This window comes from Haliotis asinina, chromosome 6 (assembly GCF_037392515.1).
Source record: "Haliotis asinina isolate JCU_RB_2024 chromosome 6, JCU_Hal_asi_v2, whole genome shotgun sequence".
In the NCBI taxonomy this organism is placed as follows: domain Eukaryota; kingdom Metazoa; phylum Mollusca; class Gastropoda; order Lepetellida; family Haliotidae; genus Haliotis; species Haliotis asinina.
In genome coordinates, this window is record NC_090285.1 from 60934489 (window position 1) to 61064868 (window position 130380).

Below are 130380 nucleotides of genomic sequence, written 5' to 3' on the forward strand. Positions count from 1 at the left end.
AATCAAGCAATTATAATGCTGATCGAAGTAACTATATATACATGGTTATTTGTTTGGTGCATTGAAACTTCAGCAGAACTCACCTGCACAACAAATATAGATTCAGTAGAGCCGAAAATGCACATGGAATCTTTGCTTCCTCAATCATGATCTCACATGAAATACAGGGCTCTGATTGGTTGTATTTCTCATACAACAGTTTAGACTGACATTTATTGGTTACTGGGTCAGACTAAGTAACATGGATTGTTGAATGCAGCAGTTAGTTCTTAGTTGCTGTTACTGTCAACCACTTGTGAGTCTGATCCAGAACTGAATATTTAAAGGCCACCATTAGGAGCAAAATGTGAAAAACAGCTAGAGCTTTATCTTCTGTGAACACAATATTGGAACTCAGACAAGTTGTTCTCATTTTCTGGAGCTTATAAATGATAAATAAAAATATTATATTATCAGGTTTATTTCATAAAATATACATATTAAGGTGGGAACCATGTGGATGAAACATTCTAGGGATATTTAATGTCTGGCAGTGGATGAAGGTAATATCTATATACAATGTTAATATGAAGGCTTTATGTTGAAGAAGCAATGCTGAATGAACAAGACTAGACTAGATTTACACACAGACATGTCTTACTGCTGTTAAACTAATAAATGAAGTTCAACTTAACTAGGCTTTGGAAACTTGATTATATTAGACTATATTGTTCAATGTCTATCTGCAGCACATGACAGCTTGGTGTAAGCAATCAAGTCCAGACCAAGCAAGCTAGTGATTGATATTGTGAACAAGTATCTTGGTCATGCGCTACAACGACATGCCATCAAACAACTAATAAAGCATGTCCACCCAATTTGTTAAGGGCCAGTCCTAAGCTACTGTTATTCATTTAGTTCATGTTTACCATATGAAATCAATCAGGTACAATCCCAAGGCCCATATTCAGAGCAAACCCACATTGTCAGGAACTGGAAAAGGTGAATAATATACCACATTCAGCAGTATTCTATCATCGTAAAACGATTTAATTTTATTTGCTCAAGCCCAAAGTTGACAACTTGGGCAATGATCTTCATGATCATGATTATCAGTCACAAATAAAAACCTAACTTCAGTGTGACACAACAAGTATCAGCCACATATAACGTCATCCTCAAAAGATCTGTGAAGAACATCAGGATGCTCCTGAGTACAATGATCTTGGACAACATATTTGCATGGCACGATATGGGAGATCTCCACAACACAGCAGGAAATGGGAGGTACCTTCTACATCAGGCATGATATCGAGGATTTCATTACACAAGGCATGATATTGACGATAGCTGCTGTCTACTGCATGATACGGTAAATGTCAGTCATACGGTATGATACAAGACACAGCTAACATGGAATGGTATGGAGATAAATGCCACACATAGTTTCATGTTAGATGAAACATTAGGTATTTGTCCTGAATGCCATTTGATGAAGTCTGACAGTGAAATAACCACAGAAACCTCAGCTTCCCCTGTAAAGTGTAATTCAGTGATCAGCACAAAACAGAAACAAGACTTGTCATAGCAGCAATAGCTTTAATGGCCATTTCTCACAGATCCACCATCCTGAGATCACAGAAGACGAGGTAAAAGTAGTGCCATCATCTCTGACACTGAAACAAATATTAAGTTCATAATATTTCTACACTTGTGAAATGACACCAATGTACCAGTACATGCCACATGAACAGATAGCTGGTTCTCAAAACACAACTGTCATTCTCCATTCAAAAGTTTTTATAAATCAAATGTTAGACACTTTTGACCCATACTAAAACTACGACAAATGGACAATGCACAACTTGGACCATGGAAGCAATACTTAAAGATGCAACTGTGAGTATGTGACTCGTGAGAGGAAACAATACAGCTGACTCATAGTTAATACATAAACAAATAGTGTCTCGACAACTACAAATTATCCTGAAGACTTAATAAGAAACGTAAGTTTTGTTATTGTCACAATAAATTTCTCATAGGAACGAAGTACAAAATGAATGTAATAATGAATTGAGGAAAGTAAAATTCTTTGTTGACATGTTCTTCACCAGCACATAGTACAACCTCCACCAGGACCACAAGAAGTGTAGCAGGTACACACCTTGGTGCACACAGTCTAAGATACAATGGAAATGGAACCTACATATCAATCTCAATAAATCTCCTGTCAAGGTACAGTTTTGATCAAGTTTTGTGCAACTTTCTGTCGCCAGAAACCATTGTTTCACACTTTGATGTTAGAACGAAAAAGAAAATGAAATAAATAAACAGCTTTACTGATCATAAGGCTTTGTTTGGAGGGCTTGTGTGGAATGTTGAATACTATTAAAGAACCCACTGGGTGATAAAATGAAATTCCTTATCATCCTTCACACAAAGTGTCAACTCAATCACCCAGAAATCCACTACTTTTGATAAAAGTATTACCGCTTCATCACTTCTCTTGAGACCCTTTGTTTGTGAGATGATGCTTTCAATATTTGCACAACAGAAGAATATTGCCTTAAACTAAAAACAAGTGTGACATGACTGATTTTGACCACTCAACACATAGATTAATTTGTTTTCAGATAACAGCAAAAGATACACAAGATTTGAAAAAATGAAATCTCATAAAAGTAAACATTCATTTTTGTCTTCTATTTAAAAACTTGGCCCAAACAAATCCAGTTGTGCTTTTTTGCTGTCCAGTATATATGTATGAGCATTCATGTAATCTGGAACAAGCTCTGGAAGATCATATATATATGCAAATGAGATTATTATAGGGATGATGTAGCCATCTCATTCAAACATGTTTTGGAGTCAGTGTTGGAAGAAATACATTGTCCATGTTGTACATATATACCTGGATTATACAACTGAACTTTTAAAACAGCATCAATTACAAAAAATGCTGTTGGACATGTCTGAAGTTGTTTTGTGAATTACTCATATAGAAATACACAGAAACCAGCACTGATAATGTGAGGACATGCTTAGTAACTATTACATGTTAATTATCCTCAGATTACATATATTTTCTGCTCTTCCCTTATCACACCACACCACAGCCTTTGTGTCATCTGGGGATCACATACCAATAGCATTCATAGATAAATTCATAACAATTAATGATCAAACACTGATGGTATCTTAGACATCTATCAAAAGGCAATTTTGTTACATATTCCCAGACTAATTTTTGAAATGACAATAACTAAAGACTGGTGCATATATTCACTGATGTACATGTTCACTTCTATAGCATTATTCCTTGTTATAAATGTCAGTGATACTACTCATTACACAGACAGTGAAAATACATCCCTTCTCATAAATATTACTGGCGCATCCTTTTCAATATCTTATGGCCTGCTCTCAAATGTACCTTGCCAGAGACTGAATCACTTCCTTTATTCTGTACATCCTAAGCATTCAGACACAGCTGCTAATCTTCCCTTCAACGGCAGCGAATGATCCATCCCTACTTTCAATAGAAACACAAAACTGCAGGTTCTTCTCAGTGTATGACTATGAGGATCCTCACTGGTATTTTACATGTTAACTGCTGTTAATATTTGTGGCCTCTAATTACTAGTTACATTATCTATGGCTTAGCCAGTCAAAAACACGTGAGGAAAGACAAACAGCTGTCAAAATGAAACCTTCTCTATGCAAACAGAGATTGTCAATCTCAAAGGACATTAACTGGATCTACTTTTGTTTTATTACTGTCATTTGTGTATTTCTAGTTGTAAATGTCAATATGTAAAAAAATTTCAGCTAGAGGACAATAAACCATTCTAACTAAAGCATACCATTTCAGGTTTTGCAACTTGCATCCATTTGATGCAATGAACAATGATGTTTGTCCCAGTATTAAACCCACAATGTGATAGATAAAGAGAGAAGCTTGTATACTCTCTATGTACATATGCCTCTGACAAGTGAGAGTGAGGGTTTTGATTTCATGCTGCTGTGAACAGTATTAAGTTACCATGGTTCTGTCTACATCATGTCAGTCTATAATGAGACAGTAATGTGATTTACCGTACATTACCATGTATAAGCCGACCACCTAACTTGACCCCTAAAATCAGTGTCAAAATGGTATATTTCATGCATAAGCCAACCCCCTCTGGGATGGGTCACAGTTCAACTCACACCAAGAGACATCTGGCAGTTACAGTCTTGGATGTAAAACGTAAGTATGCTATGTGAGAATAATATCTAATAACAATTATACTGACCATTATTCTAAAAATCTGTGTTTGTTGTCCTTTCTATATCCACAATAATACAATAACCCAAAAAGAATTAGAATCATAAACTATTTTTCCCAATTTTTTGGAAAAAAATTCTCATACACACACTTTATCAACGGGCCCACATCATTAAGTTGTCAAAAAGCAAAGTAACAATGTTTCAGGGAGATTACTAATCAAAGTGAATAAGCTGGTTTCAGTGATACCGTTAATGTTCACAGCTTTCAAATGATACCCAACATCAAACAAATCGCCTCACGTTATTCAAATGGATCTTCGAAAAAGGAGTATTTGCCCCTGTTGCATCCCGTTACCGAGCAGAAAGCCACTGACATGGGGAAAAAGACGACCATAGATATTATTTGAGAAATCCATTTATAATAATTTTTCCAATTACGTAAGAATGAAAATATAAATGGGCGAAGGGATATTTAGCAGGATCACATACTGGCGCTTAGCCGGGGGATATAATGACATGTTACAAATTACAAAAAAGAATTATGCCCCTACTCCAATAATCTCACACTCCTTCAAAGTGTTTGTGCAAACAAAACAATAGCTAGCAATCAGGTCCATTATTAACAGAACTTGTGTGTCGCTTGCATGGCATTACAAAACAAGAGGAAGCAATTACCATATGTGAAGTCACAGGAAACAGCTAATTGGACTGACACATCATTTTGCAAATAGCGACCCGACAGGATTACATTTTGTGAAAGCAGGTAGGTACAGAACTTAATAATGACTAAGAGCAAAATAATTTGAAATAATGAAAACTGTATACTTTGATATGCATTTTATTGATCATATAACGTTACGAAAGTGTTTTTATGAAAAGTATTTTTACGAAAGTGTTTCTTAACCGTAACAGTAGTTTGTATTAGTGATCAATCAATTGTTATTACTGGGTCACATTTCATATCACAAATGTTGAATGCTACGGGGGCATGGTGGGCGAGCTGGCTAAGGCGCCAGGCTAGTGATCCAGCAAGGTTGAGGTTTCGGGATCGAGCCCACCTGTGACCGGGTGTAAAAAAACCTTGGAGTCAACTCGGTGTGCAGACTCTCTCAGTGTTGTCACAACCCCTAGTGTACAGTGCACAACCCTGTGCACTTAAAAGAACCCATGAATCCGTAGGTATATGACCAGATGGTGGCCACATGAACACGTGCATACACCTAGTTGCGGGTGCAGCAACATGCAGTAAACTTGGACTGTGACTATGTGTCCCAGTCCACCAAGCTGTCAACTGGGTACCTCGTTAGGATGAGAGAGCCACAATAAAATCAGTGCGCCAAGTGGCAGCAAGAGTTGTATGCTCCCCAGGGAGTTGAGACTGAAATACGATGTGCTGTTGAGATTGACATCAGGTGATCGAGGGAAAAATACCTTAGCGCCTAGAGAAACTGCCTTGCAGTTTGATTTGTGCGCTATACAAGAACACTTAATTAACTAACTAATATAACTTCAGGCCTTTCAGGTAGCGCTTTTGAGTTACCTTCCTTCGGTGTGTTTTGACTTGCCATTTGCAAAGGTTCCATACTTCGCTGGAATGAACAAGAATCAGTGACTGTATATATATATAAGGCTGGTTATTGTGTTGAGGACACACACAGACTAATCTTGGAATAACTGGAGGATATCATTCAGCCTACATCTGTCTACCTCTCCGTCTGATTGTCAACATTGACCTTAATCAACATCGCTGTGTAACATTCAGTATAACTGTTTCTCTCTCACAAACCAAAGACTCTGATGATTGATATAATATTTGTGACCCATTACTTTAGATTTAACTCAGCTCCATTGTATTAGAAACCTCTATTGTGAATCATTTTATCTTGCTCTCTGGTCAATAGTACAAAACCAAATACTGATTATTTTAGGCTTGTCTGTATCATATTTTGCTGGTTCTGAGGGGATTTCTTATACCTTTTTGTCACGGCAAATTATTAAACATAACAATTGTTTATAACAAAGTGGCTGTAATCGTCATAAACTTCTTGGCAGGTGTAAAGCTAACCTGTAAGACTAGCCTGACAGGGAACTGACGACCTGAAAAATACTTTGAAATTGTGTCTCATACATAAGTCGACCCCCTTCTACAGACTGCTTTTTGGGATCCTCAAAATTTGGCTTATACACGGTAATATATGGTAGGACTTAGACATTTACTGCACTGGTAAAACATGCAAGCACTTGTGCTGATGTAGTCCAAGACAAACACCATCAAGGCGAATCTAGATTCCAACCCAGTATCATGAGTTAGGGGATGTAACTCTTTCATTACAGCACCATGCCCCTGACACAGCAAGTCAAATGAATCTACCTCTTGTCTATGCAACTCCAAGGAGCACCTACTGCTACCTATCCTGCACTTCCACACAGGAATGTATCTACAATATATGGACAAATACCAATATATCAAACAGTTATGTACAAATCATCTTAATTCCAACATTCAAAATGTTAAAACAGTGAAAGAATGTCTTAAGGCTTTCAGACACGTCCCACACGGGCAATGTCAGTTGAGGATATTGGGTTCAAACAGCATTTATTTTTACAATTAAATGTGAAAGTACAATGAAATTGGGATGACTTGACAAAGATGATGTTTTTGGTGACTGGTATGGTGTTGTTGGACACGTCTTCATCCCACATGTACGAGGCAAGGCAACACATATACCTACAGATTTTACACTGTGATGCTTGATGGTGTGGAATGGAACAAGATGAACTGTCAAAGACACACGTTGAATAAAACCTCATTCACAATGTCGCATTTATTCTGTTCCGAAATATTTCATCCCAAAATGGTTCGGTGCCACAGAATGCACTTCTGATGTGAATATTGTCAATCCTGGGAACTGTGTAATAACGTTCTTGGCAGCTGAAACAAAAACTACACAGTTAGACTAGCATGACAGGAATTGTGTACAAACCAACTTTTCCTTGAAACAAACATCGCTAAATTTGCTTTTTTTCTCCGCTGGGGGTTACCTAACAGAAAACAAAATATAGAAAAAAATTATATTACTAAATAAATTCATTCTTATTTTATCACAATTCTGTTAATGGGAAAAGCTCAGATAAAAATGAGAGTGGCCTTATATATCCTTATTTCCAAATGATACATGTTAGTACAGTCAGACCTCGAATATCCGAACTTCAGATATCCGAATACCTCAGTTTCCGAACATTCTTCACAAAAAAAAAAAAAAAAAAAAAAAACAACGAATTTTTCTAGTGACAATTTACCTCGTATATCCGAATGTTTGGTTTCCTTATCCAAACTGTCAATTTTGCTTACAAAACATCAAATTGTGTACAAATTTGCTACGCATATCCGAACACCAAAGCTGACATCCGTAAGATGTCGGATGTTTATCACTTATTAACAGTGATCACTGCTTTTACCTTTGTTGTCGGTGAGATAACAAAACATGAAGTATATCATGTCTGCCGCTTGCCAATTCATTGTGTGTCTAGCCAGTTAATTTATTTTTTATTGAAGACGTATTTATCATCGGGCATGTAGGTTAAGCAGAGAAGAAACAATTAAAGTTTGACACTGAGTTGACACTGAGTCGAATCATTGATTGGGTAAGCATAAATAATGACGACTAGGGGTGTCAGTCGTTATGCAGATGACAGCTGATCTCTTTCGTGATTGCCTGCTGTTTTTTGACCGACAGAGGAGATCACATGGAAGCGGGTGATATTGCTTCTTGACAATGTGGCAAATCACAACTGCAAGAATCTTAAATTGACTAATGTTTCTGTCCATTTCTTGCCACCGAACACAACTGCACACATTCAACCTATGGATGCAGAAATCACAGGGTAAACATTGACTTCAAACCAGGTAAGATCTTACATCGAAGATCTGATTTATCACTTATAAAATGCCGGCGACATCACAAATCTGGAACTGTTATTAAAATTTCCAGCAGCAAATAATAACTCTGCTGATGACAACAGTCATCAATCAAAGACTTTTTCAAGCCAATGTAATTTATGTTATGTTATGCTAAGCACACCTTTCCGCCATTGACATCCAAGTTCAAAAGGAGATTAGTACCATGTTTATCTGGCGACTGCCAATAGATTTTGTTCATGGATTTTAAGAGGTACATGCATTTTGTATGTCATTGTGCTAGTACTAAAATGAGTTCATATTTATATGCAATTTGTTTTCATTATCTATGTCACCAAATTTATTGCTGTTTTATATTTTGAGACGATGTGCTGAACAAAGGAATTGTTCAATATTCGATCATCTTCTTTTCTACCCTCATAGACAGACATACGTAAGTCTCGAATAAGTTATTACCTTAGTTCTTCCCTTAACTGCCATAGTTACTAACCTTGAGGTGTACAGAAGAGATTAAGTAGGATGACGTTTTCCTGGTCAACATCATGAGCTTGTAAAATATTCACTGCCTTGGACACTGTGTTACCTGTACCTGGAAGGTAAGAGGAATCAAAATCAGTAACCAGTCACAAGGATAAGGTGTGAGTGAGTTGAATAATGTTGTTTCACATGACTAACACATATTGGTTGATTCATGTTTACCTATACAAGTGTGTGTGTGAAGACTGTGAAAACAGTTTGCCAGTTAGTATGATTTCCTTGGCAAAATCGAAAGTTTATAAATAAAACCCCAGCTTATTATTCATATGGATGTAATTGTTTCTTTACCACCTTACACACTTCAGGGAAGTCATCTTGAGGAATAGTTTTACTCCACAATACCCACAGGGTCATAACAAAATAACTATTAACTATAAAATAACTATAAAGTCATTTATATCCCCCACAACAGCCAAATACTCCTCATGAATATGTCTCCTAATTATGATTACAGTATGTAAGTACTTGGTGTGCATATAGCAAAGTGGAAGGAAAGTATTGTAAGGTTCTACAGTTCTGATCCGGAGAAGAATACTAACGCCCAATTCAGTCAAGGTTGAACTCATTTTAATATCCCCTGCAAAACACTTTGAGGGAGATAAGAATAATAATAATGAAAATCTATATGGTGCTAAATTAAGTGAGTGAGGGAGTTTAGTTTTATGCCACACTCAGCAATATTCCAGCTATAGGGTGGTGGTTTGTAAATACAGTCATCCCTCGCCAAAACGCATGTCTTGGGGTCCACAGATGACCCCCGCGTTATTAGACATCCACGTTATAGTACCTATTACATAATTAGGAACAAAGGCCAAGTTAGATCGTATATTCAAAGGGCATAACAAAAACTGCTGTTTCGTGAATTGGGCCCAGTAAAAATATATCGTATCGTTAAAGGTGAAACTTTGAAAATGAAAATATATATATGTACAGGAAATTTTGCAATAAAAAATCACTACCTGTTATCAAAGATGTATGTTCACGTGAATATGCGTCTTTGTTGTTATTCATCTAAGCCGGAAATAGTGATCAGCTGTGCACAGATGTTTTGGTCCAATGTACCAGTGATTCAGGTAAAAACGATCTGATAACATTACATCAAAGAACTTCTATTCCATTATCAGAATATTTTACAAATTAAGCTGTTATTGTGACAGATTATTTTACATTGCTATCTGGCTAGTATATAATGCAAGTTTTCTGCAAACATATTTAACATAACAATGAACACAGGCCGTTACCTGTCTTGATACAATTTACGTAGGAGACAGTTTGACAAGTCATTGCTGACTTCCCGCGATACTTGCAACTTTGATTGTAAAAAACAAAATTTTGCCCATTTAATTGTTGAAACTGACTTCAATGAGTCAATAACGCGGGTCTCGGAGTCCATGGATTACGAGACTGTAATCTGTTGGTGACTGCTAAGAATAATGTGAAATTGGTGCTATCGGGGTAGGCGCGAAAAACGGACCCTCACGAATGAGGTAAGCGGAAGTTGTACAAGTATGGAATGAGGTGATGCTCTCACTGTGTTTCCGTTGTTTCTGTGAACAGTTTTAATAAATAAAATTAGGACTGAATTTAATCAAATAAAATGTGGTTTCTGACACCATACATCCTTGGATGACTGTGTCTTACCGCGCTAAATCGCAGTGTGTTGCATCACAGCAAACACTGTAAGTACTCGTCGTAACTCAACTGATAGCATGTCTTGTCTTTCATAAGTTACTGCTGCGATGTTGGTACGATTATTATTGAGAAAACCCTGCATGTTTTAAGCATGTGAAACACAATGGATATGTACGATAAACACTGTCAGTTGCCATCCGCACTGAATTTCACTAGTTTACGTAAGTCATAAGAGCACAGCAGCGGATTTGTTGATGAGCTATTTTCATGAAGGGGTGTGATCGCAGGACAACCTTTTCATGGGAGCCACGGATTACCCCTCGGTTTAACCGAATCCGCGGTATCGCGAAGCGCGTTATTGCGGGGTGTGACTGTAATTGAGTCTGGACCAGACAATACAGTGGTCAACAACATGAGCATCGATCTGCGCCAACCAAGTCAGCGAGTCTGACCACTCGATCCCGTTAGTCAACTCTCAAGACAAGCACAGTCGCCTTTTGTTTTATGGAAAGCATGGGTTGCTGAAGGCCATCTACCCCGGGACCTTCATGGGTCACGCTAAATTAAACCACTCAGAGGGTGTTCAAAGTGCTACAAAGTAGTGTTTCGAGTTAATAGTGCAGGAAAAAGAGATGCATTCTAAGATATGATTTGAATGCAACAAGAAGAGAGTTTTAAAGCGAGGGTCATTTCATTTCAGTTCACAAACACTAACAGAACCCTTTCCTATGAGGCCAGTCTACAGGCCATACTGTATCATACAGATTTATCAAATGTATACTACCGAAAAGAAGTTAAATATTTTTCATTCACCAGATAATCACAACAGCTCCATAGACATATACTTTGTGACATGCATGAACTGATATATTGTATGTTATTACAATATCTTGCTATCTAGACACAGCTTCATTCCAAATTCTTCTACACTGGGGTTAATCATTTAGGTAATGTGCATAAATGTGCATAAAGAATTGTTCAAGAAAACCACCAAGAGATGGCATGATTTGAGTGAGTGAGTTTAGTTTTACGCCAAACACAGCAATATTCCAGCCATATGGCAGCTGTCTGTAAATAATCAAGTCTGTACCTGACAATCCAGTGGCCAACAACATGAGAATTGATCTACGGCATTGGAATGGGAACTGATGACATGTGTCAACCAAGTCAGCGAGCCCGACCACTCGATCCCGTTAGTTGCCTCCTACAGGCATAGTCGCCTTTTATGGCAAGCACGCGTTGCTGAAGGCCTATTCTACCCTGAGACCTTCACGAGTCAGGATGATTTGAAAAAAACTCACTCATAATAGGGTACATCAGGAGAACTTTCCGTGATGCGATATCTGCTGGCAGTTTTGAGTATACAATCTTTGCTTCGTGAGTGTCTTCATCACTCTGGATGAGTATTTTACCAATCCGGATGGATCTACAACAGTCGCGGAGACCTTGTTCCATTGCTTCTCCTGCAACAAGATAACCATACAAGCATTTTATATTTTGCTGTTATCTACCCATTACTTTTCCTGTTATATTCTGTGTTAATTTGTGTTGTATCTGGAGGCTCATTGAATGTCACCATTGGTAAATAACAGTCACCATGAAAAACAAAAAAACAAGTGGTTTTAATGAAGGTATAGCTTGGATCTGTCTCCTAGAGTCACAAGTTCTCCAACATACATTAAGCCCAGAATCAACACAATTTTCACAGATTTCATCTCAAAAGGGGAGCTACTGCCTATGGACAAATATATCTCCTTTAAGTTCCTGTGAAAGGACATTTGTGTGGAGACAATTGAAATTATGTAAAGTGATTGAAAAATGTACATTTCATGACAAAACAGGTCAGAAACATGGAAAAGCACATTCCATGTATACATTATAAAATAACTTTCTTCATGTTTCACTGAATTGAACTCAATTATAAAGGGCCACATAAGTATCTTCATAAGTGTTCTCTCCTTGAATGTGTAAATTAACATAAACCAAATATCTTGCAAGATGATATCTTTGCATTGCACTGCTGGTAGGCAGTCTAAGTAAACTTATCCTCACTACTTTTCGTTACACTCCACTACTGAGTCTAACAAAACCTTATGGGAGGTCAGGTATCCTTTGAGATTGACCAATCAGAACACAGCACATTTGCACATCCCTTATGAACTTTTTATCGTACCGGAACAATTTCCGAATGTTATGTAGTGTACGATCACTTCCGGGTGATGTACACGGCGTACGTACTGCCATGACAACGGTTAGTGAACAGTCACTGAAAATAGTGCTTTTGACAATATTCAAGGATGTTATCTTGCGGAAATATTAGCTAATGGTAACCATGTCAAATAACTGTGTTATATGCTGATTTTTGTTTGTGGAGAGATCTGTGTCGGTGACCTGAATATTTTTTAACCGATCCCTAAATAGTAGCCATTGTCTGATTGGTTAAATCTATTTAACCATCTCGCATTTGATTGGACTGTCATTGATTGCTCAAAGGAAACCTGACGCGACCTTCTACTAGGTTTTTTTAGACTCAGTGGTGTAGTGTAAAGAAATACACTGAGACGAAGTTTACTTAGACTGTCTGGTAGGTTTCCTCACCACTTCTGACAATGCTGACTCCACAGTTCCCCTTCTCATAGCGTAGACCATCATATGACTGACCTGGGATAGTTTCAAAACATGTCTCAATATCCTACAAACATATGACCATGGTGAGGAATCTCAAGACTTCAATATGTTCAACATGCAATCACTGTAACATGAACCATCATTTTAACATGAACACATGCCATTTAAAAAGTGTGCAGATACATGTTATGTTTTGGATTAAAATTTCTTGTATCATTAGTAGCAGTAATTGTTGTCCCATTCAGGATTTGAACCCCTTTGAGACTAATCTGTAAATGTACTAGAGCTGAAAAAGTGCTTTCCAATTTAAAACATACATATGATGACTATCATGTTGTACCGTTCAATAGTAACAGTAGCAGTAGCATTAACAATATGATATAAGCATTTAACTGTTTGATAAGTACCTGTATTAGGTTTTCATTTATACTTATTTATCAAATGGTTAATCAGTGAAAAATTGCAAGCAGTGTAAATATGTGCTCAACAGTTCTGTTTCAGCAGAATGTTGGTTTCATTAGTGCCATGAAACACAAACAAACAGTTTGAATCCAAAATTGACAACATATGTCACTCTATGTCAACTTGAAACAGTAAAGCTCAAGGACACATACAGGACTGTCAATTACTTCAATATTTGTATTCAGCACAACCAAGTGAGTGGTAATTTCCTGCTTGCTGTAGACATACATACCAGTAGGAGTTGTAACTACACACTTTCTGTACGGCAGCTGATTCAACCCTTCCTCAACCACCAACCGGATCTGAAGTAACATGCAGGGTTATATTCAAGACATAAGCGTATACACTGATAACTTCATAAACTGTCAGAAATACAAATACTTTAGGAGGAATACAATACAATACAATACAATACAATACAATACAATACAAGAAGAAAAAGTCAGCAATATTCCCCACAATAGCAAAATAAAGCCAAATGTTTTCGTGTGCATACAGAAAAGTGGAAAGAGAGTAATGAAAGGTTTTAATACTAATAGTGCACAGGTCTGCTCCGTGAAAGAGTGGCGGCCGAGACTCAAACTTTCAATAAACCTTGTCAGTCTTGTTTTCAGGAAGAGTCAAACACTTCTTTTCAATGAATAAATAGCTTTTAATTCATGGGTATAAACGTAATTCAGCACAATGCTCTTTTTCACTATGTAGATCCCTCTCAAGCTTAAGGTTTATGCACATGGACCAGTGTCAGGGCAATAAAAGTATGACCTATGGCTTCAGTGGTAGTCACTGTTAGGTAGATATAGTGATGGCTTAATTATTTGGTAATCTGAATAACTCAATGGTTACTAAGATAATAATTTGTGTCTGTGTTGAAGCCAAACTTGTTGCCATGGAAATGCAAAAAATATTTTATTCAGAATTCCAAAACTATGAAAAGGCCGCTAGACCAATCTATGTGTCAAGTTTATTGAAGTAACAGGGAATGGTTTTAGAGTCTTGTTCTGGAAAAGAGCACTACCGGCAATTTTAGTAGTCAAACTGTTGCCAAGGAAATGCCCAGGGTTTTATTTAGAATTCAAAACTACCAAATGGCACCAGTTCACCAGCAGATCTATGTATGTGCCAAGTCTGGTGAAGAAATATTGAATGGTTTTAAAGTTCTGCTCCTGAAAAGATAAATGTGGACGGATGTACTGATGCACAGAGCGCATTCTAATACCCCTGCAAAATGTGCAAGCACACACGCACACACGCTGGAGGGATATTCACTGGAATGTAATAACTGGCCATATTTACTATAAAATTGGTACCTTTGAAGGAACTCACATCATATGAACCTGGGACTAAATTTTCAAAGCTCTCTTAGCACTAAAATAGTCAAGTACCATACAGTCTAAGTAAACTTATCCTCACTACTTTTCATTACACTCCACTACTGAGTCTAACAAAACCTTATGGGAGATCGCACCAGGTAACCTTTGAGACTGACCAATCAGAACACAGCTTACCAAATCGCGAAAGTACACATTCACACATACCTTTTGACCTTTTTACCCCGAAAAGGTTCGTACCGAAACGATGCTATTTAGCAAACGCTCGTTTCCGGGTGATGCACACGACGTACGTACAACCATGACAACAGTGAGTAAACAGTCGCTGAAAATAGTGTTTTTGGCAATATTCAAGGATGTATATTAGCTAATGGTAACAATGTCAACAGAAACCCCAACGTGTATATACTGCAGGTGAAATAAGTGTGTTATGTGCAGATTTTTGTTTGCGGAGAGATCTGTGTCAGTGACTTGAATATTTTGAAAGTCCCTCCGATCCCTAAATAGTAGCCATTGTCTGATTGGCTTAATCTATTTAACCGTCTCACGTTTGATTGGACAGCAATTTGTCGCTCAAAGGTTACCTGACGCGACCTTCTACTGGGTTTTGTTAGACTTATGGTGGAGTGTAACGAAATACACTGAGACTAAGTTTACTTAGACTGATACATAAAATTAACATTACCTTATCGCACAGAGCGCTTAAAAAATATAGATCTTGTATGTTTGTTTACCTTCACCTACAAATTTTTTCTGTACACATTTTATACTATGTGATTCTACTAAAATTTCGATGCACAATCCACTGGGTATAACTATTAGTGAGTCATGGTTTCACTACTTTCACTGAAACATGGGCAACATCACACACAAACACCTAAATCCCCCCATCGCCCCAAAACACCATTGTCTATTCCATCAGCTTCTCATAGCTACGGCCACCTCCTGAAATCTCCACTAATGGCTAACATTATGCTAATCTATATCAACTGTGTGTAAACATCAAGAAAAATCTTTAAGTTGTGTGGTTCCACTGGGACCAAGTCTGTTATTACCAAAGTGGCCATGTATGACTATATAAATACCTCACACATAGCAGATTTACCCGAGCAAAAACTCCCCTCATATCCAGCCGGAACAAAGTACTGTTTGGTAAGTATTATTCAAAAGAAGATTTCCAATGTCAAGGACCAGCATCAGCAACAAAATGTCTTCTACACAAGCAAGTAACATCATAAACGCTTTCATGATAGTTTGTCTCAGAACTCTTCAGTTAGCTGTTGTACACTCACATGCCAAAGTCAACTTTCTTGACCTGTCCCCAATAACTTGTGACATTTTGGTATATCAAACCCCTTGCATTGAGCTAGCATGCACATGGAGCGCATGCTATTTTCAGACATGTGCTAGGTGGAAGTGATTTTAGTCGTCTGCTTCCGATGTCTGATAGATTTAGACACAATGGATTGTAGGGGTAAAGATCTGATGACCTCTGTGAAAACAAGCATCATATCACTAACTACGTCATTTGCGTAATCAGTTTGTCACTGCCACATCCACTGGGAATGTATTGTTTGGAGGTCAAGTGACTGCCCAAACCATTCGTAATCGCCTGCGCTCTGCTTGTCTTCAAGCACAGCGACCATGTTTCCATCGACGCCAGTGTCTTCTCTGGGCACGATGGCACCTGAGATGGACCCAGTAAGATCGGAATAGGGTTGTGTTTAGTGATGAATCAAGGTTCACATTAACCTTTGCTGATGGAAGGGTTAGAGTTTGGAGAAGACAAGGAGAACGCAATGCCCAGTGTTGCGTACAGGAAGTGGATCAATTTGGGGGTGGCAGCGTTATGGTTTGGGGTGCTATCAACGGTCATGCTCAATCCCGACTCATTGTCATCCAGGGAAACCTTAACTTTCCAACAGGATAACACCAGACTTCAGCTAATTTAACAACGAATTTTCACAGGAACACTGGCATCAATATCATGGAGTGACCCTCAAGATCTCCCGACCTCAACCCCATAGAGCATGTGTGGGATGTGTTAGGCAGGTGGCTCCATCAAGTAAGGAACCCTCCACAGAACTTGCATTTTTCAAAATGTTCAAATTATTGACTTGACGTGTGTAAAGTTTTTATTTTTGTTGAGTTTACTTCATTATCTATACCTGTTTCAACTAGATCCGTTCAGCATGAAAGACACCGTTTGGCTATGATCGGAGGATTGTTGTGTAAGATTATAGAAATTCATGAGGTAAATTGGAAAAAAGTGTCTCCAATACTATAGAGGAAAATTACACTGGAATGTTGATCAGTACTGGCAAAAAGTGATCTTCAGTGATGAAATGACAATAGTTATCAAACCAGATAGGAAAATCAAAGTCTGGAGAACAATGTCCGAAAGGTGGCCTTGGCCAGTGCCTCTGTTACTTAGTCGACAAACCGTGTCGCACTTTAAAGTTAATGATGTGGGGCTGCATAACTTACGATCTGAGTGAGTGAGAGTTCAATTTTGGTTAAGTTTACTTTTACGCGCACTCAGCAATATTCCAGCTATATGACACGTCTGTAAATAATTGAGTCTGGACCAGACAATCCAATGACCAAGAACATGGGCATCGATCTCGGAACCGATGACGTGTCAACCAAGTCAGTGAGTCTGACTACCCGATCCTGTTAGTCGCCTCTTACGACAAGCATAGTCGCCTTTTATGGCAAGCATGAGTTGCTGAAGGCCTATTCTACCCAGGAACCTTCGCGGGTCTCTTATGATGTGACCCGTGTTTTCAAGTTTGTGGCAGGCAAGGTGAACAGTAAGAAATATATTGAATGTGTGGCTTGTCCTAGAGAAAACCATGAAAAAAAATTTGAGAGCCACTGATGACCTCAAGGAAGCGTGTACGACTGCCTGGTAAAAACTACAGACTGCATACGTCCATTTGCTTTATCAGTCTAAGTAAACTTAGTCTCTGTATTCTTCGTTACACTACACTACTGAGTCTAACAAAACCTAGGAGGAGGTCGTGTCAGGTAACCTTTGAGATTGACCAATCAGAACACAGCTTACAAAATCGCGAAAGTGTACATTCACAGATACCTTTTGAACTTTTACCTAAGAAAGGTTACTCAAACAATTCTGGATGCTTTTTTCCATACATCGTTACTGAGATATGCACATGGAGCATGCTACAATACTGTCAACAGTGAGTGAACAGATTGTAAAAATATTAGCTAATGGTAACCATGTCATCAGAGAGCACTAAGCAAATATACTACAGGTCAAATAACTGTTTTCTGATTTTCATTTATTGAGGGATCAGTGACAGTGACTAGCGAATTTTTCAAGCCCCGCCAAACCTTAAACAGTAGCCGTTATCTGATTAGTTAAATCCATTCGGTCTTCTCGCGTTTGTTTGGACGGTCAAAGGTCGGTCAAAGGTTACCAGACGCAACTTCCTAAAGGGTTTTGTTAGATTCCTCAGTATTGGAGTGAAACAAAAACTACTCAGACTGAGTATACTTAGTGAGTGACTGAGTTTAGTTTTACGCTGCTCTCAGCAATATTCCAGCAGTCTGTAAATAATCGAGTCTGGACCAGACAATCCAGTGATCAAAAACATGAGCATGTCAACCAAGTCAGCAAGTCTGGCCCCCGATCATGTTAGTCACCTTTTACAACAAGCATAGTCGCCTCTTATGGCAAGTATGGGTTGCTGAAGGCCTATTCTACCCCGGGGACCTTCACGGGTAGTTTACTTAGACTGTTTGCTTTATTTATCTCTTCCACATCACTGTCGACAAGTTTTCATATCAAAGGGTCACATCACCAAGTATCAACTTTACTGGACTTTTGTAAGGTAAGATATTAATATTTAAAATTGAACTTTGCCCTTAGGAGACCGGTGGCCATTTTGATAAAGTTTGGCATGTAAGTGTACAAAAACAGTTTGTGCAAACAACGGCTCAATTACAGAATGTTTACTTACTAATCGATCAGCATAAAAGATAAAGTCACTGCGTGATGTTGATCTGAAAAGAATAAAAATTTTGAAGTTAGCATGGTGACTACTACTAACTGATACAAAGTTGGCCTATAGTTATATCGAAAAATGAAGTGCCATTCTGTATCCTTTGCCAATATATATTGACTGATAGGAAATCTTTCAGAAAAAAAAGACCAACTATCATAATTTGGTTTAGTACTTTTGAGTTCACCATTATAAAAATTATTTTTCAGGATGTATGCACTCCTGGAAAACGGACATTTTGTTTTCCTCAAGCAAGATAATTTCTTTTGTAAAGTGGATTTCAGAAATGACTGTTATATGGACACATGACTGACAAGTGAAACCTAAGTTTAATAATGTTGTATAAGCAAGACAGGAAGCATTATTTTGTTTTAAAAAGCAGTACCAGCATATCTTTAATAATATTTCCTTTTAATTGTAAATACAATTATATGATCCTTAAATCAGTCACTAGATTAACCTTCTTCAAATATGGATTGGCTTCCCAATTAAGCCTGACATTTCTTCATATCTTTCTTAGTTTTGAAACTGGCTGGTGCTTAACGTTTTATTCCTGGTATATATTCTAAAATGCCACTCAAAATAGGTACTACAAACTGGACTAACTCGCTGGCAATTCAGAAAAGGATTTCTGATAAATAAATACGTATAAATCTCAGAGAAGTGTTTTTGGTAATTGTACGATGTCAGAAATTAGCTATTTTGCTCACATTTCCATGTTACTAGTTGTCTCATTATTACTCTTGTAAATTGATTTTATAAAACCCAGCATATCTTTCCAATGTGAGTTGTCATGCTTATTAGCAATACTTGACACACATTCCATTCGTACAATTTGCCATTCTGTTATAAACATCCGTTCAATATGATCAGCAATGGTTTTGGTTTACATATACAGCCTAAGGATCACTTTACATAGTTCCATTATTCTCGATTTTACTGGGTGTGTAAAAAGTCCTATAAAAATGTCCTATAAAAATGTAAATTACAAACATGAATAACAGGTGTTGTGCAATATGATCAGGATGACTAAACTAGGGAAATAACACAAAAAGTAAAGGGTTTGAAAACCACTACAATTATCCACAATATTCAGTAGTTGAAGCACACTTTAGCCAGAAAAACAATAAAAACTGAGGGAAAGCAATAGAAATGATTAAAGGTTGCATGCAACACAAAACACAACTTTGCAGGTTATTTAATTTCAGGAAGGTGTTATTGAGTATTTGAAGCACGAGAATGCATTTGGAACCGACGTCAGCCGGAGGTTTCAAATGAAATATTCCCATGCTTCAAATACTCAATAACACCCTGAGATTGACCAATACTATACATTATCACATCGTGTCTCGAGACACGATGTGATAACGCATTTATCGAGCTGAATGTTTTCACTAAAACAAAACAACATGCATCGAATTGATTTGCTGCCATGTTGACACCAGCTGATTGTTTGACCTCAATGCACCGCACGTTACTAAAGGCTTGTCGATGCACGCTTTTCTCACTTCTCGCGTCGTCACCAAAGCGTAGCGGGAGGATATGACTTTCGCAGTGGGAGTATAAAAGTCGTATACTCCCGCTGGCGGATCGTGATGGATGTACATGGTGTTTTATCAGAGTCACATGAACCAATCAAAACTCGACATTCTTACATGAGGCTAGATAAATGATGTTTATCGACATTGTAAACACAAAAGTAAACCAAAGGGTTTTACTGTCTGCACTCATTTACATCGAGTACGGGTACAGCAGTGAAGTGTCATCAGCAGGCTAGTGTTCCCTCTAGGGTTCAGAAAGGGCAGGGTAAATTCATGGGAAAAGGGCACTTCATAACATAAAAGGGCATGTTGGAAAAAATAACAAAATGTATATGAAGTCGAATTGTCTTTTAATTTCAATTTCTGGTTGAGACATCAGTGTACTCATCCAACATTAATCCAAATGAACTGCTATCCTTTATCTTCCCAATAACCGTTTCTTCGAAAACTTCAGCTTGGCATTCTATGAACTCCGGTACTGTACTGTATCCAGTGTGTGATGCATTTTTGCCGTGATTCAGTATTGCCAAGTTTGAAGCACCAAGTTCTATGCACAAGTCAATAAGAAGGTGATATAAAGTTGTGTGTGGCAGGTTATGCTTATTAAGGAAAAACAGTACTTTCTGTGCATCTTCCAGTGCGGCAGTTTCCTTTTCTGTGTATCTTGAGAAAATGTTTTCAATGGATACTTTGTCATCCTTTTCCATAAGGACAGCATCTTGATGCATTTGAGAATTCTCATGGAATGGAAACCTTATCAAGTCGGACAGTCTCGCATCCAACCTCTGTCCAAACCTGAGATCTATTTCTGCCCTTGGTATTCCACTTGGAGCATAATGAACAAAACATCTTTCCCTTCATTTCGTCATCTTCCGAGTACCTCAGCCAGGGCCGGTTTTGCTGCCAATATGTGTCAAATGCAGTTTTGTGACCACCATCTTTCTTCTTTGTTTGAATAACTGCCTCTGACTCCTGTGTCCTTGAGTTGTCATAGGAAACTACCTCTGTCTCGTCTAATTCCGGCCTGAAAAATAGTATACAAATGTATACCATGTTAAAAATATTCTAAGATAGTAAAATTTGATATCATGACTATTTTTACTAAAATATCCCACAAACATTCGCCTGGACGTAAGTATCTACTGTAAGTTCTGTCTGCTTCAACATGGCGTATGGCTTCCCATTGTTTGAAATCGAAAACGTTTTATTCCTTCAAGACATACTTGTTAATGAAATCGCCACTAAACACAAAACTAACAGAACTGTTTTAACAGTGTGTAAGCTGTTTCAACTATTTCATTTACCAGGACAAACAACGAAGTAAAACAAGTTCAGTTTCAAATTGCCAATGGGTTCAAAATGGCGGACATTTTCGAGTTACAGAATTTCACCTAAACGGCACAGTCGTATGAATATCTGTCCCCAAACGCACTAAAATACATTCCATGTAATCCACAGATCATTGTCTGTAGCAAATAAAGGTATTATATGAATGGCACGTCAAAAAGAATCGGCAATCAACAGCTTAAAAATTACGAACTTAGAGGCACATACCGGTTCGGAGCGAAGAAATCAAACAGTCGGCGACACTTTGTTGCTTCAGCCTTCACCGCTTCTTCTCTTTTCCTCTTGATTCTTTCCTTGGGAGGCATTGTGATTCATAAGGCGAATTAAACTCCTTTGACTTTGCCATGGTTTATATGGCAATTTCTTAATCATTATAAAAACAATATCGCGACTCCTCAAGAAAGGGAGAGAACTCCGCCCTTGGTAAAATCCGGAAAATGCACACTCGGCGTAGCAAACGACTGCGATTGAGGCGAAAAGGGCAGGGCACAAAATAAAAAGGGCAGGGCGCAAAAATCAAAGGGCAGGGCGCTGCGCCCTCCTAAATGTGCCTAGGGGGAACACTACAGGCTGTTTCAGCTGGTTCCCACGGTAGCATCTGGAGTTGCTCATTTGTGACGTCATTCTGTCTTTACGTCACAATATGATTTGAATGACGTCACCACTGTTGATGATCCAACAAAACAATTGTCTGCGAGGTTTCTATGTATCAATACGCAGTGAATAGTCTTGTAGTTTCTTGGAATCTAATACCATTTGATCATGTTTTCAACCAATCAGATTACAGAACACAGTGATTTTTGGTTTACAATTTTCAATATATAGTCCGGTAATCATTAACAATAACATCAAATACCATGCTGATTTATTCTTTCATAATTACATCATCATGATTGTCATGAAATCAGGGTAAGTGGAAAATTACTTGGGACAAGTTACTTTCATAAAGTCACTTGCCTTGTGGCAAGTGGCTTTTGAAGAAAAGTTTTAACCTCTGATTAAAATGATGGAACTGTGCTGGAAAACTAGATATAAATTGTATAATGCTCTTTCCAAAATAACTGTAGAACACTGTACCAATATCAAATAATACACTATTCTATTACATAGCTTTAATATGTGTCATTATGTCTAAAAGACAGCATATACATCAACTTCAGCAAAACTAAAAATGTTGCTACCTGTGCTAAATACAGTTCATCTTGCGACTGCCACATACTGAATACTGAATGCCATGGTCATACAGAGTTCATGTCACTCTTTCGAGAGAGTGTCAGAAACAAATTGAAACAAGTTGTAAAGGAAATAGTATGAAAAGGTGTTTTGTGTCTTAAATTATTTTTAAACAATCTAATTTGTCTTATTAATTCTCTATTGTGATCATGGTTGATTCATGTGGTGAGGAAAAATGGCTGACTACGGAAGGACATAACAACCCACATATGCTTAGGAAGTTGCATGTATCTGTACTAGTTCAACTGAACAAATCATGAAAACACTGCAACCTTGGAAATAACTCAATATTCTGTTTCCTTAGTCAGAAGTTCAGACTTTGCTGAAATCAACATCAATGCAAACTGATATCAAGCGACTACATGTACTACTACAAGGACAGACGGAAACCTACACCTGTTACTGGCACATCTGCAAGAACACAAGCATCATTACTACTATCTCTTCAGCATGACATATACAGCTAACATGCTGACTATACAAATCCTTGGCTCAATTTATCATGTTTTTTTATGCTGTTTAAAACTAAGCCACTCACTGACAATGAAAAAGTAATTGGTCACAGTATATTGTTAACACTCCAAATATCTAGGCAAAAAAACAACCCTAAAACCTAAGTTTAACATTCAATGAAGTCATCTCAGCCATGACAAATCTTTCAGATGGCCTGATCCAGCGCAATCAAGGGAGCCATGACCTGGTCTCCTGTTGTGAGTGAGTTTAGTTTTACACTGCTTCCAGCAATATTGCAACAGAATCATGACTGGTACACCAGAAATGGGCTTCACTCACTGTACCCATGTTGGAATCAAACCAGTGTGACAAACATGCACTTTCACCACTACGCTACCCCACCACCCCTGGTCTTTTGTAAGGATCAGTCCAATTTTGTAATATCTCAGCACAAAAATATATATATTTTAAGGCAGCTTTGGTTCTTGCAAATGTCTTGCATGGCATATGAATCAGTAAGATAGAAGAACACCACCATATTTTTATGAAGCAAACTTTTAACAATATGAATAATAATAGCCCATGGCCATAATAGCTGCTTGATCTACAGTCTAAGTAAACTTCGTCTCAGTGTATTTTGTTACACTCCACTACTGAGTCTAACAAAACCTAGTAGAAGGTCGCGTCAGGTAACCTTTGAGCGAGCAACGACCGTCCAATCAAATGTGAGACGGTTAAATAGATTTAACCAATCAGACAACGGCTACTATTTAAGGATCGGAGGAACATTCAAACTATTCAGGTCACCGACATAGATCTCTCCACAAACGAAAATCAGCATATAACACAATTATTTGACCTGCAGTTAATATGTTTTGGGGTTTCTGTTGACATGGTTACCATTAGCTAATATTTCCGCAAGATGACATCCTTGAATATTGCCAAAAACACCATTTTCAGTGACTGTTCACTCACCGTTGTCATGGTTGTACATACACTGTGTGCATCACACGGAAAGGAGCGTACGCTAAATAGCATTCGGAATCATTCCGATACGAACCTTTTCGAGATGAAAAGTTCAAAAGGTATCTGTGAATGTGCACTTTTGCGATTTGGTAAACTGTGTTATGATTGATCAGTCTCAAAGGTTACCTGACGCGACCTCCCATAAGGTTTTGTTAAACTCAGTAGTGGAGTGTAATGAAAAGTACTGAAGATAAGTTTACTTTGACTGGCTTGATCTAATGATATTGACATTATGGATGCTAACTGGGCATCAAATGGGAGTGTTATGGTGTTAAAATACAAACAAAATACACAGCTTGCTGGTACAGTAACAATTCAATGCAGGATAAGCAAATCAGGATTTCTCATGCTTTGGGACATAAATCTCTTGTGTATGATGACACAGAGGGGTAATGTACAATTAATTCCATACATTTTACGGATTATTTTCATATGGGATCTATTTTAACAAAATATTCAAAATACTGAATCTGTCATGAAAAATAAGTACATGCATACACCAAATGCAATTGGTGAAGTTCAAGGCTGACTGTAAAAATCAAGGCTTTTTAAGAGGAACCTTAAATTTTAAATGTCAAAGGCTTTCAATGAGTGTATGAGCTTTGAATAAGAAATTGTTAGCAAATGACATTCCATCATGAAATAACATGCAGTCTTTTTTAAATAAGGCAACAGCAATTATGTGTTTTCATGATGAAAGACAGTGCACTGGTCACAAGTATATGTACATCACAACTGATAAATGATAAACTGATAATCTGTAGTAGAAACATGCCTCTATCTACGTACACTGACAAGTTCTATGATGACACATTTATAACACTAACAGTGAAATATTTAGTTCACATACCATAATACCCTGACAAAATCCATAGCCACTCACCAAGACCATTCACTTCATGTGAATTCACTTCATGCCACGATACATTGATGAATCAATGCCTATTTCAAGACTATACAATTATTGATATATTCAAAACTGTATCAATATTTAGCTTTGAAAGTATCAGTTTAAATATTAGGTATATGTATCATTTATATTTTGCAACTGTATTATGGGAGTCATAAATGACTATTTGTCATGCACAAAGGTGAGAAATTAGAACTTTTTAATCTATGAGGATAGAAAAGGTTGATCTTTTTATGGGCAAAAATTATATGAATTAATTAATGTTAAAAATGTAACTCAAGTTATACATTAATGGCACAAAAATAGGTACTGTGAGATGTATCAAATCATGACATGGGTATCGTGATTCGTATCGATTCATGAAGCTTCATGCAGCTTCTGCATCAAACTAAAACAGAACATCTTAAAAGATGGATCCAGTCAGTGTTGAAATCATTGACATCTAAATGAGGATAAAATAGCTTCTAAAAATTCTTACTGATAAATTAGGGGTACTAAAACAAATGACAATTTTAAAAGACATCAACATGATCAATCTTAATTCACTGGAGTCCGATTTCAACAATATCTATATCCTGCAATATTTTCCTAGGTCAAGTAATTTAAATCATCATCAATACTGACACTATTCCAGCCAGAGACGATGGTCTGAATGCTAAGTTGAGTTATGTATACTTAAACACTTTTTTACACAATATAAAGTCCATAAATACAGATCCACAGTGATCGAAAAAAAAGTGGTAATTTTAATTCAATCACGAAATAATTATTTTTCTTCACTTGCGTGACACTGAATCAAAATTACTTTTAAAATGTGCAGTCATTCAATTCATATATAACCCTCAAAATACCGCCCGCTGAGCCGCCCAGCTTGTCAACAAGAGTGTACCGCCCGATACATTACATTGCTGATAAGTATTTTCATTTACCAAACACTGAATTCTTATTCAACACCGAAATTTCCAACAGACAGAATAAACCTGAAAGTAACATTCGGATTTGTTGATCGAACGCTGTGAGCTGTCTTGAATATCAGTTTTGCTCACGCTTCCAAGAAGATGCTGTGTGGACGATATTTCAACATTTATATCTCAACTAAGATATAAAGACTCCCGCTAAATTTGACAGCCCGCTTCTTGAACGTCACAGATAACATATACACTGATCTGGCGATATGGTACCTGTTGACACACAATAGCTCTCAGAAAAAATGACAGAATTATACAGAAAAGAACAAAACAGTATTTAGAAGACAATTTGCCTAGACCGGCAATGTTCTAGACAAATGCGTGATATGCCATGTGGTCATGTTGATTTCAATTTATCAATGAAAAAGGACATCGCTTTTATCACTTACTTATCCCTCAAAACAGTTTGCAATTCTCGAACATTGTCTGTTATTCTCAATTTCTTCAGATTTGCTCCAAGATCACAATCATCAACAATGTTTGAAAGAGAATTCGGGATAACGTCTGGTTCCATGTTCAGATTTTTTCCGCCAGCATGCAACTCGGACGGTTTACCAACCTGTGCACGTCACTCCGTCAAAACAAAATAGTTCCCCAACATAAGCATGTCTGTGGCCTACATGTACTTCAATTCTATTGTTCTCATTTATCATAAATACAGGTTGAAGTTATGTAACCAGAACGATTGTTTTCCAATGTTATCTACCTTACATAACCAAATTATCACTTTGTCACAATTTCACCTTTAACCTACACAAATTGTGTTTATGCGCTGTTACAGGAAGAAAACAGGTCGAGGGGCCGTTAGTCACTGGGTGTGAGGGAATCTGCGGGTAGCATCGCTTTGACAAACCTTCTTTCATCGAGGAAACACAAATTTGACGCTTGAGTAGCATCAAATGATGCCAGCGCAACTGAAAAAACGTTATCGAAAAGTGATTAAAATCTTGCTGAGATACGATCTCATGAATACTCGCGATGGATTTGAAGTCTGACGCTCTACCACTGCACTGTAGTCGAACATACAAGCTGTCTATATTTACTTAGCCATTATATCGATCCCTGCTTGTATATGGCACCACTTCTTTCCACTATGAATAATTTAAGAACGCGTAGCCTGTTCGTTTATCAAATGTAAAAGAACGCTAAGCATTCTGATAGTCTACTTTAGAGATTGTTTATTCAGTTATTGTCAGTTTTAAACCACATAAAACTAAATTTTACCCAATTATTTAGAAAATTTTGAGGAATTAATTTCCTCTTGCATAATACATTTGGTATTTTATTCTCCATCTGGAAAGAAAAGGTTACAGATTAGATACAAAAATTATTATTAATTTCCCTAAAACATTTTCTTAAAGGTCACATGCAACCAAAAAATCAAACATACTTAAAACACAATTATCACTTAATCGTGACGTATCATATACACCGCTGCTTGTAAAAAAACAAATAAACAAAATTATGAGCGTACAATCGCGATTCAAAGGTGCAACATTTTGTACTTGGGCTCGCAAAGAAGCCCTCGGGAGACCAAACCCAGTCATAGCAGGTGGGTGTGCACTCATGTGTAACGATGGCTTCCGATTGGCTGGTTCATTTGCTGATACGCCGCGGGCTCATTGTGTTTACAGAAAGATGATCTGTTTGATGGGCGTTTTAGAAGTATGGCGATTCACAAGAAAGTAAGATTCTTTATGGATAACAACTTCTTTTATTGTACTTAATGCGTCTTTTCAGTATGGATTCATATACCGTTGTGAAACAAAATCATATACACTAGAAAAAGTTGTTATCCGTAAAGAATGTATATAAAGAGATGTCGGGTTTTGTAAATGCGTGTTCTCAGCATTTGTGTTCGGTCCAATCAAAAATCATCTCAGTAGAGATGGTGAACTACTGAGAGGCTGGAAACTGTCATCCGTCCAAGTACAAGGCAGGACTTGAAAGTGACAAGTTTCCGTCAGATCCAGTCATCCGAGAAAAAAAATGGATGTAGTTTGTTTGCAACCCACAGACATAAAAACAGGCATGTGTACAAGCATCACACCTGCCTAATTACATAATGTGGCAGAGACAGGACTCGGGTACACAAGTCATAAATCAATTTATATTGTATATGGCGTATAGCCTGATAGGTGTTAAGTTCAACTTGCTTGTGGTCAGTACCTGAATTTGTGTACTGCATATTGTCTTTAGTAGACAGGCAGGCCGACATATAGGTGTCGATAAACCAGACACTGAGCTCTCTCTGTGACAGAGGCTGCTTACCATAATCAGCAGGTTTTGTTTTGTTTTGTTTTTTAATGTAACGAGTAGATTATTTACTTGTTTGTGTACAAAAAACCAAGATACGACTACTGCTCACGACCTCATACTCCTGGCATGCAGACTGTTTCAAGCTCCGCGAACCTATTCACTGCGCATGCGTTATGAGCGCAGCGCAACACAGCTGTTGAAACCACTTTTTCCCCCAGCGCTGGGGAAAATTTAGTGAATCTTTCAACTTCCATTTCGCGGGCTTTTTCATCGCTTATTTTTCAACTTTATAGGCTGAATGGGCATTTTGGATGAATTGCCTCGGTAGGTGGCATTTTTGATGATTTGTTTCGGTAAGTGCATACCGAAAGGTATCAGAATCTGCAAAGTTGTGTTTTAAGTTGCATGTGATGTCCACTATGCAAAATGTTCAACATTGTCTTAAAATATCTGAACAGGTTAATGATTATGTTAAAAGTATTTTATTCATTTCATTTACAAAATCCCTGTCTTCTAGTAACACACTGTGTTCTGAAATTTGAACACCTAGCTAGCTCACAGACTTTGGACACGTGTTCTGAAACAGAACACGTCTGTTCTAAATATGGTCTATGTGTTCCGATTCAGAACGTGCACGGACGTGCACTGTTCTGCTTGAACACTTGAAGTTTAGAGTGTAGTAAGTAATGTGGCCAAAACTTGGTAGAGATAAATCTGCATCATTGGCAAAAAACGTAACGCCCATACATCACAAGGTGGCGACACAGCTGAGGAAAAAAAGTTTTTATGAGTGTCATTTTTTTTTTATTTGTTTGATTGGCATACCACGTTTTACATAGGCCTGAAAGTAATGCCAAGACTGAACCAGTAGTTCTCTTCATGAGAATGTGAAAATTTCGCAAGTTCAATACGTTTCACATATAGAAACTGGAATCTCTGTTGACTGAGTGCTTGCGTCTCTGCAACTGCAACTGTAAGCCCTCGATCAACAGAGATCAGGGATATCTCATCCCAGCTGCATGCTATGAACTGATAAAAACAACAGATTAGAGCACTCCAGTCATTTTTGCTAACTATCTTATCAACCATGCATACTTTGTTTCGGCCTCAGTTACCATTGGCTTCCTCTTATTGTCACATCATTACCACCATCCATTGTTGTTAATCCCTTTGATTCATACCTACATGTTCTTACACAAATAGGACAACTTGTTATGGATAACAACTTCTGTAGTGGGTGAGTGCAATAAAGCAATAAAGACGTTTTTATCCATAACAAGTTGTCCTATATTTGTACACCTCAACTTCTAACATGCCACTCAAACAAGCTACATGTTCTTATTGCGTTATCCCTGTTCGTGTATATAAGTCTGTTCTGTGCTGTATTGCTTCACTCTTGCTTGACAACAGTATAAGCATCATATGTAATAAAAACATGTTATCCATATTATTCACCTGATAATGGAGTAAGCGTATACCCCGAAACGCTGTCTTCCTCATAATAATGAAGCTGACACCCCATATAAACTCCTTTCCTTATGCGTATCAATTCTAAATGTCATCTCACAGTTAAATCAAAATTTCATGCGAGTAGCTGTTTGAATACCCTCGATCACATAATCTGAGAGGCACAGATAGCATCATACCTCTCAACTGATGTTACCGTATGTTTGATTTATCAATTGACAGCATGTGAATTTGGCGATGTTCGATATGAAGCAATTTACACTACTATAGTGCAAAGTCAGCATTTAAACAATACCTCTATGAGGTTTAGTTTGTAATTAAATATATAATTACATCTACAACTTTTAGAAATAAAGGACGTATGTGGTGCCATTAAGGGCACAAGCAGTCAGTTATAAACAACGGCTGTTTGGTGTATACATATCTTATCCTTCAGAAATATATCATTGACATTTTTCAGCACAAATTTACATTTCAAACGTGGTAGGGATGATATGATATAGCTATTTCGTTTTTTAAGCCAAATCTTCACTTATAACCATTTTTCACATACTTACCCAACAAATGATACAGTTTTACAACTATTGCTGGAATCAGTGATGGTTAAATGTACAAACTATGTCAGAGGTTGATCAAGGATATGCACAAATGTACTGAAGTCCAGTAGGGGGAGGGGTCCCCTCAGGATCGCCCCTGCACAGCCAGTACGGTGTTTTACAATCCAATGCTATAATTGTCCAACGTAAATTGCGACATCAGTCTGGATACGACTTGCTACATAATTCGACCTTGTCATACTGCGAGCTGATTCTAATGTGAATCAACACGCATGTCGTCATTAATATCTATGCAAAAATCCAAACAACATATGTTTAAAATTTGAATTGATTACCTCACGGTCCCAGGTAATCGTAGCACAGAAAAAGTAGTGTTGGCAGCATCGAAACTGATGTGCTGTCTACACGGAATGTGCCACACCAGGGATACTCTATAGCATAACACTCTCTATATAGGCTCCCTGGTCATACTAATCCCAATATTGCTCTTGATGCGTCATCGATATTTCAGACGGTTGGGGTATAGCTCAGTGGTTAAAGTGTTCGCTACATCGAAGGCCCGGGTTCGATTTCTCCTCAAGGGTACAATGTGTGAAGCCCATTTCTGGTGTCCCCCGATGTGATGTTTCTGAAATATTGCTAAAAGGGCGTAAATCTATACTCACTTAATTAGAGAGGGACTGTAGGTATCGTATGTTAAGTGTGTAAAGGGGTGGATATTATTCCAACTGTGTAAAGGTTCTATGTAAACATTCCACTTATGATTTGTGAAACTTATTAAACTTGCGAAATTTTCACATTCTCATGAAGAGAACTACTGCTACTTCAATTACCCATTAACACTCAGCTGATTTGAATGTGTAGTTGTGCACTGTGTATATCATGTGTGCTCTTTTGACTGGTAGGTAAACGGAGATCCGTGAAGGTTCTGGGTAGAATAGGCCTTCAGCATCCCATGTGTACCACAAAGGGCTACTATGCTTGTCGTAAGAGGCGACTAATGGGATGGGGTGGTCAGGCTCGCTGACTTGGTTGACACATGTCATCGGTCCAACTTGCGCAGATCGATGCACATGTTGTTGATCACTGTATTGTCTGGTCCAGACTCGATTATTACAGATTGCCGCCATATAGCTGGACTATTGCTGACTGAGTGCGTCTTAAAATAAACTTACTCATCTAAAGTGATGCGTGAGACTGTGCACATTGATCTTTTCCGTGATAAATGTAAGCAATGTAGCTTGTGTAATTCGTTTATAGACATCGATACTTCGGACAAACCAAATGATATCATCTCACGTTCACAATAACGTTTAGTCAGTTTAATCAATAAATGTGATTATTTATGATAGTTGGAATAGCCCGTATGAGCTATTACTGTTACTGTAAAACCACAGGCTAACTGTCGCGCCAGTGGGTTGCGCAGGATAGAGAAAATGACCAGTCTTCTTACATGCGGGCGAAGCATATATGAAGACTTGTCATATTCTCTATGCTGCGCAACACCTTTTGGGCTACAGTTTGCCTGTGGCATAACACACTAGTCTTTCTCCCACAATAAATAAACTTACTTTCACCTACTTTATTAAAATCCGTTTGATGTTATGCCTCGCGTGTTATCCATCGTATGAGATGGTGTACCTTGATATTTATATTGGCGAATGTATCTCGTGCAATTTATTAAAACATTGCTGTTCCTGGTATGTACTTCCACAAATGATTGTAACGTGTTATATAAAACTTGAGCGTATTTTCTAGAGAAGATTATAATATAAAATAATATAGGGTTGTAACGATGCATCATACTATCGATGCTTCGCAACTGTTGAGTCACCGATAGCAATTAATCGATAACAGGAACCAAAAACTATCGATGCATCACTAGTATATATGTGTGACTATCGACTGTTTATATAATTTAGCAAATGGCCCACCGGTGTTAAATTCGCAGCGCGATTTTTATGAAATATTTGTGTTATTTTGTATTTGTATTTTATTGAGTTTATTTCAAAACTGTTTACTTGATCTGCGTTTCAAGGTAGTTATCAGTTATTAAAAGAAGCTGAAATTACTTCAACTTGTATCTACTTTATATAAATTATACATTAATTTGGAAAATGACTTCAAATGAGACGATTCAAGGAGAGAAAAAATAAATACATGTATTGCAATAGAAGACTATGGCTATCGCAGTTGTATGTTGTAATAGACTATCGTTATCGCAATAGTATGTTGTAATAGACTATCCTTATCGCAATAGCATGTTGTAATAGACTATCCTTATCGCAATAGCATGTTGTAATAGACTATCGTTATCGCAATAGCATGTTGTAATAGACTATCGTTATCGCAATAGCATGTTGTAATAGACTATCGTTATTGCAGTAGTATGTTAACAATAGACTATCGTTATCACAAAAGTTGTCTTTAAATGTAGCCTTTGTATAACTGTTGGATTTGGTAAGGTATTGAGCTGCCGTTGTGCAAGCGTTGATTGGAACAGACGCAGGGTCTATAGGGAGTATATACTGCAGTATAGGGAGGCAAATTACAATAAAGCAAATTTCCCTGGCCTGTGAATTTGTTCGAGCAAATCCCACCTTTAGTAATACCAAACTGACGCATCCACCATCCCATACTTCACACTACATCTACACACTTTTGACCTATTGTATTTGGGATGCTTCATGTTGCATGGCATGTTTGTTCAAACGTCACAAGAAGAAGCGAAATGACCCAAACCCGAGTATATACATAGTATGGTCACGAAAGGAGACTTCACGGCCAGGTGCCCGTGTCAAGTCAAGATCTTGCTGCTTTTATGGAAATTTGGATGTTGTCTTGCGACAGGATATATACTATGAAATTGTTCTTAGTGGTCTCTCTTTTAAGACCAAATTTGGAAGTGGTCTCCCTATTAAGACCACATTTGGACGAAGTCTAAATATTGAGGGTTTTGAAAAATATGGGTGTTTGGGGTTTCTTTTGGAATTCTTTGAAGAGAAAATACAAACTTAATGTCACAAGCATCCTCGCCCGATACACGTGAAGTTATGATGTAGAACTGGTCTTCAGCAACCAATGTCATAAGAGGCGAAAAACTGGGTCGGGTGGTCACGCTCGCTGACTTGGTTGAGACCTATCATCGTATCCCAGTTCTGTAGGTGGATGCTCATGCTGTTGGTCACATGATTGTCTGGCCCAGACTCGTGTATGTACAGACCGCCGTCAATAAGTTCTAATATGCAGAGTGCTGTGTTAAACAGAATACATATTGTTACAGACTTTGGAATTGAATAAACCCGAATAAATGCCAACATTGTAAATAGACTAAAGTCGTTCGGCCTAGCGTTTGTGACATATAATAACAACATCTAGACACATCGAAATATTGTCTGTACCAATTTTTTTAACTCTCTCGAACAGCTATGAAAATGTAACCTTTATGACAACACATATCATACCTATTTCGCGTTTGTTTTGATAACATGATTCACGGGGTACTAGAGAATGATGGAATGACTGGCACGTCATGTAAACAAGGGGTTCTCGTTCTGTGGCTGGTGTTTAACATACGCTAAATCCTGTGTAACAATATGCTGTCATTTGTTGCCATGAGCGGTACAGGCCGTGTGCCCCTGACCCTGTTGTGCATGCGGTGAAGGATTGATCGTCAGTGCAGGTGTGCAAACGGTATATGTGCTTACATCCGCTACGAGGTAAATGTATCCTTGCGTATGTGTCTCCGTGCGTGTGCGTGCGCCTGCATGTGGATTGTTTGGTAAGCGAGTCATCCCTCCATGCCTAAGAGACCATGTTCCCTCTGGGAGGGTCCTAGAAACCATAATACTTGCGTATTACTCACGAAAAATAAGTAATCGATAATGTGAATGTGAAGGAAGGCCAAGGGACGTGATGCTTTCCTCGGATGCACGTTTCCGCCGAGGATATTATTGCAGCCCTCAGTGCAGATACTGCTAGAAACGTAGTAAAATCGGCATAAATGTGGCTGCTGGAATCCCTGCAGCTTCATACCAACAGACGTTAAAATGGTACTTGTTTCGGTCTGGTGCTCGCCAGTACTGGTTGAAATCTTGGATCTGTAGACATGCATTGTGAGAGCATTAAAAACTGCGGCATGGTATATCAGTGACTAGTACTATTATATCGACATAAATCATTCAAACTAATACAACCAACCAGACACATGGCATAAATGTGAATGCAAGCGCAACAAACCTCTTTTCACCTCATCCTGTTTATTCCTTCAGACTGAAACCTCTTGCTAGCTTTGAGACTTTTGATGAAGTGTTTATATACTACTCAAAAACGAAAGGCATAGCTGAAAATTGTTATCAATTTATACACTCAGTAATACAGAGCAGTCATGAAGAAAACCTGAATTAACGGTCCAATGCTGCAAGAAATTGTACGTCACAAATGAAAAGTGTTCCAAGGTCAAGGTCGCAGAGCAGTCAGTATCTTGTGTGGCCTCCATTAGCATCAATGGTTGATTGGCATCAGCGTCATATAGACTGGGTCAGATTCCGGATGAAGTGTCTGGGAATGAGTTGGTACTCTTCCCTCAAGGCCACAAACAGAGCAGGTAACGTCTGTGGCTGAGGGTCACGCTGTCGCACTCGCCGATCCATTTCGTCCTACAAATGTTCAATAGGGTTAAGATCTGGTGTTCGTGAGGGCCAATCAAGAACCTGAACGTTGTTCTGGGCCTGAATGAGATATGTCAAGCCACTGTATGAGATGTTTCTCCAAACCATGACGCTATCATCACCAAATCTGTCCACTTCCTCTACACAAGTTGCAGAGTAGCGTTCGTTACGACGTCGATATACAAGTGCTCTCCCTACACTACAATACATTCCTTCTAATCCTTGCAAACACGTCGTACAACGTGCTGTGTCGTACAGCGAGCACTGACAAACGGAAACCCGGAAATCGAAATCTCAAAACGAGGCTCTGCCGCTAGTAAACTTTGGCGGCCTGCTACGGAACTGATATCATATCGATCTCATTGTGTCATATAGAACTACACTGAATAAGCCTAAAAATCACATAACATGTGTAACCAATGAGCCAGATGCGTTGTGAATAATTTTACGACCTCATCAAACAGACACAGTGTGATTTCTTGGTGAATGTATGCTGCCTAAACTTCAACATAAAATATGGAAATACGGTGTTATTAAAGTTTAAAATTAAAATTGACTCGTAATTACCTTTTCCTTTTGAAACAAGAACTTGTAATTCAGTGTAACTAAAGCTGTTTGCGATGGCTATTTTCACTTTCACACGAGTAAATTTGGATCGGCTGAAAAGTAGGTAAGAATAAGACTGTTCAGACAGGGATATGTGAGAGCAGTCAGAGTCATCTAGGACAGTTTGTGCAACACTGACACTAGGACCACATCTGCAGCATCAGACTCCTCGGTAGCTGCCACAGTATAGACAACGACGGAGTCGTGGTGTCGAGGTGCCTTTGCTAGTCTGCTTAGATTTCCGAACACACAACATGTGAATCATTAGCCCACACCAACTTTTGTGTCTTTTCTTTCTTTCTTTGTTGTTTGTTTTGGTTTGTTTGTTTGTTTGTTTTTGGTTGTTGTTTTTTTGTTTGTTTTTTTTATGCTTGTTTCTCGAAATTCTTGTTCATTGGTGACTGCTCGTGCAATCCTTACAGTAAAGGTATAAAGGTGATCCGCTGTTGGTTTCTTGGCATTCTTTTTCTGTACTTTGGCAACAATGTCAGTTCATCGGTTTAGTGCCACTATGGCCCGCGACCTGTTACAACTGACTGAATACACGGTCCAATCTGGGAGTCGGTATAACGAGGTGGCCCAATCTGGGAGGTATGACACTAAGTAAGTAAGGAGAGCCAATTAAGCTGGAGAAGCAATGACGAGATTAACTACTTTCACACTATCCATGCTTGTAAAATACATGTAATTTACTCCCGCTTCTGAAGAAGCAATGAGGATATTAAGTACTTCCCATGCTTATATAAACATTGACTGTTGCATGTTTCAGTGTGAAACTGGACAGTTGCTTGCTTTTATGTAGTTATGATACATATCTGTTAGATTTGATATTTATGTTGTTGGTTAACGGTGTAGTCCGTCACGCGAATCAACCAAATCACAAAACATAACCGCATAGCCTGTTAGTCGCCTCCTCTAGAATTGTTGACTGAACGACCTTTACTTGTGATCCTCTGCAATATTCCGGCGTACTGCAGCTAAAACATCAGTGACTGATACCATGAACAACGTCGCTAACCGTTTGTGACCAGTTACCACTGAATCTATTTAATCGCCTTGTCGACAAACATACATTGCTTGGGTGGTTCTGTTTGAATGAATGACGCTGCGGCACTTATTCTTAGATATTAGCTGTGATGGGCATACAATGGATGCTACAAAAAATGTCAACACGTTGTAATTTATATTAAAGCGGCCAGTCATCTTATCTGGGACAGACGAAAGAGGGAGCCCCAGCCAATTGGATTGTTAATATGGCAATAATAACCTCCCGAGTCGGCTGTCCACAAAGTATTCACATGCCACAGTATATCGATTGCCGGAATGTTTTGATATATTTTTTGAAAAGTCTCATCATGCTAAATGTATGGAGTGAAAAAGGTCCACACTGCCATAAGTGTCAATACGGGATTTTCAAAATTTTGTTGGTGGCTTGTACATTGATTCTAATTCCACATTTACTACTGCAAAATCATCACAGACTTTAAGCACATACATATACTACCCATCAATAGTTTAGACTCACTACTGTAAATGTAGCCTCTTATTTCAGTCAACTGCTCTCTAAACTGCAGAATATTCCATACAGTTAAAGGTTTTGTTCACACATGAACAGATACATTGCAAACCAGGTTCATAACGTTTAAAAGATTATTGTCATGAGTTAAATAAATGAGGAAACTCTGTGAAAATTGGCAAATTTTTAACAAAACCTTTCACCGAAAGTTTAACATGCACGATATTTGCACATGCTTTTCAGCAGTATTATTAGGTTACACTCTAGTTAGTTGAGAAATTCATGGTCGATGTAACCACAAATATATGTACATAACATACAGTGAGTGTTTTAAGTAAGCCTTAACTTATGATGAATAGTATACATCCACCCTTCAAGTGTCAGGCGATTTTGATCTCTTGATCCAATTCCACATCTTCTAGGAATAGTTCATTTCAAATTTTGTATATTATCCAAGGGTAGGTCACTCTAACTAGAGACTATGAGCAATGGCAGGGATGGCAACAGTTTTGTTTCGAGGGGCGAGTTTCTCGCCCGGTCTACGAAAGTGTGGTTTGTGTCATATCAATATACAACAGTCATTTAGCACTTTAGTGAAAAGTCAAAAGCAGCTACTGACGTCCAAGGTCCATGATGGAATCCCTAGATACGTGAGTCTCCAAAGCATATGTCATTGAGAAAATTGTCATTGTCAGGGCTAAGACTAGATGAATTCGGGGAAAATGTGCATTTAATTATGTGCAGATAATGCATCGATATTACGGTAATATTCGTCGACTGTGCTAGATTGCAGTTTACCGGGTGCGCTCCCTGGGGACTGCTGAGCGCTCGCTAATGAGCGCGCTACAGCGAGAGCGCTCTGTAGCTCTAATGATCTGTCTCACTGTACCACGCTGCTGTATCCTTAACCCTTGGGCACCCTCTTCTAGATCCTTAGCCCTTGGGCACCCCCTTCTAGATCCTTAGCCCTTGGGCACCCCACTTCTCTATCCTTAGCCCTTGGGCACCCCCCTTCTAGATCCTTAGGGTTAGTGAGTAAAGATTAGGGTTGGCTAATCTTAGGTGCGAGTATATCTATCCATTGTTGGCTCCTGCGAAGTCACCTATGACCCCGTGGGTAGTCAGCCAGTCGACAAGAGCCAACGAATCGAATGTCAGTCAGTAAATGTCATCATATATCATCGCTTCACTGGATTGGCTGCATGACATCTTGAAAACAATGGCCTGGTGTGGCTTCTCGCTTTGATGAATGGGTAGGTGTGGCCTAGCTCTGCTCGAGCCCCGCCAGCTCAGCGAAAAAATCGGAAAAAGTGCGCCCAGTAAGGTGCACTACTCCCGTCAACTGACGCACTCGCTTCGCTGTCGTATGTTTCGCTGTCGGGTAACACTTGCCAGTCAAAAAAATCCTAGCTAGGACAGAGGGTTAGGCTCTAATTTAAATCCTAAGAGTTTTTGTGATGAGATGTGTGGGCTCTTATTCAAATTATGGAAATAATCCAATATTTTTTGACGAAACAATATTTATCAAGCGTGTCAGAGAAAATGCTTTCTGTGCATAGACATAAAGGCGAATAATTTGGTACTGATGACTTGGTAAGTGAAATCTGATTATACTGAAAACCATTAGAAACGCATCATGGAGATAAAACATTTTATCATCCAAAACTGTGTTCCACTGGTGATATTGATTGTGTGAGATCAAATATATTTCCTAGGGGATATCGTTTTGACAGTAGATTTTGTACAATGCCCTGTCAATGCTATGATGTCATGAACTTGATGACGTCACAGTGCTATGTCACAGTGGTGGTACTGTGTTCATTTTTCACTGGAAACTAATAAAGAGTGAATTGTAAATGGAATCTCACCCTCGTGTCTACTGATATCAGGTATATCAACACAAGTTGATAAAAGTAAAAGCCGTGTGTGAGTTTAGTTTTACGCCGCACTCAGCAGTATTCCAGCTATATGGCGGCAGTCTGTAAATAATTGCGTCTCTAGCAGACAATCCAGTGATCAACAGCATGAGCATCAATCTGTGCAATTGGGAAATGATGACGTGTGTCAACCAAGTCAGCGAGCCTGACCACAAGATCCTGTTAGTCTCCTAGCCCCGTTAGATGACAAGCAGAGTCACTGTTTATGGTAATCATGGGTTGCTGAAGGCCTATTCTACCCTGGACCTTCATGGGTCAAAACAAAAAGTATAAATAACTTTTTATTTGTAACTTTATCAACTCATGTTGATATAACTGATATCAGCAAACACTTAGGTTAGATACTCTATTTATCGCTGTGACAAATGAAGAAAAGAACTTTGCCGCTGAAATTATCAATCAAAATGGAAACACAAGAAAAAGAAAAACAGTAATTCATCATAAATTAATTTGGGTCAGAGTTAAATTTCACCTGCTCACAAAACGTTCACACAACCAATATCAATAACATCCATCATTTGCTTACCATCTGGAGACTTATGAGTCCCCTTTTGTCCAAGAATGTTATCATCTGTTCTGAACTCTGGCGTCTACCTGAGTGAGACCCTGTGGTAGGATTCGGATAATTACATCAACTCTTGTGAACAGCTTAGTTTCACACAGTCAATATGGTGATCCTTCAAAGGGTGATTATGAGGTTTTGAAATTCAAGAGTGTGCCCAGTCAAATGAGGCACAGTTTTATAATTATACCTTCTGAAAATCTGTTCAAGTAACTAAACAATTATGTAAATCATGAACTTTAGTTGGACTATCTGAAAGTGAAAAATGAAATTCAGCATCTTTCAATGAGAGCACTGCAATTTCCTGATCCAGAATACCCTGACAAATGCACTTGTATGCTTCCTTCAAAGCTTTAGTTTCCCATGCTTAACATTTCATGGGAAAGGGTTATTTTGTATGCCATTTTTTTATGCCATTAAATCATGTCAGAGAGTTCTATATAAATGTAATAGAACTGGCGCAAGTACTACCATATATTACCGTGTATAAGCCAAATTTTGAGGTCCAAAGAATGTTGTCTGTAGAAGGGGGTTGGCTTATCTATGAGGCACAATTTCATGAAAGTATTTTTCTGGTCGTCAATGCCCTGTGAGGACGATCTTACAGGTTAGCGGTACACCTGCTGGGAAGTTTACAATGATTACAGCCACTTTGTTATACAAGATCTATAAAATACAAATCGAAGTATTGAGTATTCATCATTTCATATTATTTTGTCATTATTAGTCATTATTAAGTTCTGTACCTACCTTTTTACTCACAATATTAATTATTAAAAAGTTATAATCCTGTCATTTGATGTGCCAATCGCATCAGCTGTTTCCTGTCACTTCACATACTGTGATTGCTTCCTGTTGTTTCATAGATGCCACGCAAGCCATAGGGCCCGATTGCTATTGTTTTGTTGTTTGCACAAGCACTTTCAAGCAGTGAGCGATTATTGGAGTAGGGGCATTCATTTTGTAACACGTCATTATATCCCCCAGTTGAGAGCCACAATGCAATACCGCTAAGTTTCCATTCAACCTTTTATATTTCCATTTTCGCGTAATCGGAAGGGAGAAGAAAGGGGAGGGGAGGGGGGTGTCAGCTTATGCATGAATGCATGGAACATACCATTTTGACACTGATTTTGGGGGTCAAGTTAGGGGGTCGGCTTATCTATGGGGTCGGCTTATACACAGTAATATATGGTACTATGCATCTAACAGATCATTGTAACTCAGGTATGAATATAAAATATGGATGACGCTTACCATATTCTCATATTATACACTTTCTTTTCTAAATACATAATATTGAAGATTGAGATGCCTACTACGCTGTTGATCTCTGTCTGTTCGAGTGACAATTGTCCAATTTTTCTTTTTCTAGTGTGGAAAACATGGTGGATGGAATAAGTACTACATGTCGAAGACATCTTTGTTTCGAAAGGTAGGTAGATTATGTTGAATGCTAGCAACTTGAAGCTTAAGTCATAAACTAAACTGTCTTCGTTTTGATCAGTAGATTGGTTTCTTGTCCATGAAATCATGATGAAAACAAAAACTACTATTATTATTATTATGATATCAAACTAAAGTGTACATGTTGTTACTTGGTGTGCTAAGTGAACTTAACACCTGTTTCTTTATTACAAATATCATTTTTTTTTTTTCTGGATTTTGATTTTGAATTATTTGGCCAGTAGATTTGAACACAGGAGAAGTAATGCATTCTATATGATATCCTTGATAATCTCAATAGATTTGATTTGGATCAGTAGATTATAAAAATAATGTTGGATTGGTTTTTCTCCTTATCAGTGTTATGATTAGGAAACTTGAAATGACAATTTAACTTAAGACATTTTTTTGTTTCAGTTGTGAAAAAAAAATGGATTATTTTGTGTCATCAATCTCCACTGTCATTGATATTAACAAATTCTGTCATTTTGGTCCCATTTGTGTATAACTGTTAACAGATCATGTACTGGTGTATATGTTGCCATAGTTACTGTGTTGTAGATGTCTCTTTTTAATTCATGAGAATGTTTTGTAATTTGCAGTTCTTACCCAAAAATGTTGGCAAAAGAACCTGTTTTCACCCTGGGGCCTCCACTCTTGCACCTAATGAAGTTAATTCTACTACCGGTAAAAAAGATGTTAGTGGATGGGACATAGTGAAGGCCATGATGACCTATATCTGGCCCAAGAACAAACCTGGAATCAAGGCTAGAGTTGTGATCGCAGTCGGGCTTCTTGTTGGGTCCAAGGTGAGTAGAACTGTGAACCGTACTGTACCGTGCTTGCAGCGGTGTATTGTGTCATAAATATATCCAATTATTACTGTGGTAACATGTTTTGCTTCTAGAAACCAGTCAGAATTACATCATGCCTACTCTTTGTTGATTTCCTGATAAGGCAATGGGTGTTGATATGTTGCGATATTTTTCCTTATCTTGACTCATGCTTAATTGCTTGTCTCCCTCTTCTATTCCAAAGTTAGTGGAAGACTTGAAATCCCATGTGTTACGTTTAAGAATTTACCCTGACGACAATGTAAGAAATCCCCTTGTGAACCAGCAAAACAGAACAAAGACAAGTTTAAAATATTCAGATATTATTATTATTATGCAACGAGCGCAAGGTATACAAAGTCACAAGTTAATATAACAATACAGATTTCAGGTACAATTCAAGATACAATTTTGGGTCACAAAATACAATAAAGCAAACTCACCAGTGTCTTGGTGTGAGAGAGAATCAACTATGGCAGAATGTCAACACAGCGATCGGTGTGACAGCAGATAATGTAGGTCAGGCGTTGACGGGTTTTGATGATCTAACTATGATATAACTATGAGTGAATGTGAGTGTCGCCCTCAAAATGGCAAGTAGACACATAGAAAACTAGGAGCAGATAAATTCCAGAAAACAAGAATTATAAAAGTGTTGACCAACAATTAAAATGAAATGTGACCCATTATAGCTATTATTCAAAACACTAAATGTGGCGACTTGGGGTACCTAGACAGCACTTTTTTGTTGTTCTTTGGGATTATTATCTCAATTTTGCTTTATATGGTTTTCAGTCTGTATATTTAATTGTATTATAAAAATTGTGTATAATTTAGGTATTTTATACGTGTAGTCATGGTTTATACTGTTTACAATTTGATGAAAACTTGTTTGAATAGGTACTGGTTGTCAGCGTCTGATCCACGCTGATTATGTCCATCTTGCACTACGGTTTGTTGTGCCAATGTCCGCTGTAATCTTTGTTGACATCAGCTGAAGAATTTAATCAATATGTGTTTGCCATTCTTAGCCGTGCAATGAACAAGGTAAGACAGTATCCATCAGTCATGTTTGTAATTCCAGCAAGTTATGACTCAGGAGAACGACTCTGATTTGGTGACGGACACTGCACCGACTAAGAAGAGATCTACATGGAAGGAATCATCCCTGTCGCAGGCTAAGCAATCTAAACTGTCTCCTTTGCAGAAGAAGAAGACGTCATCATCTACTACATCGAAGGTTCCTGTCTTCACTCAGGATATTGTGCCTCCTGGCGAAGCAGAGATATTTGATAAACCACCTATACTTTCCTGGGGGTATTTCTCACCAGCAGATTGCAACCTCATCTTCAACGTCTACTCAGCATAAATTACGGATGATCTACCTTCAACGTTGACATCTTCTACGAAGGATGACATCTCTGCCAGTACAGTGCACCTACATCATAGGTCAGAAGAGACATCTGTATTCTGAGGAAAATACTCACCTCCATGGAGGTCAACACATACAGTGCAAGATTTTGATCCCAGACTCTTCATGGAACAATTCATGCAACATGTGATGTCCTTAATGAATCAGCATGAAGGACAGGTCTGCCATGATGGCACCTTTGTTGTCATCACTTATGAAGGCACACCATACTCTCAAACCCATATGAATATTGAAGAGGACATGCATGAATGTTTACGTTCCGGTAGATCATCTCCATTGACAGTCACGGTGTCACGCAGTCTGGATACTTCAACGAATGTCTTCCCAGCAGTAGTTCTCCATGGACGCGATTCTAATATTTATCAACATCACATTAGAAAGGATTCTCCATGCAGAAGATTTTGCACTTGGATTTGGAAGCATGTACACCTGTGGGCAGGTTCACTTCACCGCAGGAGGAATTCTCAACGAGGGATCAGTCTTCACGTTGACATAGGAGTCCTTCGCCAAGTGCGCTCAGGGATTATTGGCTTGAAGATTTACACAGGATGGAAAATGCAGAAAGGGATATATACGTTTAGAAGATGGTGTGGAATAAGGAATAATGTTCTGAGGACTCACGTTTGGAAGATACACACAAGGACTTACACATGGAGGTTGCACGAAGGGATGTAAATTACGATTATACATCACCATGCAGGGAATCACGCAGGGATACTCATTGTCACGACTCGTCTGATAGATTCTGTAATGAAGAAGTGGAAGTTATTTTCTCCAATGCTGAAATAACTTGGATTGGATTCAGGTTCTTTGTCGAAGGAATTTAAAGAAGCTTTCACTTATAGAATAGTTAATGAGCAAGTTGGTATGCTCACAGTACCTCCCATTGATCCTATCTCCAAGGTACCAGACACACTCAGCACAGCCTTCACCAAAACCACAAAGTATCAAAGTCAACATGTATCACCCTTTAACATGAAAAGGTTTCCTTAACACCACATGGAACCCTTCACGAAGCTCCAGAGATTGATGAAGACGATAAACTTATCAATGGCACACATTTTAAATGTTATAAAGTGGATCACAAGAAGTTAGCTCAACTAGACACCACCACTCATACTTTTTATGGCCTATCTAGATATAAAACTATTAATAAAGCATTGATATCTAGATTCAAGAATTCAAGTTCAGAAGAGGACAGGATGATTTTGTCATCACTTCTGACACAGAAAAGAGGTCAACAATATATATCGGAGCACCTTGCATTCACATCAGCCGGATTAACTCATCTTGCAACTGGAGAGACAGATTCACCAAACCTCTACTTTGATGGAGACATCAAGGAAGTTGCTCAATCAATCACACAGGAGTCCAGGGAAGTTACGATGATTAAGTCTGTTGATACTTTGGCAATTTTATTCACCAGACTTTACATTGTTACTCCAACAAGTCAAAGTTCACAGGAGTTCACTAGAGACAAAAAATATTCCAGCAGTAGGGGAGGTTGTGGCTCCTTTCGTTGTTCAACAGGGGGCCCCTAGGAGCGTCAGACAGTCGCGTCACTGAAGATCAAGTTCAGAACGACTGCATCCTTCCACTCCCCATTGTTCTCGTACTAGTTTCAATCAAGTGTGTCAGACTACAGAGTGAGTGAGTTAAGTTTTACGTGGCACTCAGCCATATTCCAGTTATATGGTGGCAGTCTGTAAATAATCGAGTCTGGACCAGACAATTCAGTGCTCAACAGCATGAGCATCAACCTGTGCAAATGGGATCTGATGACGTGTTAACCAAGTCAGCGAGCCTGACCACAAGCATGGGTTGCTGAAGACCTATTTCACCCCGGACCTTCATGGGTTGTCAGACAACAGAGGTACATGGAAAATTGGGGAATATTACAGGAAGACTTTGTATCTCAGAACTTCAGGCACTGATCTTCAACTATGCGGCAGATCAAACTCAGAAACTTGAAGAAGCAATTATTATGTCCCTAGTAGACAAGAACACAGTCGAAGATCATCTCGCACCGAGGTTTCATTCCCTAATTTTTCTCTTATCAAAGAAGAACTCCAGAGAAAAGTTCAGACTCATTTCGAACATGAGGAGATTCAATCGGGATTATCTTCTCAAACCAGAACATTTCAAAATGATTCACCTTCCACAACTCTGGCACCATGTTTGTCCATATGATTACATAGCCAGCATAGACCTTCAGGACATGTACCTGCATATTCCGATACATCTACATTCAAGGAAGTGCCTAAGATTTCTGTGCAGGGGTCGTCATTTTCAGTAGAACATCCTACCATTTGGAATATTGCCGGCCCCTTGGTTGTTTACATGGATAACAAAGCATATAGTAACGTATCTACATTGTCGAGGGCTATGCAGTTCCTTTTACCTGGCGATGAGATTCAAGTGCAAAAAGGAGTCAGAACTCAGACTTTAACTAAAAGTCACCATCAGACTACAAACTCAACTAGGATGGTTAGTCAATCTACTAAAGTCGGAAACTGAAACAGGATCTACTGTTTCCAGGAATACGGTTCATCACACCCCTCAACCACATAATGGTTCCGAAAGAATGATGGATCAAGATTCAAGCCAGAATATTGCAAGCGCTACTCTCTCCATTGAAACTCCAAGATTGGCAATGCCTTCTAGGAATGTTAACCTAAGCCCAGGACATGACACGCATGGGGAGGCTACAATTACGGCCGCTTCAACGGTTTGTGAATCTGCATCTGACCAATGCGAACTCGATACAGTTACTGAAGAATCTGAAACAATATCTCCTGTGGTGGACACATGAATCGTTTGTCTGCACAAGAACTTATTTATCAGAGCCAGACAGCAACACTCATCTTTATGTGGACACATCCCTTCAAGGATGGGGTGGTCATCTCAACAACAAAGTGGTAGCAGGGACATGGTCCAATTGCTCATCAATCACTTGGAAATGAAGGCAGTAATTAATGTGATACAACATTGGTTGGAAGCATTAAGGTATGTAAAACTCATGGGCTACGTGGACAACTCCACTGTGGCCTATTACATAAACAAGCAAGGATCAACGAGGTTGTTAAACCTGCTTCAACATAGTCGATGAGTTCAAACATTTACATAAAAGCATGTCACATTCCAGGAGCAAATATCATTATCACAGATGCTCTCTCTCGTCCAAGTCAACCATCTCCAACAGAATGGATGCTGGAGCGAGAAGCGTTTCAGCTCATCACTCGGAAGACAGGATCTCCACTCATAGATCTTTTTGCAACTTGGTTCAACAATCAGATAAAAATGTTCATGTATCCGGTATCGGATGTTCAAGCATGGGTAACAGATGCCCTCAACATCTCTTTGGAAGATCTGAACACATATGCCTTCCCATCTCCAGTATTAATACCTCAAGTATTGGTGAAAATGAAATAGACAACAGCATTACAACTGACTTTACTGGCCAGTAAAACTGTGGTTTCTTGTACTCATTCAAGAACTTAGACATCCAGCAATGAAACTACCAGATTGGTCGAATCTGCTAGTACGTCAGCACACCAAACAAGCAAACAAGTATCTAGGCGTATTCCAGTTACACATATGGAGTGTATCAAAACATGTTTGAAAAAACGGGGATATTTCGTGAGAGCGGCAAAGGCAATTACTTTCACTTTACGCAGATCTACGCATAGTCTGTATGATGACAAGTGGAAAAGGTTTGAAGCTTATGAGAAGCAGAGAGAATTTGCTGCGTCTGAAGCATCTTTCATCTTCGTCAAACAAAGTGATACTATTTTTACTTGCCCTTACCTCGACCACCCGTATGTCAGAAATTCAAGCATTGGATTTCATGCGAACTTGGTTCAACTTCACAAACTGTGATATGGTTGACTTGGCACTTCGTTGGGATTTCATTGCTAAAAGACAGTTGCCATGGCAACCTGATAGACAATTTCATATTCAAGCATTATATACAGTGTCTGAACCAAACAATACGCAGGATTTATCCTTGTGTTCAGTTAGAGCTTTTATCTATAACATACACAAACAAGGAAGCAGACATTTAAGCATCTGTTTATCCCATTATGTGCAGAGACATCTTACAAACAATGGTTTCAATCTGGGTGAGAACTGTTATTTTACAACCATATAAAGCAGCAGAACTTCAGCCTCCAGTCCACACGAAGTAAGAACTCTGGCTTGCTTTACATAGAAATTGCTCAATTACAACAATCATGGAGGGCTACTTTTGGAAATCAGATACAGTGTTTGCAAATCACTATCTCAGAGACATTACAACGGAGGACGTCTCAGTCGTATTCAACAATTCGACATTCTTGTTGTAGCACAACCGTTAACGGCCCCTCAAAGGCACTAAAAATAAGTCACCCTTATCACATGACTTGTTGAACAACTGAACAAATTTCTTTGTTGAGAGTCCATGTGGACATCAGGACAGACTAGCATGAGTGATCATAACCTTGTACGTATTTTGATAATTTGTGGTATATGCGTTTTAACTTGGCAGATGAAAACGTCTAACACTAAGTTGTGATATACGAGTGTATGAAGTAGCTTCTGCCAGTTACATGGCTGTGTGGGTCAATACATTTTCCAGTGGTGTAAATTTGGCCGTGTCGCTGACTATGGCAAATGTGGTAGCTAGACATTTTCTGTTTAGTTCATGATCAATCAAACCAAACTTCTGCTGATCAGCCTACCCATTCATCTAACACTGAATTTGGTCTAGAGAAAGCTTTCAGCCAATGAACAGTGTTCTTATTGGATAGTATCATTGATTCATTGATTACAACTGGTATCTTGAGGGGAGCCATACTGTCAATTCTGACCTATAGGTGTGGTCTTATAACTAATGTCTTGCTTGTTATATATGTATACCCAGCGTATGAAACTCCTAAAATGACCAGCAAGCCCACAGATCTGATAACTGAAAAATGTTGCTGGTCCTGGTAACATGTAACCAGCCCTGTATTTAAAATAGGAAACTGAGATAAGGTGTGAAAATAATGGACTCTGGAAGAAACAGGAGAAGTACAGGGGCATTTTAGTTCCCTGAAGGGATATTCAGGATGTTTTGCAGGAAAAAGAATTATCCAAAAAGAGGCATGACCCACCGTCGTGTCTTTAGGATACAGTAAGCAATTAAGCATGAGTCAGGATAAGGAAAAATATGCAATTTTCTGAATAAAATTGATATTTTATACTTATCCTGACTCATGAGGTCAACCCTCCCAAACTACCCTTCATTGCACTTGGATAGCCCTGTGTTTGGGAAAATCCTTGTGTTTGGGCTATGATTTTTGGAGAGATTGGCAAATATGACCAGTCATGTGGCCAATATTGGTGCCAAAATATAGAGGAAAGGGAGGCTACCTGTGGATGAGTGTGATTACATGTCCTCTTTTGAAGAAGGTAACCTCAAGGGATTTCAAGTGTTCCACGAACTTTCGAATAGAAGGAGACAAGCAATTAAGCACGACTAGGATAACTCCGGATATAAAATAGCAATTTTATTCAGAAAGTTACATTTCTTACAAATGCTGTCAGTGATTTTATTTTGTTGTCTACAGATGTGTGTGTGTTTACATTTTGTTGTGTAGTCTGTAAATATATAGCTGCTGACATTTATTTATGAGAAGCGTTTGCTGCATGTCATATTTTGTGGTTCAGTGCTGGAATATTGCTGAGTGCCACATTAAACTAGCATGCCTAGACTCATATGTTTAACAAGGATCAGATGGTATTATTACATGTAGGATGTGTTACACTGGACTGTTTACTTCTACAGGTGATGAATGTGCAGGTACCTTTCATCTTTAAGTATGCAGTTGACTGGCTTAATGCTCCCAGTAACTGGCTAAATATTGATGACCCAACAGCTACAATTATTACCATGGCAACAGCGTTGTTAATAGGCTGTAAGTTAATTGTGTTTTTTAAAACTGGATTTTATTTTATAACACTTTTGCATCTGAAATATCCTTTATACAAATTAACCAATTCACCATTCTTGTCATTGGTTCACCAGACTTCAGTTTTATATGAGTAGACTATTCATATATGTAGCTGAAAATGAGTAACAAATCTAAAATCAGGATTTTAACATATCTTTTATTTCTAGTCTTCTATTGTGATTATTGTTATATATAACAATCTGTTGCACTAGCTATACAGTGAGAATATCTTTTCAAAATATTTAGGTTCTTCAAGAATATATCCCAGTTGAAGTGGGAGGCAGGTTTATGGACTGAAGCAGTCTCAAGGTAGTGTTACATCCCTGTACTGCGTTTATTTGAAATTCAAGAGAAGGAGTATCCAGTTCGTCGTGTTATCCTCATCTGTTCAACTTTTCAGATGGTGTTGCACGAGCAGGTGCTTCGGGATTCAATGAGCTTCGCAATGCTGTGTTTGCCAAAGTGGCCCAAAGCTCAATACGTCGTGTTGCCCGCAATGTATTTCTTCATCTACATAACCTTGACCTTAGTTTTCACCTTTCACGTCAAACTGGTGCAGTGTCCAAAGCCATAGATCGAGGAACAAGGTGATCACGTCTTTCCTTGATTGTTGTAAACTTCATTGTTCAACTATTTGTTTTCACATAATCTTATTGGGTTTTTTTGTTTTGTTTTATATTTTTGTATGTAAAAATTAAGTGTTTCATTAATGTATACTATTGATAGTCATTTGAACATATTCAGGTCCTATGTCACTTAAAAGAAGAAAAAGAACATCAAATTTGTTCATATGGCCATAGTTAACTTGTCATGGCCTGCAAGATTTATTAGTATGAACCAAAATATTATTTTTCCATTTCAGAATAGAAGGATCATTTAGCATTGTGAATCATTTCACTTACATGGATGAAACATTTACACAGCTGTGTTATAGTATACTCATGTCAGCATGGTAAAAATGGTTATTTGTTTACATATATTTCAGAGGCATCAACTTTGTTCTGAGTGCACTGGTGTTTAATGTTGCACCAACAATATTCGAAGTTTCTCTGGTAACCTCCATATTGGTAGGTATCATACATTGGTAGGACATATCAATCACTGCTCCCTTCAACATGAACTCTAATGATGGATTGTATGAATACTCACTTCTATACTGGTGCGTTCAGGCTAATTGAAGTGTGATAGTGTTTGAGTTAGTGAGTTTAGTTTAGTTTTATACTGCACTCAGACGACAGTCTGTCAATAACTACGTCAATCCAGTGATCAATTAACATGATATATTGGGATCCTCATGAAGATCTGGAGTGAGAATAGGTCACCATTACTCCAGTCTTGACTGTACGGATTGGATGGTCAGAGGGTGACTTGTGTCATTAGTCTAAAGTGTGAGGATTAGTAATCATGATGTTGTTCACAGGCTAGATGATTTACTGACCACTGTCATATAGCTCAAACAATGCTAAATGGGGCATTTATGTGAACAAATGATCTGTTGGGAAAGCTTGTGTGACTGTTTTGGTATAGGTAATGTCAGGCCAGACTTGTATCTTAAAGTCAACTTTGGGAGGCATGTCAGGTGGATAAAATAGTCAGTGCGCATGGTTTTACACTGTCTTTAGCAATATTCCAGCAATATCACAACCAGGGACAGAAGAAATGGCATCACATATTGTATCCATATGAGGAATTGAACCCAGGTCTTCGACATGATTGGATAAGATATACAGTATACATTTGCATATATTTGTGTGATTTAAGATCATTCTGTTTGACCATTGAGCTCAACCATGATCTTAAGTTCTAGGGATTAAAGAATGGATATGTGGGTGTCACAAGATTAAATTTCCCCACAAATTATATAGGTACTGTTTGAGTCTGTTGTGTGCATGAGATACAACTGTATAGAAATACTGCTATATAAAATCAGTATGATATGAATGTATATGGATTATTGGAATATTCATATACAGATGTTTATGCCATCTATGTTAAACATTTTCTGATATTCTGTGAAGAATGTCAGTGATTGGTATAAAACTCATACATACAAATACTCCCACTCTTGCAGTACTACAAGTGTGGGATTCAGTACGCCATGGTGGCTCTGGGCTGTATTGGGACGTACACCATCTTCACTCTGCTCGTCACACAGTGGAGGTAAGCTCTTCTGCAGATAGTCATTGGAGAGAAGCTCTACTCAGAATCAGACGTGTATGCTGTACTTAAGATCTCACATAAAATCAGATTTCAGGTACGTTTTGATGTAGTCAGATTCTCATCAAAGGAAACATTTGCTTACAACCAGCAATCACTGGAGGTAGGCTCTACTTAAAATCAGATTCCCCATGAAGGTAAGGTCTACTTAAAATCAGATGCCCCATGAAGGTAAGCTCTACTTAAAATCAGATGCCCCATGAAGGTAAGCTCTACTTAAAATCAGATGCCCCATGAAGGTAAGCTCTAGTTAAAATCAAATGCCCCATGAAGGGAAGCTCTAGTTAAAATCAGATGCCCCATGAAGGTAAGGTCTACTTAAAATCAGATTCCCCATGAAGGTAAGCTCTACTTAAAATCAGATGCCCCATGAAGGTAAGCTGTAGTTAAAATCAGATGCCCCATGAAGGGAAGCTCTACTTAAAATCAGATGCTCCATAAAGGTAAGCTCTACTTAAAATCAGATGCCCCATGAAGGTGAGCTCTACTTAAAATCAGATGCTCCATAAAGGTAAGCTCTACTTAAAATCAGATGCCCCATGAAGGTAAGCTCTACTTAAAATAGATGCCCCATGAAGGTGAGCTCTATTTAAAATCAGATGCTCCATAAAGGTAAGCTCTAGTTAAAATCAGATGCCCCATGAAGGTGAGTTCTACTTAAAATCAGATTCCCCATGAAGGTAAGCTCTACTTAAAATCAGATGCTCCATGATGGTAAATTCAACTTAAAATCAGATACTCAGTGATGGAATTCTTTGAACATTTTGTTGTGTTAGAGAAGGGGACGGGGCCTTAAGGTTGTTCAGTAATAAAATCTGATGTTTGCATATTTCCAGGACCCAGTTTCGTGTAAAGATGAACCAGGCAGACTCTAAGGCAGGATCCATGGCCATTGATTCACTCATCAACTACGAGACTGTGAAGGTACAAATGTCTGATGGAGGACCTGTTGCATACAATTGTTTGAAGAAACCTAAATTGACTGATCATGTGATCAAGTTAAAAAAATTGATAGCAATGGCGTTTTGTCAGTCAGGTTGAATGTAACATGGAGAATTTCACACAGAAACATGCAGACTAATTTTGTGGATACTCCAATATCGTGACACATACTGTTTGTGAGGTACAGAGATTCACAGAGAGAATGTTTGAAAGGAAAATGGCATGCAATTTCATAAATTAATGAGACGTTTGGAATTCTGTGACTATAGCAGCCATATTGTATGTGTTACCCAGTATTTCAACAATGAGAAGTATGAAGCAGACAAGTATGACAAGGTGCTGAAGAACTATGAGACTGCATCCCTCAAGACCACCACCAGTCTGGCAATGTTGAACTGGGGTCAGAATGCTATCTTCAGTGCAGGAATTACTGGCATCATGTTGTTGTCAAGTCAGCAGATAATGGCAGGTTTGTATATTGTGAAATATCATCATCCGCTCCACAGAAACCAATTAAGCTGAACTATTTTGATACCAGTGGTGACAGCTGAAATAGTTAAGATATATAAAACATATTTGTAACTTTTCCACGACAGGTTCTTAACATTTTACCTTTGCACTAACAATTAAATTATCTCAAAACATATTACATTGGGCTAAATAAAAAAAAGTGAAATGTTTCTCAGGCACCGGCGCATCACTTTTATGTGTGCGCCCAACAATTTTTTATTGCCATTTAAAAAAATAGTTTTGCCTTGGCCTGGTCCCAATCAGAATGAGTGTCTATAAGAACGAGTGTGAGTGAATCTACAACTCATTAAGCCGTGCCAAGCTTCCTGAGAGAAAAAAATGTGTTCCCTTATCACTTTTTTCTGTCTAAAATTTAAAATAGCCTCCTACTGCCCACGTCAATTTTGAAAAAAAATGTGCCTGAGAAACAGGCTTACACAGGAAACATAATTCTGGAAACCACTGGAACAAGGAAGCTGAAACTTCACATCCTTGGTCTCACAGACGATGTAACCTGATTTGTGGAAGATTTTCAGTTTATGTTAGAATCTTTTAGATGAGACACAACCAACACTACTGACCTGATATCATTTGTTCAGGAACTATGACTGTTGGGGACCTGGTGATGGTGAATGGGCTCCTCTTCCAGCTCTCTCTGCCTCTCAACTTCCTCGGTTCCGTGTATCGGGAAGTTCGCCAATCCCTTATCGACATGCACACCATGTTTAGCCTCCTCAACATAACACCCAATGTGATGGTGAGTTCCTCCACAGGGTTTCTAGGTTAGAAGGTTAACTGGGTTAACAACTGGGTTTCTGGGTTAACAGCCCTAAACTGGTTGTTAGAGGCTTTGGTAAGAGTAAGTGGTTTGACTGGCTGACATTGTTGATTGGGTGTCATTGCAGGCCATTGATGCAGACACGTTACTCTTAATATGAATGATTGAATTATTTGCTCCAGATTTTCAGTGATATGCCCCTCTTGTGTGTCTGTAAATTTGCCAACAGTATGACAAGTATGTGCTGGGAACAATTCATGTGTGATGGGAGTTCCAATGCAGTTACACATACAAGCTTCACTTTGTCTCACAGAAAGATCTCAATACTTCGGCACCCTTAGTCCACCACATGTACAACAAACTTTGTCCCACAGAATGGTCTCTATCCAACCTCAATGGCTCTCCTTACTTTGTCCCACAAAATGGCTTCTATTCAACCTTAATGGCTCTCCTTACTTTGTCCCACAGAATGGTCTCTATCTAGCCTTAATGGCTCTCCTTACTTTGTCCAACAGAATGGCCTCTATCCAACCTTAATGACTCTACTTCCTTTGTCCCACAAAATGGTCTCTATCCAACCTTAATGATTCTCTTTCCTTTGTCCCACAGAATGGTCTCTATCCAACCTTAATGACTCTCCTTACTTTGTCCCACAGAAAGGTCTCTATCCAACCTTAATGACTGTCCTTACTTTGCCCCACAGAAAGGTCTCTAACCAACCTTAATGGCTGTCCTTACTTTGCCCCACAGAATGATCTCAATGCACCATCACTGCGGATCACACCCTCTGAGTCCACCATCACATTTGAGGATGTGTATTTTGAGTATGTTCCGGGACAGAAGATTCTTAATGGTCTCTCATTTACTGTACCATCAGGAAAGAAGGTAGCTGTAGTTGGCGGCAGTGGTTCAGGGTAAGTCACATACCGGTAGGTTTGTTTGAGTGATCTGTAGGTGTGGTTGAGTGATCAGTTGGTGTGGTTGAGTGATCAGTGAGTGAGTGTGAGTGATCAGTTTGTGCGCTTGAGTGATCAGTGGGTGTGTGAGTGATCAGTGGGTGTGGCTGAGTGATCAGTGGGTGCAGATGAGTGATAAGTGGGTGTGGTTGAGTGATCAGTGGGTTGAATGATCAGTGGGTGTGGTTGAGTGATCAGTGGGTGTGGTTGAGTGATCAGTGGGTGTGGGTGAGTGATCAGTGGGTGTGGGTGAGTGATCAGTGGGTCTGGTTGAGTGATCAGTGGATTGAGTGAACAGTGGGTGTGGTTGAGTGATCAGTGGATTGAGTGATCAGTGGGTGCGGATGAGTGATAAGTGGGTGTGGATGAGTCATCAGTGGGTGTGGATGAGTAATCAATGAGTGAGTCATTAGGAAAGGTGGCAATGGAGAAGCTTGTCTGATGCTTTAATGTTTTGGTGGTGTACCATCTAGCTGACTTTTTGCATGTTACATCTCCCGCATTTCACTTTTACCTGTTCAGTTAACAATACCTTTTTGTCTAATCCAGAAAATCCACCATTGTGAGGTTGCTGTATCGCTTCTTTGACACAGACCATGGACGTATTCTGATCAATGGGCAGGACATAAAATCATTGAATTTGGAGAGCACTCGGAAGGCTATAGGAGTCGTTCCTCAGGTAGGGCAGAGGTTGTCTAACAGTGATAAGTTGTCCGTCAGATGAGAAAACAGATGCAAACAGCGATTTTAAGATCGCTGTTTTTCTCTCCTGGCTAAATTACCTGTTATTTTGTTCCAGGATTGTGTATTGTTCCATGACACTGTCTTCAACAACATCCATTATGGTGATCTGACCAAGTCTGAGACAGATGTACACAACGCTGCTAAGATGGTGGAACTGCATGATGCCATTATGACCCGATTCCCTAATCAGTATGAAACCCAGGTTGGGGAGCGGGGCCTCAAGCTGTCAGGGGGAGAGAAGCAGAGGGTAGCCATTGCCAGGACCATCATGAAGGACCCTCCAATCATTGTCTATGACGAAGCTACCTCAAGTCTTGACACAATCACAGAACAGGTAACATATTGACTTGTTTGAGAGGCAATTAGAACTTGGAGCAGCTAGAGAGGATAATAGTCTATGGATGAGCAACTACTTTAGTGCTGTGTTAGCTCTCCCTTGTCCCTTACCAAGCTTCTAGGTTGACATCATGCTTTTGGATGTCATGAAAGTCATAAATGTCTTAGACTTCATGTCACACTTTTCATCCACATCAAGCTGAAATGCTGTGATTTATCTGAATTATTGTTGAAAATGGAATTAAACCACCTAGCTAGTATTAGTATGCAAGGAATCTGAGCAACCATCCTCCATGGCCTGGTCGCCATCAAAATATAGACATTATTACTAGTGTTGTGTGAAATCTTAAGTCTGTGTATTGAAGGAAGTGCTAAAAATCTGAATCACACCTGCTTTTCTACCTTTTATGGCAAAACTGTTATATATTTTCACTAAACTTTCTCAAAACTATGACGCTGAACTGATTTGATCAACTGTTGCAGAACATCCTGTCAGCTCTTCGTGAGGTGACAAAAGGGAAGACGACTGTAGTGATTGCTCACCGACTGTCAACTGTTGTTGATGCAGATATGATATTGGTGTTGGAGAAAGGTTGTGTGGCAGAGCAAGGAACACACTACAGCCTCCTGGCCGATCCCAACAGTCTGTACAGCCATCTGTGGACTAAGCAGAGCCAGGTAAAGATAGAGGCTAACCCAGCAGATGCACCAGACACAGAGGACTCAATCCTGCAAGAAACAGATGACCTCAAGCAGTAGATCTTGAAGACTCAGATAGCATAATGCGGAATCAGATGCAGACGACTTGGTATTGGAGTGAACAAATGATATTTGTCAGTGGAAGCCAACAATTTAGTCCTGGAAGAAGGAGTCACTTGGTCCTGAATGAAACAGTTTACATCTAGTAGGGGCTGTAGACAACTTGGTCATGGAGAAAAGGGACAACATTAAATCGATGCCAGACTACTTGGTCCAAGAGGAATCCGTTGCAGACAACTTGGAACTGGCTGGGAACAAAGTCAAATGTCAGCTGCAGACCTCAAGAGAACAGGTGGCATCAAGCAGTAGCTTCACCCCCAGCAGCAACTTCACGCATCAGACAGTTGGTCCTCTACGGAACAACAGCAGTACTTACGTCAGATATTTCATTTCATGAAATATTGGCACTGATATCTGCAATATGTGCCGTAATGGAGGGAGCTTGTGTATGGTGTAAACAACTCAGGTACTTGAGATCCAAAACTGAAATTGTATAGTAGCACAAAGGTTATTTGCAGGGATGTAGTATTTAGATCATATATGCCTACCATCACTGCCTGACAGTCAAAGTTCCAACTGAGACTAGGCACCTAGTGAATATCATTAACATGCAGACTATTGATCATGTTCACTGGATGACAAATCATGTTTTGCATGTTATTTTTCCGTAGTGCATTGTGATGTGTTCAATATTAGCATTTGTGCAGACTGTTCTTTGGGCATAGGGTAATATGTGACACTGTCAGTTTTGTTTGATATTTAGGGTTTCAGTATCAACTGAATACAATGGAGTTTTGTTGGGAGTGTTGTGTGTATGAAGCCATTGTGCTTCCATGTTAGAAAAGGCCCTGGACAACTTCCAACACTGCACATGTCATAAAGACATCTGTGAAGTCCAACTTAATTAAACAAGAGAATTCATTTGATATTGTTTGAAAGTAATATGCAGATTGTTTCTTAGATGACACTGTTTTTCATAGTTCTGATGTTCAGTTAATATCATTACTGTGTATGATTTGTACTTTTCTTTTAGTATGATTTTATATAGAGATTCCCATGATCATGATTCCAAAACGTAAACATTCAGCAGAAACAAGAAAGTTACAGTTATGACGTTTTGTGAACTACATGGCATATTTATCTTGCTCACTGATAGGGACTTATGGGCATGAGATGTTTGGAGGTATGGGTGTGGAACTTTGTCAGCTACAGACATTGATCAGTTCAGTCATGCATATGTTAATGTGTTTGATACAACTATCTGTAGCAGTTTGTTTCTAGTAATAGTTTGATTGAGAGGAGATACAGTAGAGATGCATGAGCAGACTTACTTTTGTTTAAAACAACCCCACAGTCTCGGCAACAGGTTCCAACCTGTGGAAACAGCTCCGAAGGCCAACAGATGATATATTTATAAACGTTATAACTCAAAGTTAATCTTTGTATGGATGACATATTTAATTACATATTTCATACACTGGAACACAAATAAGATTAGTTGTAAATTGAAATTACTTTCTTTTCTCATTCAGGGCTATGTTTGGTCATTACAGGCCCATAATGGACTTAAGAGGATTGACACATGTTCTTGAGTTAGTCTTGTATGGATTTATATGCTTGCCCAGAAGATGGATTACATTGCTTGTTGCCAGGCCCTGAGAGCTCACATCATATGCGTCACACAGGATTGTCAGTCAAGGATAATATCTTCTTTAATACAGGTTAACTGATCACTTTAATTACTAAACATCGAAGATCAGATCCTCATGGTTCAAGTATATACTGGGATACTTAAGTTATATGTATGCATTTATATCCTTATACTTAATATTCATTCCCCAGATCTCTCATAAGTCAATGTATACCATCATGGTATATTGGTTTTTCAGTCTCTTGTATCATGGTATATTAGAAGACTGGTTTCTTGCATCATGGTATATTAGAAGACAGGTTTCTTGTATCATGGTATATTAGAAGACAGGTTTCTTGTATCATGGTATATTAGAAGACAGGTTTCTTGTATCATGGTATATTAGAAGACAGGTTTCTTGTGTCATGGTGCATTAGTACACAGGGTTTTTTGTATCAACGTACATTGGTATTCAGGTTTCATGTATAATCATACATTGGTACACAGGTCTCCTGAACCATGGTACATTGACTGATATGTTCGTAACTATTATCAAGAGTCAACAGTGCCAATCTAGAGTATATGTTAATACACTGACTCTCACATTTTGTAGCTAGTCCTGCGTCAGCAATCCATATATGTCCATTTTGACATTTTCTGTTCAAAATCAACTTTCCAATTGTTGTTAAGTTTCAGAATTGAGCACACCCAAACTTCAAATTTAACTTGTCAGCATGGAGTAAAGTCATTTTTGTCCTCCTGACAAAGAAAAAAGTATTGTGGAACACTGATGCACAGGTCTCTTGTATCAATGGGAGTAGTTGTAGTAGTTGTTTTGTGTTATTTGCTTTTATTGCATATAATAATGCTTATAGTGCTGAGAGCAGGTTGATATATTCAGTGATATCTGTGATGAATGTATATAATCTCTGTGATTCTTGTTTTGTTAGGATGATGATGTTTGTTACTTCATCTATACCACCTCTTCAGGATATGGATGTATCGGATGGACATCTTATAGTTTTGAGAACCACAGACGAAATCAGTTGTTTCACTGAAGCTAAGGAATTGTGACGTTCATGTTTTTTTACCCCAAGAATGACTTGATTAATTAACAGTTGAATTATTCATATCCAACCTATTGTGAAAACAGATAAATTTGAATACCACTGGTTGTAAATATCAATTTGAATCAAGTCTGTGATCACTGTTGTGTGTAGTACTGAGGTTGACAACCTACTGTCATAGTGCTTAGACTTGCTGCTAAGACGTATTGTTTTCTCTTCATGAAGTAGAGGTGTCAACATGAATACTGACTATGTCAGTTTCTTGTGCTTGTAGTAGACACTGTATTTGCTGCCTATGTACTGCTGCACTTTTGCTTCCTACAATCTACTTACTATTGTCAACAAAGGCATTGAACTCAACATATCATTGGGGCTGAGAACTGTTAATAGTTCATGTATGCCAAAGGATGTTTTCAATTGAAAGCAGTCTGAACCAGACTTTCACAACATCATTTATAAAACACTTGAGATCTTCATAAGAATGTGCTAAGTCTCTGTTAACCTTCAGTTGAATGCTATGATTTTATGACTATTCATAATAGAAAACTGGCAATAGGATAGAAAAAAATAGCTATTTTACAGCTAATCTTCGATAGTTGATATAAGCTACCATGAGACCACAGCAGCTTTAGGAACTAGATGATATAGCTCACTCTCACTCTCACTCTCAGTAAAAAGTGTTTATATGCTGAGAGTGTATGTGTAGGGTGAAAATGGAGGACAGACTGTGATAGTTTAGAAGGCATATGAATCCAGTGTTAATCAGAACTAGAGATATTTGTGTTAAAACCTTCAGTAATTGTTTGTAATTGAATTGACCTTCAGTAATTGAAGAGATGAACTACACTGCGGACATGTCCCTTTTGTATCATAATCTAGTATTTAAATTTTGGGGAAAGTTCTATTTTATCAGATCATGTTTTATATAAAGAAAGTAATGGAATAAAATGAGTTGTCTTACTTGTTGCAGCTTGGAGTAGGCTACAACCACACTGACATGAGGCCAACTTTTAACAAGGAACTGTGAATCGGTTTGGTTTAACCCACGATGTCAGTTTGATGTGGAAGAGAAGTCAGACATTTTGTCTTTGCTGTTTATCAGTGAAAAGAAACTCACAAGTATACAGATTGTATAAAGGAGTGAGTGAGTGACTTTATTTTGATGCCACACTCAGCAATATTCCAGCTAAATGGGGGAGGTCTGCAAATAATTGAGTCTGGACCAGACAATCCAGTGATCAACACCATGAGCATCGTTCTGCGCAATTGGGAGCTGATGACATGTGTCAACCAAGTCAGCAATCCTTACCACCCAATACTGTTAGTTGCCTTTTATGGCAAGCATAGGTTGCTGAAGGCCTATTCTACCCCAGACCTCCATGGGTGTTGTATAAAGGAAGGGTCATAATCTGATGACATCTAAAACTCATGATCAGTTGCTGATGGCATAATTGACGATTAGTTCTTTGTTTCCTGAATTGCCACACTTGGCTCTTTTGGCCACCAAACTAACATCAGAAGGAGTACTCACTGGCATACCAACAACCTTCCACCCATGAAGATCTGGGTTATAACTGGTATTTGGTAACTGATGCTTGTTGGAAGATAAAGCTAACAGGATCAGGGGCTCTTTTCATGAAGCAAGCTTTACTAAGGTTAACCTTAACTCTCATTCTTTAACACTGCACTAACATTACCTCAGTGACTTACGATCACCTTAATGCTTTGTGAAAGGATGCCCAGGTGGCCAGGCTTGCTGACATGGATGACACATTGTATCTCAATTACATAGGTTGATGCTCATGCTATTGGATTGTCTTCCACCATATAGCTGGAGTATTGATGAGTGATGCTTTTAAAACAACCAAACTTCAACAAAACTTACAATCACTGACAGAAAATTGTGCATATTGGTGTATGTACCATCTTTTATATATACAGAACTGTTCTTAAGCTTCAGATCACTGTGTGTTATGTCACAAGCATGCCTGGCTTGAAAAATGCACACACATTCACAATGATATCCTTATATGGTCCCAGAAATATACATAGCAGGAAATCTGTATTACAAGAAATTGTTTAGTACAATAATCTACACATTTAGAGAATATCTTCATCCAGTTTGAACTTGTATCCTCAGTTTGGATGGATGAAGACACCATCTGATACAGGTAATTCAAAGAGCAGGACAGACTGAAATCAGTTTACTTCTTCTGTACAGTGGATACATTCCATACATTGTGTAACTCATCATATTCTTAAAATAAACAAAACATGTCAAGACATTTTCCTAAAACCACTAGAAACTAAACATGTCATAATAAAATACCGAACTCAGGAAAAGCAATACTTAAGCAAGATTATCATGGTTAAGATGGGCAGAGATTTGGCAGAAAAATCAATCGTAAACATTTAATAGATCACATAGTTCATATATAGCATTAAATAGATTAACTTCATGCTCATATCATTTCTATAAAGTACATACTCAGAATGACTGATTTTAGTTTTAATCAATACATCAACATATTGATACTAACATTTCCAATCAATGTTGCTGCGGAAATTCTGGTGTAGAATTTGTCCCCAGAAGCCCACAATAGTCTCCTGTTAGAGTGGAACAGATAACCACAAGTTGGTTGGTCAGATGTGGCGTCACTGAATATTGTGTGTCATCATACCCTGATGCAGGCGACTAGTGCTGAAGATTTCAATATAAAGCTGTGATATTACTGGAATAATGCTGGAGCTGTAACATCCATTCATGCGCTGGTTTGGGATTGATTACCTATTTGGTCAGGATAAACACGCAGTAGTAGTGATCACTCAATCACACACACCGTCTCTTAAATATCGTCCAAGCTGATCATCATGATTTCTCAAGCAGCTCACTCTTGTAATTGGTGAAACAGCGAAACTCATTCTGCAGAGCATTGGAATGTCTTGGTTGGAAGACACACACCTCCAAATCAAGCAGTTTCTTTGCAGCCTTCTCCATGACAGCACCTGCAAATACAAAAATCATCAATAAAAATACAGAAATCAGTGCCTGCAAACACACAAACCATTTCAGTGCTTGCAGGCACATAAACCATGTCCGTGCCTGCAAATCTGTGTCTACAAAGAAACAAACCATCAGAGTGAATGAAAACTGACAAATCACTTCAGTGCCTGCAAACACCCAAAGCAATGCCGGCAAATGCACTATTTATCTCTACCTGAAAATTCACAAACCATCTCTGTGCCTGGAAACACACAGATAGCTCAGAGACTAAAGTGCACTAAACTCACCTGTACAGAGAATTATCTTGTCCTTGGCCAGGAATCGGACACTGATTGCAGTCTTACACAGACAATCCTCATTTAGAAATGGAGGATCGACCATCACAATATCAAAACTATTCTTCCAGTCTGCTGGCAGTTTCAATGGTTCCCGATAATCATAAAACTGAAAGTCTTCTCCAAACATCTGGAACCTTTCATCAAACTCCAAACACTTGACAGTGCAGGTGTCTGGACATATGTCCCTCAGCTTCCTGTACAGGGTTGGGGAGCTCACACAGGCAATCCTAGCAGGAACAGACAGGAAACCGTGAGGGAAGTTACTGAGTCAATATCAACCTGCTCCAGGCTAGGGCAGGCCCTGATGTTTGTTATATGTTAGGAATAATTAGACTCAACTGATTGAATGTTATCACACTCCCACAGATAGGTGATCATGCTTTCAGTGACTGATTAGTCTCGCGATGAGAACCCATGTTAGTGAATGTTGAAATAATACACAAGACTGAGTGAGTATGGTTTCATGCCGCTTTAAGCAATATTCCAACATTATCATGGTGGGAAACACCAGACATGGGCTCCACACACACACATGTACCCATGTGGGAAATCAAACATTACTCGACGAGTGAACACTGTATCTACTAGAGTTCCCTACTGACAATAATACACAAAAGGACCAGGATGTTCAAAAAGAGATTATCACTAACCTTTATTAGACACTTAGCCAGAGTTTCATATCAGACAAGGACACAAAGATGCCTGTTAATCACCAAGTTCTCTATCTGATCTATCACTAATCATAATCCATCATCTCGCCATCTCTATTCATCACTCTCAGACTGTCGTCCCTCCATCCAACTTACCTCCCACTACTGCCTGCAACACGCAGTGCCTCATCCGCCAGTCTGGTGGCTGTAGTATCATCATACCAGAACTGACTCAGTTGCTGTGGAGACAAAAATAAGATACTGGATTCAACATCAAATCTACCAAATCAAAGACTTCAAGACTTGTACATTAACCTGCTTATCAAGTTCCATAAACAAGTGAAGTGCCTTTCCTTCCTCACCTGTTCTCCTCCACCATGACTCTAGCATGTTCTCCAGGGTTGTGAAGTACCCTTCCTACCTCGATATCCTGTGGAGTGAGAACCCTAACAAATTCTCCAAAGGTGTGAAGTACCCTTCCTACCTTATTCTCCGCTGTGAAGTACCCATTCTACCCATTTCTCTTATGGAGCTGAGAACCCAGCCAACCCTATTCTCCTGTGGAGTGGAGAATCCAATCTAACCTATTCTGTTGACTAAAGAACTCATCTAAACCTGAAGACGTTAGCCTATGAAGATTTCCTGTAGGGTGAAATTATCTGCCTACCCAGTTTTCCTTTGGGGTGAAGTCCTTGATCTTCCCAGACTGTGCCTCCTGCAGCTTCTTCTCCTCATCTGCCTGCTCCATGTAGAACTCCTGAAGGGCAGCCAGGGCTGCAGCTGACAGCTGAGGTGGGTCATCATCTGAGTCACTCATCGCCACTGATTGTTTGTCAGACTCAAAACACTTACCAAAGTCTCACACTCACAGCCTTAATTGGCTATCTTCATGAGCACCATGTACCAGCACCTAAGAAAAAAAAACAAACATGAGTGTGTTCAGAGAAAATACAGACATTCCATGGTACTAATACAAGGTTTCAAGCATGGAGCTCATGCCATTGATCCCTGGATTATCTGGTTCAGACCCATTACCCCCTGTCATGGTGCTCCAGACTCCTCATGATGATACCCTCCACGCCTGATAAGATTTCCAAAACAGTAGTTCCCAATATTTTATACAGTTTTGCCTTATGTTTTTATTTTACAAGACATTTGTACAGTGCTGATATCCGGTTCGCCAAGTCAACTGCTCGATGGCACTTTGTTTTTCCCATGATGACTGGATGTCAATCAGAATGGCACGTCATATTTTCAATCTCAACTCCCTCAGGATCATACAATCTTGTCTAACATCTTATTCCTGAAACATTCAGTTCAAGCGTTTGTTGTAACATCACCCCGTACATGATCTTATCAACTACTTCTGATTTCCAGCTAACTTGAATGCTAATCCAGCGAGGCAAAACTACTTTAGAGATCAAAATGTTCTTTCCATTAGGGAGATCATAGCTGAAAATCATCTCTTCTAAAATGTACATGGGAGCACACACTACACTTTCCAAATACTGCAGCATTTGTGCAGCTGCAGCAATGGTGTATAGGGTAAAGAAAGATGACAAGTACAGGTAATTTGGGGATTCCAGTCATCAGAACCAACATGTACATTTAAGGACCTTATCAAGTAGTAAACAGGATTTACATGAACAGTCAGTGTCACGATCAAACACTTCAGCTCCCAGTATGTCGTAATTTGAATACTGGCATTGCACTATATTGAATTACAATCTGTTTGCAAGAACACACCTTTATATTTACCAAAGTCTTTTTGCGTCATTCGAGTTTAAGATGTGATCAGTTAACAAGATCTAAATACAATTTGAAGATGTAAAACTTCTCAACAATCTACAGTACTGTTCATATAACAATGGTAAATGAAGTGTGACCCACTGCTCATATAACAACGGTAAATGAAGAGCAACCCAGCTGGATTCTAATGTACACAAGGTGTCAAGCTTATTATTCAAGTGGGTCGAGAAGTTCAATAGGGAAAGGTAAAAAGATTAATCAAAGCTCTGCCAACACATAAAAATCTATGTTTTTTCGTACTTTCAAATATTGCTGTGAACATTTATTCTGCCACAATTTCATAATTTGAGTGAGTGAGTGCGTTTATTTTAATGCTATACTCAGCAATATAACAGCTATATGGTGGCAGTCTGTAAATAATCGAGTCTGGACCAAACAATTAAGTGATCAACAACATGAACATCAATCTGCGCAACTGGGCAGCGATGACGTGTGTTAACAAAGTCAGCGAGTCTGACCACCCAATCCCATTAGTTGCTGCTTACGACAAGCAGAGTCACCTTTCATGGCAAGTATGGGTTGTTGAAGGCGTATTCTACCTCGGTCTCATAATCTGAAGTCAAAGGAGTGATGTTAACTTGTCAATAGAGATGTGCTCAACACCAAGAGATGCTTGGAAATGTAACATACACAGCAAGTCAACATGTACATCTAATAAAGCCAAATACCTGAAGTGAAACAAAAAGGACCAAGGTTTTATTAAGAGATGCCAAATACAGACACTATGTTTCTTCGTTGTTATATGCAACTCGGGGAATATTCTGTATACAGAAATGAATCCTAGCCAAAGTAAATGTACAGAAACGTACCCGTTACCCTAACACAGTCCACTTTTCTCAAGCCAAAACTGAAACAGGTTTGTGGTGTTGTTCCAGACTGCCTGACTTTGAGCACTTACTGGGCATCAAAAATTGTTTTATTCGCCTTGCATTCTAACGGAATTGAATATGGAACTGATGTATTACAACTAACAGCCGAAGGAAGGTATATTGTTGTTTCTGACAAACATGTATTGCCATGCAGAATTTCCTCAGCGGTTTGACTGGCAGGAATAAAAATATGTGTTCAAGATACCAGTTCAGCACTGATCGCGATGCAGAATGGGATCATCCTAGGGTACAATTCTGTACATTTACTTTGGCAAGGGTACACTTCTTCAACGACCCCTTCAGCCCTATTTTACTATGGGCCTATCAGGCTATATTTGAACATTTTTCAAATTATTTCACGAACTATCTATTTCCACACAAAATGGTTAAAAAATTATATCATCATTGAAATGAATAGTTAATGAACCTCCTCAGCTTGAAAAAACAGATTTTTGGACAAGACTGAAATGCTTTTGTTTATGAAATGTTTCATTAAGAACACAAGTTTGCAAATAATTTCCTTTTGACAACTAACACTGAATACTTATGTCATTAATTTTCAGTGACAATTGTCAAAAACATTATAGACATATATTTAAGTAGCAATTTCCAAACTACTTAATTAGGTGATGAAAATTCTCAAATAGGGTTTGAATGAAAGCCTTAGAACATCAAAACTTGAATGATGTTAATATCCTCATTCGGAAATACACAACTTCAAATATCCCGACATGTAACAGTACAATCAGATTGCACAATTCTGTGAACAAATTACTCAAGAAAAAGACGTATTACAACAGGTGATGTTTACACAGACCAGAGACCACATATTGTCTGTGCACACACGCTTGTCATGCTAGAAATCGGGTAGCACAGTCAAGTAACCTACTTCGCCATGTGGACGGTGAAGCAAAATTGTGGATTTGATAGCGAAACGATATTGAATTACAGCACAAATGTGGATTCGGTTATCGACTGTTGTACGAGGATATGACAGTACACATTGATTACAGCCCCACTCAGTTTAATTATTAGTTAGAAATAAGACATTTATGATTACCTCGAAATTTGGTATTATGTTGCGACAGCTCATGTCGGCTTTTGTTCGCGAGAGACATTTATACACGTATTAAACATAAAGAATAGATCATGTTTCTCAATACCAACTCCCGTGACATAATGTGTTTATTACCTCGCACATTTGAAAACCACTGGTTTTTTATTACTTGATGGAATGATATTTGAAGGGTCAAACAGTTTGTTTTTTCATTTATGAGTAAAGGTGTTACAAAGGTACATTTAATGAGGGATAATCTGAATTAATTAAATCTGTTAGAGTCTCCCTGCTGTAATCACTGATAATACGCGTTCATGAACATGTGGTATTGTGTCACGTGCTCATGTTTGTTTCACATTCATGGGACTGAAAGAACGTGCAATATCTTATGCTATGTCACATTGTCCAAAGCTTATACCTGATCTGTGAAGCAGTTACTATGCTCATGAACGTCTGAGCTGCAGTATATTCATATATGTACACGTGTATTATGTTATTAATATTTAGATTCTTTCGGATCTTTGTGTCAAGTGTATGACCACATGTCATCAACGTGATCACAGAAACATGCCATGTTACGATTTTGGTGGTTAAAGCGTTAGATCGTGCAGCCGAATACGAGCACAATCTACTCGGGTTCAATTCCCAACGAGGGTCAAATGTGTGACTCACACTACTTGTGTACCCATCCGCGATAGTTTTAGAATATTGCTAAAAGCAGCGTTAAACTTCACTCATTAAAATTACTGTCTCAAAGTTAAAAAAAGAGGTAAATTTCGCTCACGGCTCAGAAAATATTCTGCATGAATCAATGAGAAATTTGATGTAGAGTTTTTTTGCAGTCTGATCTGGTTGAAACCGAGTAGTTATGAGATGTGTCATGTTTCACTACAGATACAAGCACACTAGTGAGTGTGTGACTTTCGTTTTACGCCACATTCAGCAATATTCCAGTTATATGGCGGAGGTCTGTGAATAATCGAGTCTGGACCAGACAATCCAGTGATCAACACCATGAGCATCGTTCGGCGCATTTGGGAACCGATAACATGTGTCAACCAAGTCAGCGAACCTGAGCACCCGATCCCATTAGTCGCCTCTTACGACGTGCACAGTCGCCTTTTTATGGCAAGCCTGGGTTGCTGAAGGCCTATTCTACCCCGTGACATTCACGCGTCACAAGAACACTAACTGATTCAGAATTGTCATGAATATATGTCGAAAGGTAGCGTTGAAAGAATGAGACATGATTGCTTTACGAATGTCTTAGTTTGAGTAATCCGCTTGGAAAGAGTACAGAAACTGAATCTGGGCGTCAGTCTTGCCTGACGGCTTGTTCATGTCAAATAAAATAAATATAATATACATGTGTATCTGACTGTCCCCTCGAATGAATCGTGTCGGTGCTAGTAGTACTAAAGAATGACCCCTAACGTTTAAATTTCCTAATAATTAGGAACTACATAGTACCTATAGAAATGTTCAGTAGGCTGTCCAGGATCAAAGTTCAGTCAGACTTTATATGTAGTAGCTGTTAAACAAAATCTTTTTTCTCTGAGTCTCCTACCAGACTTACCCTGTAGGCTATAGCATGAACAAAAATACCATGTACATGTACATAGATAATACATTCCACTCTGTAGATGATGCATCCAGCTACGAAGAGCATACTTTATCTCAGTAGATGAGTATTCACATCTAAGTAGGAGAAATTATGATCTACTATTGTAAGAAATTTAAGACCCGTGAAGGTCCCGGGGTAGAATAGGCCTTCAGCAACCCATGCTTGCCATAAAAGGTGACTATGCTTGTCGTAAGAGGCGACTAACGGGATCGGGTGGTCAGGCTCGCTGACTTGGTTGACACATGTCATCAGTTCCCAAATGCGCAGATCGATGCTCATGTTGTTGGTCACTGGATTGTCTGGTTCAGACTCGATTATTTGCAGACCTCCCCCATTTAGCTGGAATATTGCTGAGTGTGGCATCAAAATAAAGTCACTCACTCACTCCTTTATATAATCTGTATACTTGTGAGTTTCTTTTCACTGATAAACAGCAAAGACAAAATGTCTGACTTCTCTTCCACATCAAACTGACATCGTGGGTTAAACCAAACCGATTCACAGTTCCTTGTTAAAAGTTGGCCTCATGTCAGTGTGGTTGTAGACTTTTGTAACAATAGTTTCTCGAGTAATCGACAATAGTTTCATGTAATTTATACGGAACATTCTGCTAATAATTAATAATGTCCAATTTCAATTGTTTGACTTTCTGCCTTGGTATTGCTTTACTGAAGTTTCCACATTAAACGTAGTAAACCCTCCATATATGAGACAACGTACTGAATAATAACATTCGTGACACCAGTAAAGACTGGAGAGTGCAGCGTCTCCAAACTACAAACAGACAGCAAAAAATCATTCACTAAAACAGCGGAGACAGATATTAACTCTAACACCATGTAAGTCGATTTGATCACTTGACTATAACAATATTCTTCTCCTTTAGAAATTACGTTTAAAAACTGAATGTGAGAATCACTCAAAGTATAAAGTACCACATGAAGCCAATACTCGTCAACCTATGACCATTGAAGCTTAAAAGATTCAGTTTAGGATGAGTCTTCAGTAACCCGTGATTGTTGTATATGGCAACTATAACGGGATCGGGTGTTCTGACTTGCTTATGTTGTTCATGTATATCATTGTATCCCATTTATGTTAGTCGATGCTCATGATATCAGTTAAGGGATTAATTACGGGCCGCGGTCATATAGCTGGAATATTGATGAGGACGGTGTAAACAAACCAGAAAAAAACAACGAAAAACAAACAAACAAAACAACTAAACAAACAAACACGGAAGCTTTAATTATGAAGTTTTTGCTTGTATTCAGCGATAGTGATCTGTTTGAAATTATCAGTGTGTTCTTAAAATACAGTAAACGCCAACGACGGCCAATGTGCTTCCAAAGATTTAATTTAACAAACGGTAATTAAGTATCACTGATATTTTAATTGTATGTATTTGAGGTGGCTGGGTAGCCTAGTGCTTAAAGCGTTCGCTCATCACGCCGAAGACCCGTATTGATTTCCCACATGGCCACAATGTGTGAAGCCCATTTCTGGTGTCCCCTTGCCGTGTTATTGCTGGAATATCGCCAGGGCCGTAGGCAGCCCAAGGAGGCAGGGGGGCAGGTACACCCCTTGGACTTTTTTACACACTATTTTTTGCACATCAGAGTATTGATATAACGCTCTTCTGACAGTCGTAACACCGCAGCCCGGAAATCTACACCTCAGGTATTGAATGTAATGACCCAGAGATTGCAACCCAGATCGTGTACCAGAATATGATACACCAAATTACATATAATTACCACAACATTTATCAAAAACGAAATTTATTGAAAAAGGAATCCTGGGCAATGACATAACCCATACACTGAAGGCGTAATTGCTAATTAAAGAATCCACATGACTCCAAAATAAGGAACAAACCTGAAGTTATCAAGCACGTGTATACATTGTACATATGATGTAAATTTCACGAGCACTTTTTGCGACTGTCAACTGAAGTTATAATATAACGATTGTATATTCATACTTAAACTTAACAAAGTCTGTCTGTCTGTCTGTCTGTCTGTCTGTCTGCCTGCCTGCCTGCCTGCCTGCCTGTCTGTCTGTCTGTCTGTCTGTCTGTCTATCTACCTATCGACACACATACACACACACGTGTGCGAATAAAATTTATAACGATGTTTACACACACACACGTGTGTGTGTGTCTGTGTGTGTGTCTGTGTGTGTGTGTTATAAATTGTATTCAGAACTTTATGTACAAATGTTATAAGGAAGCGTAAAAAGAAAGAAACGTGAAAAACATTAGTCAAACGTAGCAGGACAAATGACATTTTATACAAAATTCTAGATGGGACCATTTTACCCTCAGAAAGCAAGAAATTGCATCAGATAGCATCTAATTATTAAAACTTCACGAGTGAGCATGCCCACGGAGTTTCCTAGATTCTCGGCCGCTTCGTGGTCTAGAACGTGGATAGTTTCCCTCTTGTTAAGGAAAGTCAGCTGCAGCCCTGATCACTTAGGGCGGCGTAAAACCATAATCACTCGCTCAATTATATGTTTTTTTGTTTTGGTGTAAACAAGAAACCAGGACCAGGAGATGACTGTCTGGGTTATACCTATAGCCTGATGCAAGTTATGAACACATGCCTTGATTGAGGTATTTTCTACGTAGATAAAAGTACAATACTGATGGAAGATGAAAGTACGGGCCATGTAAATGACAACAGTAAACGTAATAATCAAGGCTGAATCAGACATATTCTCCGTTTTTGTGACGCAGGAATGTGTTTTGACTTTTTCAAGAATATAAAATATTGTGACCTGATAGCTTTGATCGTATGACTTTGATTTTAACATCAGTGAGGACCCAGTTCACAAGAAAAGATTTCAGATGGGTTATAACACGCTTTACTGCGTCAGAATATTTAAATCGATAAAGTGGTATAAATGTGTATACAAAAAGTACAAATAATAAATATTCTGAATTAGTCAAAATTAATCACGTATTTGTCAAATTAATCAATGTTATGTTTAACCACGACTCTTTCGTCCTGAAAGTTGTTCATCACAGTTATCAAATCCGTATGTGGAAATAAATAAAGGTAACAAAACCACTTCTGCCGTTCTACAATTATCTGCTAAAAGCAGGATCAAATCTACAATTCCGATTCTGTTATGATTGTGTGTGTAAATAATCCAGTGATTAACATTATGAGATACGATGACAAAGCATATGTTTATCAATCACCATCAAATATTAATGATACAAGGTGTTTCTGAAAGGTGAGCGTGCTCCTCATCAGCGACAACCGTCATAAACATAAAACGAAATTCTTATAGGAATCGGGAAATTGTAGGTTAATTACTGTTGAGGGGTAATGCTTTGAACAAATTCTCACATTTTGTTTAAAACGTTTGACTGAATATCATTTTGTAAGTTAAATTATGTAAGTTAAAAGAAGATCAAAAAGGAATTAATGAGCTATTTTGTAGATTTATTCCCTATAAATAACGGTTGACGTAATACAGAAAGGGGGAGAATTTATGCACGTGAACTTCTATATTTTGAGGGACATGTACATTCTTATTCCTTCGTTGATTCACCTGATGAAGGAGTAAGAATATACTCTGAAACGGAGTGTCCCTCAGAATACAGAAGTATACATCCATAAGTTCTCGCCTTTAAATGAAAAACTGTTCTATATGTGGCAAACTCTCAACTTGTGTGGTGCAGCCTATTTAGAACTTGTGAAAACGTGCACAAAAAGTCAACCATCTAATCCACTCAACCCAACAAAATTACTATAATCTGTTCTTTAATGGGAGAGTGTTATCCGAAATATATTACATATTTTACATTTGGCGCACTAGTATTTCTAAATGGTATATTCATAGGTCATGGACAAACATATAGTTCCCTAAAAGACGTCCTGCAGTTAAAAGTTTAAATAAATTATTGGATTTATTGAGGTTTTAAGTTTAGAAATAGAGTCTAGAAAAGGTGTAGTGTGAACAACTGTGACACATTCCATTCTGAAATACATGTATATACTTCCGGTTGGAGATTGTGGCTCTATCAGTATCGAGTAGAACACTTCTCGTGGGCGGTGACATCTGTTCAGCTACTTATAATTTTGCATTGCATGTAATGATGTATAAATCTTTCCCGTGATGACCCTTGCCTCGTAAAACTAGAGACTTCACCAATCACTGAACATTTTAATGTCCATGGCCGCACTCAGCAAGGAATCTTAACATCTGGGTTGACCACCTTTAAAAGCATTACTTCAAATCATCTCAGAATGGGTTGTAAAGGGCAAACGCGCTTTAACGCCTAGAATCCAACCTGTGATGACTGTTAATATACCCGAGTCTGTAAAAGCTGTACAGTGAAAATATATCTATGTTGTCATCGGAAATAGCTATTTCAAAGCATGACCTATTTACCGCAAGGTTTTCAACATACAGATGTGCTTCTAATCCTAATCTAATATTTTGTAGTATATGACAGCGATTTATTTATGATTTCATGTCCTTTAAGGACAAACAATGGTTGCTGAAGGCCTCTTCTACCCCGGACTTTCACGGGTCTCCAGATTGTAAGATGAATTGTTATTTGGAACTGATTATGCTTTTAGCCACGTCAGCTGAATTCAACCTGATATTGTCCAACATAAAAAAAATAATTAATTCAGCAACTTTTCTAATCCAAAGACACTGTCACTACTATTGCTCTTCCCATTACTGCTAGTGTGACTACTAGTCCTAATACCATTCTTCCGACTATTTTTACCATCAATACTGTTGCATTTGTAACTATTAGTACTATTACTACCATTGTAACTATAAGTCGGGTTACTACCATTATAACTAGTAATACTATGACGATTATTAGCAATGCTGTTACGACTGGTCTAACTAACAATACAGTTACCATCAGTCTAACTTGCAATATGGTTACTGCTACTGGTACTGTCACTAGGGTCACCATTACTACGGATAATGTTACAACTGCTGTTCCCACGACTACTGTTGCTAAACCTACTACTACGGCTACTGTCGCCATTATTGCCACTGTCACATGTTTCTGTCACGAAACCTTCCATTATCACTGTCACTACTATCATTACTGTTACTTCAACTGTTATCATCAGTATGATTATTGTTACTGCCATTATAACAACTGTTATTAGTGTTGTTACTATCATTATGATTACTACTATTAGTATTGTTACTATCAATATGACTGTTGTTACTACTATTGTTACGATCATTGTAACTACTATTATGCTGTTGTTACTATTATTAGGACTATAGTTACTACTATTGTTGCAATCATTATGACTATTGTTATTCCGACTCTGTTGTTCCGATTATTGTGGCTACTGTGACTCCTAATGTTATAATTACTGCTAGTACTATTCATATCATCACTATGGCTACCGTTACCATCGTCATGATTACTATTACTACTACTGGTACGATCATTATAGCTACTGCTACTACTTTAGTTACTATCATGACTACTGTTACTGCTATTGTTACGACTATTGTGGCTACTGTTACTACTGATGGTACTATCATTATGGTTACTGTTACTACTATTGTTACTATGATTATTACACCTGTGACTACTGTTCTTACAATCATCATGACTACTGTTACTACTATTGTTACTATCAATGCGACTGTTGTTGTTTTTATTGTTACTACTCTCATGTCTACCGTGAGCACTCTTTTACTAAACTTATGGCCTCTGTTGCTGCTAGTATTATTATTGTATGTCTATTGTTACTACTATTGTTGCTATTATTGTGACTAATGTTACTGCTATTGTTGCTATCATTGAGGCTACTATTACTAATATTATTACTATCGTTACAACAGTTACTACTATTGTTACTATCGTTATGGTTACTGTTACTAATATCATTATTATCATAACAGCTGTTACTGTTATTGTTACTTTCATTATGACTAATGTTACCACTCTTGTTTCTGTTGCTACAACTCGACTACTGCCTGTTGTGGATGATGTGTCTGTTAATCACGACACGTGGCACCGGAGAAAGAAATACGATGCTCAGGTTGTCATTTACGATGTTGTAAAGCGGGTTTATGTAGGCGATCAGTGATTTACCATCAACATTAGTTTAATGGGAACACGCCTCACGTTGTGTCAACATCGGCCTTTGTTTATTGAATATGATATGATTACTCTTCAATCAAGCAATACGATAAAACTATGTATTTATGAAATATCATTTTGAAGTGATGACATAATAAAGAATGTATATGATTTTTACACCTACAACCACACTCCGCTACAACCACAACTACAGTCACAGTTTCAAGGACAGGTATAACTAGAAAATATTTCGATGGAACCATAGACAACTGTTACAACTAGAAAACAACAACTTTAACTACTGTTACAACCACAGCTGAAAGTTCTGAACTAAATCTAGAGCAACGACTGCAACTACAATGCAGACATGCAGCCATATCCACGTCCACTTCAGTACGTCAGAGACAAAAACACAGTCGTCTATGCATACTACTACCATGACAACAAACACCAACAATACCACTATTATCGTCATCAAAACCAGATACTAAAGTGGTTTACACCAAAGCGGATGAAAATTGACTCTCCTAAAAGTAGCTTCCCTATAGCTGATTATTAAATAAAATAAGAGATAAGAGATATGGAATATGAAATAAAATAAAAGTTTGCGTCTAACTCTAAGTATCGTACTGATCGACGTAGGGCTGTCTGGCGAAAAAGGTCATAATCATTAAGTAAGTATCGATTAATTATAGATCACTATCGACGACCTGATTTTCAGCACAAATTATGAAAATGTCTTGTGAAATATATAATAATTCATTTCTTTTAGAGTGGTGACTGTTTTTTTTTCGCATGGATTAGTTGCGAGTTAGTTAAAGTTTAGCGTCACATTGGCAATATTTCAGTATATTGTGGCGAGGCATGGAACATAGGCATGGGAAACAGGCAACAGGCTATGAATAGAGTAAAAAAATTTGTGTTCTATCAAATTCGTTAATGTTTGACATTATCACGCATTTGTCTTTTGGATAATCATTAATAACCTTTCCCTTCGGCGATATTTCCGACCATCCATCATTATAGCCAGCTCTAGATCGACTTGTACTTGTACGAGGGGATGTCAATAAGTTTTGAGCCTTGAGCATTTTTCATACCCAGGTGTCACAGCATATGGTACGACATTGAACCTTGGGTTGTAGCTGATGTGATATATAAGTTTTGGTATCCTACTCTCAAAAGTTATTGAACAGCTCATATTGACAGAAAGAGACCCCCCTCACGGCAGAGAAAATGAATAAAATTGAGTATAGAGCAGTAACTAAGTTTTTAGTTCTTGAAGGAAACTCGGCGAAGAACATTGAAGAAAGGCTTTCAGCAGTTTATGGGAAGTCTTCCCCTTCATCTGCTACCATCAAACGATGGGTCAATGAATTTAAGCATGGTAGAGAGAGTCTTGGAGATGACCCCCGTCCAGGTCGCCCAACAACAAGCACTAGTCAGGAAAACATTGACAGAGTGCATAGACTTGTGCTGGAAAATCGTCGAATCACACTCCACGAGTTAGAGGAGACCACAGGCATTTCACACGGATCCATCGAGACAATTCTTCATGAACATCTTGTCATGTCTAAGGTGTGCGCAAGATGGGTGATAAGAATGCTTACAGATGAAATGAAGCAAATAAGGGTCACCATAAGCAACTCCATGCTAACCAGACACAAAAAGAATCCAGAAGATTTTCACCTTAGGCTAGTAACCTGAGATGAAACCTGGATCCACCACTATGATCCTGAGTACAAACAAGAATCCATGGAATGGAAACATGTCACTTCTCCCAGGACCAAAAAGTTCAAAGCCTCCAGATCAGTGGAGAAGGTAATGGCGACAGTCTTCTGGGATAACAAAGGCGTCATCCACATAGATTACTTACCAAAAGGAAGAACAATGAATGGGGAATATTACGCTAACTTGTTGAGGCAAGTGCGACAGTCAATCAAGGAGAAGCGCCGGGGCAAGATCTGTGGTATTCTTCTACATCAAGACAATGCTCCAGTACACACCTCTCGCTTTGCAGCCGCTGCTGTCCAGGAATGCGGGTACGAAATCTTGCCACATCCCCCCTATACTGTCCAGACCTGGCACCAAGTGATTACCATCTGTTCCCAAATCTCAAGAAACACTTGCGTGGTCGTATATTTCAGGATGACAATGAGCTTATTGCTGCTACTGAGGCTTGGTTTGAGAACCAAAATGGCGCCTTCTACAGAGATGGCATCAGCGCCTGGCAGAAAAGATGGAACAAGTGTCTTGACTCACAAGAGGACTATGTTGAAAAATAAATGTGGTTCATACCAATATTTTGTGTTTTTCTATGCAAGGCTCAAAACTTACTGACATCCCCTCGTATCGTGCGTGCATACGTGTGTGTTGCATTTTTTTTTTGCATTTTTCCTGCTCAGCGTCTTCTAGATAATCTGCCCTGCGATGATTGATGTTATCACTGGTGGAGAACTTCGTTACTGTGAGAATTGAGTCTTTGTGATTTTTACGACAGAAACTTTATGATTTGTGTCTCTGTGATTTGTCACAGGGTCTTTGCAATGACGTGTACTATAATAAGATACAATGACAATTATATAGCTTTACTTTGTTGTATTACAGACTATGTCCCCTAAAGCACATACAGTGTAATACCATCTTGCAACTTCATAATTTACTTACGTAAATGTCATAAATATCATGTCCATCATAATTTGCACTGAAGGTCATTTTGATGATAGATATGAATACAACAGCAAGATTGACAACCCTCGAAGAGCTAAATGTTCACTATGGACTATGTCAAGTGTTCACCTGAAATTGTGCCATATATATCAATATTTCTACATCAATATAAATAAACAACCCAAGTTCCCTACCAGTGGTTATGAACAAGGATCCACACTATCGTGTACGATGTCCTACAATCAACGATGTCATCAGACTGTTATTCCTTAAAGAACGCTAATCAGCTCAAAATCTGTACACAGAGTTTCAGAGTAACATACATCTACATATGCTAAAACGAGAGGAATGACTCCATCAACATCCGATGTGAATAGAGCACCCTCCTTGCAGCCTCTTTCTATAAAGATTGCAAAGAGCGCCGTATGGTTGGTGCTCGGAGCTTCATCGGGTCAGTGGGGTAGCCCAGTGGTTAAAGCGTTGGCTCGTCACACCGAAGGCCCGGGATCGAATCCCCACATTGGTACAATGTGTGAAGCTCATTCAGGGTGTCCTCTGCCGTGATGTGGCTGGAATATTGGTAAAGTCGGCGTAAACGCAAACTCAGCCAATCAGTTAAACTGCGTGATAACAACATTCAATGTCATTGTTAGTCTTCAAAAAGGTGCAGATCAATCAGTCTGTCTGACCAAAGTTATACACATTCATCTATACATTTATTGCGTCTCATATTCAGAGAGTTAATACTCTACTTCAAATATTACATATCCCATTTTCCTTGTATATGAATAGGATGTTGTAGCGTGCAGTGACGTCACACAGGTACTATAAAGCAGGCTGGGCGGACCCGACGGCCAGTGTCAACTCAGAAGGCCGAGGAAGGAGGAACCACAATCAGCCAGTAAGTATAGCCGGAATTTCATACCCGTCACCTTTATGGGAGACTATGTCCAATAGATTCAGTGTTTTTGCGTGTTTATGTGTTGCGTCAATCTCGTTATAGTATGAATAGAATATACAGAAACCACAACTATAAATGAAGACGACCTAATCCCCTGGATGCCTATTTTCGATTTTCGTTGCTATAAACTGATGGAAAAGTGAACGTAGTGCGGGGAATGGACTGGAGGGCCCTGCGTGTATCTAGGGCCACATAATTATCGAGGATTGTAGAATATTACATGTCCTATCGGTGGTGAAAATTCAAGCGCAAATACTGGAATTTAAGATATCATTTCAGGTTTGTAATGGAACACATATTATGTAAGTGTTTGTAAAAAAGACGTCCCTCCTTCCACAACCCGGGTACAAGACTCTGATGACCGCATTGCCAGGAGTTAAGGACATCCACGACTGACTCCCTTGATACATTTGTATTACTTCCAATATGTGTTACAGAAGTCATGTTTATAGCTCTCGATCCCAGTTTCTCGAAACAAACTTAAAATTGAGTTTTGACTCAAAATTGAAAAAAAAATCAGAATCAACAGAAATCGGTGTTATACTCAAATGTAGTAGACAATAATTACACAACAATTAATACCTTATAAAATCTATACACGTAATTATTTGAGTTTGGTGTAAAGATTATTTAAGTTGTTTAGGCTTTTTGATTTTTTTATTCTAAAAATGCAGTTGAGTTAAAAATTCAGCTGTGTCAAACTGTCAAACTCAGTATTAAATTTGACTACAGCTTATTACATTCTAGTATTTGAGTCCAATTAGAACGCAACTGGATGACAGTAAACCATGCAGTAATGGCTTAATCAGCATATATAATCAAATTAACATGCACTTAACTTATATTTCGCACTACGTTAATGTGACTGTTTTAACAACCACTGCCAACCTCTGTTCACCGTTCACAATGGAATGCATTTCTCGCGAGTCTCTCTGAAATTAGAGATGTGTTTAAATCATACTGCATTCTACAATATGTGCGTCGCGTTGGTCTTTTACAAATTGTTGGGTGAAATTTACTTCTTCAAGGTCGATGTACAGACAGTTTACAACTTACAATGCGTTTTCCTGTTTGAAATATGATATTAATACTGCACCAAAAGACGCAAACAACCAATAGCAGACCAATTGTTGAGAGTACCCCACCCTCAGCTTCTACCCCATGCCACGCCTTAAAACCACGAAACACCATGGCACAACGCTTTAAGGTTCTCGCCGGTTTCAAATAACGTCACATGTACATTTATTACGCTGCAAATCGATATTGCCAACATACTTTGTTAACATAAATTTACCCAACTAACAATTTAGGAGGAAAGTAGAGGAGAACACGACACTTGGAAGCAGGAAAATGCTTTGATAACGCAAACCATTATGTTATCAACGAGCGATCAGGCAAAGAAGTAGAACATTGAAAGGTGGTATTGACATTCATTTCAGAAAGGCTTCCAGATATTCCAACATAAGTGAAATATGGTGTTTGGAGTTGGTCTATACACGTGTAAGGGCGGCACGAAAATCCACGAGTTTATTAGCGTAACTTTATCAGTGTTGCAAACCTAACCCAAAATATGTTCAAAAATAATTTGTGCAGTAAAGGTTATTTAAAGGGATGCTAGGCTAGGGGGGGTCAAGTGTGCACAGTTGATTAAACTGTTGAGATATCATCGTATTTCAACTGCGTAGATCGATGTTCATGTTGTTAATCACTGGTTTGCCTGGTCCAGAATCGAATAGTTACAGACTCCCTCCATATATAATACCTATCAAAAGTTTCGACTCTCCATATGTTATATAGAGAGTTATATATTTCAAATTACACCGAAGATAAATGTTTTCACTAACTTGAGGAAACCAACTGCTGACCTTATGCAGATGAATTGCACGAGGATCATTCATCAACTTGGTGACAGGCATGTGCAAATATGGTGCACGTGATCGGCTGCATCTTGGTGTGCAGTTTTGTTAAGAATGTTTTTTAAAAAATCACTGAGTTTCATCGTTTATTGAACTCATGACAATGATCTTTCACCGTCACAAATTTGTTTTATAATCAAAACTTCATGTGTAAACAGTATGGACGATTTTGCAAAATCAAGTTTAGAACACTTGCCTGGAGTAAGTGGCTACATTTACACTAGTGAGTCTAAACTTTTGACGGGTAGTATAGCTTTAAGAGCTTTGAGTGCGGCGTTCAACAACAAACATTTTAGCTTGAATCCTTCATCACGTTTCCATTCCTGGTCATAAGCGTCCAGTCACACTCTACCTGTCTAGAGCAAAAATCCACTATGCAATTTTAACTTGTTACAGTATGTAAAGATATCCCTGTACAGTACATTTTACTTCCGCGCAGGCGCACACGGCCACACGACGGGAACCAGTAGGGTTGTATGTCTGTTAACGTCCTCCTGTGGAGAGTGTGGAAAATGCGCAAATACATCCCACAAAGCCGGATGTCCGCCGGTACACTGCAACATACCACACACATGTATAATAGACCTCTACAGACTCAGGGGCACACACCGTCGGCGGATCGACATATAACCTGCATGCTTGCGCTCACAGTAAAAGATCAATCTGTTGACTTTTTCAGGAAACAATGACAACTTCGACTGTAATTCTTGGACTGTTAATTCTGGTTACGCTTGCAGGTGAGTCGAATATATTTTCATTAATTCTTATAAACGACGCCTATATATTTGAAAGTTCTCGGAAGAAATTATTTGTGTGACATAATAAAACAAAGTCGCAACCATTAGCTGTTATATTTACTGCATTTCATGAAACACGTTTATATGGTTAATAAAATACCCATCCATAGACAGTGTTTTGATTGCAAAAGTATCCAGCGACATGACAGTCACTAACATTGTAATAGGTAATTTTATAATGTGGTGCCTGTGATGTATTAAATGTTAAAAATATATTGTTCAACAGAACATCTTTCAACAGCTGCTAAACTATCTCACGCCAAATATCTGTAGATAATACTGTGGATAATATGGGCTGAATCGAAATATCAAGGGACAATTTGTATAGCGTGTTATAGTCAAAATATCCGGATGTATTTAATACAGAATCAAATACTAGGGATATGTGGATCTTCGTTTCATAGCCGTTTATGTACTTATTTTCCTTAGTTTATCTACCACGCAAAGAAAATTGAAAAGCACTCAGTATTTCATAAACGTAGTCACTCACGTCACGACAGATTTACTAAAGTCGTGGTTCTTGACTTCTTAACTTCTTTTTAAGTAGTCTACTCTTTACGTTCCCCCGACTGATTTTGATGCCATAGCAATACAACACAGGTATTATTAACAAATATGTCACCACATTAATGTGCAAATATCACCCAGCTCATTCACCAGCTATTGTAAAACTTTGAGTGATGCGTTCCAGGAAGCGTAATATCGGGGCACTCATAAGCCACGTGGTGGCATAGAAGAATATGACTTCCGCAAATACATTACATGTGGAGTTTGTTTTCCGCCAGAATGTAAATATTACAATTCGTTGTGCCGGATAGGTAGTGAAATTATATGCTGCTTTTAGTCATTACTGGAATAACAAAAGTTATTTATACCAAATCACCTTTTGCTAGCAGGTGGACCATAAAAGGAATTATGTTAGCGTTAAAGTCCACACACGACTTTTGAAATCACAACTGCCTTATGTCACCTCAGGCCTGCTGATGAGGGGAATCAGTATTATTGTACGTTGTTGAAATAGTTAACTACAGTGGATGTTGATGCATATATCCTCTGTTAAACATAACATGTAATATTTCTTAGTACTACTATATGTAAAAATTATGATAAATAGATTATCCTAACGTGTGGCCACTGTTTCTTATTTAACCAAATTAAAACGATTACAAATCGCCAATTGTTTTCCGATAATTTGCAGTCACCCACTGAGTGGAGTGTGGGAATTCCCAAAATCTGTGTCCGCTCTTGAACTATCTCAACGAATTTTAACGCATATTTATCCAAAACAGCCATACAGATAGTAAAAGACCCAACAGAAAGTTAGTTACGACTTCGACGCACAGCCTATAAGTAGCCATTCTCAGATCGCAACCACTTCGTGCTTTAGAAGATTGTCAATGGTATGTGTCTGTCGAGTTTTAATCCCTCGTGGAGACGTGACGAGGCGTCGGCCCTTGTGTATCTGACGCATCAAATTGCAGCTTAATCTTTGTTGTGATGATTCCTGGTTGGTGTGTGGCAAAAACAAAAAACAAAACAAAACAAAAACAAAAACAAAAAACAAAACAACAACAACAAAAAAAACGTGTTAGTCAGGAACAACAACCACAATAACAATAAACCTTATTGTTTTAATTCTATTGTTAGACACCAACTTTGACGGGAGTAATCTTGCTGCGAAAAGCTACAAGAATCAGCACATCCGTCGTTCATATGAAACGTGCATACAATGAACTTTCATTCCTCCTGAGTCCTGATATTGCGTTTTCATTTATCTTCGGGTTTATTTCAGGAAACCATGTTGGCGCCCAAACATCGTCCCCCATTGCTCCTTCCCAGACAGTGCCGGTTGCTGCGTCCCCGACGTCTACAGTTGTGGCATCGGCCAGCGTGATATCACCTTCATCAGTGTCAGCATCAGCATCAGCATCGGCATCAACATCAGCATCAGTCACTTCCACAACCTTGCCCTCAACAACCACAACAGCTGGGTCGTCAGAGAAAACGTCCTCCACCATTCTGTTTTTCACAGTAATCATGGCGTCATTGCTACTCGTTGCCACCATTGCTATATAATTTCGTCATAATCCGTGGTGTCATAGACACCATTGACGTTCCCGTCATTGTGAAATGACACCTATATCTGTGATATGAATACAAGGGTACGTAAGCGAGCACCACAGTCAATACTTTTAACGTGGCGTCTTAGTGGACATGAAGATTGGTATGACGCCAGGCTGGTTGACTGATCCGATAAACACGCTGACGCCATGACACCCCAGCTAATTCCCCAAAACCGCAGAAACGTGCCGAAATAAACACACACCACGTGATACCTCTGAATACATACCTAACACCAAGACTGTGTTAATGATCTTGTAATCATGTTACGGAATGAAATTATCTTTATATATTTTTATACTGAAATAAAAAAAATGCATTCATATTGCTTAATCGTCGTACGGTCCTTCAGATTCCTTATATTTCCCACGGAGGTAACTCATTGATTGGGGAGTTCGCTGATCAAGCGTCGAAACAACGGGTTCGATTCCCCACAAGGATACAGCGGGCGAAATCAACTCTGGTGTCCCCCGTCGTGATATTGCTGGAACATGTGCTAAAAGCGGCGTAAAACTCACTCACTCACTCCTTGTATAACGATTGGTCTGAGTGTTTATTTAACCTCGCAGATCTTTTTTCGCTATTAAAATGTCTTACTACTACTACTACTACTACTACTACTACTACTACTACTACTAGTACTACTGCTACTACTACTACAGCAGTATTAAGTCACTCACGATCCGTTAGATAGCCAAGTGAATCTGTGGTGCATTGGCTTGTGACGCCGAGGCCCTCGTTTATTTAGGATGGTGAATATTTGATTATCGTCCTTGACTTGATAGAATGGTCTGGTTGGAATAGAAAACTTCATTGCAATAACCACTGGTTTACAGTGCTCAAACTCGTTAGGAGATGGTACCGATGGGACAGCAATCAAATCACTGCCCATTCTACAACATTACTCCAATGTCAGTGCCAATATGCTCCTGGAAATGTTATACACTGAAAGTTGACAGCTGTGCTTGTGTCGCTAAGCCAGACTGGCAGGGCGGATGGAGTCAGGTTACACTGTCTTCTACTGCGCGTATGTTAGTCAGTGTTAGTCAGCATGCATGTGACTAAGGTTGTGTAACAGTGTGGGTGATACGCTTGTTCATGTGTAATATACTTGCGAGATACACAGATACGAAATACAAGGATCATATGCTTGACCGTCATCTACAAGTGCCTGACTTGCTTATTGACGAACATCTTCAAGAGCCGTCATTTGCACATTTGGCCACACTGCTGAAATTCTGCACATATCTAAAAATTCGTTTTTGAGGACTAAACCCTGGGTGCACGATCCACACATGTGATCAGTTGGCCGACATGTCCTAGATGTTTCACTGGATGTATGGCATGTACCTCTGCACTTACCTCATGTGTGATGTACTTGTTTTCGAATGGGCTCTAGAGACGTATGCTGTGTAATATACTCACCGACGGCGAGGCGTCGTTTGAACGTGATATACGTCTGTACATATACATGTTTGTTACAGCTGATGACGAATAGGCTCGCTTGCATATATGTGATTTTAGTCTATATTTCCGTACGTATTATGTATTACGTATTATGCCGCAAGTATTTTGATAATTAAGGAAACACTACATGTACGGAACCAGATTTATTGTAATAGAATGGTAACTGTAGCATATGTTATTCTGTTTAAAATTAAAACAAAACTGAAATTGGAATTTGGTAACTATTTACTTGCAGTCTGAGAAGAATGCTAAAAAAACATGAACACAATGCCACACGCCCACAATGCCGGAATGCATGGTCACCATAAGTACGCCACCAATGTCATTGTCACACAGTTTTCAAATACTGATTGTTGTAATTGTATGATCTACGGCTCTAACAATGCATTGAACAATCGATGCATTGCAATTGCTGAGTCTCCGATATGGATTGCGGAAACTAAAATGACCAATTAGTGTCCAAGGACAAGGAAGCCCCTGCTGTAGGAAGCGTTCCCTGCACTGAGTGTGCTCTGTTGAATAATGTCTACTAAACAAGTTAAGTAAACATCTGTGCAACTATGAGATACACACCTTTCGAGTTCCAATGAAAAGACATGTATAAGCTTAATCAATTCTGTTGTGCAGTTTTTGCGCATGATAGACTTAATTCTTTATTTCACTATCAACAGAGAGAAATTCCACCGAATTAATCTAAGTTCAATGTCTCTAAACATGCCCCCAAAAAAAAGACCCATAAGATACCCAAAAATATGGGATGCACACTTTTAAAATCTCTATAAAAGACATATGTAAGCTAAATGAGTTTGTGCAATGTTTTTTTAGGAAAAGCGGATAAAGTACACCACCTGTTGTATGGGACGAACAGGATGAATATTCAAATTCAACGAAGTTCAAACATTTGTAGAAGTGACAAAAGTAATAAACTGGATAAACAAGCATGAGATGCACACCAATAGAATCCCAATGAAACACACGTAGAAGGACATAGTAGCAGGACATAGAATTAAATAGTATTGCAAATGTGCGATGACAGTCTAGCGTTGTCTCCCATGAATATACGACATGTCCCAAAGCTGCGCTTTCCTTGCAGCCTGCACCATGCCGGATGTTTCTGCCTGTGCCTTTATATACACAGAGAAAAAAGTTAAGCTGATCATTAAAGGGGGTGATTTTGCATACATATGAAATACTGTGACACTATTGAGCTGGTAAAGCTATGGGCGAACATGTGCTGATGGCATTTCTCCATGAGCTCACAAAATGTGTCCAAAACAATTTATAGTCTGTAACGGGTACTTCCTCTAATTGCCTGGATCACAGCGCCAACCCTTCGTCGCATACCCCTAACAAGACGCTGAAATTGAATCATGGGTATTCTCTGCCATTCCTCATGCAGTGCTGCCTCCAATTCATCCAAGTTCTGTGGCGGAGGTTCTCTTGCTTGTACACGACGACCAATGATATCCCAGATGTGCTCTATAGGGTTGAGATCAGGACTTACGGCGAGCCAGTCACACCTATCCACAGCATTCTGTTGGATAAAAAGGTTCACTGCGATGGAACGATGGGGTCTGGCGTTGTCGTCTATAAATACAGGTCGGGAAGCAAGAGTATGACTGTCAAAATGAGGAACGACATGTGGCTGCAGCACTTCCTGGATGTATCGCGCACCTGTCAAATTGCCCCGTATAGTCAGCAGGTCCAACTTGCAATCATGTGAAAATCAGCCCCAAACCACCACAGAGCCTCCCCCAAAAGGAACATTTGGTAGGATGTTCCTAGGAGCATAGGCTGTATTTCCACGCCTCCAGACCCGCATTCGACCGTCTTTGGGATGCAGCATGAAACGACTTTCAGCAGACCAATGGATCCTTCTCCAAGACCTCAAGTTCCAGTTCTCCCTCGCTCGACACCACATCAGTCGCCGTCGTTTGTGGTCATTGGTCAACAGAGGACGTCTAATTACCCTCCTCGAAATCCAATCCAGCAGCCCTCAAACGGTTCTTAACAGTCTTAGAGCTCAATTGGCGATTTGGAAGCCAAAGACGTTTCAGGGCTGTACTGGTCGCAAAGGGCAAACGTCTCGCCAGCCGTATCAGTGCTCTGTTTTCACGATGTGACGTCACAGGGGAACGTCCAGAACGTTGACGATCCTTAACTTGATTAGTCTGGGCATGCTTTCTAATGAGTCTGCTGATCACAGTGTAATGGTACCCTGTTTGTCTTCCAATCGCCTTAAAGGACATTCCTGCAGCATGAAGACCAATAATCTGCCATCTTTGGCCTTCAGACAACCTCCTACGTGCCATTGTTTATGGTAATGACAAACCGTCTGGAAAAAGCCCATTAAACAGTGAATTTCGCCTGCACGAACATACTGCATTTCGGAAAATGCATGGGTAGTTTGTTGCACGTGCATTATTTGTTGTGTTCTGGCGCTCTGGTTTCACTAAAACACTGACCATATATTGCAAACCTAATGTCATATTTATTGGGGCTATTCAATGCATGGTCATAACTATTTAGTTATGGGGGTGCTTAACTTTTTTCTCTGTGTATATATGAAGAAGGGGCGTCTGATCTGACGGCGAACCCATGCACCAGCAGCCTCTTACTCCTTCACCACTGCCGGCACAGTTCTTCGACTTCGATGGGATATGGGACTGTGTCTTGCCAGAAGATTCCGACTCGTTCATCATTCTGAACCTGTCTTTCCAGGTGTTGGGCGGTCCTTTAATTTACCGTAAACCACGTGCTTCTACGAGTAAGTCTAATGTTCACGTTAACACCGACTTTTTATCTCTCTGCATCATGCATACCAACAAGTCTACATCCTGTATTTTCAGAAAGTCTACGTCTTGACCATGGCAAGAAAAGTCTGTTCGATAAATAAATGGATCGTATGCACAAGTTTTATATCTGTCTGTATAGTTGCACGTGAGTGACACAGCCGTAGTGGTAGGTGGAGCTGTTGAGACCTAAGTCTGTCGTGGAAGAACTGTCGACCGCTTGACACCTTCGCTTCTTTATACCCGCTGGAAACCGATTTTATTTTCAGCCGCACATTCTGAAGAGGAAAACATATATCCGTCACCGAGGGGGTTACTGGTCCTGAGGCTGCTATTGGTTGGTACAAGTTGTTGTAAGCATTTAGTTGCAAGAACTGAAGTTACATCCATATGAGTGAATACGTTTACAACAGCTCTGTTTGGTACGATGAGGTGGTTACCGTCTGTTAACTAAGAAGACAGCTAACTGTACACATTCCTAAGGTCGATGTGAATGTGAATTATCATTATCACCCTCACCCTCATCGTGGTAGTCGTCGTTGTTGTTATTACCGGTTTATTTTTAACGTCTGAGGGTGTAAGAGAACGTAACCCGATCTCACATCAACATCATTATTTCCCTATTGGTTTCCATAGGAAAATTTGACTGATGCCAACGCCCACCGGTGACTGATACGAACATCTCGTGGTATAGTGACGTCATTCGGAATATAAAATGAGCAGTAACGCAGGTTGCAACAGCTTCAACAGTAACAACTGAATACACCAGTGTATGTAAGGTAAGTGGCCTGCTTAATTGTATTCACCTCCCACCTGGGAACGCCATGAAATGTGACTTTCGTATTGCTTCTATTCGGTCCTTTTAATGAAACCATTGTTTCTGCACTCATAAATGGAACTTCCATGTTCCGATAAATATAGTGTGTATGTGCTTTAAATCATTTTCATGACAGATGTTTAAGAATCAGATCTAGTTATAATGCATAAAGGAAGTACCAGAAAACTTTCTTTCTTGTCTATATACACGCTGTTATTTGCGATTATAGAAGACACCTTATATACCGTGAACAAAACAAATTACAGCGGTACACCCACATCGTTTGTTCTCTGCTTTTCACCACATTTGTGAAATATTTCGCTTATTACGAAATATTATGTTGTGGATGGTGTGATAGAAGGAAATCCACAAATCGAGTGTTGAGGCTGAAGCCAAGATGGCCATTCATTGATGAAGTAGTTGCAGAATAAAGAATGTAAACCAACAAAAACAAACATCGTTGAAAAAACGAGTACATCCTATAGCGAAGGATGTCCCTTCCTGTGTCAGAACTGTGCACAAAAGTTTAAGCATGCAAACGAGAGTCTTGAAGACGCCCTGATGTCACATCAGAGCCAGAAAATCCATCATATTGTATCGACGAATGACTATGCATCATATTAATAGCTAGGTTAATGGCCACTTTTCAAGAGGAAGGCGCATTACTCTATCACAGAAACTTTGGCAACAAAAAAGGCCCGGCAGCATGTGAAAAACGCACGTAAGACGCTCCATCTCTCATAGTAATAAACCATGGTGTGAATCTGATCCTGAATAGGTCTTCTGTCGAATTGTAATTTCGTGTGAAATCTGAATGGTCCACGTCCTCCTTGTGTTAAAACATGTCTGCAAGCAATTAGTTACCCTAGGTTTCTCAAATTGGACGGTTATCCACAGGTTACAGACACCTGCATTTGTTATTGATACCGACATATCTTCCTTATGTGACAATTTGGTGACTGTAAGAGCTCAATACCGATTTTTTCCGATATCGCCCACTATAAGGGCTCTAAAGTAAATTCAAGTAACCTCTCGCTGACAGTGCAAGTGTAGAGGTGAGCTCAGTGATATCCGATATGCATGTTCTCTATATATAGCCTATTGTTGTCACGTCTTATGCATGCAAGTACAAAGTCAGCTGTCATATAATACCTGGGTCAGACTGAGACAATACCCCATCAATATACCGCTGTGATCAACAACAGTCGAACTCGGGCCCTTCTGTTTCTAGTAGTTGGTGTTCGGATATTAAACTCAAAACCGCCCATTACTCGGATGATTAATGTTATACATAACAATTCAAAGACAATGGCATTTAGAAATTGAACAAATGTATCATATCCTTAATTTTAGATGACTCTTTCTAAAGTTTATTCAGGGACCATTGAACCTCTCGTGAAAACAGGTGAAAATGAACTGTGCCATCCTGGCATGCTAGGATTCTGTGTAACCCAAGTGATTTTCTTGCAGAGCACCATGTCGAGCATAACTGTATTAGTAGGACTATTTGCCCTGGTAGCCGTTGCTGGTGAGTCCCATTTCGCACAATAAATATTTTGAAATTCTTTGATCTATAATTTATCAAAGCCTGTGTGACTATATCCGCATGATGGTCTAGATGCTGGAAGCTGAGTTTGTGAGTATGCTGGGATTAACGCCTCAACAAAAACATTCCAGTAATATACCCAAAGTGATACAGGTCTTAAAACAATGCGAGTGGGATTTGAAACGGAGTTGTCAGGCAGGCCTAAGAACCGCAACTCTACTGCGAGCTTCTGCGACTTGTCCTCGTGTGCACTAGAACACCTTAGATCTGTATTATGTTGCTCTCGCAACGTAAGTTTAACCTTTGCACTGTTTTTGTTTTGTCTTTTTTGCAGGCAACCTCGTCGGCGTTAGCGGAACAACCACAGTTATCACCCCATCTTCAACATCAACACCTGGCAATGCAACAGCGTCGACACAAACGCGGTCTATGTCAACGCATATGTCGGCGTCTTCAACTGTTGTAATGTCGTCATCTGTTGCACCGTCGGCCACCACATCTTCACCTGTATCCACATCTGTTGTTACCCCGACAGTTACACCACCACCGAGTACAACTGGGGGCACATCGGAGACAAGTTCCTCCACCATCCTCTTCTTTACAATAATCATAGCGTCCCTCTTTTTCATCGCCGTTGCAGCTATGTAGACGTCGACGTCAACGTCAACACGGCGCCATCATTACGCCACTGTGGCGTGAACATGACGTGGTCATCTTTACGTGAAAATGTTAATAAATATTATTATTGTTACAATGTAAATACATCACTGATATATGCCCAGATGTTGGCTTGATACATTATTATTTATCCGGATGATTCAGGTGAAGTGATTATTCTACGTGTCAGTGGGTATGAAGATTGGCATGACACCAACAGGTCGACTAATCCGATGAACACTCTGTCACCCATGCTGAAGCCCATTAATGAAGACACTCTGAGATTTTGATTACCTACATAAGGAAATGTAACAAATATATTTAATAAATTTATTTTACTAACAGTTTCAAAAGGCCTTACTTTTGAGTTATCTTTCATGTGAGTGAATGAGTTGTGGTCATGCAAAATTAGGCTTAGAATCTATCACGACTACTTGACATTGCTCGTTCGAGACACATTGAAAGAACAATCTGTGGCTACACAGTTGCGTATGGTTTTGCACCAGAAAACGGCTTCCAGACATTGTATCCATTTGGGGAATAGACCTCTTGACGAGCGAATGCTTTATTATACCACAACGCCTTGTACACCAACACATACGTCACAATCCATGTGCGGATTTAGTCTGAATCCCAGATTCGCACTGAGTTTACAGGTTCATCACTATCATCCCTGCTGAACAATACCCCTAAGCAGCACTCTAAGCATCCTCGATATCTCCAGGGTATACGTTCCGATAAGTCTCCACTATACCCTGGACACATCTACGGCTCTGTCCGATAAATTTATTACCTCCCTTGACTGTCTTTTGATCCAATCAGGTGTCTACGCTGGGAAGTTGAGCGAACCAATCACAACTCACTTTCGTTTTTTGAATTATCTAACCAATTATCCTTGGCAACAGAAACCATGCAGAGGTTCTCTGGAAGAGTAGAAGGCGTTCTTACATATGTTGTTTTAAAGTTTCGGACTTGTCAATTTGTTTTATTTGTATGATTTCCCCAAAATTTGGGACGCACTGCGACCAAACCTTCGCAGTTGCGACCGCTACCTTTCTTGACACTGGCAAGCTCGGTTATAACGGCGGCCTAGCTGATTGGCTACTGTGAGAAGGCGGAGCCAGCAAAGGGAGGTAATAAATTTATCGGGCAGAGCCATAGATGCGTCCAGGGTATAGTGGAGACTTATCGGAACGTATACCCTGGAGATATCGAGGATGCACTCTAAGATGTGCATCATTTCTGGCTGTTCTATGTCATAAAGCTGAATCGACTGGAAATGATGATAAGGAACAAAAATACAGACGTCAGTTTTATTCAATGCACTGCATGTACTACAGGCTTTTCCTGTGTCCTACTGCGCACGGAAGGGATTATTCATGTAGGCGACATGTATAAACTGTATAGAACCTACTTAGGTACTAAGAGCCTGTCAACCTCTTGGGGGTATCTTGAAAATATGACTTGTGACCGCTACTTCACCGCATGGGCAACGTAACCTTTTATTTCTTAAACAAAATGCGTATTTGCAGAAAACATGTAAACTTTTCATGGAGTACTTCTCCCACATATCCGGTCAAATAAATTTTGAAACAATTCACTACGAACCAACACTAATCAAAGTTCCGATGACCACACGCTGTGCATTGTTTTTAACAATAAGCATAATCGTGAGATGTACTAATGACTACATTTTAATAAGTTATTATAATTACATAATCATTTTATGATACCAGTAACTAGATTGTTGAGATAGCGGTTCTAGCAAAGACTATGAAAAGACTGTGCTTTTGTGATTAATTTTTACAAAAATTAGGTATGGACACATATAAACGTATAACTTCTGACACAGCAAAACAACGTTTCCTTAAAACGTACTCTTGGTTGCGCCAAATGAACAAAATCCTTGTGTGAAAATACATAAATCAAAATATTGAAATCCTGATGCAATACACGTGTCGTTATCAACACTTTCGACTGTACGGGCATCACAACCTGTGTGATGCCGATAAGCGAATGTATTTCCTCTAAACACAATTTACATCCATGATCGTGTTATGTCAACTATGCCAATCCCGCAAGTAATGGTTTCATAGTATCACAAACGGAATACCTCCATCCTGTGGCTACAACAGGGCTCTTCCGGGGTGCACGCCTCACGTGACCTGTGACGTTTTCCGGGAACCCCCGCTTGCCAACAGAAATGGCGTCCCTGGTTACACAGCAGCGGGTGACACGCCCCCGACAGTGGGTGTCGTTTGACAGGAAAAGAAATGATTGTGCGTCCGTGTCTGGTCAGTCCAGGTAATTTATTGCTTGAGGCAAGAATATGAACGCTTGGATCCGATCATAAGAAGCAAGATGTATTTTTAAAACCTAGAGACCAGTTTACATGTATAAATATCTTTGTGTTGTTGATAATAAACAAGCACAATTAAACCTTAGAAGGAAGGAAGGAAGAAGCTGAATCTACTTTCTGAATTGTTCCTCTGTTTTACATAAGCGACTGGCCAGTGATATTCCATTCACATGCGATTCAGTGATACACACACAGACACTCAGACCACACACACACAAACACACACAGCGAGAGAGAGAGAGAGAGAGAGAGACATACACAGACAGACAGACACACACACACACACACACACATGACAGCTTTTCCTGAAATAGCTGAAATACTGCTGAGTGCAAACGAAATCAATGGCCACAGTGTATCCTTGACACACAGAACACCACATACACCAAGCCTGGTCATCTGGTCATTATATATATCTGAGGGACTCTGTACAGATATAAGAGGTCTCCAAAAAACCTATACTGATTGTAAGGGGCAGTTTCTAGTTACTTTTATTGGTTGTTAACTGCAATGGCATATTGCTTGTAATCAGTCACTGGCTTGTTTAGACTGATTTTTTTCACAGATGAGATACATGAAGCTGGGATCAGATCATGGTGTTAAACAACACTTACACAAGCTTCACCTTCCTCATCTTTCCCTTCATTATCTGGTATTAACAGAAAGTGTGCATTCATTAGTTATGAGTGCATACATTATGGTAGAAACACTATCTTAATGATGCAAACTAAACAAACTGTGCAAGCAACACAGAACACAAAGTGTTCATAATGATCAGGGGTACTGGTAGTCCCTGCCACTGTTCTCAGTGCTATGATGGTCCTATGTTTAAGTATGTTACTTAAAAGGACCTTTGTGCTAACAGATTCCATGATTCTGTTAAGATGTGCAGCATCACTTAGGTTGGCAAAAGTGGTAAAAGCCATTTCATACTGCATTTGACATGTTCCACACACACTCAGGTGATATGCTGTTATGTAACTGAAACACTGCACAATGCAGCATTGGTATCAGTCAATCACTGAATTGGAGTGATACCATCGTTAATACGTAGGTCAGATTGTTTACTTGTAATTGTAAGCGGAAGAAACAGGACCATTACAATATCTTCATGAGATTAGAATGGAAATCTATATCTGAGCTTTAAGATCATTAGGGTTTTCTATCTGAAATATCACATGACTGCACAATGCCATTTAGAACATTTGTGGATTAGTCTCATCAGGCACTTGCTTCTTCTATCACAAGCTGTTTGTGTGCAGTCTCCAGATGATGGAGTGATTATGCAGGTGTGCATGCTGTTGTATCAGTACATCATTAATGATGTATACAGGATGAACAGACTCGACATCTGATCTGTTGGTAGAAACATGCAGGCTCAGGTCTGCTGTATAGATTGGTTGAATTATTGATGGAAGCTCAAGTGTGACTCTCCATGGAGAAGACACACACACTTCCATACACTGATACACTGTTATAAAAGCCAGGTAGGTTGAGATGTTTATAAAGGCCAGGTAGACTGAGATGTTGAGGGATAACACATTCAGGTAGGTTCTTGTTAGCTGATACTGACATTGTTCCTTCATGAGTAAAGCAGTTTGTCTTTGAATTTCATTTGGCTACAGATGCTGTAGAACATAATAATGGCTACAGTGGTTGCCAGAGTGTTCTCTTATTATCTTGAAGACTAATATCTATCCATTAGTTGACATATCATATCCTCACACATCATAGCTCTCACATCACATCACATCACATCACATCACATCACATCTTGTGTGATTCACTGATATCAGGAACATTAAATGGAATGAGGCTTTTCTCTAAATGTTACAGTATGAGCTACTGTGCTGAAAGCAATGTAAAATTTTACCTCTAAAGTTAAGATCATAAAAGTGCTTTAGAATATCCTATGTTTGGATAAATTGCAGTTTTTACCCCCTACTGAAAACCAATTGCTTTGAGACTCCAAACCCTGGATCAGTTCCTGTTTCCTCCTCATAATGTTCTCTGACTAGTTGTGCTGAATATATATTATATTTATGAGTGCCACTGACCACAGCCCCTGTTCACAGTAGCATCCAGCCTGTAATCATTCCCTACAAAGGCAAACATATCAGGGTTCATATTTTTCATACAATGCCCAAGGGCAAAATATCACTTTGCCAATGTGATGTGACATCATGAACAGAGTTATGACCTCTTAATCCTTAAGACACCGATAAAGTGTGTCATTAGTCTCCATTGTTCACCCATGTTTGATAATATTGCTTATCAAAGACTTTTTCTTAGTCACTGATGGCTCGGTGGTTTATGATCTGAGATGGAATTATACTGTTTATAGTTTAACCTAAAACTTATATTTTCCCTTTTTTGTTTCTTTTGTGTGTAGATAAAAGTGGTTCCAGTTGGTTGTGGAATCAATTAACCTGGTTGTCATGACGAAGAAGAACAAACAGAATAAGTACCAGACCTCGGGCGCTAGCAAAGTGCGAGTGCTTGAGGATCATCCACTGAAACATGGAGGGGGAATCTGTCCTACCAATCTTAAGGAACAGAAAGAACGCTTTCTCAGACATGGTAAGACCCCGGACTTCCATCACACGGACAGCTCTGAGGCTGTTCAGGAACTGACCACCAAGTCAAAAGGCCAGATTCGGTTTGATCTTTTGTCAGAAGCAGAATATGTCCTGGAAACTGTGAGGAAGAAATTTGGAGGGGGAGAGAATTTTCTGGCTCAGGCTTATGGCAAAAGGTTAACTCGAATTGAAGCATCTGAAATTGTGACATCTTACCTGGAGGAAAATCTTCTGAATGATGCCCTCACCCTGATCTGGTGCAACGACCTTCCATGCAGGTATTTGATGTTTAAATACACCATGCCTTTTAAAAATTGTCAGACAATTGGTATATTACATTTAGTTAATACTTCCTCAGTAAAGTACATTATAGTATATTTTGCGGGGAGATGAGTCCTGTCTTGGAATTGAGGACGCCTAATAACCATCATACAAGGTCAGTATCTAAAGCACTCAGTCACTGCATGTCTCATAAAATGGTAGCCTCATAATGGCTGTCAATATCACATCCTTTGTGTATCCCTCTGACAAGAGTAGTATTAGTGCAATGCGGCTTTTATAATGTAGTCAAGTCATGTATGTTATATATAGAATTAATGTAACTTCCTCAGTAAAGTACAGATTCTACTACTGTTTTGGGTGGTGTGGGGCTTGAACACCAGAATCTGTACTTCTGAGGCAATACTTCTGCAATCCTTAGATATATAACATATGTTAAGTGACGTTTGGTGTACTGCCCTATCATGCTGGTAGTGACTGAGTGAGTGAGTTTAGTTTTACGCATCTCCTGGATGTGACACTGAATCAAAGATTTTACCGAATACTCCTTGTTTGTTCTGTACTGTGTAGCAGCAATGTTCAAACTTTCCATCCATGTCCAGTAGCCATGATGTATCTGAAATGCTGTTGATAACCATCAACCACTCCTTATCAGAACTTTCTAATGCCCCACCCACCCCACCCCACCTCACTCTCTCTCTCTGTCGCTGTCTGTCTCTCTCTCTCTCTCTCACACACACACACACACACACACACACACACACACACACACACACACACACACACACACACACACACACACACACACACACACACACACACACACACACACACACACACACACACACACACACACACACACACACACACACACACAAAAGAACATTACACGCCTAAACATTAACTGACAATTTTAGGGGAATCAAATACAATTTTTTTTAATTATTTTGATTTATTCACCTCAGTCTTAATTGCAACTCATCTCTCCTTTTCAATAAAGCTGTTCCCACAGCCCTTTCCTTTCCTGCTATTATAGACACTTGTGATCCCATGATGTTGATGTGTCTGTTTCAGTGCCCGAATGGTGTGGCAAGGTCCCCTGCTCAAGTGTAATCGCCCAGAGGCAAGGAAGTACTCACTGTGGCTCAATGGCTCGTTGGAGAACCCCTATGTTCGAGAACAAGGAATTGGTTGTCTCATGGACCATGAAGTCGGCACACATTTTGTATCCTTCATATTTTTATAAACCTGATGATTTCACCTGTTTTGACCATGCGGTAACTGCTGAAGTGTATGAGTTGTCAGGTACTATTTATTTCTATTTGTTTCAAATATGTTTGTGTTCCCACACTGTAAATTGCTGACAGATAATATCATAAGTGAAATCAGGAATATGGAATAATTTAAATATTTTATCATTGTGAAGAACAAATATTTTTAGGATTATCAAGTGTGTCAGTTTTGCAGTTATAATGGTGGTCTCAATTAATACCAGAGGAAGAGAAATGTTGTTTGTTTGGTGCATCCATCCATATCTCAACTACTTTGGGAAAATACATAGAACATCACAGTTAACAGAAACTGAAATAATACTTTTTGATTTAGTGTTTGTCCAACATTTTAAAGACTCACCATTCCAAGTTTGCCTTCTTGGAGTAAATTGAATCCTTTCTTGAATGATTTGATCATACATTGCATCACTGAAGGCTATTTAGATTGTTTTTATAAAAACATATCCTGCAGATGTATGCTAAACCAGTTCTGTGAACATTTGCTTAACTGGCTAAGTTCCGAATGTACAATGATGGCCTTCAGCCATGGTTCTCAGACAGGAAGAGGTTTGGTCTGCGTGGGATGAGCTCATTTGAGGGCATGTGCACTGAAGAAGGTCTGGCTGCCATTCATACAGCACTTCGAGCCAACAGCAACTTCCTGTTTCTGCCTGCTCTTGTGTACTGTGAGTGCCAAATGGACCATTTTATTTTTGTTGAAATGCATCCCCTCCCCACATTAGAAAAAAACCCCAACAAATTGTTTGTTCTTTGTTTGGTCTTACCTGTCCATTCATTTGACTATATTTTTGTTCTTTCCCTGGAACCCATTAAGGATTAATCATACTTCTGTTTGGTTACAGATACAGCATGCAAGTCAGCAGAGATGACCTTCAAACAATTATTTGATCATCTTGGTCGCTACATCTCTAACCGTGAACAGCGTTGGAAACATGTGATGCGTGTAAAGCGTGGCCTGTTAGACCCAAATGACCTGGGAGGATATGGCAAGGATCAGTGTTACTTTGAAGGTAGGAAACTGAACCTAGTTCCACACTACATAGGTTCAAGGTCATGAATTGGAGGGGTGCCGCGCAGAAAATTAAGATCATGAGCTATGAATCTTTCCATAAGACAAGGTTGTTGAGAATTTCATAGTGAAGTAAAGTCAATGTCATAAAAATGGTTTAATGAATATTTTAAAAGAAAAATTATGTGTAATTTTAATTTTGTGTGAAGGTCCCACGTGATGTGTTTGTGCATCAATTTGTTCACTGCTTCAGGGCAGCAGATGATGCTTGAACTAATGTGTCCCAGACCCAAAAATATGTTGTCCCTGCTTTTTCCCAGGTGCTGTGCGGATTCTGCGGAGTGTTGATGCTATTGACTTCCACTTGCTGATGAGCGGTAAAATCTGTATAGATGAAATTCCTCGCATTAAAAGAATTGCAAGAATGGATTGTGTAAGAATTCCTTGTTTCATGAAAAATGTAGACTTGTACAAACGCAAGCTGCATCACATGGCTGAAGTGAATGGCCTTCACATCGAACATCCAAAAGTGACTCCTCCACTTGCCTACATCAAGCGTCTCAAACAGAGACAAAGTCGGGTTGGTGTTGCTGGATCCTCCAGTGGGACCAGGCGCAAGGTGAGGAAACGGTTTAAGAAGAAAAAGTCCTCTGGTAGATTGACTAACACTAAAAGGTATGAGGTTAAAATATTTTTACCCCCTGTAGGCAGTCAGACTGGAAAGGAAGAAAGCAAAAACCACATAAGTGGCAACAACATGGAGTGCAATAGAACTAATATGTTAGATAGATGTGGTCCACAAACAACAAAACTGTTGGGAACTGATCGGCAGTTGGAGATGTCTCCATCCAGTCCAGCCGGATCATCATGTGATAGTAGAGTTTCGTCTAGCCTGTCTGATACACAGCTGTTGAGAGGGTTACCTCCCTTTCCTTATCGAGTACCCCTACCGCCTATCAACTCACCAAGACAAGATGAGGCAGACATACAGATTCAAAATGACAGGGCTATAAACCACATAAGTGATACAGATGTACAAAGTCAAGATGGCACCAGGAAGCACCAGGGAGATGTTGATGAAGCAAGTGTGACAATCCAGCAGAAGACAGAGCCCAGTTCCTCAACATCTCAGACATCAGAAGATCTTCAGCTCAACAGCTCCGTGTTCCCAGATGTGTCCTTCACCAATTCCGCCACCAAAATCAACATCCAAGGTCTTCACATTGAGGATCACTTTGCCAGCTCTTCTGATGGAGTGACATCCAACGATGATGATGGATCTGACGATGATGAGATATACTAACAACATTAGCATCATGTAAGAGGTTGCATGTGTAAGATTCCACTGCACTACTTAATTCACTGCCCACTGTTCCATATGCACGACTTACATAGATAGGCTTTAAATAATCAGTATTTACTCACTAATCCTACTCAACTCATTCCTGAGTAGTTTAAAGTGGATAAGACACTGTTGATTCTAGGAATTCTATAATACATGTTCAGTATTAATAAATTTATCAAATATACTAATACCATGTAAATTTCTTTTTTGGTGACATACTTATCAAAATGACATTTTCATATGGACAGAGGTAATTCATATCTACAGTCATGATAATCTTGCTTTTCAAAATTTGATCAATTATTGCTTTAAAGTCTGGCTTCAGGCTTTAGGAGCACTGTTCTGGTATCCACACAAAACTATTGTAAAAACACACCCTTGTCCATTTTTTTTTATAACCAAATACAAAGTCTTCATTTACTCTGCTATATCTTGATGCCTATTGTTGGTCTTCAGAGTTGGCAATCGTTTAAAAGGACTCCTAAAAATACTTTTTCAGTGCATGTGTAACAATCTCTTCACATGAAAGATGAAGTTTTATCTTTCCTAAACCATTGTGAAAGTTAAAAAGGTTCCATCTTTGATATCTCCAGGGTATACGTTCCACTCAGTCTCCGCTACACCCTGGATGCATCTATGGGTCAGCCCCATGAATTTATTACCTCCCTTTGCTGGCTTTTTATCTGATCAGATGTCTACGGTGGGATGTTGAGCGTAACAATTACAACTCATTTTCAATTCTTAAATTATCTAACCACTTAAACTTGGCAACACAAACCATGCAAAGGTTCTCTGAAAAGCATAGAATAAGTTTTTGCATGTATTGTTTTAAAGTTTTGGATTTGTCAATTTGTCTGTATGATTTCCTTCAAATGTGAGTCGTACTGCAAACAAATCGCAACTGCGACTGCTATCTTTCTTAACACTGTCAACCTCAGTTGTAATGGTGGCTTATCTGACTGGCTACAGTGAAAAAGAGGAGCAAACAAAGGGAGGTAATGAAATTATTGGGCTGAGCCGTAGATGTATCCAGGGTATAGTGGAGACTTATTGGAAAGTATACCCTGAAGACATCGAGGATGAAAGGGTACATGCACAGCCTGAAAGAAATGAAACATTAGAAACTAGTAATGTAGCCATAGAGTTTTATTGCTATTGTCATTAAACAATTTTGTCATGTGACAATCGATGTGTCCTGGTTGGTCTTAAGGGTACTCAGGTCCAACCTGCCTGACAGCCTGAGCTACCCTCCCTGCTCAGGACATTTCAGAGAAGACTGCACTGTTGACTGATTAATACTAATCACTTAGTTAGCTCTAATGAAACATGGAAATGCACAAATCGAACAACTTCAAACTGTGCCTAAAGCCATCACTAACAATGTGTAAGATCACACAGAATGTGATTTTTGTGCATGAGGGTGCAGGGTATTTTATTAAGTGGTTGACTAAACTCCTGCTAATATATATAGTGAAATTCAATTAACATGTCTTCAACCATGTAAATATACACTATCACAGACTTTCTGTGTTCAGCAGACCTGACTGAAAACTCAAATAATGTTAAAGTGTCATTTATTCAACTCATCATAGTTCAGCTAACCAATCAACTGCAGTCAGGTCCTATTGCGCGGAACGAGTCATATGTTTCAGGGTGGGATATATCTGTGGGTATCAAGGGAGGGTCACCAACAATTGTGACATGGAAGATTAGTTGGTTTGCTGTTTTAAATGCCACACTCAGCAATATTCGGGCTGTATGGCAGCTGCCAAAAGATTAATACTTATATCTAGAGGAGAAATCAAGTGAGAAAGGGGAAAGTCATCCAAGTACACAAGCACTAGGAGGGGGGGAGTGAGGAGTAATTATTTTAGTGCTTCAAAAACTTCCCACCTATCTACAGCTGTAATAAATAACTTGTTCCTACTTGAAACTTGAAACATGCCCCCACCTGCTTGGGAGCAACATCTCATTGTATTTTCTCTTGTTGCAGGTGTGTCTATGCTGGCCATTCAAGTTTCTGAGCAACTAGGGACAGGTGTGAGAATTTAAGAAATATTTTATCAAGGATACTTGTCAGAGTATGGTCTCAGTGAAAAGTACAACCAGTACTCTGAAAGGTCATGCACTGCATGACGTACAAGGAAAATGTTTTACTACTGGAGTTTGTTCATGTTTGCATTTCAACATGAATTAAGCTCAAAATCTGGAAGAATATTTTGCTATCAATTATATCTATGTTTATATATGATTTTTTTGGAAAGCTCATAGGGTAATTTTTCTCTTTTTATACATTTCCGTGTGATGTTTGTTTTTGACTACTTTTTGTTATAGATATGCCAAAGATGCTTCATAAGCAATTGGTTCTGAGCATTTCATATCACTGATCACATAACATGTGAAATCGGTGTACTGGGTAATCAGTTGTTAGGACGACAGCTACTGGATTCCTTACTCTCACCTCAGTTTTACAGGGGCTAGGAGTTGGTTCTGATTTGATGTGGACATATTCATTGGAGTGAATGCATCTGGTGTGACAAAAACTGATGAATGTGTTTGGCGTGATTGACTTAATGAATTTTATTGGTTCATACCATCACAATGAACTGTGTCTGCATTTGAAAGCCAAAACTTTAGCCAATAGTCATTTTTCATTGGTTAATTGTATATGCATAATGTTTACCTAATGAAATATATGTATATTTGTTAAGTTATTTATTTCTTTATATCGTTTTCCTCCAGTTCTGCCAGTGAAGTATATTTCACCATGTCTAAATAATATTAAGTCACACTTTCACAAGCTGCAAAGTTACATGTGATATGGTCATACAATTCACACTCTTTTTCAACTGGCAAACTGGTAGAGACAGAAAGACGATGCACAGTCTCTCTCATTATGATTACACGATGCCATTTAGAAATCAACGTCTCTCCCATTATTTTCCATTTCCTTCTAAGAATATGAAAGTGTACAGTATATTTGGTTGATAATGTGATTATCATTGATCACATTGACTAGGTATATACAAATTTTGTAGCTGTTCTGTGGCACAGGTTTAGTACCATTTCTAATACTTTTTCACATCAGATTACTGTGCTTATGTAGAGGGGCATGCAGTGCTTCTTTACCAATTACTTGTTATGTATTGGGAATATCTTAGACATTTGGTGAAGGAGATCAATGCCATTTCCAAAAGTTGATTTTAATGTAATATTACAGTGGAAGCTCTCTTAACTGATACCCCTCCAATCTGGCATGCATGCAATATCGGCACTAGAATTTGGTGCCAGCGGGAGCTAGTTAACTGATGATCATTTACATGCACTCTAAACCAATGTCAGTATATTCCGTAATTCGCCACAGACTGCTCAATTGACTGTATGTAATTAATGCTCTCAAAATCGGCATGTGGTATCTTGGCACTCATGTTGATTGGCTGAAGAGTATTAAGAACACTGTGGATTACCATGTGCATTAAGCCAGTGCAGGAAAGATAGCCAATCACAGTGTCCGGGATGGGTTAAAAAAAGCTCTTAGCTTCTTGAAAATAAACTTAGTAAGGAAGTGGAGGACGGACTAGATTTTGGTAGGACCAGCAAAACAATTCGACCAGTCAGTCCTGTGGACAGGGAAGATTTATATACATCTTTCCTGCACTGGTGAAGCTCATTGATGTTTCCTGATTTAAAGGGGTATGGATAAGGATTAGGCAAATTGATGTATTACTTGTTTTATTAATTGTCGTGTCACAATTTGTCAGTAGCTCACTTTGTCAAGCAAGCTAGACTAGAATTAAGTGTTGAACAGAAAATACAGCTGATAAGGTTGAAAAGGGAAAAGTTCTCTAAACCAGTATACCCTCAATGCAGGGATTATTGCTGGTCCCAACAAATGATGGTTAGAGGGCTTCCACTGTATAATAAAACAGAAGAGTAGTCCTTAGTCCTTTTCTAGGCATATATACTACGCAAATGAAGTTAAAGGACAACAGATTCATTCATATCACTATAGTTAATGTCCTGGCATATAGAAAAACTAGTCATGTGAAAAATCTCTTGTGAACTTCTTTGAGTGTTATGTTTGATGGTTGTGAAAGTTGAAGGTTTTGCGGCCAAGTATGGACTAGGTACTCATGAACCCTGGTAGTGAGTGCGATGTAACGCTGGTCACCTATGATCTCTTATGAACAAGAAGTGTTGTGAATCGAAAGCCAACTCCATTATTGATTACTGGAGGACTTGTGGGGAACGATTATTGATTATAATTGAAATATATACATTTTTAATGTAATCACCAATTTAAGGGGTTCCCCCAGTTTTTTCTAATTAAAGTATTGCTGGTCACCTGGGATCTCTTAATAACAAGAAGTTTCAATTTGCTTGGATTGTTTCTTACATGTATTAATTACAGTGGTATTTTTCATAATATCTTTTCATATTTTTTTTGTTGGTTTAGGTCATGTAATCAAGTGTTTCTTTCAACTAACTGATTCACATTTTATTCCATTCAAAGCTATTTTATTGCTGAATAATTTCCACTGGTAAATGTGAGATTATGTAAACTAAAGACTCATGACAAAACTTTATGAAACATTGACAGATATGACAGTATAACTGTAATAATTATGATAACTGTTAAGACAAAGAAATCAGCATGACAAATTCGAAGGTCGAGGTGCTCATCTTACTTCCACACAATCATTGCTACATCTGTCATATCTATCAGTGATCCATCACTGTGAGACTCTGGAATCAGATCCTGCATAGATCCCTTTCATCAGAAAATCTTCAGCTTCAGGCAGTAAGGTCAGAGAACTTTTAACTCCAATGCCCCATGATTGTGAAATGACTTTCCTCTTCAAGTGATCCAAATTTTCTACCCCTAACAATACTGCCATGTATTGCCTTGATGTACATTGCAAGTACACATTACTAAATGTATTCACCAACTGACTAAATTAACTACCTCTTGCAAAGATACATATCTTAATTTTGGAAAATAACATCTGATGAGGTATGTGCCATACCTAACTGTTTGTGTTTATGGTCATGCTCCAATTCTTTATCTTTTTTCATAGGTTTTTAAATTAGATGTTATTTATGTCATATCTCAAAATAAAACATTCTTTTGCTTTTCAGAGTTACAGATTGCTTGTGATGCATGAGTAATTACATATTAGTGAATATTTATTATGTCATTTTGTGATAAACAGTGTAATTTCACTGACTTGGAACAACCTGTGCCAAACTTGGAATTTACCCATTTTTATAAGAATAAACTTTTGTAATGAACTGGTGTTGTTATGGCTTCTTATTCCTTTCTCAGCATTAGAAAGGGGGTGTTGGTGTTGGTGTCAGTGTCAGTAGTATTTGTGGATATATCTGGGTTCACAGCACTCCCAGGTGTAATGTCTGCTGGTTAACGAGTTGTCCATCATACAGAGAAATATGTACAGTTAAACCTGCCAACACTGCTACACAGTCAAAACTGGCATAACATTTTAGTCCCGCCATGTTAAAACAAAATTATGTATTGTACCTAACACAGAAGAGATGATCTGAACAACCTTATTTACTCCCAACTCCTACTGGTCGATGCATAAAACTGCAGATTTATTAACCTTTATGACTAAACAGGAAAATATATGGTCAGTTATCAACACTTCGCTTGTCTTGTGATAAATGAATCAAAACAAATTATTAGCAGTGGTCACTCAAGACTATATAACTTTCTTCCATGTTTATAACATGTGTTGGCATGTGGTTTTGTGTACAGCTACCAGTTGACAAATATGGTGAGGTTAAGCAATGTTTAAATGTGGAAAGTACTTAGGCAGCTTATTTAAGCAGAGTTTCTAGGGCTCTAGTTCTGGATGTAATGCAGCACATGTGGTGAATCATTCGGCAAGTGACTTGGTTGGAAATATGTCAACATTATGCCACCAGTGAATGGGTAGCAAATAGGAATATGTGCTGTGCAACTGATTACATTATCATGAACCCAGGACTTGACATTTAGAAACACTTCAGTGTGCAAAGAATAGTATAAAAATAAACAAATACAAGACAAACTTCCAAAACAAAATATGAACACAATCTTTATGTAACATATTTGGCATTCCTGCTTCTACACATTGTGGTTGTACACAATATATAATCAACTTTCAACATCTTCATCAAGACCATGTCTTCAGATCACACATCTTTAATAATCTCTGCATAACACACTATCTTTGGCGCATATCCTATCCCAGGTAACATTATATAACAAAATGGAAATGCACACATGGCTGACACCTCGTACTCCAGGCAACAAGGTGACCAGGTAACTAGACACACATATTTTGGAGGCTATATCGTGTCCTGAGGGTTATTCTTGTCCGTGTGAATGTCTGCTCTCACTGCATGTATGGCATAGTTGATGCTGGTGTCCTTCATCCAAGACCATCTCTTAGTCAGTGGATTGTACATCATTCCATGAAGGAGTCGTGTAGTCATGTCATCTGTAGATGAAATCAATTCATATCACATAAGGATAATTTGTTACATTTATGTGGTCAGTACACCAGGTAGCATCGCTTCCCTTTACCTACATGCCCATTTAAATTTTTTTGAAATGGCATTTCATGTACCGCTCTCAAAATGTAATAACCATCTGTGACAGATACACATAGCAATGTGACAGCAATGATTTGTTTGATTGGCATTTAGAGGTTAGTGATTAACAAAATGGGTGACATAGTTCTATTAAAACGCGACATTATGGGGAAAGTGTGGATTCAAAACGTATCTAGTTGATACTGACAACTAGGGGACATAACCCTTCACAACATGCCAGAGAAACTTTTAAGAATGTTGATGAATAGGCTGAGACTTTCCGTACTTTGCCAGCATGAGATTGGTCACTGGACTGGATTATGTCAGGAAAGGACATGTGGAGAAGAGAATGATCTTGAGCTGGAGGAACTGCACCATAACGGGGAGACAAAACAAATGTTCACAGACAAGCAAGTATCACTGCTAGTCTTGGCTGATGTAGCATATCCTCTGAAACCATGGCTTATAACAGTGTATGAAACTCCTGAAAAAGCCAGGATTATCTAGACCAGTCACATTTTGTGTTAGATAAATGCATAGATTGATCTGTGGAAGTTTTGGTTTGACTGATCATGAACTATACAGACGTCCTCAAGCTACCACAATTGTAAATTATTTTTTAAATATTTCACATTGTCAAAGGCATAGTCTAATATATGCTCTCTGAAAATGTATTGGCCCACAGGGCTGGCCATAAAATAAAGTTGTAAGTCCACCGTCTATGTAGCAGGCAGCGGGCTGCCAGGTAGACACTATTTTATACACTGCTTATAACGGTATATTGGGGCGGTGGGATGACCTCCCTGTTTAAGTGTTTGCTCAACACACTGGTAAGGTCAATTTCTGGTGTCCCTGACATTATATTTCTGGAATATTGCTAAACTCATACACACTTATTGACTCTAAAAGTATATACACACACAGCCAACCTTTAACACTTCCAACTACAGATTTAGTGGAATGTGAAAGACCTTTGAAAAAACGTTTGATTTTTTTAAAGTAGATCATAATCATGGGAAAATAATTAAGTAATTTTCTGAATAAAATTGATATTTTATACTTATTCTGACTCATGCTTATTGCTTGTCTCCTCTTCCCTGGCAAAGGTAGTGGAACACCTGCAATCCCTTGAAGTTCCCTTCTAAAAGAAGCGGATGTAAAATACACTCACCCACGTATAGCTACCCCTTTCCCGCGCAACCGGTCATGTGACCTGCCATGCTCTTCACTCTCTCCTTGTACATCGCCCGACATGAGAATTAAGTAATTCAGCGTGTCTGTGCGGGGCAGCTGGGAGGGCATTTGTCATGAGTCAGGATAAGTATAAAATATCAATTTTATTCAGAAAATTACATATTTTTCCATAGCCTGACTCATGCTTATTGCTTACAGAATCTGACAGAAACGGCAGTGGGTCAGGCCACGCTGGATTCTGCTGGCTGTCAAAATTACGTCCAATAATTTCCCCCCATTGGGAACTTGTAACGGGGATAATTCTGGTGACATCGAAAGTAACTAGCATCCTGCTAGTTTCTTATGCACTTCAATGTCAAGATCTAGCAATCAAGACTAGTTGTGACCCCTCTTCATGTACAAGTATCTTCATTACGAGTACAGGGTCCTAATCACTCATGCTAGTCTGTTTAAGACGTGCGCATGGACTTTCCACCATTATACCCTGCAGAGTGTCTGGCTTCCACAAGTTACTTGATAAATTGGTGAGTGAACCCAGCGCCTTCAAGGAGCCGCTGTCATAAACGTAGTAGTATGCATCTTCATCTGATCATATCCTGAGGTGACGTGAGCAGATCGAGTATACATTATCATTGACATAGTTATAATGGAGAGAGTAGAACTTGTTCTAATCATCGGCTTGAACTTTGACCCACCGATCTTGGGACAGCGATGTATCTCAACGTACCGATGAATCAAATCCCGAGGAGTTAGATTCTCAAGTCATCTGAGCTGAGTTAGTAGCCTGATAGTGAAGTCCAACTGTAGACTGAGTTAACTTCTCCCATGATGAGCTTGTATGCCGTGAAGATGTGTCATTCTGAGACTAAGTCTCAGTTGATGAAATATGTGTTAGAAAAAGGCACAAAAATCACAAATTTATATAATAATAATAAACATATACAAATCAAAAACTGCATACAACACAAATTTAGTTAGAAAAAACCAAAAGAATGAAAACCTTATCATTGTATACGGGACCCCAGGTGCCTCCAGCCACCCTCATTGGACGACAGGAAGAGTGAAGAGCATGGCAGGTCACATGACCGGTTGCGTGGAAAAGGGGAGGCTATACGTGGGTGAGTGTATTTTATGTCCGCTTCTTTTAGAAGGGAACTTCAGGTGATTTCAGGTGTTCGCCAGGGCAGAGGAGATAAGCAATAAGCATGAGTCAGGATAAGGAGTGAGTCAGTGAGTTTAGTTTTACGCCGCACTCAGCAATATTCCAGCTATATGGCGGCGGTCTGTGAATAATCGAGTCTGGACCAGACAATCAAGTGACCAACAACATGAGGATCAATCTGCGCAATTGGGAACCCATGACATGTGTCAACCAAGTCAGCGAGCCCGACCACCCGATCCCGTTAGTCGCCTCTTACGACAAGCATAGTCGCCTTTTATGGCAAGCATGGGTTGCTGAAGGCCTATTCTACCCCGGGACCTTCACGGGTCCAGGATAAGGAAACATTTAAAGTATCTCTATTCTTATGATAAGTTATTTCATCAGTGCTCATATATGTTATCTGGATAATTTTGTGGAATTATTTGGTGCTACTTACGTAATACTAGATGCACTTGCCACCATAAGTAAATTTACCTATGTAACTTGTAATTTGTAAGTATAAATTCACGTATGAGTAAATGTGTCCAATGTGAAACTCACTCTGGGTTAGCATAAACTGCAGGTCCTGGGGATCGATGAACTTGTTCCAGTCATGTGTTCCTGGAGACACCAACCTAAATAGCCTTTCGGCGGCCATCACGCCAACAATGTAGGAGATGTAAGTTTTATTCAGGGTTGTTATGAAAAGCGAACCTCCCGGCTGAAACATGATGAATTTGTTAACAATAAATATGCACTGGTGCCTCGTCAGTTTGAGTGATTCACAAAAATCTCCTAATTCACAAAACTGTCCACACAATTCACTAGCTTTGTCAATTTCTTTTTGATGAGTGTGTAAAATGGTCAACAACCTATCCAGGTACCACATGCAGGACATTGCCTTGATCTGTTAAGAGCCAATATTAAAGCCCTTAATTTGGCAGGAAATGACAGGAAAATTTCCCAATTTGAATTACAAACATTCCCTTTTCTCATAATTTAAAAAATGTGCATAAAACAAAGTGTTTGAACAATATTACATCACAGATGTTTCCTAATTTGCCAACCAAAGGGACTCACTTGAGAATCCCAGGTAAATCTCTGAACATGGTATTGTTACCCACAACACAGCCTACCTTGACAAGTTTGCAGCAGGAGGAGAGAAAAGCAGGGGCATCTGCAACATGCTCCACTACCTCAGAAGCTACAACAGCATCCATCTTGCCTTCCTCTGTATCAACTAGGTCTTCCACGGTTGCATGTATATACTTCACGTTAGGGGCTATGGACGGGTCGTGCATGATATGTGCCTGGGCTATTTTGATATTGTCCTCAGATGCTTCCACACCTATGACAAAAGCTCCAAGTCTTGCCAGAGGCTGAATTAGATGGAAGTGTCTTTGACTGAGGGTGTCAAAAGATGTATCTGTAACTACTTCTGAATAGTCTGTTTGATTGGCATTTTAGAAATGGATGAATAATACGAAAACTGTTACAATTTATGGATAACAACTCTTTATTTATCATGAGGCAATGTTTCGGTACAGTCTAAGCAAACTTAGTCTCACTCCACCACTGTGTCTAACAAAACCTATTAGAAGGCCGCATCAGGTAACCTTTGAGTGACTTATAACCGTCCAATCAAACTCAAGACGGTTAAATAGATTTAACTAATCAAACAACGGCTACTATTTAGGGATTGGAGGGACTTTTAAAATATTCAGGCTACCGACACAGATCTCTCCACTAACAAAAATCTGTATATAACAGAGTTATTTGACCAGCTGTATATACGCTTTGGGAGTTGTATTGACATGGATACCATTTGCTAATATTTCTGCAAGATGGCATCCTTGACTATTGCCAAAAACACTATTTTCAGGGACTGTTTACTCACCGTTGTCATGGTTGTAATGTGTGCCATGTGCATCACCTGGAAGTGATCGTACGCTAAACAGCATTCGGAATCGTTCGGGTACGAACCTTTTCAAGATAAAAAGTTCACAAGGTATGTGTGAATGTCCACTTTCGCGATTTGGTAAACTGTGTTCTGATTGGTTAATCTCAAAGGTTACCTGACGTGACCTCTCATAAGGTTTCGTTAGACTCGGTGGTGGAGTGTAACGAAAAGCACTGAGGATAAGTTTACTTAGACTGTGTTTCGGTATGTCTTCTTGCACTGTTGTGAAGGAAGAGAGGCTATAAGAAGCCATACTAAAACATTGCATCATAATAAACGAAGATGCTGTTATCCATATATTTCAGTTTTCTTACACTTCTGAATAGAGATGCCACTACCATTAAGAATATGAAACAGTAGTTTCATGAAATATTCCAGTTGTGTTCTCAATGTTGCCATTATTGGTTTGTATCTTTATACAACCTATAACAGGAGATCAACACCAATACAAGTTCTGAGTATGCTAATTATGCTTGGGTTGAAACCAACTTTATAAATATAACAGGAACTTTGACAACATAACTGATCCTACACTACCGAAAAATAACCTCAATATTTTCCTAAAAAGTATTTTGGTGATGGGTGAACAAACCTCAGCAAGAATTCCCCCTCCACTGCCAACATCAACAATCGTGCAGCCAGCCAGAGGTTTTGCAGTGGGATCACCATTTCTCTTCATTAAAGCATCTCGTATGAGGGGCACTCTCAGTTCATTCATGGTGTGCAAGGCCTCAAACTCGCCACTTTCATCCCACCACAGCTGTGAAAGTGCAGAAAATTTCTCCACTTCCTCTTCATCAATGGTTGTTTGAGCCTTTACTCTGCGAGGTTTCTCTGTTTGGTGTTGATTCAGTCTGAAAAACACATACCATAATGTTTTGCATAAAATTCAAGCACAGAATTTCTGTTCCTGTTTTATTAGACCTCCCATCTTAAACCAAGGACACATATTGATGTGATACACTAACAAATATACAGACATTCACTGAATCTGAAAAAGCAAAAATCTGCTTTATTTCCCCCTTAATAAAAAAAACTATATGAATGTCTGTGAAGTCTGGTATCTGATTCATGATCTAAAACATCTCCTTGTCTTAACTTTGGGAAATGATATTCAACCGTTTCAGTGGTAATATCAGTAAGCAAAGTCAAATGCAAGAGTTTTTGAGTAGGTTTTAATTCACATGCACTTCCTGGAAATAGTTCCATACATACCCCCAGTCTACTTTATACGTCACTTCTGCATTCCTGTCTTACATTCTTACATGAGTGGGTATGAAGGATAAGACTGCCTTACGAGGGGCAGTGTGTGTTTGCATGTGTGTGTGTGTTTGTGAGAGAAAGAAAGAAAGAGAAAGAGTGAGAGAAAGAGAGAGAGACGTGGGTAGGTGGGTGGGCGTGCATGTGTTATACCATAACTTGTAATGTATTTGTTTAGGCAGTCTCAACATTGGAGGAATGTAGGGGTATTATGCAGTTAGGTAGTATGTCCACATCAGTGACTGTGTGTACTTGGGGGTTGTTTGTGCCACTGTATAATGGTTGTTACAGTATGTATGATTACCACACTGAATATTATCATGTTTCTTATCTTTATTTTACTGTATCTCATAGGCCTAAAGAGGCTGGACCTCATGAATGAGTGAGTTTAGTTTTACACCGCACTCAACAATATTCCAGCTATATGGCAGCGGTTTGTAGATAATAGAGTCTGCACCAGACAATCTTGTAAAGAACAGCGTGAGCATCGATCTGCACAAATGGGAACCGATGACATGTGTCAATCAAGTCAGTGAGCCTAACCACCCAATACTGCTAGTCACCTCTTACGACAAGCATCATCATCATTATCATCATCATCATCATCCAACTTCATAATAGGGGATATACGAAATAGGTTGATTCTCGAAACACATTGACATCACAGAAAGCATTTTTCGGAACTAATTGAAACGAAACCATGGAGGAGTGTTTACCTGGCCTTGGACGTTGAAGTAAATCTTACTGACACCGATACAGGCGATTGGCCGTGTGCATGTGCTTGTCCAAAAAATAAGGGCATGTTCTTTAGGTAAAGCTTACGTGAGTATTTTATTGTACCCAAAAATTTCTGACAAGCTTTACATAAAGACATGACGATGTTCCCATTCAAGGTATTGATGCAAACGACTGTCGAAAGCGGAGTAACGACGACTGTCTTGCAGACGAAATTTACGGAAGTGAACTAAAACCGGAAACTTATAATTTTGTACTTTCCAGTACACTATTATCACTTTCACGCTCTGGTATGATTGCGATCCTATTCTCTAATGTATACAACCGCAACAAAGATACTAGAATAATAGAAGCATATAAATTAATATGTTTTCTTTCTAGCAGAATGACATTGTTGCCATATATCTTCACCCGATTGAACTGTTGATGACTCAATGTGAGATGTAGCATGTAAAGCAGTATCAAAAGGGAATTGTGGGAAAACTTCAGTGCGCGGACGCCATGTTACTGCAGTGTTAAACATACTATGCACACCGAATTGTTTTGATAAAGACAACATCAATGCCGGGCAAACATCATTTGAACATAGGTACATGGAGAATGCCTAGCTTCTTTTTGTGTTGTATGCTTGAATCCGACTAATTTGTGATTTTTTTTGCCGTGTATCATTGGAATATTGGCTACGTGTATAACTCATGATTATGTTACCCCAGCTTATGCTGTTTTGAGCGCATAAGAGGATTAGCATTACATTAGCATTACTTTTAAACTTTAGTGAAATTATTCTAACATGGGGTGTTCAAATGCCAACGTTGTCCGAGATGTATATTGGAATTTGCATGCTGTTTTGCAGGCGTCATGACTTGGTGTCATTAGATGGAGTCATGACTTAAAATTTGGGAGTCAACTTCAGTATGAAATTTTCATCAAGACATCAGCAGTGATTGTTTAATAACAAGGTAGAACAGGTCCGGTATTTTGAGAGGAACGCATCTAGCAAGCCGAACTTTTATTTAATCAGCAATGAACAGTTAGCTGGCAAGCAATAAACTAAGTGTAGAGCCGTCTCCTACTCTCATGGTGAACACATTTTGTGCCATGATTGCTGATACGTGGTACTTAACGGTTGTTTACATCAGTGACTGGTAACTAGGAAATGGCTCAAATCTGTGAAGTATCAAAATTTTGCAATGTAATGAATATTCATGGGTTTTTACCAACTTGGAAATATCGTAACTTTTTCCCGCCCTATCCGACAGGATTCCTCTTCCTTACGCTTCATAACGTTACTTCGTTGTTATGTCGCGAGAATGGGAGACTCCACGGAAAGTCAGCGGCAGACTACCTTACTTTTAATCAAGCTCAAGAGCGATAATACACCTGATGGATCAAGCAGTTTGTAGGTGCAGGTTATTAGAGGGGTGGGTCTTTTAATTTAAAAACAACAAGCAATTATACGAAAAGACTGTTTGTAATATTTTTTCAGCCGATACCTGTAAGTACCGCGAGAATAGGAAAAGCCAGTATGGTTTTTAAGTAACTGCAAATTACAAGCTTAGAACTTGAAGCTGAACGCGGCATAGTTCAAGTAATAAAAATGATTTACTTGGGTTAATCTTCTTACCCAACACCCTACCAAATGAAATAGTGTATGCATGACCAAGCAAGTGATTATGGATTCTCATGATCGAACACAAACAATTTGAAAACTCTTGCTTCAAAACAATATTTTTCACAAAGTTGATTTTGTCTGTGTCATTGATTTTACATTTCATTAGCACTACAAGCTTGTTTCAAGTAATGAATGAATTTATCTTGAAGACTCCAGGAAATTCATATTCCTAACATACACATCATCCTAAAGAAGTGAAATGAGCAAATGCAGTTTGTGCAGTTTGCCAAAAAAGCCAAAGATGTACATATATTTTCTTTCCTTTTTTCGTGCATTAGCACATGTAACAGGAAAATGTGATACATGAGCTAGCCACTAATTTTCAATGATTGATTGGTTGTAACGAATGCAGAACCAATTAGTATGACACTTTAATCAGTCCTCAACTGAAATCTCCTGTAAGTCTAAACATGATCTTTTATTTCAGTTTGAGGAATTTATTGTTCGAGATGTGGTCAAATCCGTGGCAGTCATCTTGGCCTCCATTACAACAAGCTAATTTTCAGAATGTTCCTCATGATCAAGGCAAGTTATTTCATTTTTATCTTCTTCATCTCAACTTGTAGACAGATCATGATTGTGTCTGTAAACTAAGACGTTGAATGTTGAAACATGAAATGATGTAAAGAAATGTATATTTAGTGCATGATCATACAAACACAATCAAATTAGTTATGCTCTGTCCATGCAGTGTGCTAGGAATTGTTCCCTTTTTGTTCCATGTCTGAGTGTTCTTCAATATTAATTGAGAAATAAAGTATCATTTTCGTGTTATTTTCAGTTGATTGGGCTGCCCTGGCCAAACAATGGATAGCTCAGCGAGAGGACCCCAGCCATGTGCCCACGCTGCATGCAGCACCCCCTCCTCCACCCCAACCTTCACAGCCCTTCCCACCACAGCCATTTATGCATGGAGCACCACCCCTGCCCCCACCACAGTCATTCCCAGAAGGTGTCAGTCAGAATGACATGGATATATCTGATGAGGAAAATGGCTCCAATAGAGATTCAAGTAAGTAATGTGTGTTAATGAAATGGAGTAGGAAGGTTTCATCATTATCCAAGGTTTCCAATATCTTCATTATGTAGAACAAATAATCATAAGGTTCCGATGTCTATTGCCTCCATTAAGCCATTGATCACATATATGAACCAGTAATATGTCTTGATGAAATATAACTCGATTTTACAGATTTTCGTGGAAACCAACATCAACAACCCAATAATGGCAACCATAACCAGAGTGGTTGGGGTTGGAATGAAGATACTTGGGGTCCTACACAGGGTGGGTGGAGCATGGCAGGGGGAGACAAGGTATGTTATTTTGTTGTATGATGTCCTGTTAGAGTTAAATAGGTATTTTGTACGGAAGTGTGATGAGTTAATATATAGCAACTTGTCTACAGCTCTGGAATCGGACTATACCCCCAACTGAAAGTGAAATGTATTTTGGCACAACAAATCAGTTTACTTTTCATACCATATACACACAAAATATGTGGAGGTTTTTCTCTATTCATGCCACCATGGACCGAAAAGAGATTTGGAATAAAAGTCCCTGTTTTTGTAGAATCTAACATAACTATTAATTGGCTGGTGACAGTGTTTGTTTTGTCTTAAATAATGATACTTTTTTCTGGATTTTTGCATTGTCTTTTTCTTTGGCTGCCACAGATGTAAACTAGGTGTTCAGGGCTCGAAATCACTTTACACAGTGCTCTCAGGACAACTGAGGTTTAGTTTTTGAAAGCATGTTTTATTGTCATTATGTGTTTGGGTCATTTGGAAGTTGACAATTAAGTATGCTGTCAAGATGCAAGTGTAATCTATTTATCTGAATTGTATTTACAGTATATTTTATTTAACATGTTCAATACTGTTTTCATTATGCCTGGCACAATTTTTTGAGTTGTGTCTTTTCTGTCTATCCGTGATGATGGGGACACATTTTCTCGAAAACTGTTCTGGATAGGGAAACCAAGTTTGGTATGTGTTTTCAGGACATTGCCTTGGTGTAGTTTGAAAACTGAAACCATGTTACAATTTATTACAAGTTTTTTCCCTTGTTGTGGGTTTCTTGACTTGGTGTTGAGTTTTGCAGGGTATCCAGCATGTCATCAGGTTATAGTATTTGCTCTTCTTTTTGTGTGTGGAATATCTGATAAATATTTTTAGATGTCCTTGATCAACTTAGTATACTGAACAGCAAGAGAAACACAATTTTTTGAAAAAAAAAGAAATCTCATAAAATTAAGTGTTCGTGTTTTTCTCTTCTGTTTAAAAACTTGATGAAAAAAAGTTTCATTTCTTTTGCTGTTCAGTTTGCTTAATTCAGTTACATTTTTATTGGAAAAGTTGTCAGAGTAATTTGGATGTTTACTGAGGTCAGTCATTGTTGCAGAATGTGGAAGGATTTGACTACAGTCATGGGGGATATCAAGAGAGCTTTGATTATAACCATGGCGGAGATCAATTTAATTATTACAATCAGGTAAGATTGTATGTATACACAATTTGTCAGTGTGAAAACATTAATACCCGTAGTGCTAAAATGTATTTTGACAAGATTATTTCCTGAAACAAATGTAAAACTTGAGATACAATATTTCAGTAAATATTTAATAATCAGTGAAAACAGTTCCATGCCTTTTTTTTGTTTTGTGTGGTATATGTGGTATTCATGACTTTTTCCCCTTATCCTGACTCCTAGTCATTGCTTATCTTCACTTTATTCACTTTATTGAGAAGTATAGTGTGCACATCAGTCCTATGTTCTAAAGAACAGTTTAATAATAGCTCATCCCAAATGGGCCTTTCCCTCATCTGCACACCAGCTAGCCATGTGACTGGATAGGTTGTTACTGTCTTCATGACTCACTTGCCTGATGTTTTGTGTATGTGGTATTAATGAAAAACTTGTTTGCTATATACAGCCACCAAATGTACCTCCCCAAGGAGGTTTTAATGATTACTGGGCAAATCCAACTGAGCATTCTGGAAACAACCGATCATACCAGCGCAGAGATCGTTTCCACTCACCACATCCAGATGTTGAAGAGGAAACTGGCATTGGTAATTGAAACATACAAGACCCATGAATAATATGGCTCATTATATCATTATCTTCATATCCATACCTCTTATACAAGACTTTTATGTTCATATTCTTTAATTAGGCCACTAATTTTTATTGAACTATTCAGAATGCGTCAAGAATGGACATTTTTTGGTTTAGAAAGTGTCACTTTGTCTTGAATGTTTAGTTTTTCAAAATTATTGGTGTGTATCTGTGTTTAGATGCAATGAAGCGCAAATCCTTGCCGGCATGGATTCGTGAAGGTCTAGAAAAGATGGAAAGAGAGAAGCAGAAGAAGATGGAGAAAGAGAAGAAGGCCCAAGAGATGGCAGTTGCACAAAAGGAGAAAGAGGATGCTGAAAAAGAAGCAGCAGAGGAAGTCATGCGAGAGAGTGGGGGACAACCTGTTGTTCCAAAGAAGAGTAGATTTGTATGTTTACCATTTTTTTTTATTCATAAAGTCTGAGCAGGTGATGGTGTCACATTGCATGCATCAAGTATGCAGTTTTTTTAGTCTTTGTTATTGAGAGCAAACTTATGCTGTTATAGTCTAATGCAGGGAATTTAATTATCTCAGTTGTGTCTTGTAGCGATAATATGATATACTGGGTTTGGTTTTTATCCCAAATATGTTTTGATAGCTGTCCTTGATATGACAGATTATATGTTTCAATAAAACTTTGATTTTCCTTTGACATTAACCTAAGTTGCTGACATACAGTGGGTGTGCAAAGCAACCAACTCTCACTTGTGAATCACGACTGTTATGTATTTAAAAAGGACTCAGATGATGAAGAAGAGGATGAGAAAAAACCAAGTCGACTTTCAGCTTCCCCATCACCAAAGAGATCCCCAGTTCAGAAGGAGCGCACACCTTCTCCTGAAGAAGAGAAGACAGAGGAGGAGAAAAAGATGGAATTGGTAAGTAGCACATGTTGGATTGGTAAGACAAAATTTAGTTATCTCACTTTCACAGTTTACAGATTGTAGGTATTTGTTAGTGTTGTGGATTAAATGACATTCAGATATTGTATATTTTTCTGTGTTTTAGCTACTGAAAGTGAAGAAATGGATGACGGAGATATTGCTGGAAGTGACATCACAGGAGACAGAATCAGTTGCAAAAGAAGTGTTTTACAAAGCTAGGAATAATGCAGCTAAAGGTATCTTATCTTTAGCACAAAGTGTTTCTATGATTAGTAACCAGTGCAAACAACTTTATTACCTGCTATGCTTGGTTCATTTGCCAGGGACATTTTATCACAGACATTTCATGTGGAAAGAAAACTTGTCTGTCCATAAAAATGTTTTCATAATGGCTCATAATAGTTATTCCTTGTTTTCTGTCAATTTGAACAAAGTCATTCTACTATTTCAAATATTCCTGTTTTTATGTAAAATGTTTTATGAATTGTATTATGTCTTAAAGAAAGAAAGATTTATAAATACTGTGCAAACGTTTTCTTGGACTATCATGAAGGAAACTACTACTTGTGCTTTGATTTTTGCAATAAATTACTGATTTATATATCTTCTTCATACCGTTTTGTATGGGAACTATTTGGATAGAAATGGCCTGGCTAGTAATAGTCAACCGGACACAATTTGTGATTTAACTTCATTGTATGTAAATCCAGTTGAAGTTTTCATCACCTTTTGGGAGTACAGGTAGAATAGCATCCTTTGGTGGAGAAGTTAAGCCTCACCTTTATGAAAGGTTTATATTTGGAATGCAATTTCTTTGTCTGTTACCCAAATTTTACTATTTCACTTTTGAACTATTACACAGAAAGATAATGTAAATTCTGTGATAAGAAAAATGATATAGACAGTTTGATTCTTCAACTGGTTCAAAATACATCGATGCCCCATATTATCATCCAGCACTTTTCTGAAGTATGGAAACATACATATTTCTATATGGACAAAACCAAGTAAATTTATTAGAAGACTATATGATTATCAAGAACTCCATACAAGGGTAAGAAGGTAAATGCATTGTATTTTCAATGTTATGTTTGACACATGAGCAATTTTACTGCCTAGCTTCTCTTGCAGTCTTGTTGGCCTGGAAGTTCAAGGTCAGGAAGAGCAGATAATTTTGCAGTTGTCTGCCAACTCCAAGTGTTTCTTACCTCACTAATCATGTTGTATAATTTATCAAAGCTCCGGCAAAGCAGCTAGCCAAGTCCTCTGCTTTGGCCTCTATTTCTGCACTTGGTAAGTATTTCCATTTCGTTGCTTCATGGTTGCCATGCATTAACCATCCTAGGAATGTCATGGAATCAGCTGTCCATACTTGCCTATAGCAGTTCCTTTGCTTAACAAACTCCGGAAAAACTTCCTCCAGTGTCCATACTTGGGGACAGTTCATAGCATTGATACCAAATATATTCATGTGCTTTGATGACTGTATGAGCCAGGGATTGCCCAAAACATGGCACTAGAAGTACCTTGTTACATGGCGGTCCAGGTCTTTGATGAATTCACACACTAAACTGCAGTTGGCTACTTCCCATACTGGTTGAGTAGAACGTGTAACACATGTCTGTTGCACATGATAAATTCCTCAAAGTGTGCCAGTCTTTTAAGACAGTAGGGTGTCATCATCATTAAATTTTCTGAATTTGCTTGTTGAACTATTAGCTGAGTTTTTAAATCTAATGTCTCATTGATAATTAAATTGACAATTTTGTTCAATAAAAGCAAACAATAGACAGTAAATGACATAAGCAATTTCAACTATATTTTAAAGTGTGGTTAACAGGGAGAGGCAGGACACAGTCATTATGATAGCCTAGCATTCATTCATAGTTGGAAGTTTGAAGTCCCTTATTAGTTGCAATAGCTGTTGTGCACTGTTGCAGCACAGCCAATACCTCCGTTTTGTGCTATCCAATGTTTAAACTAATCTTGTTTGATTATTAACATGAGGGAGATTGTTTCAGGTCTTGGTTATGGGTCAGGCAGTGAAAACGAGGAAGAAAACAACTCGGAGGACTCTGATGAGGACCTGGAGGCTAGTATTCGTCGCAAGAAGGAGCAGTTTGCTAAGCAGCACAGCAACATCTTTACTGAGGATGAGGAGGAAGAAGAGGAGGAAGATGTCAAAGAGCATAGCCGAAGTAAGTAGGCTTTGAAGTTACTTACATTTCCTTTCCTGAGAAGACAAAAATTTCACATGCTTCAACTTTTTAACCTTTCTAAGTTTAAAAGGAATTTTACATTGACCAATTTTCTGAAGAATATTCATTCCCAGGAAACAAGGTTGAAATAATGTTGTCTTTATTTTAAATACATGTTGAATGTAGTGTGTTTATTTCCTTTTCAGATAAAATGAAGAAAGATGATCTTGAGACACCTGAATTTCTTAAAAATCCCATATCAGAAAAACATTTGTATCCGTTCCAGACCAAATATGAAGCCATTCCTGGGTTAGATGTAAGGAATAGTGATGGTGAAGGGGAGCCTAGTGTTCAACATAAGCAGGAGAGAAAGAGCAAGGTTAAGAGTTCCAAAATAAGAGAGGCTGGTATTAGCAATCAGGATAAATCTAAAAAGATGAATCAAGAAAGTGATACTGCAAGTACCAGTGAGGACTCTTCAAGTGACTCTTCTAGTAGTTCAGACTCTAGCAGTGGATCAGAATCCTCTTCAGAAACATCTTCTGAGGATTCTAAAATGAAAAAGTCCCGGTCACATGGAGGGAAAAATAATAAACGGTCTCAGAAAACCAATACTAGGGATTCCAAAGACTCAAAAGTTGAGAAAAGTAGAACAAAGGAGAAATCCAGCAAAACTAAGCATAAAGATTATAACAAACACAAACGAGATTATAGTGAAGATCGTGACAACGAAATTGAGAGCTATAGAGGGAATAGAAGCAGAAGCAGGGGGAGGGGTTACAGTGAGGATAGGGATTCTAGGGAGCGGGGTCGAGACAGGCGCAGTGATAGTAGAGATAGGTATAGGAGTCGTAGCAGGGATAGGGAGCGTTACAGGAGTAGGTCCAAAGAACGAAGTAGAAGACGAGACAGAAGCCGAGATCGTGACAGAAAAGAAAAGCGAAGGGATCACTCACGGGATAAGTATGAGAACTACAAGTATGAGAAATCACGAAGGAGTACAGATGATGGTCATAAATTGAAATCAAAGAAGCGGAGGAGATCTAGGTCTGTCTCATCCGAGAGTGACCATGACAGTCGGCGGAGAGATAGTCGTGACAGTCGCAGGTCTCACAAAGACAGGCATGGTGATGAGTATGAGCGTGGTGGTAAGAGGTCCAGTCGCAAACACAAGAATAGATCCATTTCAAGGTGGGGATTGTTTTTATCACTTTCATGTTTTCATACACATTTTTACTCTTTCAGATCTTACCATTCTGTTTCTTCCTTTAAGAATGTTGTTGTCACCCGTCCCAGTTCTATGTTAATGTTGTCAACAGTTGTCGTGGGTTTTTGTAATACAACAAATGTAGACACCCTGATTGATCTGTTAGCAACCATTACCTGCAGACATACATAAATCTGCCTATAAACAGAATGCAACATTCAGGGCTTTGAAGGGATTGTCTTTCCTCATTTTGGACATTGGTGAATGGTAGGTCATTCAGGGCATGTATAGGCTGTAATGTAACCTGTCTGTCATGTTGTTTTACAGGTCACCATCACCAAGGCGAAGATGAAAAAAATTCCTCACACACATGGGTGTATTTCCTCCAATACGTGCTGCTCAGTATGGTTTCTTCAAGCAATCAGGATTTGTGATGTATATGAAATTTTTATATTTGTAACTTTGATTCACAGAAATTAAATTCATCAGTGATATGAATAACTTGTTGATTTTTAACTGAAATGTTCAGTCAACTCAGTATGTAACGAATCAAGGTATTTTACTCATCCCAAATGTGGGCATTACATTTAGAAAGTAACTGTCTTTATTAATTACATTTTGAGTTGACTGAATTGATTTTGTTGTTAGTATTATCCTTTTTAGCTTGTGTAAGTATTTTGACTGCAAAGAAATCACTTCAGTGGTTAAGTGGATATATTCATAGACTGGAAAGCTTGGTGCATTTGTGCATGAAATGAGGACTGGCCATGTGTGTTGTATCCATGTCAATCTGAGGAAACACTCACACATCATGATATAAGTACAAAATCTTGAAGGCAGAGGTGATGTCTTCCCTGCTGGAATAGCAAAGAAAAGTTGCATGTCTTTTTAGAGAAAAATATGTCATGACACCAGTAGTTGGAGGGTAATATGAGTGACTGAGCTGAACTATATTATGCAAATGTGACATTGTAGTGTAAAGGTTAAGTAAGACCTGTGCAAGATGTGAGATGTTTCTGTGAGTGTATGCAGTAAATTTAATATGATCCGAACTCCGATAATGAGGATGTAGTGTTTTATACTACACATAAATTAATGTGGCCATGCATTTGACATTGGGACAAAGCCAGACATGATAACTTGCAGACTTAAAAACCTAAGCCAAGTAATGGCCTCAGCATTATCTTTGAGACTTTAACTTCAGGTGGTTATCTGGAAATACAAGTGAAATCGTTTGGTGATTGGATTTAACATGTACTGTCTAGTACTTCATGACTGAAGTGTTAATATATAATGCCAGTTATCAAAATCCAAAGTAATAGCTAAGAAAAATATGACCAGACAACACAATACCCAGTACAGTACATTTAGTAGAAAGGCAGTGTGACATGGTATTCCTACTGCAAGCATCTCTTGAGGAATGATTACTTGTATGCAACCATGCATATAAGCTGACTGCTTGCTCACTTTCAGTTATCCTTGAAGTAGGGCAAGGTTGAAGGTCATATCCTTGGAATAAATATTAACTAGCAGTGCGATTGTACCTGTTGTCATTCCACTATGACACTTATTCCCTCTCAGTTTAGCGGAAATGATGGTTTCATTCTCAATTATGTTACCCTGAACAGCCTTTGTCAGCACCATTTTTTAAGGCCAGGCCCATTGAAACAAGAGCTAAAATTGTGAGCAATGCTCACTAGTGTCTTTAGTGAGGACCTCAGCTTAAGCTGTACAACAGTTATAATGGTTATTCTAGACCTAAGACCTAGATCTTGATCAAACTTGGCACTGTATGTTTCCTAAACTAGAATCATTAAAATCTGTAAAATGTTCATTAAATCATTGTAAAGTTGTTGATCGAATATATTCGAAGTGGGATTTACTAATAATAACAACAAGAGTCCTTGCATATTTGAAAAGACAAGTCATCAAAAGACAAATCATTTGACAAAGTCAAAACTGTTTCCATGGAAACCGAGAAGATAATACTAGTAAATCACAAAATCCTGTAAGTAGCGAAAGGCTCCTATTTAATTTCTGATTGATATATCTACCATGATATTTGAGTCCCTACGGCTTTCTGTAATGAAAAAGCAAATGAAAATGAAGTTGTATCGCTAGTTTCAAACAAGGGAAGAAGAAACTGAAGACAGCTCTGGCGATTAACTTGCTGTCACAATACAAAGATGATGATGGGGGTATAACAACCTCAATCAAATCTTCACTATCAGCAGGCACTTCTTTTGCATCTGAAGAAGCTGTAGCAGCTGGTGATGTAGCTGTAGCAGCTGGTGTGTCATCGCTCATTCACACCGACAACAAGACCATGTCATCAGAATCTGTCAGTCTTTCTTCTGCAGGTTGCTTCCGCAGGAAAGCTTGTCTGCGCTCAAGCCCATCTATTCTTAGAGAAAAAACACCAAATCTTCGCCAGTGGTGAGCGAACTGGTCTTGAGCAGACATCATCTCTCTGATGAACTGCTTCCGTAGTTGATAACAGATCTGAGCACCTTCCAAGATGTTGGAGTACTTCTGCATATTTGTTCTGGGATACCTGATACAGTCCAGCTCTCAATGAGACATTGAGACATCTTCGAAAGCAGATGCCCCTTTACAGTGGAGATTTGTTAAGATGTGAGTTGACAACCTGGACATATTAGCGAGGCTGCTCATGGGAGATTGGCAGAGTCCTTGAATTTTTTATGAAGTTCCCAGACACTGGCTGTCTTCATTTGATCGTTTATACTGTGCATTGTGGGATGATTGCGAATCCATTATATCCCTGGAACTAACTCTGCAAAAAATAAGAAATGCGTCGCCGACATTCATAACAGATTAATACCAAAAAATTACTTGGTCATTTCTGGCTGAATTTGGGACATTTGCGATTGCGAATCCATGATATCCCAAGATATACTCTGCAAGTAAAAAGAAACGTGTTACTGACATCCATACCAAATTAATAGAAAATATGATGTGGTCATTTTGGGGTGAATTGTTGAAAGCATTAGAATGAAGAAATTGTGTGAAAAGAAGGAGGAATTGTGAAAAACGTCAGAGTCTGACACGAACCCACAAACATATTCAGGTGCAATATCACTTGTTTGACTATAAGGCTGGGTATTCATTTGCATGCCATTCCAATCATCAGCAAGTGAACATGGCATGTCTGATGGATGCCCAGCCTGACAACACCATCAGCTAACTAATTTGAAATATTATACCACTCAACATTCACCTGAAAGAGCTTACAATGTGAAATTATTTATTGCAGGAAAAAGAAGCCACTGCCATAGTGTTACTGTTTTAGAGTCACAATACACACAACACTATCAGAGCCAGGATATAACATCTGCAGTGTTCTCGCTGGTACTTAAATGTGCTTGCAGAGGCATCTGATGAGACAAAAAAAAAAGGACAAACAAACAAAACCCATGAAAAGCAAGAATTTGCTCAGGTAATGAAGCGTAAAAGCATGATTTGCCACAACTAGGAGTCTATGGTTGACAGTGTCAGATATTGAGGGATGACAGACGAAAGGACAATGAAGTGGTGGAGAAGTGCACAATTACTGCAGGATTACGTAACAGCGGCCACCACAGCACAGAAGAGGATCACGCCAAAATATTCAAAATATTCAAAATATAATCACTTAGTTTTCCATCTTGCTGTTCATGTTACCGGCATTCAATGCGTGGGAGTAGGATACTTGGAGTGCCATTGTCGCATTGGTGTAAGAACAGTTCATTTGACAAAGGGTTATAATCTATGTCAAACGTAGTAAATATGTAAATGATACTAGTAACTTAATGGTTACAGTATACAATGGAAATAGATATGACACAACCCGATTAAAGAATCGTTCCTTTCCCTCAAACACATTTTAAAAGTAAACCTGCATAAAATAGTAAAGGGAACCATATTAAAGTGCTTATCCTATGACAATAATGTCTAAGTAGTGAAAGGCACCAGCTCAACCCTTGGTCTTTGATGAGTGCTCCAGTAACAAAATTCTACCTCTCCATATTTAATCCCTCGGCATGCCCCTTTCTATTTACAGGTTTTTGTGATCTATTATTTTCTCGGTTTCTTAATATCTTTCTGCAAACCTTGGCAGATATTTGAGGCAGACCCAAAAGTGGTGCATTTTGTTATTTTGCAGATTTTTGTCATTTTTTAATTTACACGGTTTCCATGGTAAACGATTCGAAGTTTTCTAGTTGTGCTCCGAAAACGAACCCCATCCCTCCTTTTTGAGACTAAGTTCGAATCATTTCCATGGAAACCGGGTAAAATGAAAATGCCAAAAATTTGTAAGTAGCTAAAGGCACCACTTTTGGGTCTGCCTCACATATTTGCGAAGTTTTGCAGAAAAGTATGTAAAAGTTTTCCAGTTGTGCTTCGAAAACGAAATACAACTCTCACTTTTGAGAGATGAAAAAACATCAAGTAACTGTCAAATGATTTGTCCTTTCAAACATGTAGGGGTCGGGGAATATGTCATCTTCTGATGACTCTTGTTAGACTAAGTGCAACACGCTTACATGGAAACTGGGAAAAGTAAAAATTCCATATATCTGTTGATGGCAAAAGGCACCACTTTGGGATCTGTCTCATATACCTGCAAAGTTCTGATTACGTAACGGCATATAGAAAGTGGTCAAATGTAACGTGTCATATTTGGGATAACACTTTCTTAGGAAACTACAAATTCTAGTACTGTTTTTGGTTGAGTCCCATCCAGGATTGGAACCCGCACCCTTAGAGTCAGGCACCTAATCGCCAGCATAAAAAGTCAGTCGCCTAGCCCGCTCAGCCACTAGACTAACAACTAGTCTCTGAAAAAAAAACGTTCATTGTGAAAAAAAAATAACATAATGAAATGGTACCCCGAGACTTTCTTCATTTTCAGTTTATGCTAAACACCAGTGACAGCCTAGTGATCAGCTGAGAATTACTAGCCATGTACTGGCTATGGATTCAGCAGATTGGTACAGACCCTGAAGCTAAGGAAATTTAGACTTACCACATTTTCTAGACTTGTGTGGGCTTTGGATATATTTACTTCAGGGTCTGTACGACAGACTAGCTCAACCACCAACCAACCACCAGACTTCAACCAAAAACAAAGTACTAGAATTTGTACTTAACTAAGAAAGTGTTAACCCAAAAATGACATATGCTGTAAAGTGTTGTTGAAAGATATTGAACGGTTTTGGAGTTATGCACCGTAAACAAGGTCACCCATCCCTTTTGAGAACTCATTTCCGTGGAAACCAAAGAAAAACAGCAATGGCAAATACCTGAAAATAGCTAAAGGCACCACTTTATGTTCCGTTTGATATATCTACCAAGTCTTAAAGAAAGATATTGATCGCTTTTCAAGTTGTGCTCCGGAAACGAAGGTCGCCCCACCATTTAGAGACAACGTTCGGATCACTTCCATGGAAACCAAGAAAAATAAAAAAGACAAGTATCTGGAAATAGCAAAAGGCACCACTTAGGGATCTATTTGATATATCAACCAAGTTTTGTTGAAAATTATTGGACGGTTTTCGAGTTGTGCTCTGGAAACGAGACCAATCCCTCCTTTTTAAGATCAAGTCCGAATCTTTTTCATGAAAGCTATGAAAAATAAAAATGACAGTTATTAACAGCAAAAGGCACCATTTTAGCTTATGTTTGAGAAGTTCAAATCATTCCCATAGAAACTAAGAAAAATAAAAGTGACAAAAATGTGGAAACAGCGAAAGGCACCACGGTAGGTGCTGTTTGATATATGTGCCAATTGTTGAACGGTTTTGGAGTTATGCGCCGGAAACCAAGTCATTACGGACGGACGGACAGACAGTCGAGACGTTGACTATATCCCCCGTATTACATGCCAGAGGATAATAATTGATTTGTATAGCGCCTTCTTTCTAACTTTTGCTGCTCAGTGGTGCTTAAATAGGTTCTGATCAGTATGTCGACTTTAAGAATTTGAGTTGTAGGCATCGTTGAAGAGAAGTTTTCAAAAGGCTACAAAATGTTGTGCAGTTCTCTGCAATCTTGATCTGTTGTGGCAGGTGATTCCACAAAGTGGGAGCCTTCACAGATAATGCTTTATCACCTACTTTCCTGTTTGTGTGTGGGATTGTGAGAAGGTCGTTCTGCTTATTGTAGGAAGGTTATATACAATAATGCAGAGTCACTGCACCATGCTTTGTAAGTCAAGGTGAGGATCAGGTTGTGTATTACGCTGCTTGACAGGGAACCAGTTTAAACTGCTGAGCACTGGAGTGATGTGGGCGACCTTTTTGCTCCTTGTGATGACTAGTGCAGCATATTCTGAATCCTCTGGAGATGCTGCATTGCTTCGGCCCCGTGGATCAGTGAGTTGCAGTAGTTCAGACGGGAAGTTATAAAACAGCGTGTCATCAGACAAACATGTGGTCCCAAAATGTGAAGTAGGATGGAATATTTCTAAAAGCGGCTTTAAAAAAACCCTGTTTTGATGGAATCCCTTTGTACAATAGTATACAGAACCTAAAAGAAATCAGGCGTATAAAACTGGGGTGATCTGCAGGTCATGGCATGGCCCGAGAAATCAGCATTTGACATGAATAACACAGCACAAGTGATCTTAAAATGTTTATTTTTATAATAACTTCCTGCATAAATGCTTAAATGTACGTGCAGGTAATATGTGACCAGCCATTTTACAAGGCTAATGGTACATAAAATAAATATGTGTACGTAGATATTTTATGATGAATACAGAAATATTTCTGTTATGGAAATAGTGTGAATTTTTTTCCTGAAGTCACTCCTACATGATTCTTGAGCTGAATGGAATGTGTGACCAATTTATTCGAGATGGAAAACAACACTGCAATTGTGTTAGGAAGCATTCATAATGTATGTGGTGGCTCACCAATTAGGGTCTGAGGAGGAACGGGGGTCACCAATTTTATACTGAATTATATTAAAGTATGCTTTCACATTAGGGAGGGGGGTGGGGGATAAGTGGGTGTCATTGATTTAGTACATGAGGTGGGGTCCACTTGCTTTGTACTGCTGCCATATAGCTGGAATATTGCCGAGCGCTCACTCACTTGCTTTGTACATAAATTTTGGGGGGTGTCATTTCCACTGTACATGCTACTCCATAAAAGTCAACATTCTCTCCCCCTCCTCCAAGACGTAACTTATGAACAGTCCCTTACAACACATCATCACAGAATATTACTGCCAGCTCTGAAACCAACCAGTTGTTCCTGCTGAAATTAATCTACCAAATGTATATTCAACCTCACGTATTTTCTGCAATAATTTTCTGTTTTGTAACATAAAACACTGGTGGTAAGAAATAATGGAACAGCTGGTCAACGGTTGTAGTTAGTATGATATACTCTTCGTTCCCTGGGGAAATCCAAATCTAGCTGCATGTGAATGTATTTTCATCTGTTTAGGGGGTAATATTTTCATGGCAACAAATGCTCACCTACAATTTTTGTGTGCTTTTCCTAATTCTTTCCATCAGTACATTTCTGAAGAGCAGACATACACAGAAGTGGTACAATATTCTCATTCTTCATTGTACGTCATTACCTACACCAAATGGAGGACAGTATTCTGACAAAGAATCAACTTACACACTGACTGGCCTGCAACGAAGGCTGCGGCAATTTTGCAAGACTCAACTTCTTCTAAACGCAGAGAAACCCCACACTCAGACCTTGTGGGGTCAGACACAGACAGCAGCATTTATACAAAGTATTGTACTCTGTAACAATCCCCAGTTTAATTGTTTCCAGTTGTAACAGTACCGTTCAATTTACAGTTTATTTAAAATCATTCATAAAATATGGAGCTTGATATCTCACTTGTGGCTGGAGAAAGACTTTTTATTGCTTGTCTGTGAAGAAGAAAACCTTGCACTCGTATCACAACTACTACTTCTTCATTGCATAGAAGATGCACACATTCATGAGACTTGCACTTGGCATAAATATCACTACATGCCAATGTAACTATATCCTTAAATTTAAGGCAACTAATTCGATTTTAAAATGTCAGCTTTAAGTCTAGGGCCTAGTGTGTAACATTCTTGGACGGATGGTGAACCACAGAGTGGTACAGAACTTACTTGATTCAGCAAATTATCACATGTCTCAGAGCAAGCCAAACCCGTCTTCACAGGAAGGTCTTTCTCTCGTATCTAAACATGCAAACAACACACACACACACCAACACATCTAAACATAGCAACAAACATAGACTGTATCTCTGATACAATAACAAAGACTGGTTCTTAAATACACATTCACACATGAATGAGGGGATAGTAATCGACTTAACAAGTTCCACAGTACCATACCAATATACATGATCCCCCTCTGCTAATTGTGTAGATTTTCAATTTAAAACAAATACACTCCGTAGAATATCTGTTGTCATGGGTAAAAACAACTATGCTTGGTGTGATGACAACTTCACCATAACTTCAAACACTGATCATCAACAATTTTCTCAAATATACAAATATGCACCTATACCCTCTGCATTTTGCAGAGTTGTGTGAACACCGCGTTAGTCGTGAAAGCTGATATAAAAGGGATGCCATAATCTCTACCAAGTCTAACAAGCTCCAGTGGGTAACATCATGTCAATCATAACATGGGATCATATATCAACAATACATGGACTTAATGATTCATACTATATAACACATGTAGTTACGATCAGCTAATATAGCATCACATACATTAGCTTTGCAGCTTCATTGGTCAACACATCCACTGGCACAGTCCTAACAATTAGACACAAGATTATGTCAGACAACATATTTTGTTACTGTTGTCAGCATGATCTGCTATATGAAAAGCATTGAGAGAAGACCAAGAAAAAAAAAGCGTGGTCACTG

The 130380-nt window shown here is 38.7% G+C and overlaps 7 protein-coding genes across 9 annotated transcripts; 4 read left to right on the forward strand and 3 right to left on the reverse strand.

Moving 5' to 3' along the window:
- Positions 1 to 1564: 1564 nt before the first annotated feature.
- Positions 1565 to 26818, reverse strand: LOC137286559 (uracil phosphoribosyltransferase homolog). The gene is made up of 7 exons (XM_067818484.1): positions 26653 to 26818; positions 18744 to 18786; positions 13659 to 13728; positions 12935 to 12997; positions 11638 to 11799; positions 8658 to 8756; positions 1565 to 7180 (listed from the first exon to the last, which is right to left on the reverse strand). The coding sequence occupies exons 1-7, from the start codon at positions 26775 to 26777 to the stop codon at positions 7074 to 7076; spliced, it is 669 nt and encodes a 222-aa protein (XP_067674585.1). The 5' UTR covers positions 26778 to 26818; the 3' UTR covers positions 1565 to 7073.
- A 10990-nt stretch (positions 26819 to 37808) lies between these two features.
- Positions 37809 to 60407, forward strand: LOC137287368 (iron-sulfur clusters transporter ABCB7, mitochondrial-like). Its single transcript, XM_067819626.1, has 14 exons — positions 37809 to 37988; positions 41213 to 41272; positions 41886 to 42092; positions 49355 to 49484; positions 49921 to 50107; positions 50506 to 50587; positions 51592 to 51680; positions 52574 to 52661; positions 52974 to 53148; positions 53789 to 53946; positions 54718 to 54881; positions 55473 to 55602; positions 55723 to 56001; positions 56487 to 60407. The coding sequence occupies exons 1-14, from the start codon at positions 37827 to 37829 to the stop codon at positions 56760 to 56762; spliced, it is 2187 nt and encodes a 728-aa protein (XP_067675727.1). The 5' UTR covers positions 37809 to 37826; the 3' UTR covers positions 56763 to 60407.
- A 174-nt stretch (positions 60408 to 60581) lies between these two features.
- On the reverse strand, positions 60582 to 67054 carry LOC137286277 (EEF1A lysine methyltransferase 1-like). 2 transcript variants are annotated; one of them, XM_067818037.1, is made up of 5 exons: positions 66947 to 67054; positions 64119 to 64361; positions 63608 to 63690; positions 62751 to 63028; positions 60582 to 62465 (listed from the first exon to the last, which is right to left on the reverse strand). In XM_067818037.1, the coding sequence occupies exons 2-5, from the start codon at positions 64266 to 64268 to the stop codon at positions 62329 to 62331; spliced, it is 648 nt and encodes a 215-aa protein (XP_067674138.1). In that variant the 5' UTR covers positions 64269 to 64361; positions 66947 to 67054; the 3' UTR covers positions 60582 to 62328. The 2 variants fall into 2 exon arrangements, with proteins under 2 accessions (XP_067674138.1, XP_067674139.1); XM_067818038.1 differs by having other exon boundaries at positions 60603 to 62465; positions 67019 to 67054.
- An 11376-nt stretch (positions 67055 to 78430) lies between these two features.
- On the forward strand, positions 78431 to 83678 carry LOC137287285 (uncharacterized). The gene is made up of 3 exons (XM_067819520.1): positions 78431 to 78469; positions 81125 to 81182; positions 83035 to 83678. The coding sequence occupies exons 2-3, from the start codon at positions 81131 to 81133 to the stop codon at positions 83316 to 83318; spliced, it is 336 nt and encodes a 111-aa protein (XP_067675621.1). The 5' UTR covers positions 78431 to 78469; positions 81125 to 81130; the 3' UTR covers positions 83319 to 83678.
- A 9160-nt stretch (positions 83679 to 92838) lies between these two features.
- On the forward strand, positions 92839 to 104797 carry LOC137288097 (uncharacterized). Its single transcript, XM_067820475.1, has 7 exons — positions 92839 to 92946; positions 95394 to 95858; positions 96934 to 97084; positions 97648 to 97816; positions 97994 to 98161; positions 98481 to 99478; positions 101499 to 104797. Exons 2-6 carry the CDS (start codon positions 95440 to 95442, stop codon positions 99461 to 99463), a joined length of 1890 nt encoding a protein of 629 aa, XP_067676576.1. The 5' UTR covers positions 92839 to 92946; positions 95394 to 95439; the 3' UTR covers positions 99464 to 99478; positions 101499 to 104797.
- Positions 104760 to 112634, reverse strand: LOC137288098 (ubiquinone biosynthesis O-methyltransferase, mitochondrial-like). Its single transcript, XM_067820476.1, has 5 exons — positions 112374 to 112634; positions 110990 to 111251; positions 109574 to 109816; positions 108999 to 109158; positions 104760 to 106008 (listed from the first exon to the last, which is right to left on the reverse strand). Exons 1-5 carry the CDS (start codon positions 112529 to 112531, stop codon positions 105857 to 105859), a joined length of 975 nt encoding a protein of 324 aa, XP_067676577.1. The 5' UTR covers positions 112532 to 112634; the 3' UTR covers positions 104760 to 105856.
- A 203-nt stretch (positions 112635 to 112837) lies between these two features.
- LOC137288100 (arginine/serine-rich protein PNISR-like) lies at positions 112838 to 121970 on the forward strand. 2 transcript variants are annotated; one of them, XM_067820478.1, is made up of 13 exons: positions 112838 to 112981; positions 114492 to 114589; positions 114846 to 115076; positions 115257 to 115378; positions 116466 to 116555; positions 116998 to 117136; positions 117362 to 117570; positions 117921 to 118061; positions 118192 to 118303; positions 119307 to 119360; positions 120089 to 120265; positions 120472 to 121456; positions 121800 to 121970. In XM_067820478.1, exons 2-13 carry the CDS (start codon positions 114514 to 114516, stop codon positions 121822 to 121824), a joined length of 2361 nt encoding a protein of 786 aa, XP_067676579.1. In that variant the 5' UTR covers positions 112838 to 112981; positions 114492 to 114513; the 3' UTR covers positions 121825 to 121970. The 2 variants fall into 2 exon arrangements, with proteins under 2 accessions (XP_067676579.1, XP_067676578.1); XM_067820477.1 differs by having other exon boundaries at positions 112862 to 112981; positions 120472 to 121970.
- The last annotated feature ends 8410 nt before the right edge of the window (positions 121971 to 130380 follow it).

Coding starts and splice junctions, on each gene's coding strand:
- LOC137286559 (XM_067818484.1), bottom strand. CDS start 26,777: ATGGAACCAGACGTTATCCCGAATTCTCTTTCAAACATTGTTGATGAT. Junction 18,787..26,652: donor CAAACTGTTTTGAGGGATAA/GTAAGTGATAAA, acceptor TATTCTTTTCAG/ATCAACATCACGCAGTGACT. Junction 12,998..13,658: donor TGTAGTTACAACTCCTACTG/GTATGTATGTCT, acceptor AAACTATCCCAG/GTCAGTCATATGATGGTCTA.
- LOC137287368 (XM_067819626.1), top strand. CDS start 37,827: ATGGCAGGGATGGCAACAGTTTTGTTTCGAGGGGCGAGTTTCTCGCCC. Junction 41,273..41,885: donor AGACATCTTTGTTTCGAAAG/GTAGGTAGATTA, acceptor TGTAATTTGCAG/TTCTTACCCAAAAATGTTGG. Junction 54,882..55,472: donor GTTGGCGGCAGTGGTTCAGG/GTAAGTCACATA, acceptor TGTCTAATCCAG/AAAATCCACCATTGTGAGGT.
- LOC137286277 (XM_067818037.1), bottom strand. CDS start 64,268: ATGAGTGACTCAGATGATGACCCACCTCAGCTGTCAGCTGCAGCCCTG. Junction 63,691..64,118: donor TCACCCCAAAGGAAAACTGG/GTAGGCAGATAA, acceptor TTGTCTCCACAG/CAACTGAGTCAGTTCTGGTA. Junction 63,029..63,607: donor GTTGCAGGCAGTAGTGGGAG/GTAAGTTGGATG, acceptor TGTTCCTGCTAG/GATTGCCTGTGTGAGCTCCC.
- LOC137287285 (XM_067819520.1), top strand. CDS start 81,131: ATGACAACTTCGACTGTAATTCTTGGACTGTTAATTCTGGTTACGCTT. Junction 81,183..83,034: donor AATTCTGGTTACGCTTGCAG/GTGAGTCGAATA, acceptor GGTTTATTTCAG/GAAACCATGTTGGCGCCCAA.
- LOC137288097 (XM_067820475.1), top strand. CDS start 95,440: ATGACGAAGAAGAACAAACAGAATAAGTACCAGACCTCGGGCGCTAGC. Junction 97,817..97,993: donor TCTGCCTGCTCTTGTGTACT/GTGAGTGCCAAA, acceptor GTTTGGTTACAG/ATACAGCATGCAAGTCAGCA. Junction 98,162..98,480: donor GGATCAGTGTTACTTTGAAG/GTAGGAAACTGA, acceptor GCTTTTTCCCAG/GTGCTGTGCGGATTCTGCGG.
- LOC137288098 (XM_067820476.1), bottom strand. CDS start 112,531: ATGTCTTTATGTAAAGCTTGTCAGAAATTTTTGGGTACAATAAAATAC. Junction 111,252..112,373: donor ACTTCAACGTCCAAGGCCAG/GTAAACACTCCT, acceptor TGTGTTTTTCAG/ACTGAATCAACACCAAACAG. Junction 109,159..109,573: donor CCTGCTGCAAACTTGTCAAG/GTAGGCTGTGTT, acceptor ATCATGTTTCAG/CCGGGAGGTTCGCTTTTCAT.
- LOC137288100 (XM_067820477.1), top strand. CDS start 114,514: ATGTGGTCAAATCCGTGGCAGTCATCTTGGCCTCCATTACAACAAGCT. Junction 118,062..118,191: donor AGGAGAAAAAGATGGAATTG/GTAAGTAGCACA, acceptor TCTGTGTTTTAG/CTACTGAAAGTGAAGAAATG. Junction 120,266..120,471: donor TGTCAAAGAGCATAGCCGAA/GTAAGTAGGCTT, acceptor TTTCCTTTTCAG/ATAAAATGAAGAAAGATGAT.